At 38.4% G+C, this 144,179-nt stretch overlaps 1 protein-coding gene across 3 annotated transcripts; it reads right to left on the bottom strand.

Moving 5' to 3' along the window:
- Positions 1–42,575: 42,575 nt before the first annotated feature.
- Positions 42,576–143,016, bottom strand: PLS3 (plastin 3). Of its 3 annotated transcripts, XM_068963075.1 has the most exons (18): positions 142,938–143,007; positions 94,717–94,801; positions 91,594–91,674; positions 75,688–75,851; positions 69,679–69,808; positions 68,822–68,954; positions 65,892–65,973; positions 64,957–65,122; positions 62,894–63,036; positions 55,620–55,646; positions 55,252–55,347; positions 51,105–51,300; positions 49,498–49,576; positions 48,375–48,489; positions 48,059–48,192; positions 47,102–47,225; positions 46,754–46,878; positions 42,576–43,794 (listed from the first exon to the last, which is right to left on the bottom strand). In XM_068963075.1, exons 3-18 carry the CDS (start codon positions 91,664–91,666, stop codon positions 43,662–43,664), a joined length of 1,920 nt encoding a protein of 639 aa, XP_068819176.1. In that variant the 5' UTR covers positions 91,667–91,674; positions 94,717–94,801; positions 142,938–143,007; the 3' UTR covers positions 42,576–43,661. The 3 variants fall into 3 exon arrangements, with proteins under 3 accessions (XP_068819176.1, XP_068819174.1, XP_068819175.1); XM_068963073.1 differs by lacking the exon at positions 55,620–55,646; XM_068963074.1 differs by lacking the exons at positions 55,620–55,646; positions 94,717–94,801 and having other exon boundaries at positions 142,938–143,016.
- Positions 143,017–144,179: the final 1,163 nt, after the last annotated feature.

Here is a 144,179-nt window from a genome sequence, read left to right as displayed (position 1 = left end):
GAAAAATGGAAATCGCTCTACCCATCCTGACAGCTGAACCTAAGAAGGAATCAGGCAGATGGGGAGAAAGGAAGGGCATGTAAGATGGAGGCAAAAACAGGAGTGAGATTATGAAATCTGTGGTTGGGGAGGGAGCGAGAGGGGGCAGAGAACTAGGGATTATGAGTGTGAGCACACTGGCCATCTGATGAACAGAGAGAGGTTTGGGTGGGCTGGAATATCAAGTGGGGCATGGAGCAGAAGGAGGGGGTCTTGTGAAGATCAGACTTTTGTGGGCAGACAAGGCCTGCTGTGCCTAGTCCAGGAGGCTGGACAGTATCCTAAGAGCATCAGGCAACCAATACAATTGCCTTATATTTGACATACCTCTTTTGGGTGTATTACATATGTCTGTGTGCCTGTGTGTTAGGTTTGCTTTGCTTGTTTGTTTTGTCAAAAACAGAAAAATGAAGTGGCTTTGCTTGCTTGAGTGTCTCAGGGAACCAGCAACTGAGAAAATGTATAAAAAAGAAAGGATTTCCTTAACTTAAGGGAAATAATTTCCACAACTCCCTATGGAAGGGGTTTAGTCTCCTGCCTAGAACATATTGACATTCAATGAACTCTTTTGTGAGTGGTCATTTTAGGAAAGCAGTAGTTCTACTGTTTTTACTTGAATACTGGCTACATTTAAAATTATGCTTGAGATTGTGTAAAATAGGTAAGTAAAACTACAGATCTCAGTGATCCATTTCGTTTACCCTGTATATGCGTACAGAACAAACTCAGTGTAAACCCTCAGTTTGGGTAGAGCCAATGTGCCCTGCAAGGAAATTTTGTTTATACATGGAGAGACTAGATATGCTAACAGGAAATCTATAGTTTGTTCAGCAGATTATCTAATAGAGGAAGATGTAGAGCCAGGGGAATGTATAAGGTGGTGATTGTGAGTTAAAATAGGTGAGGACATTAAGAGAGAGAGAGACAGAGAGAGAGTGGTGTAATGAATAGTGAAGAGACCTTTAGATTTTAACAGACGTAGATAAAATTTGATCAGGACCACTACCAAGCAGTGTGACCTAGAGTAAGATGCTCACCCTCTCTGATCTTCAGTTCCTTTGTCTGAAGTGGGACAATAATATTGTATGTTATCCCACCCGCAGGTGTATCCCATTCCTCACTGTCTGAGCCCACCGTCTGATCTCAGCCTCTGCTGGCTCCTGAGGCCAAGGCTCTCATCACACTTGTTGCACCATTGACTTCAGTCTGGCTTCCTGCCCACTGTGAGCTCCTTGAGGACCCTTTTCCCACATGAAACATTCCTATGGGCACAAAGTCTGGAGTGCATCAATCTGGGAGTCTGGTGCCCCACAGGTGCTCAGAACACGTTTACCATCTTATGAGTGATGATAAGGTGGTACACAGAGCAATGCAGCTATTGTTATGCTGTCAATTTGTTTGTTGCAGACAACATAGGAAACGATCCTATATGTCTTCTATCTCTACTCGGACAGGAGTGTCTAGTGTCCATCTCTTCCCACTTGGCTTGCCCTTTATTCTGTGTTTTGGAAAATCCTTTGCCTCCTGAGACTGAGGTGTCTCCTAGGTTGTGGCTGCTTTCAGCACTGTGCTGAGGGCATTGATGACCAGGTGGGCGCTGGGGGGATACTTGTTGGTTGAATACAGCTCCGAGAGCTGGGCTACTTTAGTTGACAGGTGAGAAGTGTAGCTTCCACTCAGGCTGGCATCAGCAGGATGGACAACTTGAACCTGCTGATCAGTGTCCTTGGGCAAGCCCACAGGAGCTCTGTCACTCTACTCTCCTCATCTTCCTCTTGCTTCCATAGCTGCTTGTGCTCCTTACCCTCCCCTGTGCCCTCCTTTGTGCTCCCACTGCTCTCCATGCACATGTAGTCTGTGCCTGAGCCTGCGCTGTCTCCTAGCTTCATGTTGTGTGATTGTCACTTACCTTTCTGATTAGGCCACTTTGAGGCGTTTTCTCTTCACTCGCAGCCCAAGGTGGATGCCCAAATACAGTAAGCATCGTGGGTCTCCTTTTATTCTTCTTCCTTTGTTTTTTCCTCTTTTATTTTTCCTTTTTTTTCCTTTTATGAGGAAACAATATGGTGCTGTGGATAAGGACACTACCTCTGATTTAGACAACCTTACTTTCAACCCAGTTCTGCCACTTGTTATCATGTCATCTTGAGAAATTAAATTGGCCCACTGTGCCAACTATCTCACCTGAAAATGGGTGGATTATTCTTAATGACGACATGAACTGAGTGGGTTGTAATTGTGAGCATGGAATGAGGTTCGTAGAAATGTGCTGGCTTGTTCCCTGTCGTAACAACTACTGAGCTGCCATGGGGCAGGTTGCAGGTCAGACCTTCCCTTCAAGCATCAGCGAACACTTCAAGGTCACATTAGACATCAGTGTCCAGTCCTAGAGGCTCCTTCTTTCTCAGCCACAGTCCTCAAGCTTTTCCCTCACCAGGAGGCTGGCTTTTCTGTTACATGTCTCCCACCTGGAAACCACCCCCGGACTTCATCTTCTACTGCACGCATGATTCAATTCGTGGCAGTTTGCTCCTCAGATGGATTGGGGCTGCTTCTATTGCAAGGGGATGCTCAGGACTGACAACAAGGGTGTGATGTTTCCCTGTTTCTCCATGGCACTGAAACTCTCTGGGGCCTGTGTCCAAACTCCTCTCCCCATGTCATCTTCCTCTATCTCACAGTTCACAGTTAACACTCAAGCTGTGTTCCAGTGCAGCCCCTACAGGCCCAGTCACACTCCTTCAGGCTCAAATTCCTTATCTATAAAATGGCAATAAGTCTACCTGTTGGTGAGGTTTCTTGGGAGACCTACCGGAGATAACAGATGTAAAACACCTAGCACCCATGACCTGGCAGGGGGAAGGCACTAAATAAATGGCTGTGACCTCTATCTATCAGCTTCTTTAATGCACAGCAGCTGGTGTGGGATAATACGGTGACTCAGTCAATGTCTTTGGATTAGACTGAGTAAGATGTGACATATTGGGGGTGTATCTGTCAGGCTTCTGCAGAGAAACACAACCAATAGAGAGAGACTTATTTTAGGAAATGGGATCATGGGCTCGTTGGTGCTGGCAGTTCTGATATCTTTAGGGCAAGTCGGCTGGCTGGAAATCCAGGTTTGCATCCCCAGTCCAAATCTGCAGAGCAGGCCAGCAACTTTGAGTCTCATGCAGGGTTTCTCAGGCTGTACTCTTGAGGCTAAATTGTATCACTCTCAGGAATCCTCAGTCCCTGCTCTTAAGGTTTTTCAACTGATTGGATGAACAGGCTGTCCCGCCCCCTGCCACCTGCCCCCCCGCCCCGCTTCCCCCCCGCCCCCCGCCCTCACTATGCAGGGTAATCTACTTCTATTAAAGTCTAATTATTACAATGTGAATCACAGATCCAAGTACCATCGTAGCCCACCATCTAGTGGCTAACATCTGAACAACAGGGCACCAGAGCTAAGCCAAGATGACTTTTACTTTATTCATCACCGTGGGGAAGCGTTACACTGAGAGACATCACCTTCCAAACAGAATCTCTGGCTAATAGGCTGACTGTCTAGCTTTATTCATCTCAAGTATAATCTGTTCCCTGCCCTAGAAGCCACATGAGATAACAAAGGAAACTTGAGGCAGTGGTGATTGAAGCAGATTTGTTGTGAGATCTCGATTCATATGGGCCAAGTGACTGCAGGGAATGAAATGGGGTGGGGTGATGAAGGAAATAATTTATTGCCCCAGCTACCTCCCTGCCCCCAAGCAGCTGACTTCAATAGGGCGGGCTGGTGTTAATGTCTTGTGTATAGGTTCACTAGGAACAACATCATGTGTGTTTTATGAGAAACTTGGTGGGCATATCAGATAGCATGGCCAAATATTCATTTCTCAGAGTGGATGGAGGGAGAAGAGAGAGAAGAGAATGGTGAACCATGGGTCACTTGTGAGTCAGTTTCTAAAATCTCACTGTATCTTCACAAGGTGTGTGTGTGTGAGTGTGGTGTGTGTGTGTGAGTGTGGTGTGTGTGAAATCTTTTCTTTATCTGAGAATTGGCTTTATATGTGAAGAAATATCATTGTGAGAGACTCCTTGTGACATGTGAAAAGTGGTTGGGAATGAATGGAGCTCAGCTCATTTTCCAAATGTTTCACATCATGTGTTTGTGTAAGGGGACAGCAGTAGCCCTAAAGAACTGAACTAAGTGGTCGACATACAGGTTTCAGTTACTGAAATGTGAAGAGGCTCTTTCTGGAATGTGTGTTCCTCCTAGCCTGTAGTCACAGGCAACTCATAGGATTTGAACCGTGTGTTCCTAATGTGTTTTGTTTCCAATGTGTTTTGTTCCCTACCCTTGAATGTGCTGGAGGCCGCAGGTCCAGTTACTAAAGATGCTAAGTAAGAGTTCTCTGAGAAAAGTAGCTCTCTAGAAAAGAGAAGTGCCTGGGAAGCTGATCTAAAGTTTTAATATAGCCTGTGATGTAATTTTTGTTAGCTTCACCCAAGATAAGATTATTCAAAGAATATAGAGAGATGCACCTACTTCAATATCTACCATTGGATTTTTCAAATGAACATACAGTAAGATTGGCCTGGTTTTCTTTCTTATTCATTTGCTTATTGTTGGCTGGACTGAGTCTTTGTTGCTGCGCGAGGGCTTTCTCTAGTTGTGGAGAAGGAGGCCTACTCTCTGGTGGCGGTGCATGGGCTTCTCATTGCAGATGCTTCTCTTGTTGCGGAGCACAGGCTCTAGGCTCATGGGCTTCAGTAGCTGCAGCACACAAGCTCAGTAGCTGTGACACACAGGCTTAATTGTCCTGCAGCATGTAGGATCCTCCTGGACTAGAGATTGAATGCCTGCCTGGTGCATTAGCAGGTAGATTCTTTTTTTATTTTTGATCATTAATATAATTGGAGAATAATTATAATATTGTGATGGCTTTTTGCCATATATCAACATGAATTGGCCCCAGGTATACATGTGTCCCCTCATCCTGAGCCCCTTCCACCCTCTCCCTCTGCATTATCCCAGAGCACTGGCTTTGGGTGCCTTGCTTCATGCACGGAACTTGCACTGGTCATCTATTTTACTTACAGTAATGAACATGTTTCTCTGCTATTCTCTCAAATCATCCCACCCTCGCCTTCTCCCACCTACTTGAAAAGTCTGTTCTTTATGTCTCTGTCTCCTTTGCTGCCCTGCTTGTAGGATCATTGCTACCGTCTTTCTAAATTCCATATATATGCATTAACATATACTATTTGTCTTTCTCTTTCTGACTTCACTCTGTCTAACAGGCTCCAGGTTCATCCACCTCATTAGAATTGATTCACATGTGTTCCCTTTTATAGCTGCATTATATTCCATTGTGTGTAGATACCACGACTTGCTTATCCATTCATCATCTGAAGGACATCTTCATTGCTTTCATGCCCTAGCTATTGTAAACAGTGCTGCAATGAACACTGAGGTACATGTGTCTCTTTCACTTCTGGTTTCCTCAGTGTGTGTGCCCAGTACTTGGATTGCTGGGTCATACGGCAGTTCTAGTACCAGATTTTAAAGGAATCGTACACTCTTCTCCAGAGTTGCTATACCAGTTTGCATTCCCACCAAGAGTGTAAGAAGGTTTCCTTTTCTCCCCACCATTTCCAGAATTTATTGTTGGTAGACTTTTACATGATAGACATTCTGACCACTGTGAGATGATACCTCATTGTTTTGATTTGAATTTCTCTAATAATGAGTGATGTTGAGCATCTTTTCATGTGTCTGTTAGCCATCTGTATGTTTTCTTGTGAGAAATGTCTGTTCAGGTCTCTTGACCACTTTTTGATTGAGTCATTTGTTCTTCTGGTATTGAGCTGTATGAGCTGCTTTTATATTTTGGACATTAATTATTTGTCAGTTGTTTCATTTGCTATTGTTTTCACCCATTCTGAGGGCTGTCTTTTCACCTTGCTTATAGTATCCATGGTTGTGCAAAAGCTTTTAAGTTTAATTAGGTCCCTTTTGTTTATTTTTGTTTTTATTTGCATTACTCTGGGAGGTAATAGCAAATCACTTCATGGCAAATACATGGGGAAATGGTGGAAACAGTGGCAGACTTTACTTTTTGGGGGCATCAAAATTGGTGCAGATGGTGACTGCAGCCATGAAATTAAAAGATAGTTACTTCTTGGAAGAAAAGTTATGACCAACCTAGACAGCATAAAAAAAAGCAGAGATATTACTTTGCCAACAAAGATCCATCTAGTCAAGGCTATGGTTTTTCCAGTAGTCATGGATGTGAGTGTTGGACTGTGAAGAAAGCTGAGCACCAAAGAATTGATGCTTTTGAACTGTGGTGTTGGAGAAGACTCTTGAGAGTCCCTTGGACTGCAAGGAGATCCAACCAGTCCATCCTGAAAGACATCAGTCCTGAATGTTCATTGGAAGGACTGATGTTGAAACTGAAACTCCAATACTTTGGCTACCTAATGTGAAGAGCTGATTCATTGGAAAAGACCCTGATGCTGGGAAAGATTGAAGGCGGGAGGAGAAGGGAATGACAGAGGATGAGATGGTTGGATGGCATCATCGACTCAATGGGCATGAGTTTGAGTAAACTCGGTGAGTTGGTGATGCACAGGGAGGCCTGGCGTGCTGCAGTCCATGGGGTCACAAAGAGTCAGACAGGACTGAACAACTGAACTGAACTGAATTCTGGGAGGTGGGTTGTAGAGGATCTTACTGTGATTTATGTCAGAGAGTGTTCTATGTTTTCCTCTTAAGAGTTTTATAGTTTCTGGTCTTACGTTCAGATCTTTAATCCATTTTGAATTTATTTTTGTGTATGGTGTTAGAAAGTGTTCCAGTTTCATTCTTTTACACATCATTGACCAGTTTTCCCAGCAACACATGTTGAACAGACTGCCTTTTCTCCCCTGTATATATGTGCCTACTTTGTCAAATATAACCTGTGCATCAGTCAGTCAGACAGTTCAGTCACTCAGTCGTGTCCAACTCTTTGTGACCCCAAGAGTCACAGCATGCCAGGCCTCCCTGTCCATCACCAACTCCAGGAGTTCACCCAATCTCACGTCCATCAAGTCAGTGATGCCATCCAGCCATCTCATCCTCTTTTGTCCCCTTCTCCTCCTGCCCCCAATCCCTCCCAGCATCAGGGTCTTTTCCAATGAGTCAACTCTTCACATGAGGTGGCCAAAGTATTGGAGTTTCAGCTTCAGCATCAGCCCTTCCAATGAATATTCAGGACTGATTTCCTTTAGGATTGACTGGTTTGATCTCCTTGCAGTCCAAGGGACTCTCAAGAGTCTTCTCCAGCACCACATTTAAAATAATCAATTCTTGGATGTTCAGCTCTCTTTATAGTCCAATTCTCACATCCATACATGACTACTGGAAAAACAATAACTTTAGCTGGACATTTGTTGGCAAAGTAATGTCTCTGCTTTTTAATATGCTGTCTAGGTTGGACATAATTCTTCCAAGCAGCAAGTGTCTTTTAATTTCATAGATGCAGTCACCATCTGCATCTGCCCCCCAAAATAAAGTCTCTCACTGTTTCCATTGTTTCCCCATCTGTTTGCTATCAAGTAATGGGACCAGATGCCATGATCTTAGTTTTCTGAATGTTGAGTTTTAAGCCAGCTTTTTCACTCTTCTTTTTTCACTTTCATCAAGGGGCTCTTTAGTTCTTCTTCGCTTTCTGCCATAAAGGTGGTTTCACCTGTGTATCTGAGGTTATTGATATTTCTCCCAGCAATCTTGATTCTAGCATGTGCTTCATCCAGCCTAGCATTTTGCATCATTATTAATATCAAATTTATGACTTTTATTTTTTCCAAAATTCATAGTGCTTGTCCTTCAGTTTATCTTTATTGCCTTCATTTGTAAATGAAATTTTTCAGTATAGCATTTGGTTTGCATTAATGATATAGTTTAAATTTTATTTTCTTAGTGACTATACTAGGACTTTCTGTATTCATATTAACTTATTAGCTTTACTTTATATTTTTACTAACTTAATGACAGTGAGAATAATCATCAACATCCTCAGTAACAGTGAACTAAACTGGACAGGAATAGGTGAATTGAATTCAGATGACCATTATATCAATTACTGTGGGCAAGAATCCTATAGAAGAAATGGAGGAGACCTCATAATCAACAAAAGAATCCTGATATGCACTACTTGGGTGCAACCTTCAAAATGACAGAATGATCTTGGTTCTTTCCAAGGCAAGCCATTCAACATCACAGTAATTCAAGTCTATACCCCTACCACAGATGCCAAAGAAGTTGAAGCTGATCAGTTCTATGAAGACCTAGAAGACCTCCTAGAACTAACACCAAAAACAGATGTTCTATTCATCAATGGGGATTGGTATGCCAAAGAAGGAAGTCAAGAGATACCTGGAGTAACAGGCAAGTTTGGCCTTGGAGAATAAAATGAAGCAGGGCAAAGGCTAACTGCATTCTGCTAAGAGAATGCCATTGTCAGAGAAAATACCCTTTCTCAGCAACACAAGAGACAGGTTTATTCATGGACATCACCAAATGGTCAATACTGAAATCAGATTGATTACATTTTTTGTAGTCAAAGATGGAGAAGCTGTATGCAGGCAGAAAAAAAACAAGACCTGGAACTGACTGTGGCTCTGTTCATCAGCTTCTCATAGCAAGTGAAGTGAAGTTGCTCAGTTGTGCCCTACTCTTTGTGACCCCATAGACAGTAGCCTGCACCAAGCTCCTCCATCCATGGGATTTTCCAGGCAAGAGTACTGGAGTGGGTTGCCATTTCCTTCTCCAGGGTATCTTCCTGACCCAGGGATCAAACCCAGGTCTCCCACATTGTAGACAGACACTTTACTCTCTGAGCCACCACGGAAGTCTAATAGCAAAATTCATGCTTAAACTAAAGAATGCAGGGAAAACCAGTAGGACAGCCAGGTTTAACTTAAATCCAATCCCCTATGAATATGCAGTGGAAGTAACAAATAGATTCAAGAGATTAGATCTAGTTAACAGTGTGATTGAAGCACTATGGGTGGAGGTCCATAATACTGTACAGGAGGCAGTGAACAAAGCCATCCCAAAGAAAAAGAAAAGCAAGAAGGAAAAGAGGCTATCTCAGGAGGCTTTGAAATAGCTGAAGAAAGAAGAGAAGCAAAAACCAAGGGAGAAATGAAAAGGTACATCCAACTAAATGCAGCGTTCCACAGAAAAACACGGAGAGACAAGAAGGCCTTCATCAATTAACAGTGCATAAAACCAGAAGAAAACAAGAGAAGGAGAAAGAAGAGAGATCTCTTCATGAAAATTAGAAATATCAAGGGAAAATTTTGGCCAAAGATGGGCACAATAAAGGACAGCAATGGTAGAGACCTAGTAGACGCTGAAGAGATCAAGAAGAGATGGAAAGCATACACATAAAGACTGTATGAAAAAGATTTTAATGAACTGGATTATTATGATGGTATGGTCAGTCACCCAGGGCCAGACATTCTGGAGTGTGAAGTCAAGAGGGCCTTAGGAAGCACTACTGGTAATAAAGCTAGAGAATGCAACAGCATTCCAGTAGAACTGTCCAAAACCCAAGAGGATGATGCCATCATGGTGTCACATTCAATATGTCAACAAATCTGGAAGACCCAGCAGTGACCACACAGGACTTCAAAAGGTCAATCCTCATCCCAATTCCCAAGAAGGGTAGTACTGAAGAATGTGCTAACTATCAGACAGTTATACTCATCTCCCATGCTAGTAAACGTCAGGTTTAAAAACTTGCATGCTAGGCTTCAGCAATATTTGAACCAAGAACTTCCAGCTGTCCAAGCTGGGTTTAGTAAAGGAAGAGGCACCAGAGATCAAATTGACAGTATTTGCCAGATCACAGAGAAAGCAAAGGCATGCTGAAAATCATCTATGTCTGTTTCATTGACTATGCTAAAGCCTTAGACTGTGTGGATCATAACAAATTAATGAAAGCTCTTAAAGAGATGAGAATACCAGACCCTCTTACCTGTCCCCTGAAACACCTGTATATGGGTCAAGAAGCAACAGGTAGCACCCTATATGGACCAATTGATTGGTTCAAGATTGAGAAACAAGAGCCTCAATAAGTCATACTGGGAAAACAGACAGCTACATGTAAAAAAAGAAATTAGAACACTTCCTAACACCATACACAAAAATAAACTCAAAATGGACTAAAGACCTAAATGTAAGACCAGAAACTATAAAACTCTTAGAGGAAAACACAGGCAGAATACTGAATGACATAAATCAAAGCAAGATCCTCTATGACCCACCTCCTAGAGTAATGGAAATAAAAACAAAAGTAAACAAGTGGGACCTGATTAAACTTAAAGCTTTTTCCAGCAAAAGAAACTATAAGCAAGGTGAAAAGACAACCCTCAGAATGGGAGAAAATAATAGCAAATGAAACAACTGACAAAGGATTAATTTCCAAAATATATAAGCAGCTTATACAACTCAATAGCAGAAAAAACAAACAACTCAATCAAAAAGTGGGGAAAAGACCTAAACAGACATTTCTCCAAAGAAGACATACAGATGGCTAACAAACACATGAAAAGATGCTCATTATTAGAGAAATGCAAATCAAAACTACAATGAGATATCACCTCACACCACTCAGAATGGCTATCATCAAAAAGTCTACAAACAATAAGTACTGGAGAGGGTGTGGAAAAAAGGCAATCCTCTTGCACTATTGGTGGGAATGTAAACTGATACAGCCACTATGGAAGATAGTATAGAGATTCCTTTAAAAAAAAAAAAAAACTAGGAAGAAAACCACCATAGGACCCAGCAACCCCACTCCTAGGCATATACCCTGAGGAAACCACAATTGAAAAAGACACATGTACCCAAATGTTCACTGCAGCACTATCTACAATAGCTAGAACATGGAAGCAACCTGGATGTGCATCAGCAGATAAATGGATAAAGAAGTTGTGGTATATATACACAATGGAATATTACTCAGCCATAAAAAGGAATGCATTTGAGTCAGTTCTAATGAGGTGGATGAATCTAGAGCCTATTATACAGAGTGAAGTATGTCACAAAGAGAAAGATAAATATTGTACACTAATGTATATATACAGAATCTAGAAAGATGGTATTTATTTGCAGGGCAGCAATGGAGAAACAGACATAGAGAACAGACTTATTGACAAGGGGAGAGAGGAGAGACTGAGATGTATGAAGACAGTAACATGGAAACTTACAATGGCATATATAAAACAGATAACCAATGGGAATTTGCTTTGTCTCAGGGAACTCTAACACGGGCTCTGTATCAACCTAGAGGGGTTGAATGGGGAAGGAGATGGGAGGGAGGTGCAAGAGGGAAGGGAAATATGTATAATTATGGCTGATTCACCTTTAGTTTTGACAGAAAACAACAAAATTCTGTAAAGCAATTATCCTTCAACTAAAAAATAAATAAACTTAGCAAAAAAAGAAAAACTACACTGATTTAGGGCTTCCCTGGTGGATCTGGAGTAAAGAATCTGCCTGCATATGCCAGAGCCATGAATTTGATCCCTGTCTGGGAAGATCCCACATGCTATAAAGCAACTAAGCTTGTTCTCTGGAGTCCAAGAACCACAACTACAGACACCGTGTGGCACAACTACTGAAGCCTGCATGCCCTAAAGCCCATGCTCCAACAACAAGAAAAACTACCACAGTGAGAAGCCTGCACCAAAAGAAGAGAGTAGCCCTGCTTGCTGCAACTAGGAAAAAATCCTCAAAGCAACAAAGACTCAGTACAGTCAAAAATAAATAAATTTAGATTTTAAAAAACTTAATTGATTTAAACATAACAGAGAAGGGCCATTAGAAGTAATATAAAGTCTGAATTAGATGATATGGTTAGATAGCATCATTGATTCAATGAATATGAATTTGAGCAACCTCGGGGAGATAGTGAAGGACAGTGAACCCTGTGTGCTACAGGTCATGGGGTTGCAAAGAGTTAGAAATGGCTTACCAACTGGACAACAATAACAAAGCCTGACTTGTAGGATACTTTTAGAATAACTATGATAAAGCAAATGCAAATAGCTACTGCTAAAAAAAAAAATTGAGAAAGGAGTACAATAGGGTTGTCTGCAGTCACCCTGTTTAACCTATACACTGAGCACAGTGTGAGAACTGCCAGGCTGGATGAGTTACAAGCTGGAATCAAGATAGGCAGGAGAAACATCAACAACCTCAGATATACAGATTATAGCACTCTAATGGTAGAAAGTGAAGAGGCACTTGATGAGGGTGAAGGAGGAGAGTGAAAGAGCTGGCTTAAAACTAAATATTAAAAAACTAAGTTCATAGCATCCAGCCCCATTACTTCAGGGCAAATAGAGGGGGCAACGGTGGAAGTAGTGACAGATTTCCTCTTGGGCTCTAAGATCACTGCAAATGGTGACTGCAGCTATGAAATCAGAGGGCAACTGCTTCTTGGTAGGGAAGCTATGACAAAATTAGACAGTGTGTTGAAAAGTAGAGACAATACTCTGCCTACAAAGGTCCGTCTAGTCAAGGCTATGGTCTTTCCAGTGGTCACATATGACTGTGAGAGCTGGACTGTAAAGAAGGCAGAACGCCAAAGAATTGATGCCTTCGAACTGTGGTGCTGGAGAAGACTCCTTAAAGCCCCTTGGACAGCAAGGAGATCAAATCAGTCAATCATAAGGGAAATCAACTCTGGATACTCATTGGAAGGACTGATGCAGAAACTGAAGCTCCAGTCTTTTGGTCATCTGATGTGACGAACCGACTCACTGGTAAAGTCCCTGATGCTGGGAAAGATTGACGGCAGAAAGAAAGAGGGCATCAGAGGATAAGACAGCTGGATGGTATCACCAATGCAGTGGACATAAACTTGGCAAGCACTGGGAGATGGTGAGGGACAGGGAGTCCTGGCATGCTGTAGTCCATGGGGTTGCAAAGTGTCAGACACCACTGGGTGACTCAACAATAACAATGACAGTGAGATATAGAAATGTTACTCCTATACAGCTCCATCTCTTCTGCATTTTTGTTGTTTCAGTTCAGTTCAGTTTAGTTGCTCAGTCGTGTCCGACTCTTTGAGACCCCATGAATCGCAGCACGCCAGGCCTCCCTGTCCATCACCAACGCCCGGAGTTCACTCAGACTCACGTCCATCAAGTCAGTGATGCCATCCAGCCATCTCATCCTCTGTCGTCCCCTTCTCCTCCTGCCCCCAATCCCTCCCAGCATCAGAGTCTTTTCCAATGAGTCAACTCTTCGCATGAGGTGGCCAAAGTACTGGAGCTTCAGCTTCAGCATCACTCCCTCTGAAGAAATCCCAGGGCTGATCTCCTTCAGAATGGGCTGGTTGGAACTCCTTGCAGTCCAAGGGACTCTCAAGAGTCTTCTCCAACACCACAGTTCAAAACCATCAATTCTTCGGCACTCATCTTTCTTCACAGTCTAACTCTCACATCCATACATGACCACTGGAAAAACCATAGCCTTGACTAGACGGACCTTTGTTGGCAAAGTAATGTCTCTGCTTTTGAATATACTATCTAGGTTGGTCATAACTTTTCTTCCAAGGAGTAAGCATCTTTTAATTTCATGGCTTCAGTCACCATCTGCAGTGATTTTGGAGCCCCAAAAAATAAAATCTGACACTGTTTCCACTGTTTCCCCATCTATTTCCCATGAAGTGATGGGACCAGATGCCATGACCTTCATTTTCTGAATGTTGAGCTTTAAGCCAACTTTTTCACTCTCTATTTTCACTTTCATCAAGAGGCCTTTTAGTTCCTCTTCACTTTCTGCCATTGTTTGCTCAGCAGCAAAACCTGCACTTCTTACAGCACTCTTAAACTTGAACATCTTCAGTCTCTACTCCAAATAATGTTAGTGTCTTCAGGAGAGCTATGCCGCTCTGTTTTTATGGCCTGACTCTCTCCCTCTGCAGAGTCTCTGTGCTACTGCTCCAGAGATGGAACAGGAACTTTTATTCTTGCAGTGTTATTCCCATACAAGTAAGACTCTAGGCTGGGTGGTGGAGGCAGGAGGGGATGGGTCATCGCTGGTCTTCTTGGTTTGTCTCTCCCAGTACGGAATCTCTGCTCTACAGGGAACCTGGTGTGAAGATTATTGAAGCCTAGTACTCTCAGCTTATTGTGCCTAGGACAGAGTTTCTATGTTATGGAAGTAAGCTGGGTAGAGGAAGGGAGTCTTGGATCTCTCTTGCCTGGAAAGAGCTTCTGCAATAAAGCTGAGAAGGATAGAGAATGCTGGAGCCAACCCCTTATGGGGAGAAATCATTGTCTTGAACTGAAGTCCGGAAAAAGAGCAAGTCCTGTGTAATTAGCTATAACCACGTGGAATAGAGTTTCTGTTGCACAGAGCTGGGCGAGGTGGGAGGTGGGGAATAGGTCATAGTTCAAATGTCATAGACTCTAGCTCATCTTACCAAGATATACCAGATTTTACTGAATAAATGTTTCCCCAGGGGCTTCCCTGGTGGTGCTGTGGATAGGAATCTGCCTGCCAATGCAGAGGACATGGATTTGATACCTGGTTCTGGTCTAGGAAGATTCCACATGTCATAGAGCAACAAAGCCTGTGCACCACAACCATGGAGCCCCTGCTCCAGAGCCCACGTACTGCAGCTACTGAAGCTTGCATGCCACAACAAGATTAGCCACCATAATGAGAAGTCCAAGCACCACAACAAAGAGTAGTCCCTGCTCGCTGTGACTAAAGAAAGCCCTGGCACTCAATGAAGACACAGCTTAGCCAAAATAAATAAATAAAGTAAAAATAAATAATTTCTTTTTTAAAAATGTTTCTTCATTTGCTATAGGCTTTAGAGTAATTTCTAGATATATTAAATATTTTCTTAATTGCCAGTTATTGCTGTTTTGCTGATAGAGGGGATCCATGGAGCTTCTCATGCCACAATTCTAGAAGTGCTTTTTCAAATAACTTATTTTTAGAGTGAATGAACCTAGGACTGTTCTGAGCATGAAAATAACAATGAGTTCCCATTCTAGTTTTAACACTTTGAATGTATTACTTAACCTAACTTTTTCCTCATTTATACATGGGCACCTTGTATACCTCTCAGATTTTGGTGAGGATTGAAAGACTGTTGAAATAGTGTTATATAAAGCACCAAGCATAGACAGTGACTCACAGTAATCACTTAATAAATGTCACTTCTCTCCCCTTCAAGTAAATGACTGTCTCAGGCTGGTTAGCTATTTTGGGGACTATCACAGTATCTCTGCTTAGTCACTCAGTCAAGTGCAACTCTTTGTGACCCTATGGAGCCCTCCAGGCTCCTCTGTCCATGGGAATTCTCCAGGCAAGAATACTGGAGTGGATTGCTATGCCCTCCTCCAGGGGATCTTCCCAACCGAGGGATCAAACCCAGGTCTCCCACATTGCAGGCAGATTCTTTATAATCTTAGCCACGAGGGAAGCCCTCACAGTGTCTAGAATATGGTCTCTGTGTTCATATATACTCTGAGTTCAAAATAAGGGCTAGGGCAGGCCTAGATAGCAGAAGACAGATGAAGGGGGCCACAGCTTAAGGTATTGTGTATATACCAAGAATTTGGGAAATATTCAATATGCTAAAACTCTGTCATAATGCAAAACAAATTAAAAAGGTGATTAAAAAATTCAATTTTAGAAAATTTAGGATGACTGCAGTTGGTGACTAGGAAATCAGAAGATGATTACTTTTTGGTAGGAAAGCTATGACAAACTTAGTGTGTTGAAAAGCAGAGACATAACTTTGCTGACAAAGGTCCATATAGTCAACGCTATAGTTTTCCCAGTGGTCATGTATGGATGTGAGAGCTGGACCGTAAAGAAGGCAGAGTGCCAAAGAATTGATGCCTTGAACTGTGGTGCTGGAAAAGACTCCTGAAAGTCCCTTGGACAGCAAGGAGATCAAACCAGTCAATCCTAAAGGAAATCAGTCCTGAATATTCATTGGAAGGAATGATGCTGAAGCTGAAACTCCAGCATTTTGGTCATCTGATGTGAACAGCTGACTCATTGGTAAAGTCCCTGATGCTGGGAAAGATTGAGGGCAGAAGGAGAAGAGGGTGTCAGAGGATGAGATGGCTGGATGACATCACTGATGCAATAAACATGAACTTGGGCAAACTCCGGGAGATTTTGAGGGACAGGAAGGCCTGGCATGCTGCAGTCCATGGAGTCGGAAAGAGTTGGACATGACTGGGTGACTGAACAAGAGCAACAAGTACTTCATATAAGTGGAATCATATAATATTTAAAAATATTTGTAACCTTTGTATATTGCCACCCTGCTTATTTAACTTAGATGCAAAGTATCTCATGCAAAATGCCAGATGGCTGAAGCACTAGCTGGAATCAGGATTGCCGGGAGAAATATCAATAACCTCAGATACGCAGATGACACCACCCTTATGGCAGAAAGCGAAGAAGAACTAAAGAGCCTCTTGATGAAAGTGAAAGAGAAGAGTGAAAAAGCTGGCTTAAAACTCAACATTCAGAAAACTAAGATCATGGCATCTGGTCCCATCACTTGATAGCAAACAGATGGGGAAACAATGGAAACAGTGAGAGACTTTATTTTGGGGGGCTCCAACATTACTCCAGATGGTGACTGCATCTATGAAATTAAGACACTTGCTCCTTGGAAGAAAAGTTATGACCAACCTAGACAGCATATTAAAAAGCAGAGACATTACTTTGCCGACAAAAGTCCGTCTAGTCAAAGCTATTGTTTTTCCAGTAGTCACGTATGGATGTGAGAATTGGACTATAAAGAAAGCTGAGCACCAAAAAATTGATACTTTTGAACTGTGGTATTGGAGATGACTCTTGAGAGTCCCTTGGACTGCAAGGAGATCAAACCAGTCAATCCTAAAGGAAATCAGTCCTGAATATTCATTGAAGGGCTGATGCTGAAGCTGAAGCTCCAATACTTTGGCCACCTGATGCGAAGAACTGACTAACCCTGATGCTGGGAAAGATTGAAGGTGGGGGGAGAAGGGGATGACAGAGGATGAGATGGTTGGATGGTATCACCAACTCAATGGACATAAGTTTGAGTAAGCTCTGGGAATTGGTGATTGACAGGGAAGCCTGGTGTGCTGCAGTCCATGGGGTCACAGAGAGTCAGACATGACTGAGCGATTAAACTGAACTGAACCTTTTTGTCCAGCTTATTTCACTTAGCATACATACTTATTCAAGCCCAGGGCTAGGTCATGAGGATTAGATATCATTTGTCTCTGAGCCATCACACTAACACAGCAACCTGAGAGTCAACTTCTAGAGGATGCAATTAACCAAAGAGCCACATTGATTTTTCTAAAGTAGAAATCCATAAAATGAAACCAGACCACAAGTAAATATTTGGATGTGGAGCCAGAGTATGGTCAATAAGGTTCTAAATAGACAATGGAAAGACCATGTTCAAGATCAAATGTTGTACCAACAAAAGACAGCTGCGTTTGTTTGGAGAGCCTACCAAAGTATATAGGCTTGGTGATAAGGAAATGCTCAAATATACGAATGCCAAAACAGCAAAAAGTATCCCTTTGGAACTTCATGTATCCATTGGCCTGTACATGGTGGTCAGTGTACATGTCAAAAAAGAGAGGGGGCAAGGAATGTGGCCCATTGATACCAGGAATAAACAGAGAGATACAACAATGAACAAGGGGTTGACCTGCATCAGAAGAAAGAGTTCCTTAATAAAAGGGACAGCAGTGGATGGTATGAAAGGTGAGATGAGCAAGTATGCCAGGAAACCAAGGTCCAAAGAGGCTAACTGCTTTTGTTGTTGTGAACCAGGTTTTCACATGATAAATTCACACATGTGGGGTACTCATGCTTCAAATTAATTGCTCTCTCCATGCTATAAATGGACTTTTTTATTTCATTTCTTCTACGTTTCTAGGCTCTTCTGGCTGTTTTACAAATTAAATTGGCATGAGACAGATTAATAGGAGAAAATCAAAGATTCATAATGTATTCATTGGAAAGACCCAGAAAAACTGAAGACTTCACTAAAATTTCTGAAACCCTCAGATTTAATATCATCTTCAGCTAAAAACAAAAGAGAATGTTTGGGACTTCAAAGGGGGAATGGCAAGTCACATGGAGCAATTCACACAAAAAGCAAATGTTTGGTAAATAAATGTATGCTGGGTCAGGCAGAGACAACTAGACACTGAGAGGAATTTTACCAAACAGACTTTGCTAGGTTCCTCCCTGTCTAGTCCATTTTATAATTTGCTATGGTCATTCCCCTTCCTGGAACAGATCCTCTATCCACATTCTTTACAGGAAAGTCAAAATTTCCTGAGTCTTTGAGGTCTTCATTTTTTTTCAGCTCAAAATAATCTGCAGGCCAAAGAGACATTTGGGGTGGCAAATTTTGTTCCTCTACAGAGTGGAGACCAACTTGACCTGCAAACTTTGTAACATTTGATACTTCTATTAATAGACCCCAGCCTCAGCTCCAGCTCCAATTTCCCTTCTCTGGGTCCACCCAGTTTCAACCCCAATGGAAATGAGTTTAGTTCCTTTCTCAGCCACAGGCCAGGACCATCCTGACCTGATTTCTGGCTTGCTCCTGTTCTCTCCAGTTTTGCCTCGGCTTGGGTTCTTGAACATTACTTCCCCTCAGGGTTTCTGCTCCTGCCTGTGGATGGATTTTTATTTACAAGTTCAATACTCAGTGCATCAAGCTCACTCCCCTAGTCCCTGCATTCCCTGGAACTCCACAATTCTCTCTGGCCTTCTGGTAAGATAGGAGATGGATGGGCTCCAGGTTAGACATTTCCAACCAGCCTCCTGTTTATACTTTGAGAAAGGAATAATAATAGCAACCAGGTAAACAGGTAGACTTTGTCTCCTGTGGACATTGTAAGATAACAGTAATGGCAGGGGCAGAGAGGTGTTAAGCCTTGCTTGGATAAAAGATCAAGAGGTCACATATTTCTGATCCCTGGAGTTAGGGAGACCTCAACTGCACATGCAAAGAAAGGATCCTTGGAGGTGATGAAGGAAGCGGACACCAGACAATGGTAAGTCTTGCTAACTACCCAAAGGTCCATAGGCTGAAATTCATCTTGGCTAAAGGATGTGTGTGCACATAGGGAAGGCCCTGAGGCAAATCAGCTATTTGGTCCAAACAAAATGATTGGCCAGAGGAAAACGGAGACCCAGAAGACGGCTCCCTTATAAATGATTTAAATGTCCCAAAGTCACGACTTCTCTGAGTTCACCTGTGTGTCTGTCAGCATGTATTCTGTTTTCTTAATAAATGCCTTTTCTTGTCTACCTTCTGTCTTTTTGTCAATTTTTTTCAAGGCAGACAAGAACTGGATTGCAGACTCTAGTCTCTGGCCCTCATGGTCTAGTGGCTATGATCTTGGGAAGCCTCACCCTGCAGCAGCTTGTAGCAGGGTTTCTCTTCCCAGCCAGAGACTGAGGTCAGGCCGCAGCAGTAAGAGCACCAAATCCTAGCCAGTGACAAGGCCTTCCTTGGCCCCTCAGCTGTGTAGAAATGAATTTCCATGAAGATGGAAAGTAGTGAAAGAAGCAGTTCATTAAGAGGAAAAAGAGTACATGTGGATAGACACACAGGCAGGCTCAGAGTGAGAGAGAGACGCGCCCTTGTGGTGGTTTAAATTACTTTTATGGAGCATTTCTTCTGGGTTTCCTTTGGCCAATCATTTTCATTTCTCTGGTTCTGAGCCTGTATTTGGTTTATCTCAGGATCTTCCCATGTGTGCATGTGTATCTTTTCAGTTCAGTTCAGTTCAGTCACTCAGTCGTGTCTGTGACCCCATGAATCGCAGCACGCCAGGCCTCCCTGTCCATCACCAACTCCCGGAGTTCACTCAAACTCATGTCCATCAAGTCGGTGATGCCATCCAGCCATCTCATCCTCTGTCGTCCCCTTCTCCTCCTGCCCCCAATCCCTCCCAGCATCAGAGTCTTTTCCAATGAGTCAACTCTTCCCATGAGGTGGCCAAAGTACTGGAGTTTCAGCTTCAGCATCATTCCTTCCAATGAACACCCAGGACTGATCTCCTTTAGAATGGACTGGTTGGATCTCCTTGCAGTCCAAGGGACTGTCAAGAGTCTTCTCCAACATAGCCAAGATGAATTCTAGTGAAGAGGCCCATGGGGAGGTTAACATCACTGACTATGAGGTGACAGCACCCACTCCCTTTAGACCTCCAAAAAGCCTTTCTGTGCCTATGTAGTCAGGAAGGTTTTTTCAAGAATGAGGAATATATGGTCTTTTATCTCTTATCTGGGCAGGGCCCAGCCTCCCCCATCATCCAACTTTTATGAAGTTTCTGTCAATAGGGGAGAAACTGTTCAGCCTGGGCCCATCTATAATCTGCCTCAGTTAGGATTCAGTACTGTCACCACTGTGACCAGGGTTCAATATCTGCTCAAGGAACTAAGGTCTCACTCTAAGCTGCTGCTCACTGCTATCTCCCCGAAATCATTGGGATAGAAATTGTGGCCCCTTCATGCTTTCTGCACCCTTGTAGGGGGCAGGAGAGGCCTAGGCTGGCAAATATTTTTCCTGAAATCTACATAATTACCTATTTTGCTCTCAGAATCTTCCTGCCTGAAATATATCCCATCAAGATTTCAAGATAAATACCCATGTGCTAAGTTGCTTCAGGGGTGTCAGACTCTTTCTGACCCCATGGACTGTAGCCCCCCAGGCTCCTCTTTCCATGGGATTCTCCAGGCAAGAATGCTGGAGTGGGGAGCCATTTCCTCCTCCAAGGGATTTTCCAACCCAGGGATAGAACCCACGTCTCTTACTTCTCCTGCATTGGCAGGCATATTCTTTACCACTAAAGAAAGTGAAAGTGAAGTCGCTCAGTCATATTCGACTCTTCGTGACCCTGTGGACTGTAGCCTACCAGGCTCCTCCATCCATGGGATTTTTCAGGCAAGAATACTGGGATGCATTGCCATTTCCTTCTCCAGGGGATCTTCCTGACCCAGGGATCGAACCTAGGTCTCCCGCATTGTAGGCAGACGCTTTACCGTCTGAGCCACCAGGGAAGTCCTCTTTACCACTAGTGCCATCACAAATACCTGCACCCATGGTCATATGTAGCTAGGATTAAAGGGAACCTCAGCTTCAAGGTCAAGTCAAAATCCTTCCCTTATTTTCCTTCTGAAGACGTAATATTTCCCCAAAGTTTAAAGCTTTCCTTGCCTTTAGTTCAATTTTTAAATGAGCAAGTTGCATTATGCAATTTAACGACTAGATGGCAGGAGCTGTTCAAACTGAGTATAACATTAACTGCTCAGAACAACTTCAGGTGGTCACAGGGGTCGCCCCAGACAAAGCAAAAGGAACTGACCAAGTTTGGGTGAAAGAAGCTTTTCCCAAGCATATCTTGATAATGTTAGCAAGTGTAATTTTTATTATTAACCTTATTTCCACATTGGTAAATCTGTCCTCTTTACATGCTCTCTCCACATTTAAGAGCTTTTTTAAAGAAACCCACTTTAATCAGGAAAGAATATCTGAAACTTTTAATGGAAATACAGGACAAACACAGAGGCTCCAGTTTTGTTGAAAATGTATTTAAAAGGAAGTCTGTAGGAATCCACAGCAAGCTTGCTGAGCAGAGGTCCTTTCAAACACAGAAAAACTAATCCAAATTTCATTCAGTTATTCACAGATCTTTAAAAGTAGTTTCATGTTAAGTACTTTGAGCTCTTTCTAGGGGTGAAGTAGGTGTGTTGCAAAATTATTTTCCTCTTTTTTGAAAATAAAGCCAGAGGAAATAAGGCAGTGGACTGAAGGAAAACTGGAGACAAGGAGACCAGTTCTGGGTGTGTGAGTAGAAGCAAAACTTAAATGCACTTTCTCACTCTCCTTGCAAACAACCTGAAGATGGAGGCTGTTGCTTCCTACATTAACGAACACTAGGACCATCCATCCTTGTAGTGAAAAAAAAGTGAGATTTCTTATTTATTGAAGAAACCATGGATGACCTCCATAAATGGTTGTAAGAAATGACTTAATATGGGGTTTTAATGTGTATTAGATGGTTTACAGAGGATTGAAAGAATCCGTGCTTTGTTCTAAATTGTATGCTGTGATATAATAAAAAATAAATATTTGGTCTTTGTCCCTGGTTGTTGGCACACAGATTGTAAAACTCTTGGAGGGAATTCCCTGGTAGTCCAGCGACTGGGACTGTGTACTTTCACTGCAGGGTGTGTGGGTTCCATCCCTAATCAAGGAACAAGGATCCCACATGCTGCACAGCACAGCAAAAAAAATAAATAAATAAAGTAAAAAAATAAAACTTTTGGAATCTCTCAGGGAATAAGAATGTGTTTTTTATGCTAATGAGATGATTGGTGTCTGGGGGCTGGTCTCAGAAGGATGAAGGCATGATTAGAGGGTAAAACTTTTCAGTCCCATCCTCTGACCTCCAGGGAGGGGAAATGGACTGGTGATTGAGTTCAATCACCCTCACCAGTGTAAACTGGCACCATCTAAACTGTTGAGGGCCCAAATAGAACAAAAAGGCAGAGAAATTGGGAATTCTCTTGTCTAGCTCTCTCTTTCTCGAGGCAGGACATCCAGCTAATCATGCCCTCAGACATTACAGCTCCTGGTTCCTGGGCCCTGGGACCAGGACTAACAGCAGTAAATCATCTCTCAATCTGAAACCAAGCAAGACCTGTGGGCCTAGGCACAAAAAGCTTTCTGTGTTCCCCCTCCCCCTATTCCTTGTTTGCAGGAAATAGGCTTCATTCAATCTCCATGACCCTCCTTGAGTTCCAAAGTGAAAGTCTCTCAGTCAGGTCTGACTCTGCTGTCCATGGAATTCTCTAGGCAAGAATACTGGATTGGGTTGCCATTCCTTTGGACTCCAAGGGATCTTCCTGACCCAGGGATCGAACCCAGGTCTCCTGCATTGCAGGCAGATTCTTGACTGGGGAAGCCACTAGGGAACCACCAGGGCAGGTTCAAACAGTTGTTTATCAGGGAACAGAGAAGATTCAAAGACAAGAGAGGAACAATCAAGAAACAACAGTGCAACCTTGAGGCAGAGCTCTGATTCCCTTTCAAGGGATATATTAGGATGTACATAATGATCGCATTTAGCATCAAACCTCATACCCTCCCCCCTCAGTTTAGTTCAGTTCAGTCGCTCAGTCGTGTCCGACTCTTTGAGACCCCATGAATCGCAGCACGCCAGACCTCCCTGTCCATCACCAACTCCCGGAGTTCACTCAGACTCACGTCCATCAAGTGAGTGATGCCATCCAGCCATCTCATCCTCTGTCATCCCCTTCTCCTCCTGCCCCCAATCCCTCCCAGCATCAGAGTCTTTTCCAATGAGTCAACTCTTTGCATGAGGTGGCCAAAGTACTGGAGTTTCAGCTTCAGCATTATTCCCTCCAAAGAAATCCCAGGGCTGATCTCCTTCAGAATGGACTGGTTGGATCTTCTTGCAGTCCAAGAGACTCTCAAGAGTCTTCTCCAACACCACAGTTCAAAAGCATCAATTCTTCGGTGCTCAGCTTTCTTCACAGTCCAACTCTCACATCCATACATGACCACTGGAAAAACTATAGCCTTGACTAGACGAACCTTTGTTAGCAAAGTAATGTCTCTGCTTTTCAATATGCTATCTAGGTTGATCATAACTTTTCTTCCAAGGAGTAAACATTTTAATTTCATGGCTGCAGTCACCATCTGCAGTGATTTTGGAGCCCCAAAAAATAAAATCTGACAGTTTCCACTGTTTCCCCATCTATTTCCCATGAAGTGATGGGACCAGATGCAATGATCTTCATTTTCTGAATGTTGAGCTTTAAGCCAACTTTTTCACTCTCCACTTTCACTTTTATCAAGAGGCTTTTTAATTCCTCTTCACTTTCTGCCATAAGGGTGGTGTCATCTGCATATCTGAGGTTATTGATATTTCTCTTGGAAGTCTTGATTCCAGCTTGTGCTTCTTCCAGTGCAGCATTTCTCATGATGTACTCTGCATAGAAGTTAAATAAGCAGGGTGACAATATACAGCCTTGGTACTTCTTTTCCTGTTTGGAACCAGTCTGTTGTTCCATGTCCAGTTCTAACTGTTGCTTCCTGACCTGCATACAGATTTCTCAAGAGGCAGGTCAGGTGGTCTGGTGTTCCCATCTCTTTCAGAATTTTCCACAGTTGATTGTGATCCATACAGTCAAAGGCTTTGGCATAGTCAATAAAGCAGAAATAGATGTTTTTCTGGAACTCTCTTGCTTTTTCAATAATCCAGCAGATGTTGGCAATTTGATCTCTGGTTCCTCTGCCTTTTCTAAAACCAGCTTGAACATCAGGAAGTTCACAGTTCATGTATTGCTGAAGCCTGGCTTGGAGAATTTTGAGCATTACTTTACTAGCATGTGAGATGAGTGCAGTTGTTTGGTAGTTTGAGCATTCTTTGTCATTGCCTTTCTTTGGGATTGGAATGAAAACTGACCTTTTCCAGTCCTGTGGCCACTGCTGAGTTTTCCAAATTTGCTGGCATATTGAGTGCAGCACTTTCACATCATCATCTTTCAGGATTTGAAATAGCTCCACTGGAATTCCATCACCTCTACTAGCTTTGTTCATAGTGATGCTTTCTAAGGCCCACTTGACTTCACATTCCAGGATGTCTGGCTCTAGGTGAGTGATCACACCATCGTGATTATCTTGGTCGTGAAGATCTTTTTGTATCACAATCACAGAACACTAACCAAACTAATCACATGGATCAGGCCTTGTCCGACTCAATGAAACTATGAGCCATGGCATATAGAGCCACCCAAGATGGACAGTTGTGGTGGAGAGTTCTGACAAAACGTGGTCCACTGGAGAAGGGAATGGCAAACCACTTCAGCATTCTTGCCTTGAAACTCCATGAACAATATGAGAACTTAAAAAGACATGACACTGAAAGAGGAGCTCCCTAGGTCAGTTGGTGCCCAAAATGCTACTGGAGAAGAGTGGAGAAATAGCTCCAGAAAGAATGAAGAGGCTGAGTCAAGTGGAAACAGTGCCTAGGTGTGGATGTGTCTGGTGGTGAAAATAAAGTCCAATGCCATAAAGAACAATATTGCATAGGAATCTGGAATGTTACGTCCATGAATCAAGGTAAATTGGAAGTGGTCAAACAGGAAATGGCAAGAGTGAACATTGACATTTTAGGAATCAGTGAACTAAAATGAACTGGAATGGGCAAATTTAATTCAGATGACCATTTTACCTACAACCGTGGGCAAGAATCCCTTAGAAGAAATGAAGTAGCCCTCACAGTCAACAATAGAGTCCAAAATACAGTATTGGGTTCAATCTTAAAAATGACAGAATGACCTCTGTTCATTTCCAAGGCAAACCACTCAATATCACAGTAATCCAAGTCTATGTCCCAGCCAGTAATGCCAAAGAAGCTGAAATTGAACAGTTCTATGAAGACCTATATGATCTTTTAGATCTAACACCAAAAAAAGATGTGGTTTTCATTCTAGGGGACTGGAATGCAAAAGTAGGAAGTCAAGAGATACCTGGAGTAACAGGCAAATTTGGCCTTGGAGTACAAAATGAATCAGGGCAAAGGCTAACAGTGCTTTGCCAAGAGAACGCATTGGTCGGAGCAGACACTCGCTTCCAACAACACAAGAGATGACTCTACACATGAACATTACCAGGTGGTCAGTACTGAAATCAGATTGATTATGTTCTTTGCAGCCAAAGATAGAGAAGCTCTATACAGTCAGCAAGAAACAAGACTGGGAGCTGACTGTGGCTCAGATAATGAACTCCTTAATGACAAAATTCAGACTTAAGTTGAAGAAAGTAAGGAAAACCGCTAGGCCATTCATGTCTGCCTAAATCAAATCCCTTATGATTATATGGTGGAAGTGACAAATAGATTCAAGGGATTCGATCTGATAGAGTGCCTGATGAACTATGGACGGAGGTTCATGACATTGTACAGGAGGCAGTGATCAAGACCATCCCCAAGTAAAAGAAATACAAAAAGGCAAAATGGTTATCTGAGGAAAGAAGAGAAGCTAAAGGCAAAGGAGAAAAGGAAAGATATATCCATTTGAACGTAGAGTTCCAAAGAATAGCAAGGAGAGATAAGATAGCCTTCCTCTGTGATCAATGCAAAGAAATAGAGGAAAACAATAGAATGGGAAACAATAGAAATTAAAAGATGCTTATTCATTGTAAGAAAAGCTATGACAAACCTAGACAGCCTATTAAAAAGTAGAGACATTACTTTGCCAACAAAGTTCCATATAGTCAAAGCTATGTGTTTTTTTTTTAGTAGTCATGTACAGATGTGAGAGTTGGACCATGAAGGCTGAGTGCCAGCCAGAAGAATTGATACTTTTGAAGTGTGGTGTTGGAGAAGACTCTTGAGAATCCGTTGGACTGCAAGAAGATGAAACCAGTCCATCCTAAAGGAAATCAATCTTGAATATTCATTGGAAGGACTGTTGCTGAAGCTCCAATACTTCGGCCACCTGATGTGAAGAGCCGACTCATTAGAAAAGACCCTGATGCTGGGAAAGATTGCAGAAGGAGAAGTGGTTGACAGAAGACAAGATGGTTGGATGACATTACTGATTCAATGGACATGAGTTTGAGCAAACTCTGCGAAATGGTGAAGGACAGGGAAGCCTGGCATGCTGCATTCCATGGGGTTGCAGAGTCCGACACGACTGAGCAACTGAACAACAACATAATGATATGCTCAAAGATATCATGGCGAATTAAAAATCCCCACCAAAAGGAAGATGTTAACTACTCGAAGAAGCATTCTTCATTCCAGAGAGACAAAGTTCAATAACATCAAGAATCACAAAATCCCATCATGAGACCATCTGATACCAGATGATCTCTGTATTGAAAAAATGCGAGCCCTGCATGTACCCTTATCCTTATCATCAACTCCACTCCTTGACTATAAGACTCCTCACAACTTCCCACCCCAGTTTGGGACACACAGTTTTGAAGGCATTAGCCCACTCTTGTCCCCTTTGCTTGGCAAAGCAATAAAGCTATTCTTTTACATTTCACCCAAAACTCTATCTCCAAGATTCAATTTGGTACTGGTAAACAGAGGGTGATTTTCGGTATCAACCCCTACCCTGGGTTCTTAGGCCTTTGGACTGAGAGTTATACTATTGCCTCCCCTGTTCTTCAGGTCTTCAGACTTTGAATTATGCCACCACCGGCTTTCCTGGGTCTCCAGCTAGCAGATGCTAATTAGTGGGGTTTCTTGGTTTCCATAACCACATGAGCAATGCCAATTCTCATTGGTTCTGTTTCTCTAGAGAACCTTGCTTGAATAATATAACCACCAATGGCCAATGATTTAATGAATTGTGCCTACATAATAAAATCTTCATAAAACCCCTCATCCATAGAGTTCAGAGAGCTTCTGAGTTGGTGAACACATCAGGGTGCTTGGAAGGTGGCATGCCTGAAGAGATCATGAAAGCTCTGCATCTCCCTGCCCCCGCATACGTGTCTTCCATTTGGCTATTCCTGAGTTGTATTCTTTATAATAAAGCAGTAGGTATATGGATTTTACTGAGTTCTGTGAGCTGTTCTAGTAACTTAACAAACCTGAGGAGGGGTCATGGGAACCTTTGATTTATAACCAATTGCTCAAAAGTACAAGGAGTAATCTGAGACTTGTGACTGGTGTCTGAATTAGGGGCAGTTTTTTACATTAGCGTTCTCTAGGCTAGCAAACTGATAAACACTATTTACAATTTCTAAAATTCATGTACTTTCTTATAGAAAATGTATCAGTATGGCACCAAACATATTTATTAAGAGTCCTAAATATCTTTAGTTTCTCTGTAAAAGGAAGCCTATGTTCATTAACTGTTTCAGTAGCTTATTTTGGAATAATACAGATATTCAAGAAACTTCCACATTTAACTTAATATAGCAAAACTCAATATCTGGAGAAATATTTTTAAATAGATAGAATATAAAACATATTTATCCTTAGAGTTCACCTAAAAACTCTTATTTCATTTACATTTAATTTACTTATGAAAATAGCATACCAAGTTATTTTTCTTGCTAATAAATTATATAATAAATGTGATAAGATATTATTTGACTTCTATCAAACCTAGGTATAATAAAGGTATTATATATTTAATGTTTATAACTCTAAAGACATGTCCATATTAATTAAAATCAAACTAAATTTAATACCAAATATTACTTTAATCTGAATGTTTCCAGGATCATGTGACCCTGAAATTCATTTGCGTTTGTTTCTCTATATTTCTGAAAACTTACTTTAAGCAAATTAAATAGAGCTCATTTACAAATTAATTTTGGTAATACCATTTGGAGATAGAGGCATATCATATCTATAATGTACATACAGACACACACTAGAGATCTCATAGCTTTGTTCTGAAACTGAGTTATGAATCAGATATTATAAAATAAACTCACTAGTTTATAAATAACTTGCCTGACTTTAGAAAGTTTCCCCCTACTATGCAGAACAGTATAGAGATTCCTTAGAAAACTAGGAATAAAACTACCATATGACCCAGCAATCCCACTACTGGGCATATACCCTGAGGGAACCAGGATTGAAAAAGACACATGTACCCCAAAGTTCACTACAACACTATTTACAATAGCTGGACAAGAAATCAACCTAGATGTTCATCAGCAGATGAATGGACAAGGAAGTTGTCGTACATATACGCAATGAGATATTACTCAGCTATAAAAAGAAACACATTTGAGTCAGTTCCAATGAGGTGGATGAACCTAGAGCCTAAGTCAGAAAAAGACAAATATCATATATTAATGCATATATATGGAATCTAGAAAGATGGTACTGATGATCCTATGTATGATCCTATGTGCAGGGCAACTAAAGAGACACAAAGAACAGATTTCTGGAGTCAGTGAGAGAAGGAGAGGCTGGGATGATTTGAGAGAATAGCATTGAAATATATACATTATGATATGTAAAACAGATGGCCAGTGGGAGTTTGATGTATGATACAGGGAACCCAAAGCCAGTGCTTGGTGACAACCTGGAGGGATGGGGTGGGGAGGAAGGTACGAGGGAGATTCAGGAGGGAGGGGGCACATGTATACATATTGATGTATGATGAAAACCATCACAATATTGGAAAGTAATTACCCTCAAGTAAAATAAGTAAATAAATCTTAAAGTTTCCCCTTTTTCTCCCCTCAGTCTCAGAACGTAGAGATGGTCTACGCAAAAGTAAGGTAAAAGTTCCTGAGAGCCTTGGTAGAACATTTACCTCTCAAAGGCACAGGGTTTTGTTTGAGTTCCTCCTAGAAGTCCTTTGTTCCTGTAGCATCAGAATTTTGAAAAGAGGTTTTTATCAAGCTGGCTTTTTCTAGTTGCATAGACAAAAACCAGTTATGGAATGTCAAAAAGAGCCCCATCTTGGCCACTGAGGGGCAGAATTTCCTAAGTTCCCAACTAAGTACAGAGTTCTGTAGAGTGGCCATGATGGTGAAGTGAAGACCTTGAGCTCACCTCCTCTCACAAGCACACTAAAATCACAACTATCTTCAGAACAATCATCAGTGAAAAAGACAGGAACCTACTGGAAAAGATCTCCTACAACTAAAGACGTAAAGAAGGAATCACAATAAGATAGGGGGGATAGGAGGGATGGACTTGTGATATAATCAAATCCCAAACCCCCTGGGTGGGGGACCCACACACTGGGGAATTGCAGAATATTGTAGAATTTCTCTCACAGGAGTGAGAATTCTGAGTTCCGCATCAGGCTCCCCAGCCTGTGGGTAGAGCACTGGAAAGAGGAGCCCACAGAGTGTTTGGTTTTGAAGGCAAATGGAGCTTAATTGCAGGAGCCCCACAGTACTGGAGGAAAAAGAGGCCCTCCTTCAAGGGTAGATATGAGGGTATCTGTAAGGCCATTAACCTGGCAGACTTGAGTCCCTTCAGAGTTGAATGAATTGATAGAGGATTAGTAGACTGGATACTCAGGTAAAGGAGAATAGAGTAGTAGGAGTCATGTCAGTCTTAACAGTCTTGTTTTAGATACTTCTTGTGTCTTTAATGTTTCCTGGTCTTCTGCAATGAATCATCCAAAAGCCATTTTGGAATTCTGAGGCCTTTTGGAGGCTTCTACATGCCAGTTAAAATAGGTATCCCATTGTGTAAGTTTGACTTGGGAACTCTTACTTTCAAGTACACTTCTTAAATGAATGACCTTGTCTAATTGAAGTGTACCCCACAATGACCACTGTGATTCTAGGTGGTCTTAGTAAGATTCTGCCATTTTTGTAGATAGTGATAGCTTCAGAAGGGAGCACTTTACTTAGACACAGAATTAGTAGGTGTGCCAGAAGGTGGTGTGCTTAATTCTTTGAAACTTGAGGATGCCATTTCTTTAGCTAAGTCTTAGGTCTCTCAGAGCCAAATTAATATCTAAGAGGAATCTGCTACTGGGTTGGGGATTTTGTGGTGTTTTACAGCATACCTCTTTGTATAGCCCTTCACCTGCCTGCTAATGCAGGAGACATAAGAGATGCAGGTTCGATCCCTGGGTTGGCAAGATCCCCTGGAGGAGGGCATGGCAACTCACTACAGTATTCTTGCCTGGAGAATCCCATGGAGAGGGGAGCCTGGTGGGCTACAGTCCATGGGTAGCAAAAGTTGGACATGACTGAAGCAACTAAGCATGCACACGCTTCTTGAGGTTGGCAGGTAAGGTTAGAGGTAGGTAGCAAGCACTCTTAACAGCTTTTTAAGTGCTTCACCTGTAGTCACCAATTTTGTGGCTATGGTTTCCAAGATTCGCATTAGCAATAGATCTATTTTTCCTTTCACAAGCTTTCTTTACCGTGGCAGACATCCTAATGGTTTTAAATAGTCCAACATGTGCCTGCTTAGATTCCGATGTACCATTGGTCAAAGCAGTTAGAATTTCTTATCTTAATTTGTTTCCCCAAGTCCTCCTGTGGTTTATGCTGTGGACTTACCTTGAAGATTTGCAAAGCCCCTAACAGTGTCTATCTTGCTTTCTTAGATTGAAGAGTATCCATTATTTTCCCTTGTCGAAATAATCCTCCCTAGTTCAATAAGACTTATTGTTCTGGCTGCCTGTGCATGGCTCATGAGACCTATCAAAACCTCCTGAAGCTGGCTTACGTGGTAGGTGAAGTTGGCAACAAACTCAAATGTTGTGGCCCAGTAAGTCTCACCTAGAGAAGTCTGGAGTCTTTCACACCCAAAATTTCCACTCAGAAGGATTAGGACAAACTCCAAAAACTCAGAACGCAAAATAAGCAGGGATAAACCTGAGACAAGCTTACCAGAGATCCCAGGGAATGGCTGAAGAGGCAGCAAATCAACAGGGTTTCTGAGTATCTTCACCCGTGTTTTGGAGCGGTTCATGAAATCTTCAGTAGCTCTTTTCAGGACTCAACTCATTGCCAAAACTGTCAGTTGATGAAATAAAACAACTTGGTTACGAGTTCGATGTCCATTATGTAGGGGAAAACCGTCCCTGGATGGGGAAGTACAATGCCTCACAAACAATGAAGCACTCTTCCTGAGGGATTTTGGGAAGAGCAAGTTTTATAGAGTTAGACGAGGCAGTGCCAAAAGAAGGCATGATTTGCTAGGAGGTCGGGGATTTCCTTCTAAGGCTAGTAAGCCCTGTTTTCTAACGTAAATCACTAAAGCAGAGTTGGTGCATAGTTATCAGTGTGTGAGGATTCCTTGACAGGTGTTTCCTATGAATGCCTGCTGATTTAGGTTTAGATTTGTGATGTGGGCCTGGCCACTGGGGTGGGCTTCTCTTTGTGGGTCCTGATATATAACTCACCTTTATCAATAGGTATAGCAAGGAGTGTTTGCCATAGCGCAAATTCCACTTTGGCTGGTTAAGACATTATCAAGGCCTGCATGATTGTCCATAGCAATCCTGATGGGTTTAGACTAGTTTGTTTTTCAAAGTTGAAATTGGATTACTTATGATTTATTAGGGTCTAAGGCAAGTTTCGGGCCATGCTTGTCAGTGATATTACCCCTAAGAGGAAATTGCCACTTATAAAGTATGCATTTAAACAGAACTTCTGGAGGGGTTGTTTTTTAATGAGCCTTGGTGCACTGCATTTTGCAGGTTTCTAGGTAGTATTTTTTTCCACGTGAACCACAGGAGCAATGGTACCTTTAAATACGTAGAAGTGTCTCATAATTATCCTGCGTACACAGAATAAATCAGTGCGTGGCAGATTGGTGGAAGCCTATCCATGCAAAATGGAGTACCCTAGTTGGAAGTAAACTATACTGGGAGTGTAAGTATCATTTATCACAAGGGGAGGCCAGCTTGGTATCCTTTGAGGAAGATACTTTTTTTCTTTCCAGAGTGCATTTTTTATTTGTAGTTGTGGTAGAATATGCCTAACAAAATTTACCATCTTAACAATTTTTAAGTGTATAGTGCAATGGTATTAAGTACGGAAGACATAGCTTTTGAGTAGAATTAAATAGGTCAGCAAAGCAGGGTGTTTTCTGAAGAGGGTGAACTGACTGTCATGGTCAAGAGGCCTCTACTACTGACTGGCAGGTCTTGCTGATGGTATTATAAAAACCTTAGCAGAAGTGTTCTGATAATGTAAGGTCAAGGTACAATTTTATAAGGCTGAAGAGTGGGATTAACATGAGGGAAGCTTAAGTGCCAAAAGGGGCTTATAAGAGCATCTTCCTTCCAAGATGTTTAAAGGAATTTATATTAAATTAGTGTCCCCAGGGTCTGGTGGAGGATATTAGATCTAGCAATCAGATAAATTCAGAGCAGCAGCTATGACTGGGAAAAATATATAGGAGAGTTTTGTTTTCCCTAAAGTAGCAGAAGAGGGCAACAAGGGGTTTAAAGCTGACTGGATGGTGATAGAGTATCTAACAGGAGATAAAATATAATAGGATGAAATTTAAAAAAAGATTAAAAAAATTTTTAAAGGATAAAAATAATCGGATGAAGATAAGCTTTAAAGAAGACTGAGTGCTGAAGAATTGATGCTTTTAAATTGTGATGCTGGAGAAGACTCTTGAGAGTCCTTTTGAGAGCAAGGAGATCCAACCAGTCCAACCTAAAGGAAATCAACCCTGAATACTCATTGGAAGGACTGATGCTGAAGCTGAAGCTCCAATACTGTGGCTACTTGATGCGAAGAGCTGACTCATAGGAAAAGACCCTGATGCTGGGAAAGATTGAGGGCAGGAGAAGAGAGTGACAGAGGATGAGATGGTTGGATGGCATCACCGACTCAATGGACATGAGTTTGAGCAGTTTGAGCAATCTCCAGGAGATAGCAGAGGATGGGGAAGCCTGGTGTGCTGCAGTCCATGGGGTTGCAAAGAATTGGACATGACTTAGTGACTGAACAAGTAAAAGTGTCACAATAGGTAGTATTAGTAGAAGGGTAAAGGGACAAAAAGAGTGTTAAAAAATGAGAAAATTAATCTCCATTCTGTCATCTTGGGTGGAACCTATCCAGTTCTGAAGACAGAAGCTTTTGTTTTCTCAGGCAGGAGCTGCCTACTTCTGCAGTTAGCAGCTTCTGGAGGATTCCTACGAATCCTCAGTTTAAGGTCTTCTGATGAAATGAATGTCCAGTAGTGTGGGAGGAAATGATGTATATCTTTTAAGGTAAACATTTGATATACTTTTAAAAAAAGTCTAAGTATCAGTATCTTGGAGTTTTACCGATATATCAGTTGTTAACAGTACCAACTAGATACTTTTCACTAAGGCTCAATGAAGTTTTATCTCTGTTGCCTATTTCAGAAGACCAAACTTCCAGATGGCAGATCTCACAGAGGATGTTTAGGTAAGTATTTTGAAGATGTGCCTTATATCCATTAGTCATAAAGTTGGAGATATTCTATAAGTCTCCTGGAGTACCCAGTCACATTAGTCTGTAAATAAAGTAGAATCTGGAATTGGAAGTGAAATTCCCAGATGCACAAGGCAGCTTTTTATGAACATACAAGGATGAAAATTGTGGAACCTTGAGTGGCCTGAGTTTATCATCATAGGGCTAATGGCAATAATTTAGGCCTGGGAAGTCCGAGGGTTTTTGAGAGTTTTAATAACTAAAATTCTAGAATTCTCTTAACTTTATTTTTTGAGATTGAATACGGTATGTAGAGAGGAATTTCTGAGTAAAGTGTTAATAATTTAAAGGATTTAAAAATAACGATATTAGTAAAATGTGTGTCCCTGTTACTAGAGACACCTTGGGATTTCTGACATTAGGAGTGGGAAATCATTTCACTTGGGTCTCCAGCAGAGAGGCTTCAACCCACCCCAAGAATATACAGTAACCAGAACCCAGTCATTGCCCACTTGGAGATGTTTAAAAGGGACCTTGAAGCTTTGGTTCCTATTTCCTACATTTACAGACTTTCAGGATTTGTGAAATTGCAGGTAGGACATGCCCTGAAAACACCCTCAGCAATACTTCTGACCATTTCCCTGTTAGTTCAATGTTGTGGTCAAACTAGCTCTGCTACTCAATGTGATACCATGAAGTATTTTTGCTAAAATCTGTTTTTATCAAGGTTATCTTCTTAGATAATGGCCAAGTATCTCAAGGTCTGTTAAGTCATTGTTAATTTTATAGGGGTTCCTGGAGAGGTCAGGAAATCTTTGTTTCTACACCATGTAGACATCATGTAATTAACCTAAAATCACCTGTTTACTCTCAATATAAAATATCCTCTTAAACATTTTGTTGGTTAGTCTGAGCACAGACAATTAATTGAGCCATAAGAACTAATTTAATTTCTATGAGAAGTTTTCAACATTTCAAGAGGATATTTAAATCTGTAATAGCAAATAGGAAAAGGAGTATGTCAAGGCTGTATATTGTCACCCTACTTATTTAACTTATATACAGAGTACATCATGAGAAATGCTGGGCTTCACAAGCTGGAATCAAAATTGCCGGGAGAAATATCAATAACCTCAGATATGCAGATGACACCACCCTTAGGGCAGAAAGTGAAGAGGAGCTAAAAAGCCTCTTGATGAAAGTGAAAGAGGAGAGTGAAAAAGTTGGCTTAAAGCTCAACTTTCAGAAAACTAAGATCATGGCATCCGGTCCCATCACTTCATGGGAAATAGATGGGGAAACAGTGGAAACAGTGGCTGACTTTATTTTTTGGGGCTCCAAAATCACTGCAGATGGTGATTACAGCCATGAAATTAAAAGATGCTTACTCCTTGGAAGGAAAATTATGACCAGCCTAGATAGCATATTGAAAAGCAGAGATATTACTTTGCCAACAAAGGTCCGTCTAGTCAAGGCTATGGTTTTTCCAGTGGACATGTATGGATGTGAGAGTTGGACTGTGAAGAAAGCTGAGTGCTGAAGAATTGATGCTTTTGAACTGTGGTGTTCAGTGTCCCTTGGACTGCAAGGAGATCCAACCAGTCCATTCTAAAGGAGATCAGTCCTGGGTGTTCATTGGAAGGACTGGTGCTAAAGCTGGAACTCCAATACTTTGGCCACTTGATGTGAAGAGCTGATTCACTGGAAAAGACCCTGATGCTGGGAAGGATTGAGGGCAGGAGGAGGAGGGGACGACAGAGGATGAGATGGTTGGATGGCATCACCGAGTCAATGGATATGGGTTTGGGTGGACTCTGGGAGTTGGTGATGGACAGGGAGGCCTGACATGCTGCAGTTCATGGGGTCACAAAGAGTCGGACACAACTGAGTGACTGAACTGAACTGAATAGCATATCTTATGTAGCAATTTTTTGGTTTTACTTTTTCTGTTGACCCATTAACAAATACAACTGCATCACAGTTCTTTGAGTCTCTATGAGGTCTGTCCAGGGCACGTAGACAATCTCCTAAAAGCTATAAGCAACCATAGGGGTTTTCCGTTTCAGGTGAAGGAAGGCATGTGACTAGCTCTGAAATATTGCAATATTTCTTAGGTGACTAGCTGAAAAGTGGTGAACGCTCTTCTTTCATGGAAGAGTGTATACAGCACTAGAGCCATTACATTTAGTGAAGACTTTAGAACTAAGTTATTGAAGTTTTCACCTATTTTGTTGTTGCTGTTACACCTTGCAAAGTGGGTATATCTTGGTTATTGAATCTAAAAAATAGACTTTTTACAAATCCTATGTAACTGAGTCAGTACCCCCAGTGCCTACCCACAAATATTTTGAACGAAAAAAGAAAAATAATCAGTGAATCTAGAATGCTGCAAAAATACTTGGCAGAGTCAGTGCATCATCCTTGTACTTAAATGTATGTTTCTTTTAACTTGAAATATATTCAATCATTGAAAGACATAACTACCATACTTTATACAAAATTAATATAGGAATATAAACTCTTAATTTGTCAAGTTTATCATCACTATTATTTTTTTATGGTTTGGACTTGATTAAATGGTAGAAAAATTTATTCTTATATAGAATTGAGACTCAAATCTTCATATTCTCTATTGGCCACTTCAGGACAACCAAAGATTTTTTAGGCATAAAAGATGAGTTAGTAATTTTATGATTCTGAATTTGGAGCCTGGACTTGAGAAAGGCAAAATCAAGGCTAGTTGTCAGAGAAGACAAGGTGTAAGTCCTAAGTATCTAAAGACAAGAAAGACTTATAATGAACACCATAAAACCACACTAGATTTTACCAAGGCTAAAGCTGTATTAGAGAAAAGATAGCAGCAGTACCTCCTATCAGCGAGGAGAGAATGTTTGTTCATTACTGAGACTTAGAGGACATTCATGTTTTGTCTGTGTTCAGACAAGATTACCCAGTGGTCTTATTTTGGTCTCACTTTGTCACCACCTCAGAGGGGCCTTGTCGGATGTTGGCACGTGAATTTCTCCATGCTCACGAGAGAACAGACTGAGCCGTGAATGCTAGGCCCGCTCCCATAGGCCAGGGGCTATTTTCCTCTTTCTCATCGGTGACACAGACTCTGAGAGGACTGTCTTATCTGTATTTTAAGTCTTGGCTGTCAAGCCTTACAAGGAGCTCCTTCCATAAAATCCAGCGAGTTGTAGCAGTTTTGAAATTAAGATTTTGAAACCCAGGAGTTAAATATAGGTCAAATCTGAACCTCAAGAAACCTGTAGGATTTCGAAAAACCTATCTGGGACCCTTTATCTCCCATCAAATTTGCAAGAAATAAATCAGCAGCTAAATCAGCACTTTGCTATGGGGATTTTGCCAAGTACCATGACCCCAAGCCACACACATTGTTTACCCCTGTCCAAATTTACCCTTTTTGACTTTGTGCTCTGGATACAAACTTCCACAGTCACACTTTAACTTAGTGGTAAGTGTTCATATCCCAGATCTGCAACTGTTAAGCTCAAGGAAAAGAACGGGTCTCATTCATCTTATTCAGGCCTTAGACAAAAGCCTGAAATTAAGCAGTTGCTCAGTATTGTTTAGCTGACCGTTTATGAAAAATATTTTAACAGAAGACTCAAAGTAAAATGTAACTTGGAGAACTTCTCTAGGCATCGGAAGTATGTTGAATAAAAGATGACAAAAGAGGAAGACTGAAGTCCTACGTTCTTCCCTGAGGGACATTTCACAAAGTGGACAAAATCTGATAAATTTCTCATGAGTTGCTGCAAGTTCCTTTACCTAGTGTTTAATGGTTTTACTTAAAAACCTTTTACCAATATTATTTGCTTTCCAGTAAGTGATTGTCATCCCCATCTTGCTGATCCTTGAAATAAACCTTCCCATGCAGTGTTTCTGGGAAAGTATATGAAGGACAGAGGACCACTTCCCATTAATTTAGCAATGATTTGTTTTTATCTTTAGGAACACTTAACATGAGATCTACAACAGATTTTTGCTGATGACATGATTTGTCCATGTAGAAAATCCCAAAGAACTTAGCCAAAAACTCCAAATAAAATGAAATACTTCAGTATAAACTTTAAAAAATGTACAGAATCTGTATACTAAAAAATTTTAAATGCTAATTAAATAAAGAAGACCTAACTAAATGAAGAGATAAGCTATACTAAATGTCCATTGACAGAGGAATGGATAAAGAAGATATGGTATACATATACAATGGAATACTACTCAGCCATAAAAACAATGACTTAATGCCGTTTGTAGCAACATGGATGGACCTAGAGATTATCATACAAGCCAGACAGAGAAAAACAAATATTATATAATATCACTCATATGTGGAATCTAATTTTTAAAAAGATACAAATGAACTTGTTTACAAAATAGAAACAGACTTACAGATATTGAAAACAAACATGGTTACCAAAACAGAATCGTGGCAGGGAGGGATAAATCAGAAACTTGGGATGAACACATACACACTACTATATATAAGATAGATAACCAAGAAGGACATACTTGATAGCAAAGGGAACTCTGTTCTTCAATATTCTGTGATAACCTATATGAGCAAAGAATATAAAAAGAATGAATATATGTATAACTGAATCACTTTGCTGTACACCTGAAACAAATATAACATTGAAAATTAGCTATCCACCAAGAAAAACTTTTTAAAAGATACTTTTGGAATCATCTGGAAAGTTTTAATTTAGACTTTGTATTAGACATATCTATGTTATATTTTGGAGATATCATGACAATGTTGTTGTAGCATGTGGGAAAATGTCTTTATTCTCAGATTTATGATGAAATATTTAAGAGTAAAATGTCACAATATCTACAACTTACTTTCAAATGGTTCAGCAAAAAACCACACAGATATAAAACAACTATGTCAAAATGCTAACAACTGAGGAATATAGGTAAAGAATATATACATGTTCACTGTAACAGTCTTAACTTCATTGCAAGTTAAAAAAGTTCTGTTATTTGACTGACTATGGTAATAGTGTATTTTAATCTTAACCTGATATTATAGAAATATGTAATATAAAAAGTAAAAACCCCTTGGTATCACACTCCATCTCTCCAAGTATACAAATATATTTATGGAATTTCTAACACTTTTATCTATCTATCTATGTATATATATACACTATCATTTATTTTTCTAAAATGGGATTAACACAGGGCATCTTTCCTTGTCATTATAGAGCCACAGCCATCTTTTTTTATTTTTTAAACTTTTTATTGGAGAATAGTTGACTTACAATATTGTGTTAGTTTCTGCTGTACAGCAAAGCGTATCAGTTATACATATATCCGTTCTTTTTTAGATTCTTTGCCCATACAAGTCAGCACAGAGTATTGAGGAGAGCTCCCTGTGCTACACCGTAGGTTGTCATTAGTTATCTATTTTATATATATAGCAGTATGTAAATGCCAATTTTATATATAGTAGTATGTATATGTCAATCCCCTCCTTTCCTTCGGGAGTTGGTGATGGACAGGGAGGCCTGGCGTGCTGCGATTCATGGGGTCACAAAGAGTCGGACACGACTGAGCGACTGAACTGAACTGAACTGAACTTCCTTGCAGTAACCAAAAATGTGTTTTCTATATTCATGACTCTACTTCTGGTTTGTAAATATTTGTACCCCGCCTTTTTTTTCAGATTCCACATAAAGAACAGACTTTTGGACTAAGTGGGAGAAGGTGAGGGTGGGATGATTTGAGAGAATAGCATTGAATGTATATTACCATATGTAAAATAGATGACCAGTGCAAGTTCTGTGCATGAAGCAGGACACTCAAAGCCGGTTCTCTGAGCCACAGCCATCTTTTTAATAACTACATAAATATTGCACTGTGTAGATGGACCACATTCATCTCACCAACCCTTTATTGTATTACAAGATGTATCATGGCACACTGCTGTACTGATGGCTGCAGAGTTGAAGGATATGTTAGTTTTTGGTTTCTCTATAATTACCAAATTGCCTTCAACAATCTATAAACTGATCACTCTTCCATCTGTGGTGTCAGAGATTGCCTGTATGCTCATACCTTCATCAGCATCAAATAATTTATCAATTACATTTCAAAAAAATCAATGGCAGGCAGTGCATAAAACAGGCAGTTCTATTAAATGCCTATTACTCAGTGAAAGAAAACAATCTCAAAAGGCTATAGTGTATGATTCTGACATTCTGGAAAAGGCAAAACTATGGAGATCATTAAAAGATCAGTGGTTTCCAAGGGTTAGGGAATAGGGAGGGATGGCAAGGCAGAGAATAGAAGATTCTAGGGTAGTGAAAATCCTATATATTATACTATAAAGGTAGATTTATGCCATTACACATTTGTAAAAATCCACAGAATATAAAAGGTAAGCTATGGACTTTAGGTGATTATGACTGTGTCTATGTAGGTTCATCAACTATAACAAATGTACCACTCTGGTGGGGGATGTTGTTAGTGAGGGAGGCTCATGCATGTGTGTGGGCTGGAGGTATATGGAAAATCTTTGTACATTTTACTCAATTTCACTGTGAACCTAAAATTGATCTAAAAATAAAGTCTACTAAAACAGGCAGCTCTTTGTTGGTTGAAACTACATAATCCTTGTTACTTTTTGAGAATCAGCATTCCCTTTTAATGTCCTTTGTTTAACTATAGGCTTTGAATTGGATATTGATCTCCTTTGCTCATTTTTCTAATGGAACTTTCTCTTTTATAGATTTGTTAGATTTCTTAATATATTAGTGATTTTAGCCCTTTATTTGGAGGAAAGAAGAAATGGTGTGTTCAGGCCAACTGCTTCATGTGAACACTTAAATAACCAAAGGTGCATTCCTACAGATGGTGGGCTCTGTACAGTGAACTACCCAAGAAACTAGCTCCTGCTTTGAATAAAGGGCAAGATGGAATAAGTCTTTTTATTACTATCTTGCTTCAAAGCACTTCAAGGCATTACTTACAGAGAATTTTTGTACCTGGAAGGAAACAAATGTAGATAAGCATAGGAAATACAAAGTAGGAGACAGGTCATAAGATACAACTGTCCTGTCTTATCAGTTACCCTGGTATATATTTGCAGAGACTCATCTTTTAGCCTTATATTAAGAAAATCCATCATACGGGTACTATAGACTAAATATTTCAGGCTCCTCCAAAATTCATATGTTGAAACATAATCTCCCAGTGTGATGGTATTAGGAGGTGGGACATTAAGTTATAAAGGTGAAGTCGTGAGTCGGGTTAGTGCCCTTATTAAAGAGACTCCAGAGCTTCCTTGTCCCTATCACAATGTGAGGTTACAGCTAAAAGACAGCCATCTATGAACTAGGAAGTGTGCTCTCACCACACAGCAAACCTGCAAGTGCCTTGATCTTGGACTTCCAGACTGCCTAAAATAAGTAAATTTGGTATTTATAAATCACCCAGTCTATGATACCATGTTACAGCGGCCTGAATGGACTAAGACAATGGGACCAAACTTTTTTTCTTAGTCATCTATATTCTGACTTTGCTTACTCATTTATTGCAAAAGCAGAATTGTCACATTTATCTTTCTTTTATGTCTCTGGGGTTCATATCATATTAATAAAGGTTTTTCTTATTCTTAGGCTATAAATAAAAAGTATTTTATAGTTATCACCATGTAGTTCCTAAAAGGACTGCATTTCATATTACTCATTCACACAAAACGCTAAAATGTTACCATAAACAACAGTTTGTCAACTAGAGATGATTTTGCCCCCATCTTGGAACATTTGGCTAGTTCTGGAGACATATTTGGTCTACACACTGGGGGTATGCTACTGAAATCTAGTGGATAGAAGCCAGGGACACAGCTAAATGCCCTGCAATAATACACAGGACAGCTCCCTCCCACCTGCAACAAAGAATTATCTAGCCCAAAATGTCAATAGTGATGAGGCTAAGAAAACCTGTCATAAACCACCTCTCCTCCCTGGTTGTTTGGATCCCCATTGTTTTGACCTTCTGTGTATCATAGAACAGGCTTCCCTGGTGGCTCAGCAGTAAAGAATCACCTGCAATGCAGGAGTTGCAGGAGATGCAGGTTCTATACCTGTGTCAGAAAGATCCCCTGGAGAAGGGAATGACAACCCACTCCAGTATTCTTGCCTGGAGAATTCCATGGTCAGAGGAGCCTGGCAGGCTACAATCTGTAGGATCGCAAAGAGTTGGACAAGACTGAAGTGACTTAGCACACATGCAAACACATATCATGTCATTACTGAACACTGAAAAGACTGAGTGACATGAAAAAGAAAGAGAAAGGGAGAAACTGGATAAGGAAATTTTAGTAAGTTGGAGAAAACCATCTTACCTCATTGATGATTATAACCTTAATCTGTCCATCCGTGTAATTCAGCTCCAAAAGCATAAATTTAATAAACATCATTTTATAAAGTACATCAGAAAATGAGTTAGAAATTGGAGAAAAAAACCTGGCAAACATTATAGGCATACTATGAAGGGACAGAGGCGTGAAGAGACTAATTATGTAAATGCCTTTATTTGAACTAATACATTGCTACCAGATTACATCACTTTTCAGAGTTAGAGTAACATTATGATCTTAAAAGCTATAGCAAACAGCTTGACAAAGCAGAGTACATTAGAGTACATTAAGTCCTACATACAAGTTTATTTTTTAGTGACCGCATCTCCTTATCTTAGGTGTAAAATTAGAAAATTCAATATACACTTAGCATACTTGGCCTACCATAGCCTTCCTAAATTCTGAGCCCACTCTCTCCTCAAAAGTGTCATATTCAACAGCATTTTAAATCTAAAGAGAGAGTTTGATGGTACATGTTTTAAAACAAAGAAGCATATATTGAACCAAGTGTTTCAGGACAAAATATGTCAAGTGTTTACAGCTTTAGTGTGGGAGGGAAGATGGAAATTCAAGGTACATTTCCCTCTACCTATACTGTATGTTTTTTACTTACTTGAAGACCCCTTAAAAAAAGTAGCAAAATCAGCAGTCTTATTTAATGTAATCAAAATATTCTTAAATGTACAAAAAAGGATCATGTAGAAAGAATACTGTAAAAAGATACTGATTTTAAGAATAAAAGAATATGAAAAGCTTCTATTACATTCTGCACAGCCAGTTACTTCTGTCAAGTTTCAGTACTAGAAAGATAAGCAAAGGATACTCATATACAAATACCCTCTGACCACAGTTCTTGAATAAGAACTAGCATACTGGATGGAAAGCAAATTATTGTCTAATACCAATAATATTCATATTCAATCATCTAAGCAAGTCCCAGGAGATGGACATTCTAAGAAAAAAACAGATACATAGAAATAGGTACAGCAATGGGAAACGTCAAGGGCAGCGATCTAGGAGCGAGTAAATGATTTGACTATGGGCACATTTCAGGTGGGCCTGACAAATCCACCTTGACTATGGGAAAGAGGAGTTGTTGTTACTAAAACTCTTTCACCTGAGGGCTCCCATGATGAGCTTAGTCTTGTTAAAACTAAAAAGTCCTTTCAATAACCAAAAGTTTCTTAAGCCATGAGCACTTCAGCCAGAAATTGCTGTACTGCTAATCATGCACCTGGGAGCAAGGTTGTTTTTTATTCAAATTGGTTATTTTACACTCTCTTCATACCCCTGCCCATCAAGCATGCAAACACAGTCATGACCATCTTGGGCTTTACTTCCACAAGGTCTTCTGGTAGAGCGTACACCCTGGCTCCAATTCTTCTAGCCATCGACACTGCGTACCTATTTTTTGGAGGAAACAGAAATTGAGGTTCAATTCCCGTTAGTCAAGGGCACAACATGAGGCATCTATTTCCTCTCATATACTCAATTGTCTGGGATACAAAACTTCTACAGCAAGAGTTCAAATCAGAATGACTTCATTTTTCATTGTTTTCTCTTTTATTTTGTGAGGTCACTCATAAGTGATACCAGATTTTTAAGCTCTACTATTTGGGGCTGATAATATTTATTCACTCCTTTTCTACAATGTAAATTGAGAACAATTTAGGAGCACTGATATGAAAAAACATTTTTCTAGAATATGTGTGTGTATGTGTGTATATATATATATATACACACCCAGATGTTGAAAATATGTATATATACTCAGATGTTGATATTCTCATTGAGCATGTAATAAGATAACATTGGCTATCACGAGATCTTAGAGACACAGTGGAAAACTGTGCCATACGCAAAATACAATTTCATAGATACAGTGAATACTTCCAAATATTCAAGGGAAGAGACAGAGTCTATCTGGTACATGCCAGAGTGGCTGAAGCAAGGAAGGAAAAGGGTAGAGAAAGGAAAGGAGTTAAGAACTGACATTTCCAGCTGAGGAAATTTGTAGGAGCACTCTTCAATTAATATGCAAGGTATTTCTAGGTGTTCTGTAACAGGAATCTTTAAATATGATCAAGTTTCTGGAAAAATAAGTTTAAAGAGTTCTCTATAAATCTTTGTCATCAGATCAGATCAGTCGCTCAGTCGTGTCCGACTCTTTGTGACCCCATGAATCACAGCATGCCAGGCCTCCCTGTCCATCACCAGCTCCTGGAGTTCACTCAAACTCACGTCCATCGAGTCAGCGATGCCATCCAGCCATCTCATCCTCTGTCATCCCCTTCTCCTCCTGCCCTCAATCCCTCCCAGCATCAGAGTCTTTTCCAATGAGTCAACTCTTTGCATGAGCTGGCCAAAGTACTGGAGTTTCAGCTTTAGCATCATTCCTTCCAAAGAAATCCCAGGGCTGATCTCCTTCAGAATGGACTGGTTGGATCTCCTTGCAGTCCAAAGGACTCTCAAGAGTCTTCTCCAACACCACAGTTCAAAAGCATCAATTCTTTGGCACTCAGCTTTCTTCATAGTCCAACTCTCACATCCATACATGACCACTGGAAAAACTATAGCCTTGACTAGACGGACCTTTGTTGGCAAAGTAATGTCTCTGCTTTTCAATATGCCATCTAGGTTGGTCATAACTTTTCTTCCAAGGAGTAAGCGTCTTTTAATTTCATGGCTGCAGTCACCATCTTCAGTGATTTTGGAGCCCCCAAAAATAAAGTCAGCTACTGTTTCCACTGTTTCCCTGTCCATTTCCCATGAAGTCATGGGACCAGATTCCATGATCTTAGTTTTCTGAAAGTTGAGCTTTAAGCCAACATTTTCACTCTCCACTTTCACTCTCATCAAGAGGCTTTTTAGTTCCTCTTCACTTTCTGCCATAAGGGTGGTGTCATCTGCATATCTGAGGTTATTGATATTTCTCCTGGCAATCTTGATTCCAGCTTGTGCTTCTTCCAGCCCAGCGTTTCTGATGATGTTCTCTACATAAAAGTTAAATAAGCAGGGTGACAATATACAGCCTTGACGCACTCCTTTTCCTATTTGGAACCAGTCTGTTGTTCCATGTCCAGTTCTAACTGTTGCTTCCTGACCTGCAAACAGGTTTCTCAAGAGGCAGGTCAGGTGGTCTGGTAGTCCCATCTCTTTCAGAATTTTCCACAGTTTATTGTGATCCACACAGTCAAAGGCTTTGGCATAGTCAGTAAAGCAGAAATAGATGTTTTTCTGGAACTCTCTTGCTTTTTCCATGATCCAGCGGATATTGCCAACTTGATCTCTGGTTCCTCTGCCTTTTCTAAAACCAGAACATCTGGAAGTTCACGGTTCATGTACTGCTGAAGCCTGGCTTGGAGAATTTTGAGCATTACTTTACTAGTATGTGAGATGAGTGCAATTGTATGGTAGTTTGAGCATTCTTTGTCATTGCCTTTCTTTGGGATTGGAATGAAAACTGACCTTTTCCAGTCCTGTAGCCACTGCTGAGTTTTGCAAATTTGCTGGCATATTGAATGCAGCACTTTCACAGCATCATCTTTCAGGACTTGAAAGAGCTTAACTGTAATTCTATCACTTCCACTAGCTTTGTTCATAGTGATGCTTTCTAAGGACCACCTGACCTCACATATTATGCTGCAAATATTTTCTTAAGGAGGGAAGAAATGATTTGACACGTATATGATGCCAAAATGAAGTTTTGCAGTAATGCTTCTTATCTATCTTCTGAAGCCCTGTTGGGAGCTGATTTTCAGTGTATACTAGGATAGCTTTCATGAGTTGCCCATGAAACCAGATCACAGCCTAGGTCTTTGGAGAAGAAGGGAAGAGGCAGGTGGAAGAGATCTTCTCAATATTGTCAAAATGCAGGAAACTTTCAAGGCATGGTTTCAGCTGAGGGTTTAGCATCCTGCCCACTTAAGGGACCAATATAATAAACTCAACATACGTAGTAAGGTAGGCTATGCACAGTAAGTTTTAAAAATGTTTAAAAAGAGTGTGACAAAAGAAAACCCTATCAAAGGCATGCTTATCCTTTACCCATTTTCCCCTTGTTTTAAGTTTGCAGCTAAGTTGCTTTAACACATACATTATTTCTATAACCTACAAACCAATGGCTGACTGAGCACCTACCTACTAGGTCAGGTGCAACAATGCTAGGCTCTTACGTATTTTACTCATTTCAAAATCTCCAAGGTAAGTATTATTGCTCCCATTTTGTGGATGAGGAATCTGAGGCTAGAAGACGTTTCCCCCTGCTGACACCATTCTTAAGTGGCAGAACCTGAATGATAATGCAGATCTGCCTGCCTACAATGCCTATGCACTTATCAGGATATTAGGCAGCATCCCTTACTTGGCATTATTGTGCTTGTCATCTTCTGTCAGAGTGCCACTCTTAACAAGGTCGTAGTTTATGCAGCCTGGCTGGATGGCGTCAATCAAATCCACAACTGCCAAACTGGAGCTGATTGTCTTATCCTAGAGTAAAAGGACAATACATTTGAGAATTTCCATGTGTACAAATTAATGCATGATCACTTATATAAAGCTGTCAAAAACAAAGTCTAGGGAATTAAAAAAGAATCATGTCATTAACCCCACAACAATCTCACTCACAAAAAAAACCAAAGTCTAGCCTTCCAAACTATAGATACTTTCTATGGCAAACATAACATTTAATAGTCAAAAATGAAATTCTTACCTTAAAACTCTGAATGGAGGTTGACTTTCCAGCTTCATTCAATGTTCTGTTCACCCAGCTTACAATGATGTCATCATTAGCTTTCTGACCATCACCAAGATCTTCCAGGACATTGAGGGTATATCTAAATGAATCAGCAGAAGAAACAGGTAACTAATGAGAAGCTACTGTATAGCATAGGGAACTCTACTCAATGCTCTGTGGTGATCTAAATCAGAAGGAAATCTGAAAAAGACGGGATATATTTAAACATATAGCTGATTCACTTTGCTGTATTGCAGAAACTAACATAACATTGTAAAGCAACTAAACACCAATAAAAATTAATTAAAAAAAAACAGAACAGTTTCTGTTCCAGTTTATTAGAAAAAATATAAATATTAGAAAGATGCTTTATCTTTCATTTCTTTTCCTTAGGTTTGAGAGATTAAAGAAAAGATTTCACGATAAGACATTCACACTATATGGAAAAAAAATTTCAAGTAGTAGTGGCAGGAAGATTTTCAGTGCTCTAAAGAGTAAGTCCACCAGTCTACTGCAGGCTCACTGTGTACTAGGCCAACCAATGGTAACAACTTAAAGTAAGCTGTGCTTTGGCTGGTACCCAGTTATAATGAATTGCTTTTCAGCATTACAGTTAAGAGATCTTCTTTCTCAAATGTATACATGTTCATAATTTTTGCTGTTTTTATTCATGAACACTAAATTTGTCACGAACACTAAGTCTGTGTCAGGCATATTATGAAAAAAGGGAAATATTCACAGTTCTGCTGCCTCACTTTCAAGAAGGCATTTCCCATTGACCATCCAACATATATTCATTACTTAAGCTCACTTCATAGTCTAAACACAAAAATTTCAAAGGTAGTCATTGATACGTTTCCTTAGAAATAGTAAAGACTAGATCACAGATGTGTATGATAGTGAAGCTTAAGCAGTTAAAATTGTGTACCATACCTTCTCATCAGCTGCCAGACCAAAGCTAAAGTCAGGGTTTGATTTCCATCATTCAGGTCTTGCCCTCCAATGCCGACCAGGGAGAATTTGGCAGGATGCTTCCCTAATTCAACAGCATAGTTGCAGTTTTCTAGCTGCAAACAAACAAAAGCAAATATTTAAAGATTTTCACTTGTTTAATCTGTATATGCAGGTGCGCACAAAGTAAGACAGTTTCTGTCCTCAAGAAGCTCAGAGTCAAAGAGTTTCCTAAACAAAAACAAACTGAAAATAAAAACAGTCTGTAACAAATATGCGCAGCAACTTAATTTGCTACCTTTTTCATGTTGGCTCCAAGTTTCGGGTATGGAGGTTTATTCACCTTACTCCAGTCAACAGGAACTTTAATTCGTTCATATAGCTGTAAGATTACCAGGGCATCTTGCAGGTCACTGATGATTTAAAAAGAGTTTGATCAGTGTTTTCTGAGAGCAGGACCTGTTTGCTTAAAAACAAGGACACTACACTGTCAAAAGATGCATGCATTTTATTAATCTGTGCTAAAAATAGGGCTAACACCATCCAATTCACTTAAAAGTAGTTATTGAGAGCTTATTGTTTGCAAAGAACTGTTCTAAAGGCTGGGCTCATAGGAAAAAAATCCCAGTCCTTTAGAGTCAGAGAAAGAAAGAAAATAAACAAGTATATGGATAAACGGGTTGCTGCTGCTGCTGCTGCTAAGTCACTTCAGTCGTGTCCGACTCTGTGCAACCCCATAGACAGCAGCCCACCAGGCTCCGCCATCCCTGGGATTCTCCAGGCAAGAACACTGGAGTGGGTTGCCATTTCCTTCTCCAATGCATGAAAGTGAAAAGTGAAAGTGAAGTCGCTCAGTCATGTCCAACCCTCAGCGACCCCATGGACTGCAGCCTTCCAGGCTCCTCCGTCCATGGGATTTTCCAGGCAAGAGTACTGGAGTATGGTGTCATTGCCTTCTCCATAAATGGGTTAGGGGAATGTATTTAATTGCTATGAAAAACAAAAAGAACAAGGTTAGGAGTTAGGGAGTGGTAAGTGGCGGCGGTTAGAATCTGAATCAGCGGCTTGAATGCAGCAAGGGAATAAGGCATTTGATGTGGAAAAGAACATTCCAGGCTGAGAGAACAGTGAGCACAAAGACCTCAAGGAATCATGGATGGTCTACTTAATGTACTTTCCGGTCTCCATTTCAAAATATAAAGTCTCTGTTCCCTAGGGTGTTAGAAAGATATTTACACATTCTTTCACTTAATGACCATGTAAAGAAATAATCTGGGCTTTTGTGTATTTGGGAAATGATAATGGAAGTCACCACATTTTCCAATAAAGTAATGACATTTAGAAAAGGTTTAGAGCTATAATTATTTATGCAGCATCCATTCGTGATGTTCAAAACTTTACAATAGCATTGGAAGGCTTACGCATAGAGATGGTTTACATGGGGATTAACACCAAGAGAGTTCATCCAGTTACGGAAGGTTCTTTCTTCACGAGTTTCTCCTATTAAAAATATTCACAGTGTTTATATAATCATTAAACATCTTGCATATGTGCATATAACATCAACCCACAATTAGATTAGTTTATTTTTTTTTCAGATCTAGAGGCTTTCTCAAATATGAATCTCCAAGCAGTCTCTCTGAATACTCTCTCTTGTTTTTTTAAATTGGATGACTTTATTTTAAAAGTAAAAATATAACCTATAATCAGCTAAGAGGTATATGAACTTTTTATAATTTCTTCTCCATCTCATCCTTCTCCAGTATCTCCCCAAATCCCCATACTTCTAAAGTAACTGACATTACCAGTTTAGTTTTTATTAGAAAAATCTGCCATGGTCATACAAACCTCTGTACTCACATTAATTTACATCTTCTCTCTACCCATTTAAAAATATTGATTCTAAGTTACATATATGTACTTTTTTTACATGCCTATATTAAAGCAACAAATTATTTGAAACTTCAAAAGCATAAAATTTAAAGATTTTACAGTAATCCTAGTATATATACAATGAGCTGCTAATTGAGAGTTCAAAGTATTAGTTGCTAAGTTGTGTCCTGCTCTTTGCGACCCCATGGACTGTAGCCTGTCAGACTCCTCTGTCCATGGATTTCTCAGGCAAAAATACTGGAGTGGGTAGCCATTCCCTTCTCCAGGGGATCTTCCCAACCCAGGGATTGAACCCAGGTCTCCTGCACTGCAGGCAGATTCTTTACCATCTGATTTCATAATAATGCTAGAGGATATGTAATGAGCTACTAATTACATTTGTTAATTTTTAAGTACTATACTTCATGAATATATAATCTGGCAAAGGTATACTCTGCTTTTCCCAAATTAAATTAATATTTACATGCATTATTTTTTTTTGAGTAGGTTAAAGGTGAAAGGAACTGAGAGCAGTTTCAGTTAGTCTGACTATGGAAGAATGAAACAAATACTGCAGATTTATATAGGTCAAATTTTATGCACATGTGCATTTTTTTGGAGGGAGGTTTAAAACTAAGTGACCTAAATATAAAATATTAAAATAAAACATTGGTTTACTAAGTGGCCTTATACTAAGTAATCCTAGGCTAGCTTACTTTAAAAGTTGCCACACTTCCTTGGTGGTACAATGGATAAAAGTCCTCCTGCCAAAGCAGGGGACACAGGTTCGATCCCTGGTCTGGGAAGATCCCATATGCCATGGGGCAATGAAGCCCAACTCCTCAACAAGAGAAACCACCCCAATGAGAAGGCTGAGCACCACAACAAAGAGTAGCCCTTGGGTGCAGCAACTAGAGAAAGCTGGCATGCAGCAACAAAGACCCAGAGCAGCCAAAAATAAGTAAATTAAAATAAAAGCTCCCTTGTTATCATCCCTTTCTATCAGGTGTCACTTATTTCTCAGCCCTTGGGACTACTTCTAGTAGACAGTTGCTAAATGGATAAGGAAAGTTATTAAATCAAGATTATTAAATAATCGTGGCCTATGTATTTCCACTCTGTAGCCCCAAACATAATTTAAGAAACCTTCAGTTACCTTCTAATAGGGTCCAATCAATATCTTGGTTCTCTGGCTTAGTGAGTGCTGGGTATTTATTAAACAGGTTAGCCACAAAGGCTAAGTTCAGTTTAGGGTTCCCACTGACGACATCAGCTGGGGTAACAAACTGTCTGCAACCTAATTTGTCTGCTTGCTGAAGCATACTCTCAGCTCTCTTCAAATCATCTGTTTCCTGTTGAAGTAAAATAAGAACACTTTTTTTTAAAAAGGTCATACTAAAAATATAGAAACTTTGCCCTACAATGATAGGCTGGGTATACAATTCTATTTTCTCTTAGCTAACACATGGTACTTATGTTACTGTTTTGAATACCAAAAAAAAAAAAAAAAAAAAGTTGGCTGTGCTGAATATGCAGTACCTTGAGAATACCCTAGATGGCACCAGATCATGTATCTAAGGACAGAATAGATTTCACTCAATTGAGATTACTTCTCTCATGCCAAAATTCATTAAGAAAAAAGTGAAATCTGTTCAGATTTTAAATTTAAGCCCTAAAGAGGGCGTAAGGCTGAAAAAGATGAAGGAATTATGGGGAAATTTTTTAAAAAAATAATAATCAAGGATACCAGGCTCCAATAATTTCGAGGTTTAAATTGCATATTTCAAATTATCATCTTTCCCTTAAACTATTTTTTGTTTTTACTTTTCCATCCAGGAGGCAAAGTTGTCTATTTCACTGTAAAATACTTACTTTCAACTAATTCCTAGGACTCCTAACTTCTTCGTTTTGTCTTCTCCCCACCCCAACTTCTTTCCTTTTGGAAAGATGCATGCTGATTTCTTGACTAACATACAGTTTGGTGAGGATTATAAATTATAGATCTTATAATTTCAGACAAAATTAAAAATAGTTTCTCAAGTGCTCACCATTCCCACCTCCCAACAATAAAAGTCAAAAACCTGAAGCTGCAGGAGGAACAATTGCTTTTGGATTATTCGTTTCTAGTGACCTGCCCCCTCCAGACTTCTCTCGGCAGCTACTATAGACATGGCCACCCCAGTATGCCCCAGGGTAAATGTAGCTCTTCTGGAAAACAGTGTCAGGTAAGAAGGGATTTTTATAATAAGGGGGAAATAACAGATAAAGGAAATTTGGGAAATGTTACTTATAAACCAACATAGTTTGGATTCTATAATTTGAGAGTCTTAACTCTGTCTTTAATGGGTGATGCTATCTTTACTTTTTTCATCTCCAGTGAGGTGTCTCGATCATCTAGGTCTCCAGAAGAATGGGTATTTACTGTGTTACCCTTCACTGTTACCATTGCAGAGCAATCAGTAACCACCAGCAGATAGGCAATTGACTGGGATTCAGCCTTTGGGATTCTCCATGAGCCTAGTGAGTTCATCTCATAGAGCCTCTTCTACTTCTTTCAATCTGTCACTTGTTACTTTAATGCTTCTGGTTCGTGCTTTTTACTGTCCTTATTTTTAAATCCCGTATTTTTTTAATCATCTTGGCATTCTTAAACAAAAAGCACTGATAATATTGGAGTAGACGGAAACACTGAAATAGCAACAATTTAAAAAAATTAAGATATAGAATAATGAAACAAAAAATAATCAAATGGGAAAAAAGACACAGCAGTGTATAACGGACTTTTGGACTCAGAGGGAGAGGGAGAGGGTGGGATAATTTGGGAGAATGGCATTCTATCATGTATACTATCATGTAAGAATTGAATCGCCAGTCTATGTCTGACACAGGATTCAGCATGCTTGGGGCTGGTGCATGGGGATGACCCACAGAGATGTTATGGGGAGAGAGTGGGAGGGGGGTTCATGTTTGGGAACACATGTAAGAATTAAAGATTTTAAAATTAAAAAAATAAATAAATAAACATAATGCTCTAAGAAAAAAAAAATAATCAAATGAAAAAATATATATGCCCAAAACAACTTCAGCCCATACCTCACATCATATTCAAAATTAACCTTCAATACACACACACATGTAAATGTATGAACTCAAAACTATAAATATAAAGCTAAATATAAAACCCCAACTATAAAACCTCTAAGAGGAGACATAAGAAGAAATGTCTGTGACCTTGTGTTAGGATAAAATTTCTTAGATACAACATCAAAAGCATGATTTGCCAAAGAAAAAAAAAAAGACTAAATCTGACTTTGTCCAAATTAAACAATGTCTGTTCTTGGAAAAACACTGGGACTAAATGTCTGCAAATCATATATCTAATCAAGGACTTATATCCAAAATATATAAAACACTCAAAACTTGATAAGAAAGCAAACAATGCAATCAAAATGGGTAAAGTGTTTAAACAAAGATGTATAGACAGCAAATAACTACATGAAAAGATGTTCAACATCATTTGTCATTAGGGAAATGCAAATTAAAATCACAATGAGACACCTCTACCACTGTTAAAATTCTTAATGTTTAAACTAACCACATGAAAGTGTCAGTGAACATGTGGATGAACTGGAACCTTCATGTGCTACTGGTAGCAATGTGCAATGGTATAGCCATTTTGGAAAACAACTTGGCAGCTGCTTAGAAAAGTTAAATGCACATACACCATTACCCAGCCATTCCACTCTTAGGTATTTACCAAAGATAAATGAATGCCTAAACTCACACAAAAACTTGTATATGAATGTTCAGAGCAGCTATATTTGTAATAGCCCCAAACTGGAAACAATCCAAATGTTCATTGTAGTGAATGGATAACAAATTATAGCATATCCATCCACTGGACTTTTATTCAGCAGTAAAAAAGGAATGAATTTCTGATTTATGTAACAACACAGATGAGTCTCAAAATAATAATGCTGAAAGAAGCTTGATTAAAAAAAAGAGCATCTGTTATATGATTCCATAAAATTCTCAAAAATTCAAACTAAATTGAAAGAAAGCAAATCAGTGGTTGCCTAGGATGGAGGAGTATGGGGGCAGAGAGGGATCACAAAGGATCATGAGGAAACTGGATGTTATGATGGAGATATATATCCCTAAATAAGGTATAAGACTGACAAAGATAAAGGACACTGAAAAACAGGGGAAAAGCATGATGAAAGACTCACAGTAAAATGAGTGTGTGGACAGAGCAGTAGGAAATTGCCCTGGCTAGAAGAGATGGAGCAAGATGGTGTAGCAGGCCTTCACATGCTCAGCAGAACATTTCAGACTGAACTCTTGAGTCAATGGGGAATCCTTAAAGGATTCTGAGGAGGATAGAGACAATGAAGGGAGTGCTTTAAGATCAACCAGGGAGAAGTGACTGGAGAAGAGGTGTATTATAATCAGAATCAGTACACTGGTGTTATCTACCTAGGCATAAGATCACCCGACTAGCCATCCCAGAGAGCTTCCTTCATGCACAGGAGGGTCCCTCATTTGTGCCAAGAGTGACCTGAACTGAAGAATTTCACATTTAAAAACAGACAGAAATATAAGTACTACAAGTCAGTGACAAATTCAGTTCTGGTAAGGGCAGCATAAAAGGTTTAGCAAGTGTAATCCACTCAATCTGAAGTGGATATGAAATATGCTAGAAATATGCATTTTTTAAAAATCAGTAGAATCCGTTCCATATCTAATGAGTACAAAGAACAACAGGATCCTAGAAAGTTGAGACTCAATAGTCTAGGCCAACTTGTTACTTCATGTATGAACAAAGGAATTTGTCCAAGGTCATTGAGCAAATAAGTGACATAACAAGGGAACATGGTCCGTGACAGTAATTCACCAAACTGGATTTCAGGGATCAGGAGTTTGTAAACACATTCACATTAGTCTCAATATAAGAATATTACAGATGCATATATGAATATGTTTTCATTAAATTTATCATTGTGATTATAATCTAAAAACTCAGAAAAGGTTAGCCTTTCTAGTGCTTATTTCCCCACATTTAATCTGAATATTTTATGCCATCCATAAAAACCAACACCACCATAACTACAGAACTCACTAATAAACTATTAACATAAATCAAAGCTAGTCTTTCTGTCTACAAATTATATCTACAGTAATAAAATTTAAGATAATACTTAAAACTGCCAACATCATAACATGCAATTATCAGCATTCTTGTTATTTATAAGAAATTGACAATTTTGTAAGCTTGTAGAATTCACAAGAACATCTATACTTACATTGAAACCTGACATGTTAATATCTATCCGTGGTTCACCTTCCTTTTGTCCTTTTGGTGCAATTTGATTGAGAAGATGAAAATAGGCTTTGGAATCCTAAAAATGAATTGCAAATATCAGCGAGATCACATTTACAAAGAATGAATGTATCCTATTGTCCCATGTGTGGAAGGATATTTGAATTGGATTTTGTAAGAATGTGACACAAATCTCTATCTTCTAATTTAACGGTTCCTTTTCCCAGAAAAGTCCACCTATCTGGCCTTATGTCTGCCTTGAATATGGATGAACTGGATTTTGTCAAGACTTTACAATTTATTGAAATCATCAATACAATAATGCTAGAAAACATATAACTAGTTCTGTACCTTCACTGAGTTACTGAAGTCAATAAGCTTGACAGATAAAACAAGCACGAGAAACAAGTAGGATAGGAGAAATCCAGGAAGCATAGGGAAAGAGAAAATAAACAGGTTATATCATGACAAAGCATAATATGTATATACCATAACCTATGGAGAAGAGATTAGTTAACAATGCATTAAATTATAAATTGAAATGACAAAAATTTTGAAATGAGTTCTACTTGAGGTGGTAAAATAACAGTAAACCCTTAATCATCTGAATATATTTACCCAAATGAGCTTCTCTTTAAGCCCTTGACCTCTTTCAACACTTGAACACTTTTACTTGGAATCCCAATACCTAAAACAAAAATGGCATTGCTCATATGGGATGTGGGCTGGGTGAATTCAGGCTATGTGGATGCTACACAGAACAAAACCTGAAAACCGCTGTATTACTGTAAGCATTTAATGAGGGTCTTCAACACACATGTCAAGTACAATTCTGCCTCTCTGGAATACCAGAGGACAGGAACTGGAGTGAAGTTTCTTTATCATGTTGAGGCAGGACATACAGGGGCCCCAGGCTGAACAGTTTCTCCCCTGTGGACAGAAACTCCATAATATTAATAGCAGAAACTCCATAAAAGCTGGACGATGGAGCAGGCTGGGCCCTGCCCAGATAAGAGAGAGAAGAGGTAGCATCACGGTGATTTTGGGTAGCCTCAGTCCACAGTGCCTTGAAGCAGGGCTTTGGTTTCCAGCCAGAAATTGAGGCGACCTCCCTTTTGACCTCCATTGAGCCTTTCTGTGCCTGTGTAGTCGGGAAGGTCTCCTTGACTTCAAGAATGAGGGATACATGTTATTTTATCTCTTATCTGGGCAAGGCCCAGCCTCCTCCATCATCCAGCTTTTATGGAGCTTCTACTATTATAGAATTTCTGTCCACAGGGGAGAAACTCTTCAGCCTGGACCCATGTATCTCCTGTCTCAAGCTCATAGTAAGTGATGTCAACCTACCCACAGGCCTCTTCACTAGAATCCATCTTGGCTAAGAGATATACATGCACACATAGGAGGATCCTGAGATAAACCAAATACGGACTCGGAACCAGACAAAGCAAGATGATTGGCCAAAGGAAACCCAGAAGAAATGCTCCATGAAAGTGATTTAAACCACCATGAGGGTGCAACTATCTCTCTGAGCCCACCCCTGTGAGTCTATTCACATATACATTTTCCTGCTAATAAACACTTGTTTTACTCATCTCAATCTCTATGTGAAAATTCATTTCTACACAGCTGATGGGCCAGGGCCTTGGTCCCACTCGTCCCTGGTGGCCTAGTGGCTAGGATCCAGTTCTCTCACTGCTGTAGCCTGACCTCAGTCTCTGGCTGGGAACAGAATCCCTGCTTCAAGCTGCTATAGGCCAAGGCCACCTGAGATCAATGTTATATCCAAAGATCACCTTCCCAGCTTTGGAAGTTTTCTATTACTGGGCCTTGACAGTCCAAACAGATTACATATGAATGTTTCTCATGATAACTCCTATGGATTGTGTACATCCTAATCCCCCAGGGAAGTTGCTTAATATGGAGATGGCCAGATGTAAGCTCTGACGTGCCAAGTACAGATCTCTGGGAGAGGCCTAGAAAGCTGTATCTTCAATGAGCCAACTATGTACATTTGATACACTTGCCAGAAATTATTCTAAGAATGGGGAGAATCAGGTGAGAGTGAAAGCCACTGCAGAGCAATTCATGGAATGCAAACCCAGATCTTACCATTAGTGGCACAGGGGTTATCTCCTAAGGAGTAGTGCATTACAGTTGTGAAAGTGCTTTCACTTACAACTACCTGTTAAAGGTACAGAAAGAATTTGTATGTGCCTTCTCCCTATGCACTTGAGAAAGACAGGTAAAGAGTAGACCCCAAAGAGCCTGGGACTTACTACCCTGAAAAGGGGCTTTAGGTGAAAATTTGAACTCGAACATAAATTGGAAGTTCCTTTTCACATTACCCAGCAATCCTCTGCTTTTTAAAAATATTAAAAGCAGAATATGTTTTTTAAAAAAATATCAAAGGAGAATTTTTAAAATATTCATTTAAAAATAAGATTCCCTTTCCAAAACAGCAGAATACACTTTTTTCTCAAGTGTACACAGAACACTCTCCAGGATAGATCACATCTTCGGTCACAATCATCAGGAAATTTAAGAAAATTGAAATTGTATCAAGCATTTTTTCTGAAATACAACGCCATGAGACTAGATATGAGTTACAGGCAAAAAAAAAAAAAAAAAAAAAAACTAAAAAAGACAAACACATGGAGGCTAAATGACCTGCTTCTAAATAACCAACAGGTCACTGAAGGCATCAAAAAGGAAATTAACAAGTGACAATGAAAACATGACGACCCAAAACCTATGGGACACAGTAAAAGAGGGAAGTTTATAGCAATACAAGCCTACCTCAAGAAATGAGGAAAACATCATAAACAACCAGACTTTACACCTAAAGCAAATAGAAAAAGAAGAACAAAACAAACAAACAAAACCAAAAAAAACCACAAAGTTAGTAGGACAAAAATAGTAAAGATATAAATGAAAAATACATGAAGGAAACAATAGCAAAGATCAATAAAACTAAAAGCTCGTTCTTTGAGAAGATAAAATTGACAACCCACTAGCCAGACTCATCAAGAAGAAAAGGGAGAAGACTCAAATCAATAAAATTAGAAACAAAAAAGAAGTTACTACAGAATACAGAAATACAAAGGATCATAGAAGACTACTGTGAGCAACCATATGCCAATAAAATGAACAACCTGGAAGAAATGGATAAGTTCTTAGAAAAGTACAACCTTCCAAAACTGAACCAGGAAGAATTAGAAATCACAAATGGACCAATCACAAGCACCAACATTGAAACTGTGATTTAAAAATCTTTCAGCAAACAAAGGCCCATGGCCAGATGGCTTCACAGGTGAATTATATCAAAAGTTTAGAGAAGAGCTAACACCTATTGTGCTCAAACTCTTCCAGAAAATTTCAGAGGAAGGAGAACTCCCAAACTCATTCTACAAGGCCACCATCACCTTGAGAGCAAAACCAAACAAAGATACCACCAAAAAAGAAAATTACAGGCTAATATCATCGATGAATATAGATGCAAAAATCCTCAACAAAATTTTAGCAAACAGAATCCAACAACACATTAAAGGATCATACATCATAAACAAGTATGATTTATCCCAGGGATGCAAGGATTTTTCAACATATGCAAATCAATCAGTGTGATTAACCATATCAATAAACTGAAAGATAAAAGTCATACGATCGTATAAATAGATGCAGAGAAAGCTTTTGACAAAATACAACACCCATTCATGATAAAAAAAAAGCTCCAAAAAGTAGGCACAGAAGGAACCTACCTCAACATAATAAAGGCCATATACGACAAACCCACAGCAAATATTATTCTAAACAGTGAAAAACTGAAAGCATTTCTTCTAAAATCAGGAACAAGACAAGGGTGCCCACTCTTGCCACTATTATTCAATCTAGATTTGGAAGTCCTAGCCATGGCAATCAGAGAAGAAAGAAAAAGAAATAAAAGGAATCCAGATTGGAAAAGAAGAAGTAAAACTCTATTTGGAGACGACATGATAACATAGAAAATCCTAAAGATTCCACCAGAAAATTACTAGAATTAATCAATGAATATGGTATAGTTGTAGGATACAAAACTAATACACAGAAATCCCTTGCATTCCTATACACTAACAATGAAAAATCAGAAAGAGAAGTTAAGGAAACAATTCCATTCACCATTGCAAAAAAAGAGAATAAATACCTAGGAATAAACTTACCTAAAGGGACAAAAGACCTGTATGCAGAAAATTATAAGACACTGATGAAACAAATCAAAGATGACACAGATGGAGAGATATACCATGTTCTTGGATTGGGAGAAATATTGTGAAAATGACTATACTACTCAAAGCAATCTACAGATTCAATGTAATCCCTATCAAACTACCAATGATATTTTTCACAGAAATAGAACCAAAAAAAGTTACAACTTTTATGGAAACACAAAATACCCTGAAAAGCCAAAGCGATCTTGACAAAGAAAATCAGAGCGGAAGGAATCAACATTCCTGACGTCAGACTATACTACAAATTTACAGTCATCAAGACAGTATGGCACTGGCACAAAAACAGAAATATAGACCAATGGAACAAGATAGAAAGTCCAGAGATAAACTTACACACACCTATGGGGACCTTATCTTTGACAAAAGAAGCAACAATATACAATGGAGAAAAGACAGCCTCTTCAAGAGGTGGTGCTGGGAAAACAGGGCAGCCACAAAAGAATGAAACTAGAACACTTCCTAACACCATAGACAAAAATAAACTCAAAATGGATTAAAGACTTAAATATCAGGTCAGAAACTATAAAGCTTAGAGGAAAATATAGGTAGCCTGCTCCTTGACATAAATCACAGCAAGATCCTCTGTGACCCACCTCCTAGAGTAATGGAAATAAAAATGAAAATAAACAAATGAGACCTAATTAAACTTAAAAGCTTTTGCACAGCAAAGGAAACAATAAATAAGATTAAAAGATAACCCTCAGAAAGGGAGAAAATAATTGCAAATGAAACAACTGACAAAGGATTCATCTCCAGATTATATAAGTAGCTCATATAGCTCAATATTAGGAAAACAAATAGCCCAATCAAAAAATGGGCAAAAGACCTAAACAGACATTTCTCCACAGAAGACATACAGATGGCCAAGCAACACATGAAAAGATGATCAACATCATTGATCCTTAGAGAAATGCAAATCAAAACTACAATGAGCTATCACCTCATACCATTCAGAATAGCCATCATCAAAAATTCTACAAATAATAAATGCTGGAAAGAATGTAAAGAAAAGCAAACCCTCCTATACTGTTGGTGGGAATGTAAACTGATACAGCCATTATGGAGAACAGTATGGAGATTGCTTTAAAAAACCAGGAATAAATCTAACATATGACCCAGAAACTTCACTACTGGGCATATACCCTGAGAAAATAATAACTGAAAAAGACCCATGTACCCCAATATTCACATGTGTTTAGTCACTCAGCCGTGTCTGACTCTTGCGAACCCCATAGAATGTAGCCAGCCAGGCTCCTCTGTCCATGGGATTCTCCAGACAAGAATATTGGAGTGGGTTGCCATTTTCTTCTCCAGGGGATCTTCCCAACCCAGGGATTGAACCCAAGTTTCCTGCACTGCAGTCAGACTCTACCGACTGAGCTACGTGGGAAGCTGAATATTCATAGCAGCAATGTTTACGACAGCCATGACGTGGGAGCAACCTACATGTTCATCAACAGATGAATGGAAAAAGAAGATGTGATACATATACACCGTGGAATATTACTCAGCCATTAAAAAGAATGAATTTGAGTCAGTTCTAGTGAGGTGGATGATCCTAGAGCCTGTTATACAGACTGAAGTCAGTCAGAGAGAAACAAATATAGTAGATTGACACATATATATGGAATCTAGAAAAATGACACTGATGAACCTATTTACAGGGAAGGAATGGAGACACAGATGTAAAGAATGGACTTATGGACACAGTGGGGGAGGGAAAGAGTGGGACAAATGGAGAGAGTAGCATCTACATATATACACTATCAAGTGTAAGATGGATAGCTGGTGAGAAGGTGCAGTATAGCACAGGGAGCCCAGACTGGTGCTCTGTGACGATCTGGAGGGATGGGATGGGGAGAGGGGTAGGAGGCTAGAGAGGGAGGGGAATGCATGGCTGATTTGCGTTGTGGTATGGCAGAAACAAATACAACATTGTAAAATTATTTTAAATATATTTAAATTTTTCAAATGGGGCAGGGCTGAGGTGGGAGATACAGACATATATAAGAGTATATAACCACCTCCAAGAACTGAATGCCTGAAGGAGGCAGTACATGACAGAAGTGTTGCCAAATAAGAAAGGGGATGGGGAATCCTGAGGCCCTTTCTCTTCTAGGCCTTACTAACACAGGTACACTGAGGACTGGGAAAGGCAGTTAGGAACAGAAGTCATGACTGCCGATCCTTTTGTACAGCATGTTGAACGGTAGGCAGAATAGAAAATGCTAGCACTATAACACTTAAACCCCTTTCCACAAAAGGAGAGCTAGACTTAGTGCTGGTGCTCTTACTTGGCTCAGTCTCTCTACTGAAATCTTCCATCAGGGCCTAGAGGCAACAAGGCTGGGTGATAAACTCTTAGCATATTCCCTCCTTTAAGCTGGCCTGAAGTCTCCATGTTATTATGTCCCCCTGAAGTAAGGCTGTATATTGTCACCCTGCTTATTTAACTTCTATGCAGAGTACACAATGAGAAACGCTGGGCTGGAAGAAGCACAAGCTGGAATCAAGATTGTGGGGAGAAATATCAAGAATCTCAGATATGCATATTACACGACACTTATGGCAGAAAGTGAAGAGGAACTAAAAAGCCTCTTGATGAGAGTGAAAGTGGAGAGTGAAAATGTTGGCTTAAAGCTCAACTTTCAGAAAACTAAGATCATGGCATCTGGTCCCATCACTTCATGGGAAATGGACAGGGAAACAGTGGAAACAGTAGTTGACTTTATTTTGGGGGGCTCCAAAATCACCGCAGATGGTGATTGCAGCCATGAAATTAAAAGACACTTACTCCTTGGAAGGAAAGTTATGACCAACCTAGACAGCATATTCAAAAGCAGAGACATTACTTTGTCAACAAAGGTCCATCTAGTCAAGGCTATGGTTTTTCCAGTGGTCATGTATGGATGTGAGTGTTGAACTATAAAGAAAGCTGAGCACTGAGGAATTGATGCTTTTAAACTGTGGTGTTGAAGAAGACTCTTGAGAGTCCCTTGGACTGCAAGGAGATCCAACTAGCCCATCCTAAAGGAAATCAGTCCTCGGTTATCTTTGGAAGGGCTGATGTTGAAGCTGAAACTCCAATACTTTGGCTACCTGATGTGAAGAGCTGACTCAGTTCAAAAGACCCTGATGCTGGGAAAGATTGAGGGCAGGAGGAGAAGGGGACAACAGAGGATGAGATGGTTGGATGGCATCACCGACTCAATGGACATGGGTTTGGGTACACTCTGGGAGTTGGTGATAGACAGGGAGGCCTGGCGTGCTGCGGTTCATGGGGTCGCAAAGAGTCGGACATCACTGAGTGAACTGAACTGAACTGAACTGAACTGAAGTATTTAACTAAACAGTTACCTTGATGTCAGCACTAAAATTGTTGATTTTCTGCCAGCCTGAGTTTTCCAAATGAAAGTTTGCCCATCTAAGCAGAAGCTCTTCTGGAGATAATTTCATAAGCTCCTCCAAAGTCTCACCATCTCGAAGTAAAGCAGCCAAGGCTATAAAGGTAAAAAAGAAAAACCCAACCGATATATTACATGGTAACAGTCATTACATGTTTACTGAGTCTTTTGACACTCTGTTAAGTAAGTAACAGAGGTACAAAAAGTACTGTGACCTAGTTCTTGGTTTTCAGGTACTCATAGTCTAATAATAAAGATAAATAAAAGTATACAATTAGTTATAAGATGATACTGATAGAAACACTTAATTACGAGAATACACAGCATTACATATTTTAACATCCTGATTATTCTTCACATTCCAAATACCAAGTAAGTTCTAGCTTTTAAGTTGAACATTGTCACATTATGTCATATATTTATATAAACTGTTCTTAAATAATATTAAAATCAGAGGCTTGGGGGAGTATGTTTAAAACTTTGGAGCCTTTTGATTAAAAGAGTATTCAAACCCTCTGGTATTTATATTTAAGCATAACTAACTCTTGAAGTGTTAAACCTGTTTTTTAAAATTAATTAATTTATTTTAACTGGAGGCTAATTACTTTACAATATTGTAGTGGTTTTTGCCACACCTGTTTTTATAGAAAAATAATTCAACATTATATTTTCTATAGCACCTAACATGTAAAGGCTATTTTTTTACAATTTTTTGTTGTTGAATTGAATATGCAGAAGAATCCAAGGGTTTTTGGGTAAATATCCCCAGAGGTAAGAGGTAGAAGCTTGAGCATCTGCACAGAGAACTATATAAATTTAGGCACTGTTTTCATGGAGAAGTTGTATAGTCCTTATGCAATAATTACTTCCCATAAGATAAAAGGAGATTTACACTGAACAAGAAGACTAAAACTGCCTGACTTCCAAAGAGGTCTAAGTAATATCTCTAATGGGCAAGTTTCATCTTTCATAGACTCCACTTCACACCATGTCATGCTGGCACTGAGGGATTTAAGTTAGGGCAGAGGCAACATTGTCACTTGTACAGAAACCTTCACATGCTCTCCATCTCCAAGTCAAAAGGCTGGAAAGGATTAAACAGCCTGACCTCTCTGCACCTGAGACCTTGTCAGAGATAAATCATTTGACTTATTACATGAGCCAATGTAGTTTAATTTTGTTGTCTTCCTTTCCTTGTTCAATGGACTTCAACTCTAACAAGATAAATACTGCTCTGAAGAGACCAGCAACTAGAAAATTTTTATTTGTTCAAATACAGGCCACTTTGAGTGGACTGAAAATTGTAAGTGTCATAAAGTCTTGGATAAATGTGCAGAATAGAACTGCTGACAGGTATTGTGAGACCCAGAAATACTGAGAACTGCCAATTTATATTCTTCCCCCAAAGTAACTGAAGATTGATATTGTGATTTCTGGAAGAAAATGTGAATATTTGGAGTGATGCTTAATATTTTAAACTTCAAAAGGAGAGGACAATGTAGCACTTCCTAGGACCTTAGGACAATTGTATCACATATGCTTATACATTCTACAAGTCTATGATGTGATATCAAAACCTATGCTGTAAAAATGGGGCTTCTGCTAATTCAGGAAATATGAGACCATCAAGGGCAGGTTAGAATATTTTTGAAGAGCCCTAAATCTATAATAGAATAGAAAAGGTATTAAAATTAATAGGAGATGGTGTGCCTGAGGGTGGTAATGGGGTGGGGACTATGTGAGTAGAGCAGAAAAGAACGTTGCACAAATTCCTTAAACTCTCTGGGTTTTCATGTCTTTATTGTGAAATGAATTCTAAAGAGCCAGACAAATGTTAATTACTACTAAAGAAGAAAGTTATGATTAGGCTGTTTTCCTGAATAACACTATAACATTACCTTCTGTTAATTCTAGTTATCATCTAATCACCTCAATTAGGTGAAAGCATGACAGTCTGCATGACTAGAAAAAAATAACCAATAAACAATTTTCAAGATCATGACTGTGTTTCATTACCTTCATTCCTGCTTAATTCAATGTCAGCAAACAAACCGATCTTAATGATCTGCCACAGCAGTCCCAAAACCAGGTGAGGTTTCCCAGCTCTCAAATCCTCTGCACCAATGTTCACAACATGACATCCAATGGCAGAAGCCGAGTTCAGTGCCAAGTTCAAGTTTTCCTGCAAGACAGCCAATTTATAATGCTTGCTTCTTGACCTTTCTGTTTTTTTAGTCTTTTTCTCCCTTCACTGAAATAACAGTAATGAAATTATGTATTAAATTTACCCATACATGATCCACAGAAAGCAATATCCAAGCTTTGGTATTAAAAGCATAGCTAAAACAAATCTAGCCTCATTTTTATAGTCTTTTTCAGATTTCCAAGGCAAGCTAAAAGCATTTTTAGTTAGTCCCTATTGAAAGATACCAACCCTAAAGGAAAAGGCTGAGTTACTAGAGTAAGTATATCCATGTGGGTTATGTGTTAAATTTCTTAAAATGCCTAAATGAGAGGTCTACTGAATACACATGAGAGTTCTATCAGTTCTGAATCTCCTCATCCCAAGAGATGGTCTTGCATAAGGAAATACTGCTATATAACACCCTAATACTAGATGGAAAATAAAAGCTTTCCATTCTTTAAGCATGCTAATTAACTTAAGAGCTTAAACGTGCTTGCTTATTTCTGTATGTTTGAACGCAAAATGTAATAAAAAGAATATAGGGCTTTGCAGTTAGATCTGGATTTGGACTTTAGTTCCAGCATTATTAACCTTGGTATAGCTCTGAAATCTTTCTGCATCTCAGCTTCTATGAAATCTGGAAAATAATCCTCTACTCAGAGCTGTTGTAAGAATTAAATGAGCAGATGCAAACTGCAGAGCCTTCAGTCTGTAAAACAGGTCCTCAAATAATAGTTTCATGGAAGGAGAGGAGAAGAGTGCATACCTGAATGATGAATGGTGTGAGTTTCTTCTTGTTGATTGCTCTCTCATCAATTGTATCAGGAACTGAAAGGTTGATCATTTTACTGAAACAGAAATTTTAAAATATTGACTTATTTTTTAAATAATCCATAAATATTCACAAATATTTTAAGGCTTATTATAACACATATCTCATGTAATCTGAAAAAAAAAGCAAGGTATGACTTTAGTCAGGTTGATCAAAAAAACACATGCATATAAAAATGCAAATAAAGGGAAGACCAAAGTGTTTATAGTAGTTGAATATTTCTGAGTTGGGCATTAGGGCATATTTTCTTATTTAATGTTTTGTACTTTTCACATTCTTTTACAAGAACAAATTACTTAGATATTAAAAACTTTGTTGAGTAAGTGTTAAAAACTGATAACATCCCACATTGAAGCTGAATATCTGTTAGATTATATAATGTATAATTAAAATGATTTCATCTACAAAGAGTGAAAATTAGTTAAGCATGAGATTCTTTCATTCACCAAATATTTATTGAGTAACTAGATGACACACAGGTACTATATTTGGTGCTAGAAATACAGTGATAATATCAATAGAAAGAAAAGTATTAATTAGGGCAGGATCTGACTTAGAACAACCTCATTTGATAAAATTTGGAGTTAGACTCTAACATTTTAGATGTTTATACTACTGCCCTAAAACAAGTTATTTTTAGAGAAAACCATACTTATTTCCATGCAAAATTTAAATATTAAATAAATAGTATCATATGAGTCTCTCTATTAAAATATGTGGGCAATTATTTCTTTACAGCCTATAAGTGGCAAGTAAAAGCATATCTCACATTTTTAGAAATCATCTTTTTAAACAACCAAAATGACCGTATTGGAAAAAAAAAATGAATTTTATATATTGTACACTGTCATCAGAAATATACCCACTGCACTGTTCTAAGTGTTCCAACATGTACTTACTTAATGCTCACAACAACTTTCTGAGCAAGCACAATAATATGGGGATCATAATGGATGGATCCTGAAATGCAAAGCAGTCAAGTACCTTTTTTTTTAAATAATTCTTCCCTGCTATGGTTTATTACTAGAGAAGGAAATGGCAACCCACTCCAGTATTCTTGCCTGGAGAATTTCATGGACAGAGGAACCTGGTAGGCTACAGTCCATGGGGTCACAGAGTCAGATGCAAATGAACACACACACATGGTTTATTACAGGATATTAAATATGGTTCCCTATGATATACAACCTAGATAGTATATTCAAAAGCAGAGACATTACTTTGCCAACTAAGGTCCGTCCAGTCAAGGCTATGGTTTTTCCTGTGGTCATGTATGGATGTGAGAGTTGGACTGGGAAGAAGGCTGAGTGCCGAATAATTGATGCTTTTGAACTGTGGTGTTGGAGAAGACTCTTGGGAGTCCCTTGGACTGCAAGGAGATCCAACCAGTCCATTCTGAAGGAGATCAACCCTGGGATTTCTTTGGAAGGAATGATGCTAAAGCTGAAACTCCAGTACTTTGGCCACCTCATGCGAAGAGTTGACTCACTGGAAAAGACTGCTGCTGGGAGGGATTGAGGGCAGGAGGAGAAGGGGACGACCGAGGATGAGATGGCTGGATGGCATCACGGACTTGATGGACGTGAGTCTGAGTGAACTCCGGGAGATGGTGATGGACAGGAAGGCCTGGCGTGCTGTGATTCATGGGGTCGCGAAGAGTCGGACACGACTAAGTGACTGAACTAAACTGAACTGATGATATACACTAGGACCTTGTTTATTTTATATATAGTGTATGTCTATATACACTATAAAACACTATAGTGTTTTACATATAGTGTATAGTGTACTTTATATATAGTGTGTGTCTGCTAATGCAAAACTCCTAATTTACCATCCCCCTTTTCCCCTTTGGTAATCATAAGCTTGTTTTCTATGTCCTTGAGTCTGTTAGTTTTATGAATAAGTTCATTTTTTAAAATTTCACATATAAATGATATCATGTAGTACTTGACTTTCTCTGACTTCACTTAGTATGATAATCTCTAGATCCATTCATGTTGCTGCAAATGGCATAATTTCATTCCTTTTATGGCTGAGTAGTGTTCCATTCATCTTCTTTATCCATTCCCCGTAGACTGACATTTAGGTCATTTCTGTGTCTTGGCTATTGTAAAACAGTGCTGCTATGAACACTGGGGTGCATGTATCTCTTTTAGTTTTCTCCAGACATATGCCCGAGAGTGGGATTGCTGGATCATATGGTAACTCTATTTGTAGTTTTTTAAGGAACCTCCATACTTTTTCCTATAGTGGCTGCACCAATTTACATTCCCACCAATAGTGTAGGAGAGTTCAAAGGGGTCAGTGTCTTGATTACAGTTATACAGATACTGAGAGGCAGAGCCTGAAAAGGAACCAGGCAGACTGACTGTAGAGCATGCTGTTAACCACTGTGCTCCACTATCTCAAAAAAGAGGTAAATCTACTGACAAGCTGTTGATAATCTTTTACCTTTTTGGCTGAGACACTGTTGGGTCTAAGGCAGCAGCAGTGACAAACATATTTTTCAGAAATAAGTAATTGGAGATTGAAAAGTGACAAGTGGCCTGTTTTTCTCTTTTGGAATTTATGGTACTTGAGAATAAAGAGATACTGACATAAAAGGCTTAACAAAGTTGAAATGCTTAGCTTGCTCAGTGATGAGAAGAAACTGGAAGCTGAAAGCTCCTCTAGAAAGAGGTGTCCAGTCTGAATGACTGAGTTTTAGATTCACCTTTGGTGGCACTTTCACAGACAGACCTGAAGATGAAATGGACAGAACCTAGACAACTTTCAATTCTAGTTTTTCCCCAAGAAGAATCTGTCAGGCATCCAGAAACGACTGTATCAATTACATGGAAGACTACTCTTGGAAATCTTACCAAAGCACAATTCCATCACCAACAGCTTTGAACAGGTCATCGGTATTTGGGTTCATTGGTATGACATGCCGGCAATCTGGATCATTTTCCAAAGCTTTGTTTATCCAGTTAACAAAAGCATATTTTTCTTCCTCTAAAATTATGTGGAATAAGAAGACATTAGTTTATACTTTAGGTTAAATATTTGACTTCTAAAGCCTGAAATAGCTGTTCATGAGCACAGCAGTTAGTATGTCATAAGCCTGTGTTATCCTCTTTGGAAACCCAAACAATTGAATGCAACACAATAGCTCTTAGGAGCTATAAAATTAACAAAGAAATAGAGCAAGGTTAACTGATCTTTACAGAAATTACAGAATTCTTAGAAGTTAGTTACAAAATTCTTTAAAAATTCTGTTTATATTACCATAGCTGGTGCTAGTGGTAAAGAACCCACCTGCTGATGCAGGAGACAAAAGAGACGTGGGTTCCATCCCTGGGTCAGGAAGATCCCCTGGAGGAGGGCATGGCAACCCACTCCAGCATTCTTGCCTGGAGAATCCCATGGCTAGGGGAGCTACAGTCTATATGGTCGTAAAAGAGTCGGACACGACTAAAGCGACTTAGCACACACTGCTATAATAAAGCCTATTATTGTATCATGTGTTGTATCATATCAGTATTGTATCATGGCTCTTACAAGCTAACAAAGCTATATAATAAATACCTGTAATGCTTTCATGGCAAGTATTAGCCCCAGTCCAAATACAGACCACAACAACTTCAACTGTATTCTTACCTAGGAGGCAGGGTTTTTCTAGAGCCTCTCCTTGACATTGTAGCAGGCACCTTATGTAGTTCACTATGTTAACCATTACCTGAGTAAGAATGCTGCGTTCCTTCACTGGACAGCTCTGAAGTTCCTCCCAGAGCACAAATCCCTTCTTTCCTGTTGATGGCTTTGCGGAAGGTTTTGGCTATATCACTGCTTTTTACCTCTTGGAAAATCTATTAATGAAAACATGTTGCTGATTCACAATTTTCAATCTGGCACAACCATAAGCATATTGATCTTCTTTTATATGCTGGTAACCTACATTCCCCCCACAGGTGATGAGTGTTAAAAGATAAGGCAAAACTAAGCTTGAGTTTTTAAAATGCTAAACAAGTACTTCAATACTGCTACCAAAAATGAAGCACCAGAAATCAACTGTACACACTTGTCAAAAACATTAAATGCCACATGCATTGAAATCTGCTTTAAGCCAAAAACTAGCGTAGTTCAAAGGCATAGGTAAATCTATAAATTTCCTAGAACAAGAAAGACTCTGTTCTTTTCCTGCAAAGAAAAGACTGAAGGATTTCCCCCTTCTTTAAGCATGATACACAGTGCAAAGAAATATGGAAATTTTATAGTTCAACCAAAAAAAAAAAAACTATTTCTTATCCTGGAGTAGCTTGGTAACAGCTAGAACAGAATAATAAGGGGGAAAATATGCTTAGTTGGCAGCAGGAGATGAATAAACCCAGAAAAGAGGCTTTTCAGTGATTTTCTCTTCACAAGAAGGCACAATACCAGGATGGAACAAAGCAAATTTCACACCCTACTCTAACCGATTGACTGAATGACTGGACATTTCAAAGGTCTGCCTATGTAAGTCTGAAATACTGGAATTACCTAACCTCCAGTGTGTTCCTGAGCTATCAATGTACGTGGCTAAATTAGCCACCACCAGAAAAACAAGAGCAAGATGTAGTATTTTGATAAAAACTCTTTTAAAAGTTGTTTGGAACACACCAGGCTTATTGAAGGAAACTTAGAACCCTAATGGAAAAGTCACTAAGCAAATAGAAGATAACTCAAAGGCCTTTAGCATTATTGACAAGTACATACTCATACACACACCTCAGGAGGGGTAGCCTATATGTGAAGGTCACAGAACAGAGTCGTGGTATTTAGCAGTTCAGGCTGTGTCTGTGACAGCAGGCATGAGCAGGCATGAAATACAGCCCACACTTCCCTAAGCAGGCCTGGGGTCTTGTGCAAGACTGTGGCAGGCAGAAACACAAGTGCCTTTTCACATTTAGTCTTTCCAGGAGGACGCCTTTTTGTAATTAATTGACCAAGAGAGTGACTTTTGTAACCAGCAGGAAAGTTGCTGTAACCCTGTCACAAAGTCATCTTTTCCTGTTACCATCCTTAAATCCTGGTCTTCCTTGGACTTATAAACACAATTATTTTATTTAGGAAAATGGTAAGCACGAAGTTTTACAAAATCAAGCTTATTTATTTTCTATAGCTGTGATTTTATGCTATGCCTATAATTTCAGAGGTGGACTTTTAGAATGGGTGTGTGTGTTTGTGTGTGCACGCCTCCATCTATTATGTATAATATATAGACACACATAAACTGACTACCAATGAAATCACTCTTCCTTCTCTCTGGCCATTATACTGACTCCTATTAAGTATCAATAGTGTGGAGCTGATTCATGTACTCTGGGTAATTTTCAAATTATTAAAATCATTTTTACTCACACTCTGATTTCAACTGGAATTTCATTTATTTCCCTGTACCATCCAAGCCAAGGTTATACAACAAAATGGTTGCTTGGGAATACAGCAGTTTTCATTGTGATACATTTTGTTCTAACAGGTCTCTTTTTGGTAACTATCCATCTGCTCCGTGAAAAAGCAATATTCACTATCCCACCTCATTCTGAACTCTACTTCATTTAGTAGAACAGTGTCTAGTAAATTAAAATCCAAAATCTAAGTCTTTTCCTCAAGACTGAGATACTATAAATCACTGGAATGACGAAAAAAAGCTCCCAATGTGACTGCCTTGGAGTTACTGCCTCAGAATAACATATGAAAAGTTAATTTTCTTATTACAATTATTTTTGTCTTAAGGATCATTACCTTCTAAAATTAGGTTGCTTCCGTGATCACAATTTCAGCTGAAAAAATCCAAGTTTGCATATATCATGCAAAAGAGGAGTAACACAAATAATAATCATTTAAAAAAAGAATCTCTACAATGTTCTAATACAATTACATAGCTCTACTTAAACCCTTGATGCTTGAGAATGACACGTTGAATGCAAAGATGCAATTAAATTAGTTACATTTTCAATTGTCTTACAAAATTTACATGACCTTGCTTTTCTAAATATCTTTAAATAAATTCTTCCAGCCAAGTGCAAATTTGCAGTTTCATAGTATTTTCATCTGTTCTTTGTATTTTAAACAAATGTTAAAAGATAGGAGATGACTGAAGATTTACGTATTTGTTCAATGGATTCACCAAGTGAGAATGAACACTTTATTTTCTACTTTAGTAAAGAAATCTCTCCAGTGGATGATAAGACAATTTCAGTATAAGCCTTGGCTTAACAAAAATCTCTGAAATCAGAGAAAACACCAGGCCAGCTACTGTGCTGGAGAGTTGTCAATGAATCTATTCAAAGCTGCCTGTTGTGATACTAATGAGCTCACTGTTTCACGCTGTTTTCCCTCCAGGAGGAGGGACTTGCTTTATCATGTATGAACAAACTCCTGGTGTACACTGCTCTCTCTGGTTCTATACATCTTTTCCAGTCTCTTTTATGAAACATATATGTCCTATACTCCTTTTGAAAGTGTCATCACCTTCCTAGATGAACACTAGTGGTCAAATCAAAGCAATGCAGAGACGTAAGAGTTTAAGAAAGAAAGATTTCAGAAAGAATTGCAAAAAAATATGACTGGCTTCCAGTGTTTGAGGTTTGTTTCCAATATAGTAGGTTTGAATTTTTACTTTTTGGAAATCTGTTGTAGGCCTAAACTTAGTAATAATAGGAAGAGGACATTGCTTGTTTAATAAATAGAAATAACTACCAACAACTAATACTTCTATAGTATTTGCTATATACCAGGCACAGTTCTAAGCACTTTGCTTATATGAAGTTATTATCTCTATGATATACTGGTCTTTTTATAGATGTAGGAAAATACCTTACTACAATCTAAGAAGTATAAAAATCTAGTAACTTGGTTTTGAAATACTCAAGAGAAACAAGATCAGCTAATATATATTTAATTTTAATGTGCGAAGTTTACATATAATTTGGGGACTCTTTTCTGCCATATATATATATATATATATATATATATATATATATATATATATATATCTCCTTCTCCAAAATTAATATAGACATTTTGTTGGTAGCCTGGTTTGCAATTAGTACCTTTTAAGCAGCAATTTAAATAAAAACCAAAAATCTAACATGCAAGAACATGTTTATTTCTATTTCCTTATGTTAATCCCTGACAGGAATAATGTGCTTCTGTTAGGGGAAGCACACTGACTGAAACCGCCCACCCTGGCCAGGCACCATAATAACCATTTGCATGAGTTGTTTTATGATAGGAGGTCCTGGTAAGGAACAGGGAACTAATAAGCCACCACCAACCGGAAGAGTTCAGAAAAGGTCAAAAGGAGATACCACATGTCCGACCACCTCGCAGAATCCTTCTCTCTGGCATCCATCTTGGCTGAACAAGGTGTGCACCACCAGGAGGGACTCTGAGTCAGAATGATTGGCTAAAGACAACCTGGAAACTAATCCCATCACCATAAAACCCAAGACTTCGAGCCAGGTGGCAGAGCTGTCCTCCTGGGTTCCCTTACCCTACTGCTCTCCACCCAGGTGCCCTTTCCCAATAAAATCTCTTGCTTTGTCAGCACATGTGTCTCCTCGGACAATTCATTTCTGAGTATTAGACAAGAGCCCAGTTTCGGGCCCTGGAAGGGGTCCCCCTTCCTGCAACACTTCCTTTTTCTCAGATAACTAGGATCTAAGATATTTTGCCTAATGATTTGTAAGAGGTTTCATTGATGACAAGGCAGATGGGAATGGACAGATGTCTGCTTGGTTAATCATACACCCATCTTTCTTTCAGTACAGTCATGGTGGTGTCATTCTGAAACTTCAGGTGAGTTATTTTACTGTCTTCCTTTCCAAATTTTTGAACAAAGAGGGGTAACTGACAAAGCCATTAGTTCCCTGTGTAATGTTGGGCAAGTCACTTCCTTTTTGAGAAACTCAGGCTTTTTTTTTTAATTTGAGAAATGAAGGAGTATAAACATATTGATTTCTTCCAATTCTCAAACATATATATTTTAACCAACAAGGTTCTCATTAGTATTTTATTTTTTAAAAAGTCCCGGGTGATGCCAAAATTATGAAGCTTATTATTCACTTTTAAAGAAAATATGAGGTTAGTCACAGCCACAAACAGCTGTGTGGAATCAGCAACATTTCAAAATATACAAAATTAAATATTTCCCTAAGATGATTTTTCTCAAAGACAGTTTCATAACCGTCTCCTTAAAAATACTGGCACACTGCACATCTTGATTATTTAAGTCTGTTCTTCCTAGTAGATTAAAAAATTCTGAGCAGCAAACTATATCAAAAGTAAGCAATCGTAGTTCACCACCACTCTAAGCTGCTTTAAATTCACAATTAAACATGCAGTTACAAGAGGGGCAAGTTATACATCAGAGGACATGCAAGTGCTCACATTGCAAGTCAATTGCAACTTACTATTGAACACAGGATTTAAAACAAAAGGCTTTGGCAATAACTGGAGGCAAAAAAATGGTGGGGAGGAAATCAGTATTGCAAAAGAAGATAGCAAGAACTATAATAACATTATAATTCTGAACCTTGTGCATTTTAAAACAGTAATGCTCCCTTCCTCCCTGCCCCACCCCCAGGCAAATGCTATCTATCAGAAGAGCAGACATCATTACTTAGTCAAATTTGCTTCTGGAACTCTCCAGGTGTTCTAAAGGGGCTAATTCTAATAGGAGAAAATATATCAGAATTTCACTTGCTATATTGAGCTGTGGTTACTGATGGGAGTATATGTTATCATTTCAGGTGTCTTGGGGCAAAAACAAACCTTAGAAAAGATAGGAGTGCTAGAAGTTTGTGATAATATTAGGCACTAATTATTATCTGTAATACACATAAGGAATGCCAAATAAGATCTAGTCAAACTCAGTCTTAAATCAATAATAAAATGATGAAATCTTAAGAGTGTTGTTATTTGAGGAAACAGCTATTCTTTAATATCTATCTCAAATACTTTGTCAATGAATATGGATGGAAAATGTCCTATGTCCAGAAAAATTTTGACCCCACTAGCTAGCAGCTAAAAGCATTAAATTTCAATAATGAGTACCACACACACACTCTGCTAAGCGCTGAGTATGGAACACTAGGTGCTTGGGAGTAGAATTAAGAAATCAGCCCCTAACCTTGAAGAGTATTTGATGATACTAGAGAAGAAAACAAGAATTTTAACTGCTTCTTCCAATGGATTAAAAAGATATGTTTCTAACTTTTAATTATCAAAATCATCATCCTAGGGAAAATGGTACAGTTAACTACTACTGCCACAAGATTAGCAAACATGTTTTTAATCAGAAAGTTGAACTCAGGAAGCTTCCAAGACTGTGAGTCAGGGTGTATCATTAACGTTTGGGACCACGCTGTTCACCTATAGAAACAGCACTTAAAGGATGTGATTTCACACCTTGAAAAATGTTCTTTAATTACGCCTCCCCCTAAGAAGACTGTTCACCTTACACAGCAAGCAGAGTATTATATCTTTTATTCTGTCAGTGTTTTTTTCTCAGTTTTTTTGTTAAGGTATTCTAATGGCTAAAAGAATGAGCTAAATATAGTGGGTGAGATGAGAGAAATTTTATTAGTTATAACAATACTACTATGATATATTTAGGAACTTAATAGGACTTATTACTAAGAGACCCCACAAGACAAAGAAGCAATCACTACTTCTAATAAATGGTAGGTTTTCACATACTTACATAAACAAATTCGTCAAAACTTATCTTCCCATCTTTATTCCTGTCACCATCCAGCATGAGTTTTTGAATAATTTCTCTCACTTTATATCCAGGTAATGGCATATTAGCTTCCTTGAAAAGCTCATGAAGTTCATAGTCACAAATGAATCCATTGCTGTTGAGGTCTTTTTGATAAGGGAAAACAAGCAAAAAAGGAAATAAATTAACCTATAGAATATTTTTCTTCATTTTAGACTCAGTTCTTAAAGCTTTAAGTTTATTAGCTCGCCTAAATACAATATTATCCTTTCTTATTGTTTGCTACCTAAAGAGGTCTGAAAGGGAAATGCAAATTTTAACTGAAAGGGCATGGCTTGTATCATGTTTCTTGTATTTTGAACTGTATAAGTAGCTTTGCTTAAAAATAGCATCCCTCATATTAGGAAAGCACAGTTATCTAATAAAATTATCATTAAATCATAAAGCTGACAGACTTCAGAATAGATTATACACCAATAAAACACTGCCATGCTATAAAACAATTCTTACTGTAGCTATTTAGGAGTTTTATGCCCCTTATTCTCCCCTTTGTCAAAGATAACAGTTTGTGATTAATGCTAATTATATTATATAGAACACCTGAAATATGCTATCCTCTTGAGTGCCAATTTTTTCAAGAGTTAATGTAAATAAATGTTAATACAAAACAAATACAGAGTTCATAAAAATAAATGCAGTCATAAGTAATGCAAATGTTTAAATGAAGTCTACAAATAATTTTAAAATTTTTGTGCTTTCATAATTTTAACAGGGTATCTAAGTGCTGATAATGCTTATTCTGAAACAATTAAAAATGGAAAAAAATGATCAATGACTAAAAGTTAATTTATTGGAAAAGAGGGCTAATGTCCTATGGTGTAATTTTTTAGTAAAGACTGTTGGACTTTGACCAGCTATTTCATAAACTTAAATGTTCAGAAATGCTTTTGATTCCTTAGCTCCTATACTGATTTTCATATATAAATTTAATTATAATAGAGGGAAACAATCTGAATAGAGAAATGACTCAAGATGATGCCAACACCATTTAAGAAGATATACTATGAAGTTAATCTCTTTGATGTATTACTTAAAAACTGTACCAAAACAAAAAATAAAACAAAATTGCACCAGATACTGTTCGTAAGATTGGAGATACTGCAACCAATGAAACAAAGTCTTGCTAGACAAAAGCTCACCTTCTCATGACAACTAATAAGCAAGTAACATATAGCATAAATGCTATGAAGAAAAATAAAGAGGGGTAAGGGGTTAGAATGGGGGCTATTTTGCCCTCCAGGGAACATTCAGTGCATAAAGGCCAAGAATGCTACTAAAAATCCTCCAGTGCATATGACCCCCACTCCCACTCCTATCCTGCAACACAGAATTGTGCAGCTCAACATTTCAGTAACGCTGAAGTTGAAGAACCCTGGGTTATAGTGACAGGTGGGGATATGGGTGATGGTGGGAGTGCTATTTAGAGAGAATCATCAAGGATGGCCACTTTGACGAGGTAATATTTGAATGAAGACTTAACCTGAGGTAAGAAAGTGAATCATGTGGCTATTTGTGGGGGGCAGATTTTAGGTAGAGGAAAGAGCAAATGCAGTCTGTGATGTGGAAATGTGTCTGACGTGTTTTGGGGACAGCAAAGATCCAGTATGACTTGAGCAGAGTGAGCAAAGGACAAAATGAGAGATGAGGTCAGGGAACTGATCATGGAAGCTCTTATAGGGCATGATACACACTCTGGATTTTCTTCTAAGTGTGACTGTGAAGCAAAATTGATATTAGCCAACGTAGGCCAAATATTAAAATATTAAATCCCCTGTGTGAAACCATTTCCCTAATAAACTGAAAGCTGATGAAATTGTTATGTTTAGTTTTAATGAAGTATATGATTCTAGAGTCAAATATTCTTAAGCATAGATTACCATATTTTAAATCTATCAATTAAAATATTCATACTTTTAAAGCATCATCACCAAAGTACCCAACACTTCTGAAAATAGTTCACTAATAGTTCCTTCAAGGTAAAGTACTTGATTCCTCTTAGGGCACATCTTCACTGTTTTTGCTTTGAACGTATAAAAGGCCATACATCAAACACTTTATTAGTAAGTGTTTATATGCAGAAATCAATCCAGCAACGACATCTGCATTTGCTAAAAAGAACAAAGTAATCCACATGGCACTGTGGTAGGATTTTAGCAACTTCTGATGAATGAAATTCTTGGGTTTAAATACACCTTTCCCCATGCACATACCAATCTGTTTCTCCCATTTTCTTTAAAAAGCAAAAAGACCACTCAGTTCTAGAGAGTGTGACAAAGCGAAAGATACACAGCATACACAACAAGAGGGAGTAATGTGACACAGCTCTAACTACATTTAATTTGCCTAAGTCATCTCTCCAGATCATAGTTTTCTCATCTGTAAAAGGGGGGCTTCATTTGATCTTAGAGAAGATCCCCTTTTAGCTCTAAAAAACTGGAGATAAAAACCCATCATACATATGAAAAACAAATATAGAGTAATAACATTCTGATCATTATTAAACCTTAGTATCCAACCACCATATTCCTTCATTTTATTATATCTATAGAGAAGGAGACGGCATATTCCTTTTGACTATTGAAACTTTGTCCACACAAGCAATTTCTGATAGAAAGATATTTTAAAACATACTCTATTTTCCTCTGACTTCTGAAATGACATATCAGAACATAATTTAATTGTGTTACTTACTCCACCTTGGACCTAGCATGTTGTTCTTTTTGTATTCTCAGTGATATAATAGAAGTGGAAGGCAGAGATGTTTATTTTTTTATCTATTATGCTGGAGAACCATAATGAATTCAAAACTACATGAAACTGACAAAGGCACTGAGTCTAGTCTGTCCGGCAGTTTCTTTGCTTTAGGTAGAAGAGAGGTGCAGGCAATGGGGGAACTACCACTTGTGTGCACCCTCTCTGAAATAACCTCTCTTGAGCATTAATTAGAAGCTCACTGATGTGATTAAAAGATGCCAGGAAATAGCCACCCTAAAATATAACTAGCATAAAATAACCACATGTGGAAATACCATTTTGAAGTAAGAGAAGTAATAACAGATGCTTTCAGCAATGGACAGAAATGTTTTAAAGGGGGTCTGGAGGAATATGAATTTGTTATTACCTGACAATCTTATGAGATTGTAAAAATCTCTTGATAAAGATTCTCCTAAATCTTTCTCCAATCCCAGTATGTAGCACAGTTTCTTGCACAAAATAAGCAGAGGGAAAAATTATTTTTGTTGAACCAGTGATCCTGAAGTATTTTTAAATTAATTTTTATTGGAGTATACTTGATTTACAATGTTGTTGGTTTCTGCTGTACAGCAAAGTGAATCAGTTATACATATACATATACCTACTCTTTTTTAGATTCTATTCCCATGTAAGTCATTACAGAATATTGAGCGTTCTCTGTGCTATACAGTAGGTTCTTATCAGGATCCTCAAGTATTAAACCAGGAAAATAATGCTCTAATCTAATGAGCATTTTAAAAACATAAATAAGCAAACAACAATGAGCAAAAAATGAAGAAATAGCACTGATAGACTGAATGGCACTCCATCAGGAAACCCTGAGGACAAAAATATCCCTTAAATAACATTCAATCTCATTCCCTTTGTTCTAATTCTGTCCCCACCCAGCAGCCTTCAGATCTGTAATTTGGTTTTCTAAGTGAACACACCCACCAAGGAGTATCCAAGTAGACTACCAGTGATGGCTGGCAGGTCAGGACCTCTCTCTCATTCTAAATGTAGAAACCTGCTTTGACTTTATTAAGAAAAACTGTGTACTTGCATGGCATGAATCAACCTCCAGAGCAAATCAAGTACCTATTCTGTGGCAGGCACAGGGCTAGACACCAAAGATACAGAATTAACCAGACAGAACGTTTGGTTCTTCCTTGAAACTGTGGCTTCAAAATCCTTATAAAGTCTGGAGTTACTTGGAATCTCTCTCCTGTATCTTTCCTGGTATGGCAAAAGAATAGTTGACCATGTGTCATCTTCTTCTACATATTTGTAAAGTTTTACCTTTTACCTACTCTGTTTCTCCATATTTTAAAAGCAGAGCAAGCTTGTACTACCTCCTGAGATCAAAGGCATTTTAGTGTTAGTACTAGTAAATTACTGCAAGGCTTTCTGTCTCTAAATCATACCTTTTGAAGAAAACAATTTTAATTTCAATAAGAAGGCAGAGGGAGCCTTAAAAGGCAGCTTGAGATTAATTTTAGAAAATCTCCCAGCTGCTAAAGTACTTGAAAGACAAAATAGGGTGCAATTACTTTAAAAGAGTTTTAGGCTAATTTTACTCCCAATCTCCAGCCAAAACACACACAAAACAGTTTTAACAACTGGAAATCACAACCTCCTGGCATAATGGTAGTCCTTTATTTTCTTATTAAAGCTGTCAATATTCTGGAGGCCCTTTCTGGCTCATTTGCCCCTTCTTCATTAACTACTCATTGGCATGGGGTGGAACAAGTTTTGCATTTCGAACACTCTTCTGTTCCAGCATTGTATTTTTGACCACCTGATAACATAGACATTATCATACAGCCTATATTATCTAGAGCATTTTCAATGTTTCTGTAAGCATGGGTCTCAACATTTTGGTTCAGAAAATATGGTCAGTGTGGGTAGACACTGAAGGGCTAGAGAGAGGAGGGGAGAAGAAACTCCACCTACCTATTGAACAAAGTTCCCACATAGAGTCCAGAGCTAAATTTCAAGAAATGAATCAAGTGTTCTATTTTTAAAGAAAAATTGCTATACTTAAAAAAAAAAAAACAACACACACACACACAAAGATGCTCCCAAGGGTGTACCAGAGAGGCCTCTGTCTTTTATACTGGCTGCTAAATTCATCAGAAAGGAATCAAATGTTTTTATCAACAGATTCTGTCTGTCTGTCTGTCTATGATGACACGTGTAGATTCACATCTGCACTTAAAAAAAAACAAACAAAAAAAACACACAAAACCTTACTATGCTCTTAAGAAGTATTATTTTAGATGTCAGTTAACTCTCCCCAAACCCTCCCCCCAAGTAACCTTAAAGTAAATAAACTTATTATACAGCCATGTTCCTGCAGAAGTTTGAATCACACCAAGAATGCATATCCTTAAAAGGAAATGTTTTCCCTCCCCTTGCATCCTGTTATTTAAGCTATTTTAAGTACTTGTCTGGAGAAAGCTGAGCCAGAATTCAAGTGGTTTTGATTTCAGCTGCTGTTTTGCACTGCCCATGTCCAGGTGGAATGTGGTGCAATCTATCACTTCAAATGCATCTTTTGGGGTGCTACTTTGTCTTATAAATCTGACAGTGAGAAAAAACGGGATTTCCCTTGACTCTTAGGTTGTGTGTGTGTGTGTGTGTCTGTGTGTTGCTTTATCCAGCCTTGATTCTGTCTAAATGTAGTGTCTTTCTTTATAAACAGGTCACATGTCTGTGTCCTCATCTGCAATACATATGCAACTTCTTTACTAACCCACTGTGGACAGTGCTCATTAGGACTTAAAGAAGAAAACCAATCAAGTGCAGATGCACATCCTTTACAAAATGCTGTGTTTAAAAGTTTCATTTAGTTTAACCAATAAACTCCACAATTTTTTTGCACTAAAAAATGACAAAAGGAATCGATGTATTTAGCAATAATGGATTTACACACACACACACACGATCCTGACCGCCTGTGAAAGCACACAAAATATTAATTTAAGACTCAGCCAAGAAATTTGTGCAGAAGAATTTAGATTATATTCCATCCTCAAATCTAAGCAATAAAGTTGAGCTTTCATTTGCCATTAAAACTTTAGAAAAGGGAGATGCTAAACATCTCCAGATGCTTAGATAAACACGGGTTTTGTCTTTCACAACTTACACCTTTTGACGTAGCTCATTCCAGCAAATACATAAAAGAGGCAGTTTAATGAGTCCCAGCTAACAGTAGAATAGAGGTTGCTACCAAAGAGTTCATCCTAATAGTGGATCCCCAAAGGTGGAGGTCAAGTACAGCTGAAGGCTGGACAAGATTAGAGGGCTAGAGACCAGGCAATCAAGAATGTTGTCTATCAACTGTCTCCCAACTCAAAATTTCCAACTCAAAATTGGCCATGATTTCCCACCTGCTGCCACTGGGAACACTTTTAACATGTTTAAGTGGGAACACTTAACATACACACACACACACACACACACACACAAGAACACACACACACACATATGTATGCTCCTGTTCTTACCCAACACACCTATAATCTGTACACCTATCTTCTACACAGTCAAAACATGGCTGTCAGACTATCCTGAGAACTTAATTTCCAATCAGTTCAGTTTACTTCAGTCACTCAGTCATGTCTGACTCTTTGCGACCCCATGAATTGCAGCACACCAAGGCCCCCTGTCCATCACCAACTCCTGGAGTTGACTCAGACTCATGTCCATCGAATCAGTGATTCCATCCAACCATCTCATCCTCTGTCGTCCCCTTCTCCTCCTGCCCCCAATCCCTCCCAGCATGAGTCTTTTCCCATGAGTCAACTCTTCGCATGAGGTGGCCAAAGTACTGGAGTTTCAGCTTCAGCATCATTCCTTCCAAAGAAATCCCAGGGCTGATCTCCTTCAGAATGGACTGGTTGGATCCTCCTTGCAGTCCAAGGGACTCTCAAGAGTCTTCTCCAACACCACAGCTCAAAAGCATCAATTCTTTGGCACTCAGCTTCCTTCACAGTCCAACTCTCACATCCATACATGACCACTGGAAAAACCATAGCCTTGACTAGATGGACCATTGTTGGCAAAATAATGTCTCTGCTTTTAAATATGCTATCGAGGTTGGTCATAGCTTTTCATCCAAGGAGTAAGCGTCTTTTAATTTCATGGCTGCAGTCACCATCTGCAGTGATTTTGGATAATTAACCAGACAGCACAGTGAAAGAGCACTGGTCTGTTTATTTATTTATTTATGTATTTATTTGGTTGGGCTGTAGTTTTTAATTTTTCAATATAAATTTTTTATTTTAATTGGAGGCTAATTACTTTACAATATTGTAGTGGTTTTGCCATACACTGACATGGATCCGTCACAGGTGTACGTGTGTTCCCCATCCTGAACACCCCTCCCACCTCCCTCCTCATCCCATTCCTCTAGATCATCCCAGTGCACCAGCCCCAAGCACCTTGTCTCATTCATCGAACCTGGACTGGTGATCCATTTCACATATGATAATATACATGTTTCAATGCCATTTTCCCAAATCATCCCACCGTAGCCCTCTCCACCAGAATCCAAAAGACTGTTCTATACATCTGTGTCTCTTAGCTGTTACACATATAGGGTTATCATCACCATCTTTCTAGATTCCATATAAACGAATTAGTATACTGTATTGGTGTTTTTCTTTCTGGCTTACTTCACTCTATAATAGGCTCCAGTTTCATCCACCTCATTAGAACTGACTCAAATGTATTCTTTCTAATGGCTGAGTAATACTCCATTGTGTATATGTACCACTGCTTTCTTATCCATTCCTCTGCTGATGGACATCTAGGTTGCTTCCATGTCCTGTCTATTATAAACACTGCTGTGATGTACATTGGGGTGCACGTGTCTCTTTCAATTCTGGTTTCCTTGGTGTCTATGCCCAGCAGTGGGATTGCTGGGTCATAAGGCAGTTCTATTTCCAGTTTTTTAAGGAATCTCCACACTGTTCTCCATAGTGGCTGTACTAGTTTGCATTCCCACCAACAGTATAAGAGGGTTCCCCTTGCTCCAAACCCTCTCCAGCATTTATTGCTTGTAAACTTTTAGATAGCAGCCATTCTGACTGGTGTGAAATGGTACCTCATTGTGGTTTTGATTTGCATTTCTCTGATAAAGAGTGATTTTGAACATCTTTTCATGTATTTATTAGCCATCTGTATGTGTTCTTTGGAGAAAAGTCTGTTTAGGTCTTTGGCCCATTTTTTGATTGGGTTGTTTATTTTTCTGGAATTGAGCTGCAAGAGTTGCTTGAATATCTTTGACATTAATTCTTTGTCAGTTGCTTCAGACATGACTGAGTGACTGAACTGAACACCTATCCTACTCAAACTCTTCCAGAAAATTGCAGAGGAAGGTAAACTTCCAAACTCATTTTATGAGGCCACCATCACCCTAATACCAAAAGCAGGCAAAGATGCCAAAACAAAACAAAACAAAACTATAAGCCAGTATCACCGATGAACATAGATGCAAAAATCCTTAACAAAATTTTAGCAATCAGAATCCAACAACATATTAAAAAGATCATACATCATGACCAAGTGGGCTTTATCCCAGGGATGCAAGGATTCCTTAATATCCCCAAACCAATCAATGTAATACACCACATTAACAAATTTAAACATAAAAACCATATGATTATCTCAATAGATGCAGAGAAAGCCTTTGACAAAATTCAATATCCATTGATGATAAAAACCTTCTAGAGAGCAGGAATAGAAGGAACATACCTCAATGTAATAAAAGCTATATATGACAAACCCACAGCAAACATTATCCTCAATGGGGAGAAACTGAAAGCATTTCCCCTAAAGTCAGGAACAAGACAAGGGTGCCCACTCTCACCACTACTATTCAACACAGTTTTGGAAGTTTGGGCCACAGTGATCAGAGCAGAAAAAGAAATAATAGGAATCCAGATTGGAAAAGAAGAAGTAAAACTCTCACTGTTTGCAGATGACATGATCCTCTACATAGAAAACCCTAAAGACTCCACCAGAAAATTACTAGAGCTAATCAATGAATATAGTAAATTTGCAGGATATAAAATTAACACACAGAAATCCCTTGCATTCCTATATACTAACAATGAGGAAACAGAAAGAGAAATTAAGGAAACAATTCCATTCACCATTGCAACAAAAAGAATAAAATACTTAGGAATATATCTACCTAAAGAAACTAAAGACCTATATATAGAAAACTATAAAACACTGGTGAAAGAAATCAAAGAGGACACAAATAGATGGAGAAATATACCATGTTAATGGATTGAAAGAATCAATGTAGTGAAAATGAATATACTACTCAAAGCAATCTATAGATTCAATGCAATCCCTATCAAGCTTCCAACGGTATTTTCCACAGAACTAGAACAAATAATTTCAGAATTTGTATGGGAAATACAAAAAACCTTGAATAGCCAAAGAAATCTTGAGAAAGAGGAATGGAACTGGAGGAATCAACCTGCCTGACTTCAGGCTCTACTACAAAGCTACAGTCATCAAGGCAGTATGGTACTAGCATAAAGACAGAAATATAGATCAATGGAACAAAATAGAAAGCCCAGAGATAAATCCATGCATCTATGGACACCTTATCCTCAACAAAAGAGACAAGAATATACAATGGAGAAAAGACAATCTCTTTAACAAGGGGTGCTGGGAAAACTGGTCAATCACTTGTAAAAGAATAAAACTAGAACACTTTCTAACACCATACAAAAAATAAACTCAAAATAGTTTAAAGATCTAAATGTAAGACCAGAAACTATAAAACTCCTAGAGGAAAACATAGGCAAAACCCTCTCTGACATAAATCACAGCAGTATCCTCTATGACCCACCTCCAGAGTAATGGAAATCAAAAATAAACAAATGGGGCCTAATTAAACTTAAAAGCTTTTGCACAACAAAGGACACTCTAAGCAAGGGGAAAAGACAGCCTTGAGTGTCTTTTATTAAAACCAATACAGTATTGTAAAGTAAAATAAAGTTAAAAAAAAAAAAAAAAAGACAGCCTAAGTGTCTTAATTTCATAGCTCTTCTCTAAATTTTTGGTAGAATTCAACTGTGAAGCCATCTGGTACTGGACTTTTGTTTGCTGTAAGATTTCTGATTACAGTTTCAATTTCCATGCTTATGATGGGGTCTGTCCAGATGTCCATCAGCAGATGAATGGATAAGAAAGCTGTGGTACATATACACAATGGAGTATTACTCAGCCATCAAAAAGAATACATTTGAATCAGTTCTAATGAGGTGGATGAAACTGGAGCCTATTACACAGAATGAAGTAAGACAGAAAGAAAAACACCAATACAATATACTAACACATATATATGGAATTTAGAAAGATGGTAACGATAATCCTGTATGCGAGACAGCAAAAGAGACGCAGATGTACAGAACACACTTTTTGACTCTGTGGGAGAGAGAGAGGGTGGGATGATTTGGGAGAATGGCATTGAAACATGTATAATATCATATAAGAAACAAATCACCAGTCTAGGTTTGATGTAGGATACAGGATGCTTGGGGTTGGTGCACTGGGATAACCCAGAGGGTTGGTATGGGGAGGGAAGTGGGAGGGGGCTTCAGGAGTGGGAATTTATGTACACCCGTGGCGGATTCATGTTTATGTATGGGAAAACCAATACAGTATTGTAAAGTAAAAAAATAAAAATAAAAAAAAAATAAAGATCAAACAAATAACATGCAAAAAAAAAAAAAGATTTTCTGTTTCTTCCTGGCTTAGTTTTGGAAAGTTGTAGTTTTCTAAGAATTTGTCCATTTCTTCCAATTTGTCCATTTTATTCGCATATAGTTGCTGATAGTAGTCTCTTATGATCCTTTGTATTTCTGTGTTGTCTGTTGTGATTTCTCCATTTTCCTTTCTAATTTTGTTGATATGATTCTTCTCCCTTTGTTTCTTGATGAGTCTGGCTAATGGCTTTTCAATTTTTTTTTTTTAATTTTCTCAAAGAACCAGCTTTTAGGTTTCTTGATTTTTGCTTGGTCTCTTTTGTTTCTTTTGCATTTATTTCTACCCTAATTTTTAAGATTTCTTTCCTTCTACTAACCCTGGGGTTCTTCATTTCTTCCTTCTAGTTGCTTTACGTGTAGAGTTAGGTTATTTAGTTGACTTTTTTCTTGTTTCTTGAGGTAAGCCTGTATTGCTATGAACCTTCCCCTTAGCACTGCTTTTACAGTGTCCATAGGTTTGGGGTTGTTGTGTTTTCATTTTCATTCATTTCTATGCAGATTTTGATTTCTTTTTTGATTCATTCTGTGATTTTTTGGTTATTAAGCAGCATGTTATTCAGCCTCCATACTGTGGAATTTTTATTATTTTTTCTCATGTAATTGACATCTAATCTTACTGTATTGTGGTCAGAAAAGATAGTTGGAGTGATTTCAATTTTTTGGAATTTGCCAAGGCTAGATTTATGGCCCAGAATGTGATCTATCCTGGAGAAGGTTCCATGTGCACTTGAGTAAAAGGTGAAATTCCTTGTTTTAGGGTGAAATGTCCTATAGTTATCAATTAGGTCTAACTGGTCTGCTGTATCATTTAAAGTTTGTGTTTCCTAGTTAATTTTCTGTTTAGTTGATCTATCCATAGGTGTGAGTGCAGTATTAAGGTCTCCCACTATTACTGTGTTATTGTTAAATTCCCCTTTCATACTTGTTATCATTTGCCTTACATATTACGGTGCTCCTATGTTGAGTGCATATATATATTTATAATTGTTATATCTTCTTCTTGGATTGATTCTTTGATTATTATGTAGTGTCCTTCTTTGTCTCTTTTCACAGCCTTTGTTTTAAAGTCTATTTTATCTAATATGAGTATTGCTATTCCTGCTTTCTTTTGGTCTCTATTTGTGTTGAATATCTTTTTTCCAGCCCTTCACTTTTAGTCTATATGTGTCCCTTATTTTGAGGTGGGTCTCTTGTAGACAACATATATAAGGGTCTTGGTTTTGTATCCATTCAGCCAGTCTTTGTCTTTCGGTTGGGGCATTCAACCCATTTACATTTAAGGCAATTATTGATAACTATGATCCCGTTTCCATTTAGTTTGTTGTTTTGGGTTCAAGTTTATACTCCCTTTCTGTGTTTCCTGTCGAGAGAAGATCCTTTAGAATTTGTTGAAGAGCTGGTTTGGTGGTGCTGAAATCTCTCAGCTTTTGCTTGTCTGTAAAGCTTTTGATTTCTTCTTCATATTTGAATGTGATCCTTGCTGGGTACAGTAATCTGAGTTGTAGGCTTTTCTCTTTCATCACTTTAAGTATGTCCTGCCATTCTCTTCTGGCCAGTTTTTATGTTTGAAGCCGTAATTAAACAAATATGCACTGGTGTCATTTTATTGAATACTAAAAGTAAATGAAACCACTGTAGTTTTTGTCACATCATCTGGATGTGATTTTTATATACTAGAGAATATCAAGTAATTTGAAATCACTTAACTTCCTTAGATGAGAAAATCTGGTACAGCTACAATCACCATAAACAAAAATTTTGGCTTAGTTTGGTGGGCAGCCTCAAAGGAATATACCCACAGTATTCCTAGTCACTTATGAAGCCCCATTATTCTTTAACTTCAAAAGTGTAGAATTCCTATTTTGTTTTGTTTTGTAAAGCAGAGTGGCTACTGCTTAGGAAAGAAAAAAGTCAGATGTAAGTGTTTGCAGGACTAAAGCCAATCTGAGAATTTCTACATTACATGAATTTACCTTTATGACAAGTAATCTTTCAAATGAACTCTAGCTTCCCTAACAAAATTAAAGTTTCATAATGTAAAAGACATTTTATACTTGGTAAAATATTTACTTCCTAAGTGTTCTGAAAATCTTGATATATTCTTCTTTAGAATGAATTTATGTAGCCTTACAGCATTTAAATTAAAACAGAAACATCATGATGTAAGACAAAAATGAGAGCCAAGGCTTCTGTTATCCCATTGAGAAATACTGGAAACAAATATTGAGAAAATGAAAATAATTAGATGAAAATATACTGCTTGGAACTTAACATTAAGCAGGTGCAGAAAGTGAGTGAAAGGAGAACTTTAAGTCTTAGTACTCGATTTTTATTGCTAATAAAGGGAACTTTAAAGAACTATTAATTGATTGAACAAAACCCATGATTAGTGGTAATTACAGAGATTTTCTCCATACACTATGATTTTGCTGAATTTCTAAAGAGATAATCAAGGCTATTATTGTTAATAGATGGGAAAAATCATATAATGATTTCCATATTTTGTCACAATTGAACAGAGATAAAGTAGTCTTCCCTTCCTTCCCCATAAAAAAGAATTGTCCTTGTCAGGAAAATAAGTTATGGAGCTTGTTTTTAAAAACAAGTTTTCTGAAGGAAGAAAAAAAAGGGATTTCCATAATACCTTTGATAATTGCCTAAGGGCTCTGTAAATAAGAATAACTAAAAACTACAAAGATTTTAAAAGAAAATCTAGATTCAGTTGGGTCTTTAAACACTTTTCTGAAAGACTATACACAGCTTCTAATATGCTGAAAAATACAAATTTTATGTTTTACACTGTAATGGCCAAATCCTTCAGCAATAAATTCTACCATGATGAAAATCTTCATAACAAAGACCCTTTGTGATAAAGTCCTAGGACATGAAAAGACTATGTATAATTCCTTAGAATGCAATTATTTATGTATTGAAAACTAAACGTGTACAACAGTGAGCTAGATACTGAGGGAAAATACAAAGAATACTATGTGGATCAGGTAGAAATTTTGGATTCCAGAATTCCTGTTTATAGCATACAGAGTGATGAGTCTACATATCACAGGAATATATGCCTGGTAGGGCTTCAGTAACACACATGGTCCAGTCTTTCAGCTTTGAGAAGGTCTTTGCCTACCCTAAACCCTCCAAAATATATGATTTAAAGTAAGACAGTAGTTCCACAATGACCCTTTCTTGCAGTCCAAGTTCTAATTGATTTCTCATTAGCCCAATTTAGCCTCATTTCTTCCTTGGAGATAATTGGTCAACCCTTTTTTATATCATTAAGCTTTAAAAGAGCAATTAAGCTCTTTTACTGACAAAACTATTCCAGTGCCATCAGGTAAATAATATATGAATTAACTTTAATTTTTTAAAATATTTCACACAAATATTTCTAAGATACTGCAAGTAAGAACAAAACCTGTATTCAACAGTAAACATAGATTTGAGGAGGTGAGGCCTTGAAGATTAAGTAATAGCAATAATAAGGTATCCACACCAAAATTCTAACAATAAAAAAGCAAATTAGGCAGAAACCAATACAACATTGTAAAGCAATTATCCTCCAATTAAAAATAAATTCAAAAAATAAAATGGATAACCAAAAAAAAAATTTAGGCTGTCCCCAACACTAAGATGAATAAAAATAAAACAGAAAGTTCAAAGGAAACAATGATAAAAAAAAAAAACAATTTCTACAGAATAATGTGATTTAAACAGTCTTGCAGCCAAGAATCCACCTGCTGTTTTCCATAATCAATCTAATATTAAACTGGGTAGTACATTGTGTAGTCCAGTAAGTGGTATCTATGGCAAGTTAACTGGCTTTTTTTTCATACAGACACATAGTCATGTTAACAATTCAGGACTATTTTTTCCTAGTTATAATTCTGATGGGATTATGAATAGTCACTCTGGCTGTTGGAGTGGGGGGCTGTCATCACCTTTCCCAAGGCATGTTGTTATTACCAAATGCCTTCATAAACATACTCACAAATATATTGGAATATAGCAAGGAGATCAAACCAGTCAGTCCTAAAGGAAATCAACCCTGAATAGTCATTGGAAGGACTGATGCTGAAGTTGAAGCTCCAATACTTTGGCCACCTGATGCAAAGAGCTGACTCATTGGAAAAGGCCATGATGCTGGGAAAGATTGAAGGCAAGAGGAGAAGGGGGTGACAGAGGACGAGATGGTTGGATGGCACCACCGATTCAATGGACATGAGTTTGAGCACATTCCAGGAGATAGTGAAGGACAAGGAAGCCTGGCATGATGCAGTCCATGGGGTCAACAAAGAGTTGGACATGAATGAACAACAAGAGATGTGTATTTCCTCACTTTTCACTAATGGGGTTTCCAACACAGGTCAAAGAGTAGATTCTGGTTTAAATAACAAATTATTATGATTTAACTTCATATCAAGAAGATATCAAACAGTAATACTCTCCCTCTGAAAGCTCCTGTTGAGTACATACATCAATAGTCAGGTCTTACCCTGTTTTCTCATTATCTTTACTGACTTGACCTGAGCACTGAAATAATGGAATGTAAATACTATAAATCACTTCCATAGCTGCTAAATTTGAAGACATGTTATATGATGTTAAAGGATAAGCCAAATGGTATGCTAATCCTTTCCATCTTATACATATGCTAATTCAAGAAGGTAGAACAGTGTGCATTATCCAAAAGCACAATACATCCATGAAAAAGGCAGCAAAGCCATGTTAATTACAAGTAAACTATCATCCCAGCTTCCCAGGTGGGTCAGGAAGATCACTTGGAGTAGGAAATGACAATCCACACCAGTATTATTGCCTGGAAAATTACATCGGCAGAGGAGTCTGGTGGGCCATAGTCCATGGGGTTGCAAAGAGTCACACATGACTGCATGACTGAGCATGCACACGCACACATGCGTGCACGCATACACACACACACAACATCATCTGATGGTTCTTAACATTTTGGGGGTCAGTTGGCTCTTTGAGAATATAGTGAAAGCTTCAAATCCTCTCCTCAGAAAAATATGGTAAAGCAAAATTTGTCTACAAATTCCAGGAGCCACAGCAGCCCCCAGTTAGACTGGGACCTTGGACTAAAAACCTTTCACCATGTTAGATACTAGCTATAATTAGCAATGACACAGTTTAAAGTGTGGCTTCTAGAACTTTATTCCATAGATTTTAACTAGTTTCCTGATTAACCATTCACATAATTTTTCAGAGAAATAACTTTCATTAGTGCCAAATAAACACTGCTTTACCATAGTTACCCTACAAAAAAACAACTCACCAACTTTTGCAAAGGCCTCTTTGAGTTCATCAAGCTCATCTTTGGAAATCTGAGTGGTAGCCATCTCATCCATTTAAAGATCTAAAGAGAAACCAAAAAGGGTTAAGACTTGAAAACAGTCACAGATAAGGAGAACAAACAGGTAGATGCAGGACGGGAGGGGAGAAGGGGAGGTAAGAAGTGAGGAAGGTGAAGAGGTGCAAACTTCCAATTATAAATTGAGAAATAACTGAGTCACAGGTATGAAATGTACAGTATGGGAAATATAGCAAATAACTAATATCTTTGTGTGGTGACATAATTAAAACTAGACTTATCCTGGTGATCAGTTTGGAATGTACAGAAATATCAAATCACTATGTTAAGTAACAAGAACTAACAGTGTTGTGGGTCAATTATACTTCAAAAACAAACTGACAGAAAAAGAGATGAGATTGATGGTTACAAGACACAGGGGGTTACCAGAGGATAGGGAATTGGGTGAAGGCAGTTAAAAGGTATAAACTCCCAGTTATAAGTAAGTAATAGGGATGTAATGTACAACATGATAACTATAATGTGAAAGTTGTTAAGAGAGCAAATCCTAAGAGTTCTCATCAAAAGGAAAAACATGTTTTTCTTTTATTTTGTATCTATATGAGATAATGCATGTTTAATAAACTTATTGTGATAATCCTTTCATGATGTATATAAATCATTTTGCTGTTCACCTTAAACTTCTACAATGCTGTATGTCAATTGTATCTATAAAACTGGAAGAAAAAAATTTTAAGACAAAAAATTTGTGATGAATATATTATAAGCAATTCTGTAAACTCTCATTTTAGGGATAATTTAGACAGAAATGCAAACTACTAGAACTATCTGAATAGGTTCCCATATTTCTAGCTACAGTCATAATGAAGAAAACAAATGAGAAATTATCATTGGTCAAAAGCTTCTCAGACAAAAATACTTCTCAATTTTCCTTTCAAGGACAAAGTCTTATGCTGCATTCAAAGAATGCAAAGAGGGGCAAGGTAGCAAGCAATGATAGATTCTTGGTTATATGAGCCAAAATGAAGTCAAAATTATGTGACTAAAGATTCAAGTAAAATATAACTTTTTTAGGACTTCCCTGGTGGTCCAGTGGTTAGGTCTCTGTGCTTCCACTGCAAAGGGCACAGGTTCAATCCCTGGAGGGGGAACTAAGATCCTGTATGCCACATGCCATGGCCAACAAATAAATAAATGTTTAAAAAATAACTTTTTCAATTAACATCTATCTATCTTACTGGCTAGTTCCATTTTTTTCCATCTTTACTGAGATATGTGACATAATATTATGTAAGTTTAAGCTGTACACCATAACAACTTGATATATACATATATTGTGAAATATATAGTAACTTAACCACAATAAGGTGAGTTAACACATCTATCACCTCACATAGTAAACTATTTTTTCCCCTTAAGTCATTTAAGAGTCATTCACTGTGGAAAACCTTATGTTCAAATAGGAGCATACTAACAGCTACCAATCATCCCCATTAAAGAATGAATCAACTAAAACAAATTATTTTTGGGTTTGATACAGAAACACACATAAGAGCATGCTTATCAACACATCTTTGTGTACACAAGTTATTAATATTATTTGAGTTTATACTCTTCCTGCTTTGGCCCTATTTTACCTATTTAACCAACAAACAGGGCTTGGCAAACTATGCTCTGTGGGCCCAATCTGGACCACTGCTTATTTCTGTATGGCCCCAACCATCTGTATGGTTTTTTCAGATAAACATCCGCTGTCAAATGTTTGAACTTCAATAAAATGAAATGTTATCCCAGAAAAAAAAAAAAGAATTCCATTTTTTCTCATCAGTACAGTTGTAATACCAAAAAAAGTACTCAAATAGTTATTTTTTTTGAATTTTGTCAGTAAAAAATTGTGGAAACAATATTTAAATCCTTCACATTAATAATATAATATTCATATTTGCCTCTTGGCATACAATATTTATGAGTGGACCTTTACAGAAAATCTTGATTGATTCCTGCAGTAGAGAAAGGAGGTCTGTACTACAATGGAAAATCCCCACATACAAACCTATTAACAACTTTTAGACAGAAAGAAATGCACATGATTATTTCTTGTCTTTTTTTTTTTCTCATTTAATCTTTTTAACTCCTGGAGAAGGAAATGGCAACCTACTCCAGTATTCTTGCCCAGAGAATTCCATGGACAGAGGAGCCTGGCAAGCTACAGTCTATGAGGTCGCAAAGAGTTGGACATGACTGAGTGACTTTCACATACACAATCTTTTTAAAGAAATTTACTTTTTAGCAGAACTGAGCAAAAAGCAGAGAATTTAGTTTCCATATACCCTCTGCCCTAACACTCTCACAGCCTCCCTCATTATGAACATCCTTCATCAGTGACACATCTGTTACAACTGATGAACCTTCTTTGACACATCATTGTCACCCTAAGTCAACAGTTTACATTAGGCTCACTCTTTGTGTTGTACATACTATGCATTTTGTATATACAAAATGGATACCATTATAGTACCATACAGGATAGTTTCACTACCCTAAATGTGTTGCTTGTTAAAGTTCAAAAACTATATGAAAAGCAAATTTGAGATCTTATATTTATCTCTTTTAAACATTTTTATTAACAGTTAAAAAATTACTTGCCAACTCTTCTGTCTGCCATGATGCCTAATATTTAATGCAGAAGAGCTCAAAAGAGAGTGAACCACATCTGTCTTTTGCACACCCATCATTGTCACTTCTAGAACTAACCACAGTCCCAGTCATGTAGTAAGGGACTCAACAAAATAGTACTTTCATAAATTCATCCATTCAACAACTTTGTACCAAGCCCTACATCAGATAAATTCATATTCCTACTAATTCTCTGAACCCTCATAACAGCCTTTTGAGGTAAATATTCTTACTCCTTTTAGAATTCAAACTCAGGTTTCTCAAATCCCTGCAAAGATTTAAAATGATCATATGATACTATTCGCTATGTTTCCACCCTAATAAAACACACATTTATAATGACTCATATTTTTAAAAATTAAGTAAAAGCAGACTTTTCAAAAACTTGTCTGTTCATAAAACTTTTCTTACCTCTAGTGTTAAAATGTCACTAAAGATGGACAACTTCTCAGTAGATAAGCTGTGTAAAAAACACCTTTCAGAGCAGTCTCAGGATCTATAGGGTAAAGAAAGATCTTCAGTTGTATACGAAGGCAGTCATTCTCAAGATTTGGAGAGTAAAAAATGATTTCGCCTAAGTTAGCCTGCAACCTGCTGATGGTACTTTTAAAAATATTCTATACTTTACTAATATGATGTTCAACATTTCTGATTACCAAAATACTCTACAGGTTTCACTCTAATTTTCTTTACACATATTTTAAGTAATCATGTTTTCAATGTGAAATAATTGCCCCTCTTTAGTAGTGACATCACACAGAACAATGGCACAGAAAGTTTGAAAGTGAGACTGTCTCAGAAAATTGAAAACACGTGGCCTCTCCTTCATTTCTAAATTTTCTATCTAGTTTGGGCAATTTGTGAGTCAACAATAATCTAAAATATATGTTTTTTTAAGAACATATTATTCTTTGTTGTGCAGAAGCTTTTAATTTTAATTAGGTCCCATTTGCATATTTTTGCTTTCATTTCCAATATTCTGGGAGTTGGGTCATAGAGGATACTGCTGTGATTTATGCTGGAGAGTGTTTTGCCTATGTTCTCCTCTAAGAGTTTTATAGTTTCTGTTCTTACATTTAGATCTTTAATCCATTTTGAGTTTATTTTTGTGTATGGTGTTAGAAAGTGTTCTAGTTTCACTTTTATAAGTGGTTGACCAGTTTTCCCAGCACCACTTGTTAAAGAGATTGTCTTTAATCCATTGTATATTCTTGCCTCCTTTGTCAAAGATAAGGGGTCCATAGGTGTGTGGATTTATCTCTGGGCTTTCTATTTTGTTCCATTGATCTATATTTCTGTCTTTGTGCCAGTACCATACTGTCTTGATGACTGTGGCTTTGTAGTATAACCTGAAGTCAGGCAGGTTGATTCCTCCAGTTCCATTCTTCTTTCTCAAGACTGCTTTGGCTATTTGAGGTTTTTTGTATTGATAGGGATTGCACTGAATCTATAGATTGCTTTGGGTAGTACACTCATTTTCACTATATTGATTCTTCCAATCCATGAATATGGTATATTTCTCCATCTATTAGTGTCCTCTTTGATTTCTTTCACCAGTGTTTTACAGTTTTCTATATATAGGTCTTTAGTTTCTTTAGGTAGATATATTCCTAAGTATTTTATTCTTTTCGTTGCAATGGTGAATGGAATTGTTTCTTAATTTCTCTTTCTATTTTCTCATTATTAGTGTATAAGAATGCAAGGGATTTCTGCCTGTTGATTTTATATCTTACAACTTTACTGTATTCATTGATTAGCTTTAGTAATTTTCTGGTGGAGATTTTAGGGTTTTCTATGTAGAGGAAAGAGTCAGACACGACTGAGTGACTGAACTGAATGGAACTGATGTAGAGGAAACTATAATAAGCAAGGTGAAAAGACAGCCTTCAGAATGGGAGAAAATAATAGCAAATGAAGCAACTGACAAACAACTAATCTCAAAAATATACAAGCAACTCCTGCAGCTCAATTCCAGAAAAACAAATGATCCAATCAAAAAATGGGCCAAAGAACTAAACAGGCATTTTCTCCAAAGAAGACACACAGATGGCTAACAAACACATGAAAAGTGTTCAACATCACTCATTATCAGAGAAATGCAAATCAAAGCCACAAAACCACATTTCAAGCCAGTCAGAATGGCTGCAATCCAAAAGTCTACAAGCAATAAATGCTGGAGAGGGTGTGGAGAAAAGGGAACCCTCTTACACTGTTGGTGGGAATGCAAACTAGTACAGCCACTATGGAACAGTGTGGGGATTCCTTAAAAAACTGGAAATAGAACTGCCTTATGACCCAGCAGTCCCACTGCTGGGCATACACACCAAGGAAACCAGAATTGAAAGAGACACGTGTACCCCAATGTTCATTGCAGCACTGTTTCTAATAGCCAGGACATGGAAGCAACCTAGATGTCCATCAGCAGATGAATGGATAAGAAAGCTGTGATACATGTACACAATGGAGTATTACTCAGCCGTTAAAAAGAATTCATTTGAATCAGTTCTGATGAGATGGATGAAACTGGAGCCGATTATACAGAGTGAAGTAAGCCAGAAAGAAAAACACCAAATACAGTATCCTAATGCATATATATGGAATTTAGAAAGATGGTAACAATAACCCTGCATGCGAGACAGTGAAAGAGACACAGATGTGTAGAACAGTCTTTTGGACTCTGTGGGAGAGGGAGAGAGTGGGATGATTTGGGGGAATGTCATGGAAACATGCATAATATCATATAAGGAACGAATTGCCAGTCCAGGTTCGATACAGGATGCTTGGGGCTGGTGCACTGGGATGACCCAGAGGGATGGCACGGGGAAGGAGGTGAGAAGGGGGTTCAGGATGGGGAACACGTGTACACCCGTGGTGGATTCATGTTGATGTGTGGCAGAACCAGTACAATATTGTAAAGTAATTAGCCTCCAATTAAAAAAAAATTAAATTAAAAAAAAGAGAAGCAAAAGGCAAAGGAGAAATGGAGAGATATACCCATCTAAATGCAGAGTTCCAAAGAATTAAAAAAAAGAATATATTATTCTTATACTGTTATATCACTTCTATAAAAGAGAAAATTAGGCAAAAGTGGTTCTGGACATATATACCTCCCACCCACCCCATATCCACTCCCAACCCCAACCTGCAGCACCTTTCATTCTGGCTAACCAGTGGGTTCTGAATCAGTCCTTCTCTCCCAGTTCTCCCCTTTGCAGGCAGCAGGGCTAACAGGGTAGAAATCTCTTCCCTCTTCTTTATACCCCTCCCTTAACACAAATGCACTTCTATCCTCACACAATTTTACCCAGGTCTCTGTTATATGTCTAGTCCCTGCCCTCAAAGTATTTATAATGTGGGGAAGAATAATTATAATTTGACACAAAATGAATTAGTGGTTGCAGTAAAAGGTAGAAATGGGGGAAAGACTCTGAAGACTTTAAGGATTATTAAATTCATCTCAAGCAGGCCAAGAAAGTAGCACTTTTGTTCATCCTGCAAAATTAGGATATACATACATCTCATAGAAATGATTTCAAGGCACATGCTTACTTAAAAAAATTAATAAAACACATCATTAAAAAAACCCCAAAATACACTTTCAAGTTTCCTAATTTCTTATTCTTGTCTAAATACCATCATGAAAGCCTAAAGTGACCCCTTTTACACTGATAGCTCAGATTTTTCAGCTACAGGAGACAAGAGGCACAACTAAGAATTAAAAGAACTGTAACATGTATATATTACCCAAAGAATATTTGTTTAGTTCAGGGTAACAACATAGTTTAATTTAGGAGTCTCCCACTTAAACTCCATTTTGTTTATTTTTGATTATTTAAAAGTAAATAAATAAATGCTACCCTAAAGCACCTGAACTAAAACTAAGAAATCAATGTAAAGTTTAAAAGCCTCACAATATACACCTCAGTTGACAAAAATCATAATATTTAAATTAACTATTTAATGCAGATTTTTTCCCACTATGAATTAAAAAAGGTTTGTCCTTAAGATTACTTATGGGTACTTGGGTAATTGATCCAGCAATTAAGTACTATCCTAGAAGAAAATACCACATTTAAATAATTTAGGGAAGACTGCCAGGAACATCAGATTTTTAGAAATTGTACAAATTAAAATTACTGAAAGCTCTACCCTCTTTATAGGACATTCATTGTATTCTTTCTCTCAAAATAAGTAAAACATCCCAGATTGGGGTTTAGGAAGCAGAACAGATGATTATTGCCCCATAAATACCTTGATTGAATCCTGAATACTTGCAGCAAACTGTTGTTCCACACCCAAGGATGTAGTATGTTAACACAGGAAGACTGAGTGATGTGGAATCAGAAGACATCAATCAGTGTCCCGGCTCCACGACCTCCTAGCAGTGTGTCTATGAGTGAGTTTATTTAATCTTTCTAAGCCTCAGTTTCCTCCTTTGAAAACAGCCATAATAACTACTTCCCTAGGGTCCTGATGAAGATTAAAGATGGCATGTGAAGGCACACTATAAACCATTAAGCATTATACAGCAACTTCAAATTCTTAATGAAAGAAAAAGAAACAAATCAATTCCTAAGTAATTAAGAGGCTATATATAAATATAAGGCATGAGGTCTACTAAGAACCTTTTAAATAAAATATATGAAAAGTTATGTCTTTTGCCCTATAATTATCAACTGCAGAGTATGATAGATCTCCTTCATATATAAAAACTATAAGCCTTTAAGTCAAAGTAATTTAAGAAGGCTGGGACTAATGAAAATTTGTCAGCCACTTTTTACCCATGAGTCAATTTGGCTCCTGCATAAGGCCAGTTTCTAAACACAGCTTGAAGAATGGCCAGGAGAGTTTTTTTTTTTTTTTAATCCAATTTTTACTTTATATTAGGACCACTTAAAAAATAGTTAACAGCTTGTCAATACTGTCACATTCTTCCTACTTTGCAGTTCTTTTTTTCCTGTGAGCAATGAAAAATGAAATGTGAAGAGGTAAAAGGTAAATATTATCGCTGAATAAAATTTCACAGTATGTGACGGGTAGGCAAAAAGAAAGTCTGACTGTTGAAATATGTTGAAATGTGTCCTTTTCCCCAGTCTATCTTCCCACAAAAAAAAAGAACTTTATTTATATGGAGAGAGAGCAGGCACTGATATTAAAAAAAAAAATAAAGAAATAGATTTATATATTTTCCCTCCATTTCAATTTAGCCAAATGAAATGCCAAACAAAAATAAAAGCTTCCAGGGTCTCTCCATTTTGCTGAATTCCGTCATCGGCAGAGCACTTTGTCCCAAATTCTGTTTTCCTCCCTAGCTCCAGTGCTGACCTTTTCTATAAAGGGAAAACAGCAGGAAAAAAAAGCAAACCTTCTCTCTCCTTAAACATCAAGAGACAGGAAAACAGATTTTTAAATAAGGGAATGAAACAAAAGCAAACAAAACTTTGTTTGTTTGTTTTTTCATAAAAGGATATGGTATACAACTGAATCTGAATTCAGGGCGTCACCCATAGAAGAATCTTATGCCTATGAAGTCATCCCTAATTACAGCGTTTGACTAACAATACAGCAATTACGAAACCACTCCACTGGCTCATTTAACTATACTTAAACCCTGAATACAAATCTTTGCTGAGAAAGGTGTACCTACAACTAACTACCTGAAACAATTACTCAAATTCTGAAAAGCATTTGATGGGGGGGTGGAGGCGGCAGGGGTTGGGGGTGGGAGACAGTGCCTGTTTTTATCCCCTAAAGCGATTCACTTTAGGAATGCAGAAGACTAAATTTACTAATCTGTGTCAATCACAACCAACCGTGGCTCAGGCAGCAGGGCACACACAGTGGGAAAATCAACCGTGGATAATCAAGAGTTGATTATGAATTTTGTAATTTTTTCTTAAAATTGAAAGGAACTAAAGATAAAAGCGGGAGCTATTCATCAGCCACTAGCAGGTAAACAGAATTGGGCAAGTGAGGCTGATGACTTAAAATCAGCGATTTGGTCACACACACACAGTTAAGCTGATAAGTTCAAATCATGAAGAAGAGAAGGTGGATAAAACATGGAAGAATACATTATTTGTATTTGTGTATTTGTCACCTTCCTCTGTCCAAAACAGGCAATGCTTCAGAACACCCACACTTCACATACCTAACTGTACCAACAGAAACTGCCACCCTGCCTCCTCCCTAACTGGTAAGTCAACAGCACTAGTCTCCAGGTCAGATGGGCATGCAACCCTATGAGTTAAAGCTCACCCACTCTCACTCTGATTACTCAAGCTCTAGTGACATGTTTCCAAACGACTTGAGAAGATTTCAGCTTGAATGTCTATCATACTCACCCAACTTATTCATTTATATTCAACCTTAGGTGAATGTTTAGTATGTACCAGGCACCGTGTTGGGTACTGCATATATAGAGATTTAGGATCCAAAGTATCCTCTCAAAGACTTTACTGTCCAGAGGGGACAAAGATGGAAAACAAAGACATAGTATTAACGCCATCATGCTAGTCACTGAGTGGTAGGGTGACAGTGATGGGCTTCAGGAAGTTTTCCAGAGAAGGTGACTTTTGAACTTCATCTTAAAACATAAGGAGGACATCCTCAGACAGATATCACTGGTAAAAGCACTCTAGGCACAGAGAAGATGATATTCTGGTGCTAGAGAAAGATAGTGTGGTTGGAGCACTGTGCCTAGGGTTTGTGACAAACACAGTTGGAGCAGAAAGTCAGGGTCTAATTTAGAAGGCTGAGACTCAAAATCTGGACTTGACCTTCCGGCCAAGGGAGAAGGAAGGTCAGAGAAGAAAACCCCAGTCAGGAAAGTCTAAGTGTCTACATTTGAAATTTCCATGTTATTTCTCCCCTTTTTGAACACCCCTGCTGTCAAATTCAGTCTCTTTTTCAACTTTCCTCAATCTCCAGGTTTATAAATTCAAGAAGTTTGGTCACAAGAAACAAAGGGAGATTGAGGTAAATCACTAAGCCCTTTGGATTATCATAGCCCTTTATCACTTCATGTCTAGCTTTTTCTAAAGACCTTTTAGTCTATCTACAGTCCTATCTCCCTCTTAAGTAATCTTTATGCTGCTAACTTCCTGAAGAGCAGATCTAAGGTATATTCTCTATGAAAGCAAGTCCTAACTTTTCGGCACAACATCCAAGAACCCTACACACTTTTCTGTATTGATACCTATCTTTCCAATGTTTCTTCCCATTACATGCACTGCACACCTTGGAATCACACTCTATAAAGATAACCTCTGCCCCAATCAGGGCATCTATTCTCCCATCTACTCTTCAGAAGAATCTTTGAGAAAGCCTCTTTGGATGGTCCCCACCTGAGGGAAAAATTCTCTTTTCCCAGGACTCTCACAGAACTGTATGTTTTCTTCTATTACAGCCAGCATGAATCCTTTCAGGCAGCTCTAATTTTAAATATCTTACTGTCAGATCATATGTACCAACTTTTGAAAGGGAAAATACAGTCACAAAAGGATAATATTTAATACTATTATACAAAAGCTTTTTGATGGAAGGGACTGCTTCTCCTTCATCCTCATATTTCCAGCCCCTCTCACAGTGGCTACAGAGTAGGTAATAATCATAATTAAGATAATATAATAATATATCATTGTAAGCTTATATTATAACAGTTAACATTAATGGAGGATTTATTATATAAATGAACTGTGCTATACATTATGTAAAGTTACTTCTCAGAAAAACTCTGTGAACCACGTAATACTGTTATTTCCATTTTACAGTAAAGCAAACAGGCTTACAGAAGTTGAATAACTTGCCCAGTCACATGGCTCAAGAGAGGGAGACCTAGGTCTCAACCCAACTCCACGTAACACCAAAGTCAGCATTCTCAATTGTTATACTATATTATAGCTTTCTCAATCACAGTTTAGTGAATGAATTTATTTCCCCAACAAGACTATAAACTTATTTAAATAGTAACACACCTTACTCATCTCTGTATTCACCACAGCACTTAGCACAACACAGGGACACAAGTGTATTCTCAATAAATCTTTTATTTTCTTTTTAAACTTTTTATTTTGTATTGATGTATCTTCCCTGGTGGCTCTGACGGTAAAGCGTCTGCCTAAAATGCAGGAGACCTGGGTTCAATCCCTGGGTCGGGAAGATTTCCTGGAGAAGGAAATGGCAACCCACTCCAATATTCTTACCTGGAAAATCCCATGGACGGAGGAACCTGGTTAGGCTACACTCCATGGGGTCACAAAGAGTCAGACACAACTGAGCGACTTCACTCATTCATAGCCAATTTAACTAGTGTGATAGTTTCAGGTGGACAGCAAAGGGACCCAGACATACATTTACAGGTATCCATTCTCCCCCAAACTCTTCTCCCACCCAGGCTGCCATGAAACACTGAGCAGAGTTCCTTTTGCTATATACAGTAGGACCCTCTCAGTAAAAAGGTCCACATCCAGGATTCACAACTATTTTGATCATGTCAGTCTCATTTCAGGAAGCTATAATTATTATGTTGAAATGGCTTGTCTAAACTTTGCCGGGTATTCTGGGTCTTCTGGCATTCCTACTAGTCACATCTAACCAGTTCAACCTTTCAACAACACTCAAAATTAGCTTTTTGATCACTACCACCCTCCTGTGGAGAAGGAAATGTCAACCCACTCCAGTATTCTTACCTGGAGAATCCCATGGACAGAGGAGCCTGGCAGGCTACGGTCTATAGGGTCGCAGAGAGTTGGACACAACTGAAGCGACTAAGCACACACAAGCATGCAATCCTCCTGAACATGTCCTACGAACTCCTACATCAGTACCTTCTGTTTTATCCTGACCCCACTACCTCTATCTCTCCCTCCTAGTAAGAACTCCCTCTCTCTGTTTCTTTCAGACTTAAAATGCCCTCTGCTTTATTCCTCTTATCTCCTTATCCAAATTCTACTCATCCTTCAAGTTTCAGCAGAAGCCTCATCCTCTCTCAAATCATGTTTTCCAATGACTACACACCCCTGCTGATCTTTCTCTTCAACTCCCACAGGATTTAGAATGTCACCACAAAATTTGGCAATTTAATCACAGACATCCTCCTATAGTTATATAAGAGGGTGAGGACAGTCTGGCTGGGACATCCATTATCCTACTAGATTCAGTTCATCTGCCTCCTCCACACAGATCCTCAAACTTGGTCAAAGAGAATAATCTTCCCCCATCAAAGACAACCATTCTTTCACCATCAGCACACAAATACTTGTCTAATTACTTGTTCTGATGTCTTATTTCAAGATTGTTTGTTTCTCAAGAGCAGAATCTAAACTTCATCTTCCTCTCGGATATTCCCACAATGATAATCTTTTGCTGGACGCTGGGTACAGAAGTATGTCTCAAAACATTTTCCAACCGACTGCAATGTTTTGAGTGTGGTGTTAATTCCCAGTATTCCCAATATCCAATGATTACTGAAATTAGGGAAGAAACAAAAACTTAGGGTAGTTAAGTGACTTTGCCCAAAACAGAGCTGTGCAGTAAATGTAAAAAAAAACAATAAAGTAAAGAGCATGTGAGAGAGAAGGTAATTAACTACTCTTACCATAAAAATGAAAACGTAGAGGCTACACAGTGCTTTATGGAAAGAAGGCACATGCCTATTATATCCTATAGAAGATAATTTTAAAATTACTAACCAGGAATTCACTGGCTGTCCAGTGGTTGGGACCCTGTGCTTCCACTGCAGGGGGCATGGGTTTGATTCATGGTTAGGGAACTAAGATCCCACATGCTGCCAGGTGCAGCCAAAAAACACAACTTTTAACAAATGTGACCACGATATTGAAAAATATAAAAAGTTGCCAGAAAATGAACATAGGGATCCTTCTAGCTAATGCTAATTGATTTTTATTATTTAAAGAAGGGATTCAATTAATCCTTGAACTGAAATCACCAAAACTGTAACTGTGTAAAATACAGATCATCAGCAACAGGTACAGTAAGGACTATATATGAAAGCGTTCTAAACGTTCTTTTTCCCAAACATTGGTGTTAAGTGGGTACTGAACAAAAAACAGGTCAGACTTTTTAAACATAAGGACAAGAATGCTGATCTTCTCTTGTGGCACCTTCATTCCTATATATGACACGTTTCTGCTTCCCTGTATTTCAGTTCAGTTCAGTCGCTCAGTCGTATCCGACTCTTTGTGACCCCATGAATCGCAGCACGCCAGGCCTCCCTGTCCATCACCAACGCCCGGAGTTCACTCAGATTCACCTCCATCGAGTCCGTGATGCCATCCAGCCATCTCATCCTCGATCGTCCCCTTCTCCTCCTGCCCCCAATCCCTCCTAGCATCAGAGTCTTTTCCAATGAGTCAACTCTTCGCATGAGGTGGCCAAAGTACTGGAGTTTCAGCTTTAGAATCATTCCTTCCAAAGAACACCAAGGGCTGATCTCCTTCAGAATGGACTGGTTGGATCTCCTTGCAGTCCAAGGGACTCTCAAGAGTCTTCTCCAACACCACAGTTCAAAAGCATCAATTCTTCAGCACTCAGCCTTCTTCACAGTCCAACTCTCACATCCATACATGACTACTGGAAAAACCGTAGCCTTGACTAGACGGACCTTTGTTGGCAAAGTAATGTCTCTGCTTTTCAATATGCTATCTAGGTTGGTCATAACTTTTCTTCCAAGGAGTAAGCGTCTTTTAATTTCATGGCTGCAGTCACCATCTGCAGTGATTTTGGAGCCCCCAAAAATAAAGTCTGACACTGTTTCCACTGTTTCCCCATCTATTTCCCATGGAGTGATGGGACCAGATGCCATGATCTTCATTTTCTGAATGTTGAGTTTTAAGCCAACTTTTTCACTCTCTTCTTTCACTTTCATCAAGAAGCTTTTTAGTTCCTCTTCACTTTCTGCCATAAGGGTGGTGTCATCTGCATATCTGAGGTTCTTGATATTTCTCCCAGCAATCTTGATTCCAGCTTGTGCTTCTTCCAGTCCAGCATTTCTCATGATGTACTCCGCATAGAAGTTAAACAAGCAGGGTGACAATATACAGCCTTGATGCACTCCTTTTCCTAATTGGAACCAGTCTGTTGTTCCATGTCCAGTTCTAACTGTTGCTTCCTGACCTGCATACAGATTTCTCAAGAGGCAGGTCAGGTGGTCTGGTATTCCCATCTCTTTCAGAATTTTCCACAGTTTATTGTGATCCACACAGTCAAAGGCTTTGGCATAGTCAGTAAAGCAGAAATAGATGTTTTTCTGGAACTCTCTTGCTTTTTCCATGATCCAGCAGATGTTGGCAATTTGATCTCTGGTTCCTCTGCCTTTTCTAAAACCAGCTTGAACATCTGGAAGTTCACGGTTCACATATTGCTGAAGCCTGGCTTGTAGAATTTTGAGCATTACCTTACTAGCATGTGAGATGAGTGCAATTGTGAGGTAGTTTGAGCATTCTTTGTCATTGCCTTTCTTTGGGATTGGAATGAAAACTGAACTTTTCCAGTCCTGTGGCCACTGCTGAGTTTTCCAAATTTGCTGACATATTGAGTGTAGCACTTTCACAGCATCATCTTTCAGGATTTGAAATAGTTCAACTGGAATTCCATCACCTCCACTAGCTTTGTTCGTAGTGATGCTTTCTAAGGCCCACTTGACTTCACATTCCAGGATGTCTGGCTCTAGATGAGTGATCACACCATCGTGATTATCCTGGTCGTGAAGATCTTTTTTGTACAGTTCTTCTGTGTATTCTTGCCACCTCTTCTTAATATCTTCTGCTTCTGTTAGGTCCATACCATTTCTGTCCTTTATCAAGCCCATCTTTGCATGAAATGTTCCCTTGGTATCTCTAATTTTCTTGAAGAGATCTCTAGTCTTTCCCATTCTGTTCTTTTCCTCTATTTCTTTGAATTGATCGCTGAAGAAGGCTTTCTTATCTCTTCTTGGTATTCTTTGGAACTCTGCATTCAGATGCTTATATCTTTCCTTTTCTCCTTTGCTTTTCACTTCTCTTCTTTTCACAGCTATTTGTAAGGCCTCCCCAGACAGCCACTGTGCTTTTTTGCATTTCTTTTCCATGGGGATGGTCTTGATCCCTGTCTCCTGTACAATGTCACAAACCTCATTCCATAGTTCATCAGGCACTCTGTCTATCAGATCTAGGCCCTTAAATCTATTTCTCACTTCCACTGTATAATCATAAGGGATTTGATTTAGGTCATACCTGAATGGTCTAGCGGTTTTCCCTACTTTCTCCAACTTAAGTCTGAATTTGGTAATATGGAGTTCATGATCTGATCCACAGTCAGCTCCTGGTCTTGTTTTTGCTGACTGTATAGAGCTTCTCCATCTTTGGCTGCAAAGAATATAATCAGTCTGATTTCAGTGTTGACCATCTGGTGATGTCCATGTGTAGCGTCTTCTCTTGTGTTGTTGGAAGAGGGTGTTTGCTCTGACCAGTGCATTTTCTTGGCAAAACTCTGTTAGTCTTTGCCCTGCTTCATTCCGCATTCCAAGGCCAAATTTGCCTGTTACTCCTGGTGTTTCTTGACTTCCTACTTTTGCATTCCAGTCCCCTATAATGAAAAGGACATCTTTTTGGGGTGTTAGTTCTACAAGGTCTTGTAGGTCTTCATAGAACTGTTGAACTTCAGCTTCTTCAGCATTACTGGTTGGGGCATAGACTTGGATTACCCTGTATTTAATATCGCTTAATTTCAGCCTCTTATATGCTATTATAAACAACTTTTCTCATTGTATCAGTGCTAACAATTTAGTATAAATATAAGCACACACTCAAGTATCAGTGTGATTTGAGTATATGATTTTTTTTAAACACACAAGAGCCATCACTGTGGTACCCATAGTTTCTTTCTTTCTTTTTTTTTTTAGTGATTAGTTTTTAACCTTATAGCTTATTTTCTCCAGGTGACTGCAGCTTGGAGTTTTCTTTGCTACCTTTTAGAAAACTTTAGTGGAATCTTGGTAAAGGAATAGCTATAGCAGTTTCAGAGTTAATATGATCTTTCTCAATCATCTGTTGCTTTAATATGATCTTTCTCAATCATCTGTTGCTCTGAAAGTCACAAATGAGTTACTCTCTAAGTGGTCTCACCTGTGTCACAGGTTCCCTGTTTTGAGTCACAGGTTCCTAGCCCTGAAAGTTTAGGAAAGGTGAAAGCAGACAGAATAAGTGGTGAAATATGTTACTGTTTATTATTCCAGCATTATTAAAAATTGCTCACTACAGTCAAGTAGAGAACAAGCTTCTAGGATGAAAGCAAAATTCAACAAGTAGAGCATATTTTGCCTAGCTAGGTTGCTTTTTTGGCCGACATCCTCTGGTAATTCTACTTGACATTTCAGCCACAAATTGGTAAAAGTACACAAGAGGACATTGCTAGATAACTCCCAATAAAACAGATAGCATTTTCCCATGAAGCACTGTTATATATGGACTTTCCTAGTAACACAGTGCTAAAGAATCTGCCTGCCAATGCAGGAGATACAGGTTCAATCCCTGGGTCAGGAAGTTCCCTTGGAGAAGGAAATGACAACCCACTTCAGTATTCTTGCCTGGGAAATTCCATGGTGAGAGGAACCAGGTGGGCTACAGTCCATTGTGTCCCAAAGCGTCAGACATGAATAAACAACTGAGCGTGCACACACACGCACACATACATTTATATGCTGTTAGGCTGTACAAGAGTCGGAACTAGAGAATAAAGCAGCTGGCTGATTTGGATACATTTAGCAATGATGTTTCTACAATTCCTTTAGATCCTAATAATACAAACCTGAAAACCTCATTTTGGTGACATAGCATACCATTTCAGGGACATTTGTAAAGTGACCTTAAAAAAAATCTTACCTACTATTTACATGACAAATACATTTCAAATTCCAAATCAATTGAGCAATGAACTTTGGAAGGTTCTATCAGAGACTGAAGGCTAACTCTCCCTTGTATCCAGCGCCAAGTAACTGCCTGCATATAGCTGCAATTTTGTCTTGGTTGGATCCCAAAACATCAAGGACACTTAAACATTAGCTTACTAGTTGATGTGAAGAAGAGATTGCTATCTTCTGCATGTATGCTGCTCCACCAAGGCCCGGGGATGCAGGAGAGAAGGGTGAAGGTTTATTAAGAGGGGCAGGGGAGCCAAGGAGGCTGTTATTTGCACAGTGACACATGGGGGCAGGGGCACACAGACTTAAACTGAGCCATCTTAGTCTTCTCCCTATTTCTCCAATACCTACAATCAATGAAACCACCTCAACTGTTGTGTCTGTGTTATTTTAAAGGAGACACAGCATAGGGGTCTGGTTGCTGACCACTGACTCCCCTTCCCCCATTCTGGTACCCTCCTCAGTGTGTGATAACCATCTGCTTCTCTATCTCCTCTGCTAGGCTGTGAGTTCCTTGAAAGCAGGGCTGGTATCTTATTTGACTTTGTATCTTGGCTCACAATAAGCCCTTACAAAATGTTTGTTGAATAAATTGATGTTGGCAAGTAGGGAAAGGGAACAAACAGAATGCAGGCTAAATAGCTGTCTCGCGTGGTTTCAAAATGCACACTCTGTAAAGAAGGCCGGGAACAAAACACTTTAGACATAATAGTGCCCCCACATTCTTCACACGCACTTGGCCTGTTAGCATGGTTTAACTGTCTACTCCTATTTAATACTTCAGGATACTACAAAACTCTTCAAGATGTTTGCAACCTGTCCTTTGAATTTAACTGAAAGTCAAACAGAAAGTTTTTTTTTTTTTTTCTTTCAGAAACAGTTTTTGCTTGGCAACAATTTTGACAATCAAGCAGCACATTTCACCTTTACAATAATACACATCATGTTTTGACAAACCTGCATTTTACAGATAAAAGTATCATTTAGAAATAGATGTAAATTGCTGCAAACTAAAGCTATACTTAAATTTTTTATTATGATATACAGAAGAGAAAATTGTACATCACCCACAATCCTATTATCGACATTCTACATTTATCAGGATTTTCCCATTGATTCTCTTTACCTGTCCTCTCTTCAGCTGTGTGCTCTCCCTCTCCCTCTCTCTCACCCCCTCTCTTTTCCCTGAATTATTTTAAAGCAAACGCCAGACATCTAGTGAATGATTTCACCCTACGTAGCTATTAAATGAGTTCACTTTCTGGAAATAAACTTTCTTCTATTCTAGAATCTAGCATAAGCTAGATTCTAATTGATCTTTTTTTTTTTTTCAAGTACCAATATCTATGAGTCACTTAAACCCCAAAGAGTGCCCAATCCTGTATCATTTCCTGGAGGAATATCAAATACTTCCATTTTAAGTAAAAGTTTCCTTTCTAAGATGTTTAAGCAATGACTATTTAAAAATAAGTTGGTAATTTTCCCAACAGAAACAGTCAAATCAATAGTCATATTGAAGACATTCTTTAAATTCTTGCCAGACAAGAGTGTTGTACTCATTTAATGTACATCTTAAACATAAACTCACATCATATTTATTCCATTTACAATGAATCTTTCTCCCATTTCATATTCTAAATGTGTTTTATTTCCTAGCTCTTCATAACAAAAAATAAAATATCTATGCCAAATTTTTAAAAAAGCCCCCATTTCTTGTTATGAAGAATACTGTATCAAACCCAAAGATACAACAAAGTTATACCTCTCCTCCATTTTTACAAAGCTAAGAATTATTAAATCCTTGGATTGAAATAGCATATTCTTTTTTAAAAAGGTCCAATCCCTTCCTCATTGCCTAAGTAAACTTTGACACTTTCCAAAAATATCTGAATGATTTATGAAAAAAATCATATCTGCTTCTAATGAAATTAACTAACCTGCATACCTGAGGAGTATTTCCATTCTCCTATGAAAATTAACACTGCAGCCAAGGGCAACCTTTAGATATATATCTCTCACAAGGCAAGATCAGACTAGTTAATTCAAAACAAAATACTGTGATGTACAGCTCAGAATCACTAGAGATAAAATTTCAGCTTAGACTTTGAGCTAAGCTGAAAGTTTATTCTATTAGTCATTGAAATTGCCTCCTGTAGTATAACATACTTTGCTTATATGTTCTCAAATAAGGTACGTATTAATCAAGAAAGCTAGATTATTTTGTTTCTTCACTTTTTACTTCATTTGAGTTGTAGTAAGAACAACTAAGAGGTTACCCTTGATTCAGAGTCAAGATTTACAGAACCAACTATTCTGAAATAAGAGAAATAGAGCTTATATGACCACTATGTGATAGAAAACCCTGGTGGAGTCTGTGAGCATCAGAAATCAGTATCATTACCATGTTATTTAACACCACCAAAATCTTATCACCAATGATTTTCAATGTATTTTGGAAAGTATGAATAAACACTAGATCAACTGCTGTCGTATTCTGTCAGGATAGCTGCCCTCAACTTCTAGGTCACAGATTTTTGAAAAACCATTTAACAGGGCTCAAAGGCATTTGTAATTCCGTTCCCTGTTGCCCCACCTCCAAGATATAAAGTAAGGATCTGTCATTTAAACCTTTGAGCATCTGACTAGATAGATACAGCTATATAATTAGGGTTACAAAACCAACTTTTAAAAACATTTTTAAAGCATGTATTGAATTTGTTACAATATTGCCGCTGTTTTATGTTTTGGTTTTTTGGCCATGAGACATGTGGGACTTTAGCTCCCCAGAAAAGGATCGAACCAGTACCCCCCGACATTAGAAGACAAAGTCCTAACCACTGGATTGCTAGTGAAGTGCCTACAAAATCAACTTTTAAAAAGTAAAAGTCCCTAAAATATTCCCCAAATAAAGAAAATACAGAATATACATATATATTTAGAAAATGTCAGATTCTAAACTTCAAAATTTTCTTTTAGAACAAATTTGCTTCTATTTGAATACATAAGATTTAGAAAGCGTCTCCAAATGTATAACTACCCAAACACATAATATGGATTTTGAGATTTTTCAATTTCTGCTTAAATATTCCATACTATAAAAGTTAGAGCCTAATGAAATATTAAAATAGTTCCCCTTCTGGGACGAGAGCAAGCCTGTTTCTCACAGTACTAATAGAAGGAACCTCCCACGCCCAGAACTGCCAATCTGGAAACCCAACATTCTTCTTACAACTGCAACTTTACAGAGCAAGTCATAACACTTCCTGCTAGAGAAAGAATACCCTGACAAAGGAATGATACAATACTTATGAATCCCCTTCCTGTCAGCCTTACAGTATTTTGCCAAGTATTAATAAATTTGAACTTCACAACATTTAGAGAAAAGTGAATTTTTTCAGCTCTGCTGAAATCATGCAAAAAACACAAAGGAATTTTAAGTTGGTTCAGGTCAAATAGCTGCAACCCACATACCTATTTAAAGTTTAAACATTAGCCAAGTAACCTGCTTATTTTAGAACACAAGGAACCAACTTCTCCCCCAGAGGCCAAGTCAGTCGTCCTTAGGAAAGTACATTAGAAAGGCAAATTAACTGTCTCAGACCATTTAACGTTCCATTATTCATCTCGAGCCATACTTATTCGTGTCTTCATACAAGGCTTACATGCCACATGCTAGATGTCAGAGCATTTACTGTGATTATCTACATCTTGTTTGCTGTTGAAAATGTAACCTATTAAGTATAAGAATTGTATTTTCTACCAGCCTAGCATATAGGAACGGAGAAGGCAATGGCACCCCACTCCAGTACTCTTGCCTGGAAAATCCCATGGACAGAGGAGCCTGGTGGGCTGCAGTCCATGGGGTCGCAAAGAGTCAGACATGACTGAGCGACTTCACTTTCACTTTTCACTTTCATGCATTGGAGAAGGAAATGGCAACCCACTCCAGTGTTCTTGCCTGGAGAATCCCAGGGACGGGGGAGCCTGGTGGGCTGCCGTCTATGGGGTCACACAGAGTTGGACACAACTGAAGCGACTTAGCAGCAGCCCCCCATATAGGAAGTGATTTCCCTGGTGGCTCAGAGGGTAAACAATACACCTGCAATGCAGGAGACATGGGTTCAATCCTTGGGTCTGAAAGATCCCCTGGAGAAGGGCATGGCAACCCACTCCAGTATTCTTGCCTGGAGAATCCATGGACAGAGGAGCCTGGTGGGCTACAGTCCATGGGGTCACAAAGAATCAGACCTGACTGAGTGACTAAGCACAGCACAGCATATAGGAACTAAGCTAGCACTTGCTGAACTGAATTTTCTATTGAGAGGCAGTACTGTTGAGTAGCTCAGCGTTTTTGAGCCAGACTGGTTCAAATCTTGTCTCCACAATTTTCTACATTGTCTTTGGGCAAACTGCTTAAGCTCTTGTGCCTGTTTTCTCATCCAGGGATGATAATAGTAACTATGTCACTTAATAATAACTTTTGTACATTGTGATGCTTAAATGATTTAATCTGTGTTTAAATTTTAGATCATAGCCTGGCACATGGTAAGCATTAGATATGTGGTGACTGCTATATGCTTATTATTGAAAATTTTTTAACTGGTCTAGCAATTCTAATCAGTTACTTGCTCAATGAAGAAACTGGTGAGTTGTGAGTTCTTGCCCTTTATGGGAGACAACAATAAATCAATACGAGTACTGACCTAGGTTCCGGAGACCATGTCTAAGATGGACATAGAGCAAGTCAGTCACTTGAAAGGAAATGGAGTGCAATGGGAGCATCTGGGTCTTAGGAATCAGACAGACTTGAAATCTGTGTGACCTTGATCACACAACTTAGCTTCTCCAAGCCCCAGGTTCATATTTATAAAAGTGGAGCTAATTCCACATACTTCAAAGGGTGTTGATGATGATTAAATGAGATAAGTACATAACAGGGGCTGGTTCCAGCAAGGTGCTCAGCAAGTGGCAGCCACTGCTATCATCTCTCTGGTATATTATATGCATAATACCATCTGCTCTATCTACTTAACAAGTATGAAATTGAGATAATAGATCCGCCAGTCCTTTGTAAATAATATAAAACAAAGTGAAGCATTTTAAGATAACATATTGAATTCTCAGAATAAGGAGACAATTCGTGTTACACTTGCTTATAAAAAGGATAGGGACACACCACATTAGGAGGCAAGAGTGTACTCCTATTCTCATCATTAACCACCATTAGTAGATATTGGATTACACTCTGTCTCCTTAATGCAAGGACTTTATTTCACCAATCACAAAAACTGCATGAAATATCAAAAGACAACACAATCCAAAACAGAAGGCATAGATCGTCAGAGCCAGAGGACGTGTTTTTCCATCTGTTTTCATTGCTGACTCACTAAAGGAAGCCTCTCCAGCTTTCCCGGTCTCAGTTTCACCGTCTGTGAAACAAGGATAGCTCTAGCTGCCTATGGCCAGTCAGGGATTATGTGGGGTAGTAAGCTATGCTCAAGCGCCTTGAGCTAACTAGAAGAAAGGGCATACGTGTATATAATCAGGCTTTTCCAGGGAAAACTGGGGCACAGGTAATTGCCTCCACTAAAAAAACGGTATCAGTGTCAGGCCAGAAATGTTGGGTTTTCCTTGCCTTACCTTTTCTTTGGCTACACTTATCACTTTACAACACTGCCCCAAGTACTATGAACTTCAATGATCATGCTACCCAGAAACAGATCCCTTGCCTTTTGCTTTCATGGTCTTCTGAAATGTATATGCTTTCTAGCTTTCTGAACTCTAAGGCTAATCTTTGATCATAGTGAAATCTGTCAACACTCAAGCACTGATTTTAAAGTCTATTCATCGGAGAAGGCAATGGCACCCCACTCCAGTACTTTTGCCTGGAAAATCCCATGGATGGAGAAGCCTGGTAGGCTGCAGTCCACGGGGTCTCAAAGAGTTGGACACAACTGAATGACTTCACTTTCACTTTTCACTTTCATGCACTGGAGAAGGAAATGGCACCCCACTCCGGTGTTCTTGCCTGGAGAATCCCAGGGACGGGGGAGCCTGGAGAGCTGCTGTCTATGGGGTCGCACAGAGTCGGACACGACTGAAGTGACTTAGCAGCAGCAGCAGCAGCATCATAACAATAGAATTCATTTCAACAGCAAAATATTGTGACGAAAGTTCTAGGAATGGATACTCCTTTTAAAAAACGATTGTCTTCTACCTAGGGGCTTCCCAGATAGCGCAGCAGTAAAGAATCTGCCTGTCAATGCAGGAAAAGTGGGTTTGATCCCTGGGTCAGGAAGATCCCCTGGAGTAGGAAAAGAGTCGGACACAACTGAGCAAAACTGAGTACGCACTTCTTGGTAAAATACCAGGACATTTCCTAAGACTGTTGTATCCCATCAGTAGTTCAGCCAGTTTCAGTAATTTTCTAAATGTCTCATCATAAGAGTTATGAACAGGTGTGCAGGGCTGATGGAGGGATGGTATCAGTGTTTGTGTTTGTGCATGTGTGTGACTATACGTGAAAACAGCATTTATTTTTACTATGGGTAATGATAACTGGTTTGGAAATAGACGATGGTGGCAAGAGTTGTGTAATACATTTCACATTTTTATAGGCAGGCCACAGAATGAAACAACTTTTATACTTCATTCCAAATCCGTCATGATGAATGCTGGGGAAAGCCAATGGAAACCAACCCGTGTTTTATCTGTACACATAAAGCTCACGCTCTCTCTCAGATGTTACCAACAAATCCATAAAGTTAAAAGTTCACACACATGCACCTGTGGACCTACACACCCTCCTGGGTGGAAAGGAAGGAAAGAGGCACACCCAAATTTTCATGAGTTTCATAGTTGGGTTGGTGTAATCCACAGTTAGGACACAAGACCTAGATGTAGTATTTTTAAAGTCCCTTCCTACTTTCATTCAAACGTCATCCTCTCTCCACCACACCCAGTACTGGGTATATTCTTTCCATGCCTGACACATACAATGGAGGCCTCTCCCACTGTACTTAATGCCACACCTCAATAACACTCATCTATTGTTCTTTAATGGAATAGGACTGTACCCATCTTCATGAGTTATAAAACAAACAAACAAATAATGCAAAGGGATCTAACATAAAACAGGTATCAAATTAAGATGCAGGATATTGCTACTGTCATTTGGGGCTATATCAGAATGTTTAGGAAATTTATACTAAGAACAGTCTTAGGTACACAAACTTCCTGTTGAGTGGATGTGTCAGTTTTAGCAATCAAGTAGATCTGGTTTACGTGATGATTTGAGGAGAAATAAGCCATAAGAACATCTTAATTTCAATATTCCAAGAGGTATCTCTCCAACAGAAAATATTTGTTGGCTCTGTATTTGCATAACAAAGTAATCAGCATTTAAAAACAGGATGTCTTATTACATATTAAATTATATACCTTATCTTAATGTCCTAAAACAAAAGGTTGAAATAAATAAAAGGATTTAAAGCACGGGTCCTCCAGATTATCAACTGAACTACACATGGGATAAGGAACTGATTTGGAAGACATCTGTGGTGACTATACACAGTTAACAATACTGAATTGTGTATTTCAAATTTGCTAAGCAAGTATATCTTAAAAGTTCTCATCACAGGGGAAAAAAAGTGAAACTGTGGGGTGGTGGATGTTAACTAGACCTGTAGGAAACATTTCACAATACATACATACATTAAATCATCTCACTGTACACCTTAAACTAATACAATTTTATATGTCAATTATATCTCAATGAAATGGGGGAAAGACATCTGTGTTCTGTTCATAGCTATTAAAATCATATAAAGAAATAAGTCAGGTGCTCCAGATCTTCCTATTCTGAGGGTCTCTCATTCAAAAAAAGGGTAGGGAAGGAAAGGAAACAGGAAAGGACAGGGAACAAACCAAAAAAACCCAATTAACTCACCATCTCCTAAACTTTTTGGCCTCAGGACCTGAGGATGTCAAAGAGCTTTTGAATATGTGGGTTAAATCAGTGTTTATTATCATATTAGAAATTACAACTAGGAAATTTTAAAGATATTTATTTAGAAACAACGATAAACCTGCTGCATCTGAATATAAATAACATTTAAAAATGAAAACTACCTTAAAAAATCAGTGGGGAGAGGCAGTGCATGCGGCACGCCTATAGATGCTTCTTGCTTCAACAGTGTTTGGATGCAACAGATCCAGGGACGCCCCTTTCCCAGACTCTGGTCACCCTCAACCTCTTTCCCAGTCATAATCTTAGGAACCAACCACTCTGCCATCCTTGGCCTCTGGAATCAATCAACACCTTTTTTTTTTTTTTTTTTTTTTTTTTTGAGGTTTTGCTCCTTACTTCTCATCAACCATGAGCTCCCAGTTTGGTCAGAATTATTTCACTGAGATGAAAGCTGCAGTCAACCACTAGGTCATCCTGCATCTGGGTCCCCCTACACCTACCTCCCTCTGGGCTTCTGTTTCCACCATGAAGATGTGGCTCTGGAGGGCGTGAACCACTTCTTCCATGAGTCCACTGTGGAAAAGGGCAAGGGTGCACAGCGTCTCTTGAAAATGCAAAACCGGCACAGTATCCCATGCTCTCTTCTAGGACGTGCAGAAGCAGTCCTCAAGATGAGTGGAATAAAACTCTGGACAATAAGGAAACTGCCATGGCCCTGGAGAAGAACCTGAGCCAGACCCTGTGGACCTGCATGCCCTGGGTTCTGGCTGCACAGACCACAATCGCTGTGACTTCCTAGAGAGCTGTTTCCTGGAGGAGTAAATGAAACTCGTCAAGTAGATTACAACCACCTGATCAGCCCCATCCCCAACCCCCATAGACTGGGGCGGGGTGGGGGGATGTGAAGCTGAACCAGTAGTTCTTCCAAGGACTCACCCTCAAATACAACTGGAGTCTCTAGAGCCCAGTGGTCTTTGAGGGGCGCCTCTGCATCCCCCTGAAGTCAGGGCTACTGCCTGAACCACTCCCTGCAGCCACTCGGCAGTTTTTTTTAACCATCCTGGGGACCTCACCCAAGCCCTGAACCAAAAAGAAATAAAGATTTTGCAGGAAAAAAAAAAAAAGTGAGAAGAGGATATTGTTTACATTTTTGTTTAATTTAGGCTTGATTTTCATATCTGCTTCTGCATTCACCTGTTGCAATGTTGTTTTGATTCAAGTACAGGAAGAAAATGTGGCCTCCTACAGATATATTGTTTGGAAAAAGGAAGTGTTTTAGGAGTCTTTCCGGATAACTATAGATATTCTTCTTAATATTACGCCAAAACTGGGGCAGCTATAGTTTCTTAAATGTTAGTTGCAGTGTGGAATCTGATACCAAATCAATGACTTTTTCGTACTGTTACACTAAAACCCATTGGTTTGTCTTGTAGTTTAAATGGACCTTTTACTTGATTGATTGATTTTAAATGCTTGATTTCACATCATGCACGGATCATATGGAACTAATACAGATCATCCAAATGTTGTCACACTTCATTTTACAATATCTAACAAGTCACTTTCATTAAAAATACCCCCAACCTCATTAGAAAAGTCAAAGTATTGATTGCATGATGGCTGATGCAAGTTTTCAAGAATTTAAATTTTTGTTTGAAATGTTTATCATTGGCAACAAATACCCTCAGTCGTCTCCCTTTCAGTGACTAGCACACGATTCATTTTTGATAATATATCTGCCAAATATTCAGCTCTGAATAATCAGTTAATGCATCATCCACTCTTTTAAGAAAAATTCGTTTTCTGTTTTTTAAAAAACGCGGCTAGTTTAGCTTGCAATTCAAACAACTGCACAAGTGCTTTTCCTCAGGGCAATCACTGTACATCCACATGCAGCAGAAATTTTTTTTATGTATTCCCATTTCATCAAACACACTATTGAAAAGATGTATACCCAAGAGTTGAGATTTAATAAAATCAATTTTTCCTTCTTAATCAAGAACATTCATTAATGAACTACATGGTGTCTGTCTTTTTCTAACAGGATGGGTATGGTGTTGAATACAAAGACTACTAATACAGTGTGGGGCCACTGCCTTGAATGCTAAGGCACCAGCAGTTTTACCCACTATTGCTTTTGTCAGTACACTGAAAAAGCAAAGAACATCTTAGTGTTACTAAACAAGTAAGTTAGATCTCCTAGGGACTCTGTGGCATACTTCTTTATTGATAACTAGTGCTTTATTTACTAATATTTATGATGGAGTCATCCAATTTTAGAGAAACAATAAAACATAAAATCCATAGGTTTTTAACAAGACTTTTCAAAACTGAGAATGCAATTACCAGAATAAGTTTTAACATGTGTTCTGTGCCGTTTAATTGTTAAAAGAAAAACTAATTCATTAATATCAATTCTGAACGTTTTGCAGAATCAGGTTCATGTCCCTGAGACAGGGGCTTATCACGATAATGTAGTTTTTACAAACTTTTAATATGTTTTTTAAAAGATTAAGAAAGGCAATATATTTGTTACAAAACTACTTAAAAATATCCAGCTTGTATGTAGCAAATGGATTTTTCTTCTTATAATCAATAGGAGTCTCCTTCTCTGGCACATACACTAGAAAAGAAAGGGTTTGAAAGTTAAACTGTGTATGAAATGCAGAAATTATTAGTACTTTAAAATATTAAAAAATGAGGAACACTATAGTATTTATGTGTGAAGTAATAAGTAGGTTATTTTAAAGCAAATCCCAAACAACAATAAAGACGAAGGGGAGGGACTTCCCTGGAGGTCCAGTGGCTAGGAGTCCAGGCTCCCAAAGGAGGGGACCTGGGCTCGATCCCTGGTCAGGTAATTAGATCCCTCATGTGACATCTAAGTGTACTCATGTCTCAACTAAAGATTCCAAATGCCACAACTAGATTCTGCATGCTGCAACTAAACGTTCCCACATGCCACAATGAAGATCTAAGATCCCACATGCCACAGCTAAGACCTGATGCAGTCAAATAAAGAAAATAAATATTTTTTAAAATCACTAAATAAAAGAAGGGGAGAGAAAGGATGAAATATAAGACATCAAATATTGATAAACTGTTAAAACTGAGGGGGTTCCTTATGCTATTTTATTTTGTATGTTTAAAATTTTCCATAATAATAAGTAGTTTAAAAATTCCTTGAGCTAATAAAGTATTTGGTATTTTGGAAAACAAAACTAAAATTCCTGGCTCATATTCATTCATTGCACAAACACTGAATGAACATCCACTCCATAAAAGGCACCGTACTATTTGGCATCAGGAAATAGAAAGATTTATGAAACCTGCATTTTACACCCAAGGAGCTCAGGATGTCTATGTCCATATATGTAATCGATTGCCTAAAGTGGGTATAATGTCTCTACTGTGACCGTTCTAAGGGGTGCTTACAGTATTTCAAAGCACAACTTGACCCAATGAATTGCAAGTTATGATAATGCAATTTTAAGGGGAAAAAAGGAAAATGGCATGAAAAGAAAATACAAAAAGGAAACTTAAAAAAATAAGAAATGAGACTCTCTTTGGTTTTCCTCTATAAAAGGAAATGAACAAGAGATGTGAGCAAATATGGGCATGACCACATCATTTTTCCACCACAACCCCATCATCTTATTTCACTTCAGGACAGGAACCATCATGTCATCTCCTTTGAGTCAGCTCTTGTACTACTCACATAGGCAAAAATAACTGAGTAATACATCCACTTTCCATGGTGAACATTAAATATATTAAGTATTCTATAATTCTTCCAATGAGTGAAGATGGTGTTTATAAATGCCGGATTTTAATTTTCAAGATTACTATGTTTATTCACATCCCTTTGTATAAATTAAGACCATCCTAAAGAAGAAATTCACAAGTTAAATCAGTAACATTCCTCAGTTACTCAAGGAGTCTAATTGTAACACTGATAAATAACAAATAAAAGCAAGAATCAAAAAAATAATTTGCTTTAATTATCATCTTCCAGCTTATTGCCATATATTCCAGCAAATGGTCAAATTTTCCCTGTTCAAACTTCAGGCAAAATGTGCAAGAGTTCTCAAAACTCATTCAATGTATGTCTTCAAAATCTGAGTGACAGATTAAAGGATTTAAAAATTATCTATTTCATCTTTAATATTTATTAAGCTCTATGAGGGCAGTGATTTGTCTTTTCACCAATCTATCTCTGGTATTGAGTACAGTGCCTGACACACAGTAGGCACTCAATAAGTGTCTGTTAAGGAGGGTGGGGGAGGAAAGATTGGATGAAAGTAATCAAAAGGTACAAACTTCCAGCTCTAAAATTAATAAGTACTAGGGATGTAATGTACAATATGAGAAATAAACACTGCTGTGTGTTATATACGAAAGTTGTTAAGAGAACAAATCATAAGAGTCCTCTTCACAACGAAAAAATTTTTTTCTTTCTCTTTTATATTTATCTATATGAGATAATGGATGTTCACTAAACATACTGTGATCATCATTTCATGAGGTATGTAAGCCAAATCATTATGCTATACACCTTCAGCTTAAACAATGCTGTATGTTAATTATGTCTCAACAAAATGGAAGAAAAAATTCAGGAATAAATATTTACTTTCAAATGAAAAAAAATTATGTTAAATTATATGTGATGGTAACATTGCATCCTAAAGGAATTAAATTCACTGTCATTGGCTGTGTGGTTTTGCATAATCAAGAACAAACGTGTAGCACTTTTAATGCAAATCATATAAATAAACATAAAAGACATCTACTCCCATTGGGTAAACTACAAAATAGAATGATTCTTTAGAGCTAATCCAGCCAAAGAAATGGTACGTTACATCTTTCTAGTGGCACTGAATCCATTATCATATTTGGCAGCTGAAATGATTTTTTAATTCACTTTAGAAAATAAAGGCATTTCAGAGAAAAGTGGAATAGAATGTATAAAGAACTCTGAATTTTATCAAGTTTTTCTTCAAAGTTGCCATACAAAGAAAAAAAAGTCTCATTTTGCTGTCATGATCTCAATGCTTTAGCTTTAACTTTAAAACAACTACTTTTTGACCTCACAAACAATCACAAAACCTTCAAAGGGAAGAGCTGCTTCAGCATTTCCTGCCTGCCTGCCCTAGCCCAAGATTAACCTTGCCAGTTCTTAGGAAGACTTATAAAACCCCCTTAAATGACTAATTCAGATAAGTGGTAATGTGAAGCCAGAGTTTATAAGATGCTGGTTTATACTTGTTACCCGATGAAGCTATCACTTCAAAGTGTTAAATACATTCACAAAGAGGTTCAGATATATTTGCATGTGGAATACTTTCTGACTTCTGCTATTATTGTGGAGACATGTTTCCAGAGGAAAATTGTTGCCTTGTTGTCTAACAAAAGTCTTTAAAGTAGCTAATGGTCACTTCAACCACCACTAGGCACTCTGTCAGTCTAATTCTTTCTTTAATTCTTGCAAACACATACATATACACTTTCAAAACACACCACAGATAAATTCCATTTCTTTGGGAGCTTGTCATGAAACAGCCACCTTAAAGATCTATCAGAAAAATCCAAACGTGTGTGTGTGTGTTTATAGTTTTGAAATTGCCTTTTTAGATAAGGAAACAGTCACTGGCTTCACATACTTTAGGGTTCCTTTGCCAGGATAACTCAACAATTGCATTAGGTTTTCTGCTTCTATCCACTCTTCTCTGGTTATATTAATTTCTTTGGTTATGTTGCTATTAGGGTTTTATTCAGTTCAGTTCAGTTCAGTCACTCAGTTGTGTCCGACCCTGCGACCCCATGAAATGCAGCATGCCAGGCCTTCCTGTCCATCACCAACTCCCGGAGTTCACCCAAACTCACATCCATCGAGCCAGTGATGCCATCCAGCCATCTCATCCTCTGTCGTCCCCTTCTCCTCCTGCCCCCAACTTTCCCGGCATCAGAGTCTTTTCCAATGAAGCAACTCTTCGCATGAGGTGGCCAAAGTATTGGAGTTTCAGTTTTAGCATCAGTCCTTCCAATGAACACCCAGGACTGATCTCCTTTAGGATGGACTCGTTGAATTGCCTTGCAGTCCAAGGGACTCTCAAGAGTCTACTCCAACACCACAGTTCAAAAGCATCAATTCTTTGGCACTCAGCTTTCTCACAGTCCAACTCTCACATCCATACATGACCACTGGGAAAACCACAGCCTTGACTAAACGGACCTTTGTTGGCAAAATAATGTCTCTGCTTTTCAATATGCTATCTAGGTTGGTCACAACTTTCCTTCCAGGGAGTAAACGTCTTTTAATTTCATGGCTGCAATCACCATCTGCAGTGATTTTGGAGCCCCCCAAAAATAAAGTCAGCCACTGTTTCCACTGTTTCCCCATCTATTTCCCATGGAGTGATGGGACCAGATGCCATGATCTTCGTTTTCTGAATGTTGAGCTTTAAGCCAGCTTTTTCACTCTCCTCTTTCACTTTCATCAAGAGGCTTTTTAGCTCCTCTTCACTTTCTGCCATAAGGGTGGTGTCATCTGCATATCTGAGGTTATTGATATTTCTCCTGGCAATCTTGATTCCAGCTTGTGCTTCTTCCAGTCCAGCGTTTCTCATGATGCACTCTGCATGTAAGTTAAATATGCAGGGTGACAATATACAGCCTTGACATACTCCTTTTCCTATTTGGAACCAGTCTGTTGTTCCATAGGGTTTTATTAGGTTAATTAAAAATGTTTTTTAATCTCCAGAGAAAGCTTAGGACAACAACAATGGTTGCTATTTTCTACACATAATAGCCATTGTTAAGTTTGGCTCAACACAGCATCCTGAATACAATGTAGATTTATCCTTAAGATTGGCTGCAAAAATAACCACGGTCTTACACAGTGTTATATGCCCTTGCTATTCAAATGTCTGGGAGATAGCTCATAACTTTTATTTTTGCTGAGATACCCCAACTGTATTTCAAAGATGAAGCTGAATCCATAAACATAACACTACTGTTGGCTCAGATTTCTAGAGACTGAATTGTAACTGACCAGTCTTGCTTGCTCAGTATTTTATTTGGCAGTCTGGTAACCCTGGTCCAGCTAAAAAGTCTCATTCTAATTAATTCTGCCATAAATCAAATGGCTTTTGTGGTCCTTGCCTGTTAAAACTCATTGTTAGCAAAAAGTCGTCCATACAAAGTAACTTCTTACTTCTCCCAGTTTATCCCCCTCCTAGGTACTGTTACCTCAGAAATTGGCTAAAGCCATTAGCAGGGTTCTTTTGATGGGGTAGACTATAATAGGCTCACTGGCTCTGAGAGTTCTTGGCTTTAGAGAACGAGCATTAAAGAGTCTCTTATTAGACAAAATTTTAAAAATGTTGATAAGCTATATGGGAAGAAAGAAGTTGGAGTATCTGTTTATGGTGAGTAGTACCATTATACTGCATTTTTCCTTAAATTACACTTTCTTTCCATCAGAGAATAGTTTTTGCTATAGTGTGACTATTACCTAAACAAAGGAGTAGGTGAGAAAGAAAAAATCACTGATATTAGTAGTACTAATTTTTTTCAGTATTAATTCTGTATTTAAATAGTTTGAAGGATCATCACACATCCTTTTACCAAGACTTCTCAATTCTTAAAATCTTAATATTGCCCTATTTTTCAATTGGCTGAATTTCACTTTCAAGTATTCCTCTTTTCTATTAGTTCTTTTATATTTTCAGGAACTGCCTAATACCTTTATTTTTAAATGATGTCTTGGCTTACTACTCTTGGATCACACTTTTATCCTTTCAGAACTCTGAAGACAATACTTAGTAGTAGTAAATTTCACTGCAATAATTATATTAAAACTATGAGCTACATTTTTATGATATAGATAAGTTTTCCTTATTGAGAAGTAATTGTGTTAATTGTGTTTAAGGTAGTATAACTGGACTGTGATTTTCAAATTCCTGCTTTCTGAGTGTAACCACTTATGTTTATAGGCTGCCAGTGATATATTTATTAAAACAATAAAAGCCAATTTAGAATATAAACAGGATGGGAAAGAGAGCCAGGTTGCTTTTTTTTTTTTTTGGTGCTTCCACCCTGAAACATGAAGCAGAAAGAAGGGTGGAAAAGCTTATCTTGAGAAAGCAAGACAGAAATGAAAGCATGATCTCATTCCCTTTTCCCACACCCAAAAGCAACAAGGTGACATTTTCTCTTCCTCTCATCAGTTTAACAGTCCTCTTCTCTTTTTTTTAAATCCCTAATAGTAAGTTTTCAAGTGCTTTTTTTAAAATTAAGAGGTTTACCAGATTCTTTTTGTAATTTTTAAGATTTTAGTGTTCAGAATCAAAGATCAAAGCATGAGAATGCACAAAAGTTCTCATTTAAAAACTTTTGCTTTGCTATTTATGACTAACAAACACATCCTGAGCTCCAATAACCTAAACCCCAAAGATTTGGAGGCATGTTCTATTTTGCTCTTTGGGGAAAGGTATTTGTTTAAAACGACAGAAGAGGTAAACCATACTTTCCTTAAGGCAGTAAGTTTAGGAGTCTTGTAAAGAGAAATCTAATGGGGGAGGGTCTTTTAAAATTCTACAAAGAACTCTTCAAATAATTTTAAAATTCAAAACCATAACAATGATTTAGAACTTGAAAGTTATACACCAAAATCAAGAATGTGTTATTCCTATGGAAAAGAAGTTTCAATTTTGGCAATGAAAAAAAGATGTCCAAGTTATATCTGAAGAAAAATGACCAATTAATATTTGTTCAGTGATTTAAAAATCATAAACATGGCCATCACTTTAGAAAATAAGACCTAGAATGAGGCTACAAAAGAAATTAAATTGTCTTCTTTAAGAATGCCATTACCAGTTTTAACTAAATTAATATTACATATGCAATCTCAAAATTCTAATTTAGTCATTATTAATGCAATTTCTATCAACAGCAGAGTTTTTTTGTGGTCACAGTCCAGCTTATTCTCAAAATGTTTTGTGGAAAGGAAGAGGTCTTAGAACAGGTAAAAGATATTTAACAATTAAAATGGGTGGGCTCTCTCTGCCTGGTGTTAAGTCATTTCTTACAGCTACAGCAGTCAGGATAATGTGGTTACAGAGCAACACATGCAGATCAATGCAACAGATCAGAAGACTCAGAAATAGGCCTACACAAATAATGCTCAACTGATTTTTGACAAGGGTACAAAAGCACATCAGTGGAGGAATGGTGCTACAGGAACTGGACACCCATAAGAGAGAAAAAAATAAGAACTTTGACCTAGAGCTCATTTTTTAATAATTTTGTGTAAAGATTTATACAAAAAATGAACTCAAAATGAGCCATAGATTTAAATCTGAGACATAACACCATAAAACTTTAGAAAAAAATTGAAAAATTCATCAGGAAGCATGTTTGGTGAAGGGACCTTAGATGTGACTCCAAAAAGACAGTCTATAAAAGGAAACATAGATCAATTTGGGCCTTGTCAAAATAAAGACTTTTGTTCTGTGAAAGACCTTGTTCAGAGAACAGAAAGACTAGCTACAGACTAGGAGAAAAGAGTTGTACACCACTTATCTGATAAAGGATTGTTATCTACAATATATAGTTCAGTTCAGTCGCTCAGTCGTGTCCGACTCTTTGCGACCCCATAAACTGCAGAATGCCAGGCCTCCCTGTCCATTACCAACTCCCGGAGTTCACCCAAACTCATGTCCATCGAGTCAGTGATGCCATCCAGCCATCTCATCCTCTGTCATCCCCTTCTCCTCCTGCCCCCAATCCCTCCCAGCATCAGATTCTTTTCCAATGAGTCAGCTCTTCCCATGAGGTGGCCAAAGTATTGAAGCTTCAGCTTTAGCATCATTCCTTCCAAAGAACACCCAGGGCTGATCTTTAGAATGGACTGGTTGGATCTCCTTGCAGTCCAAGGGACTCTCAATACCACAGTTCAAAAGCATCAATTCTTCAGCACTCAGCTTTCTTCACAATCCAACTCTCACATCCATACATGACCACTGGAAAAACCATAGCCTTGACTAGATGGACCTTTGTTGGTAAAGTAATGTCTCTGCTTTTCAATATGCTATCTAGGTTGGTCATAACTTTCCTTCCAAGGAGTAAGCGTCTTTTAATTTCATGACCTCTCAAAACTCAGTATTAAAAAAACAACCCAATTAGGAAATAGGCAAAAGATATGAAAAGATACTTCACCAAGGAGGATAAACAGATGGGAAATGAACACATAAAAAGATGCTCAGCATCATTAACCACAGGGAAATGCAAAATGAAACAACATTGAGTTATCTCTACACTAAATAAAAAAGTGACAAAACCAAATTATATCAAGGATGTGGAAAAACTGGACCATTCATATATTGATGGTAAGAGATTAAATGGTACGTTTACTATGGAAAAACATTTTAGGATTTATAAATTTAAATATGTACTCTTATAGGACCCAGAGATTTGTATTCTTTGGGCATTAATCTCAGAGAAATGAAAATTTACAGTCACAGAAAAACCTGTACACAAATATCAATATTTGTAGCAGTCCAAACTAGAAATGGCTAAAATGTTGTTCAATGTGTGATTGATTAAATAAACTATGGTACATTTACACCATGGAATACTACTCAGCAATACAAAGAAAGAAAGAATCATTACACACTACTTGAATGAACTCTAGACAATTATGCTGAATGAAAAAAAGCCAAAAGATTGCATATAATTCTGATTCTGTTTATATATTTTTGAAATGACAAAATTATAGAATAGGGGAACAGATTAGGGGTTTCCAGAGGTAGAAAGAAATGGGGCAGGTGCAGGGGAGGGAGGAAGTGTGTGCTATTACAAAAGAGTAACCAAAGGGCTTCTAGCAGTGAAAGAACTGTTATGCATCTTGTCTATATCAATGTCAACATTGGCTTTAGTACTGTACCAAGGTCCTGCAAAAGGTTATTATTCAGGGAAACTGGGTAATTGGTACAGATCTCTCTGTGTTATTTCTTACAAGTACATGTCTACAATTTCTGCTAAGTAAAAAGTTCAGCTAAAAAAACTAACAGAATTAAACACAGAATATAGTATCAATAAATTGATAGGGATAAAAGAAGAAAGTTCCATATCTTATTTTAAACATTTTTTCCACAAAGTTTTCCAAAACACTATAGACATAACTACAACTATTTTGGAAGAAATATGAGTGATAAATCCTTCAATGTATATCCAATATATTTGCATTAGAGTTTTCAAAATTCTCTGGATGCAATACTATGTAGGAAACTCTTTAAGATCAGTGATTAGGACTGCAGCTTTGTAAGTATAAGAATGCCTTGGTTGAAGATATAACCTAGAAAATAATTTACCACTTTAAAGCTATAACCAATGAATTCTCATTAGCTATGGAAGAGTTGGTCAAGTTAAATAATAGTGCTTAAGTCATAGGTGAAGTGAGTTTCGGAGAATTACGTCAACTTTTAATGACACGGCATTCCTCATTATGTTAACATCTGAAAGAAAACTCCAGTTAGTATAACTTGATTCACGGAGGAAGAGGAAGAGGCATTCCTAGTAAACAAAGTTGGATTCTGGATGTGATGTCTAAATTTATGGTGAGAAGCGTGACGGATTAGGTATCAGGAGACTCTGTCCCCCACCACCGCTCTACCACTTCATGATGTGGCAAGTCAAAATCAATTTCTCTGTTGCCTCATTTGCAAAAATCAGTGGCTGGATTAGACTCTGAGCTCTTCAAATAACAGCACATTATTTTATTTATCTTAGTGATAACAGTGCCTAGCACACTGTTGATCATTAATAAAACCCTATTAAATGAATTAAGTAATGGAGTAGGAAATGTCAACCCACTCCAGTATTCTTGCCTGAAGAACCCCCATGGATGGAGGAGCCTGGTGGGCTGCAGTCCACAGGATCGCAAAGAATGGGACACACTGAGCGGCTAAACACAAAACAAATGAATTAAGTAATGAAATGCATATGTGCATGCTAAGTCCCTTCAGTCATGTCTGACTCTTTGCGAGTCTATGGACTGTAGCCTGCCAGGCTCCTCTGTCCACGGGATTATTCAGGCAAGAATACTGGAATGGGTTGCCCTTTCCTTCTCCGGGGGTTCTTCCCAACTCGGGGAGCGACCCACATCTCTCACATCTCCTGCATTGGCAGGCAGGTTCTTTACCACTAGTGCCACGTGGGAAGCCCCAAGCAATTAAATAGGAAGTTCAACAGAAAGTTCTAAATGGGTCTCCTGGAAATTATATCTTTTCTTGATTGAACTACAGCCCTTCTCTCTCAGGGAGGCCTATCCTTTCCTAGTGGGTTTGCAAGGTGCTAGCTGCCCAGAAGAAGGAAACAAGGCCCAGGAAATTCTCTGTGGGTTGAATATAGAAGATAATGGCCAAGATTGGTTCTAGGCATCATTAGCTATTTTGACCAGAAGGGTTCTTAAAAGAAAAACTGTAACTGAAGGTGATTCTTTTTCATCATCCTTGGATGATAATCCCTCATTCTCATGTTCATCCCTAAAGAGTCAAAAGGTAAAGGCTCCTTCAAATGTAATGCTGCACTTTCTAAATGTAAAACACCAAGCTCTTCTGAAAATGTCAAGTGTCAAATGTATTCAATATTATTTCTGGGTAGATACGCAAGAGAGTAGTACTAATGGTCACCTGCGAAGGGAAATGGGGATCAGAGTCAGAGGCACGTTTCTTTTCTTTATGTCCCTTTATAGCATTTGAATTTTGTTCTGTGTTTATATTTCATATTTAAAGAATAATTTTAAAAAATAAATATATTATATATGTTCAAAAATGCTTTAGGCTGACTGAAAACCACTGTATTTCAAAGCATTTTTCATTTACTTCTGCAATACTTAATACTGCTTACTTTTGATCCTTATACTAGGTGTTTAAGAAATGTGTTTAAACAAGGCATATTGGATAAATCTATTATATAAAAAGTTTTTTAAAATGTGACTATACAACTTTCACAGATTTTCTGTTATTCAAGTAAAAATATTAAGGAAAAAGTTAGTATTGGAAACAAGTTGATAATAAGCTACTAAGCTTCAGGAAACAGGAAAAAATAGCTTCACTTAGATATAGAAATCAGTACTGCTCAGAGTGAAAGCAAGGATGTGCATTAACAGCAGAGTAGTGATACATGAAATATTATCTGTCAGTACCACTTCTAATCCATTAGCTGACCTGTAGTTAGACATTTAATATTAATATGTCCCATTATTCATAACAGCCAAACAGTGGAAACAACCCAAATGTCTTATCAATGGATGAACAAATAAACAAGATGTCATATATCCATACAATGGACTATTATTCAGTCATAAAAAGGAATGAAATGTTGATACATGCTACAACTTCAATGAACCTTGAAAACAATATTCTAGGTGAAAGAAGTCAGTCAAAAAAGACTACATGTTCCATTTATATATGAAAGTCCAGAACTGGGAAACCTGTAGAGACAGAAAGTAGATTAATGACTGCTTGGGGTTGGAGAGATAGGTGGCTGGGGAGAGGGATAGCTTAAAAGTATGGGGTTTCTTTCTGAGGTGACGAGAAGATTCAAAAATTGGTGATGGTCATACACATCTGTGTATATACTAAAATCCACTCAACTATACAGTTTACATGAGTGGTAGAGAATGTGAATTCTATCTCAATAAAACTGCTTTAAAAATGAAAAATATTAATATGTCACAATTTCCTTTTTGATCCTAAAGTTAAGCAGTTCTCATAATGAAAGTGCTATCTGTAACATTCATTCCTGACCAATTAAAACAAGTGAGAGGAAGAAAACCAAAGAAGCCCTTTGCTTAGTCTTCTGATAGGTTCACATCATGATGTATTTTATTCAATTACGATTCATAAGCTATCAATTTGCTGATTAGGTTTTCACAATTTAATCTTTATTAGCAAAGTCCTCTTTCAAATGTATTTATGGAGACCTGCTATGTGCCGGGTGTTCTGTGAAAGAATCAGGAGAATGGGTTTATTTTCCTTTCTCCCTAGAAGAACAGTGTTTTCCATTGTATACGGCAGGAATTTCGTGCTATCTTTGAAGCAAACCATATACACAGGACATAGTACATCCAGATATACTGCATCCATTTGATTCTCTCCCATCAAACAGAACAATGACCACATTTGGAATCCTGGGTCATTTCAAAGTCTGGGACAATCAAGAAGTTCAAGGCAGAAAATGAAGGTGTCGGTTATACCTGTGTATAGGGCTTCCATGGTGGCTCAGATGATAAAGAATCTGCCTGCAAATGCAGGAGACCCAGGTTCAATCCCTGGGCCGGGAAGACTCCCTAGAGAAGGAAATGGCTACCCATTCCAGTATTCTTGCCTGAAGAATTCCATGGACAGAGGAGCCTGGCAGGCTACAGTCCATGGTGTCGCAAAAAGTCAGACATGACTGAGTCACTAACAATTTTATACCTGTGCACACGTGCTCTGCTCAGCTGCATTGACTCTTTCCGACCCCATGCACTGTAGCCCATTCAATTCAGTTCAGTCGCTCAGTCGTGTCCGACTCTCTGTGACCCCATGAATTGCAGCACGCCAGGCCTCCCTGTCCATCACCAACTCCCGGAGTTCACTCAAACTCACATCCATCGAGTCAGTGATGCCATCCAGCCATCTCATCCTCTGTCGTCCCCTTTTCTTTCTGCCCCCAATCCCTCCCAGCATCAGAGTCTTTTCCAATGAGTCAACTCTTCACATGAGGTGGCCAAAGTACTGGAGTTTCAGCTTTAGCATCATTCCTTCCAAAGAAATCCCAGGGCTGATCTCCTTTAGAATGGACTGGTTGGATCTCCTTGCAGTCCAAGGGACTCTCAAGAGTCTTCTCCAACACCACAATTCAAAAGCATAAATTCTTTGGCCCTCAGCCTTCTTCATAGTCCAACTTTCACATGCATACATGACCACAGGAAAAACCATTGCCTTGACTAGACGGACCTTTGTTGGCAAAGTAATGTCTCTGCTTTGGGAGTAAGCGTCTGCTACACCTTTTCCCGACCCAGGATCAAACCCAGGTCTCCAGCATTGTAGGTGGATTCTTTATCAGCTAGGACACCAAGGAAGCCCCATTCTACTTGTAGTTACTGGCTATTATCCTTGACTCAGATAAAACTTAACAGAATGCTGTACTATAGAAAGTATGAGAGCTGCATGTGGAAGTAATGGCGAATCAATGTTTTTTAAGGCTTCTGCATACATGGATATTTCCACAGCTGCAGAACCAACTACTGCAGAAGTACATGCTGTGCACAACATCTACAATTTAGTAAAGCTGGAAAGAATTTTATTTTTGTAAAAACTAAATGGGGAGTGGCTCACTTTCTTGCCAAAGGGCTATTTTATTCCAAGACACTGGTGTCTGCTGACCTTCATTTATAGGCTGAGCAATGTTCTATTTAAGTAAAATTAACTCATGGTGGGCACTTTTTCTAGGATGCAATAATTATTGCAAAGAAATAACAATGTTTAAACTTGATTTGTTCTTAGTTTAGATTTGATTATATTGGGTTATACATGAATGTCTTTGTTCACACAAGGTTTAAATTTAGAAATTATTTTATGTTGAGAAAAAAGGCCATATTTAAGTTCCTTCTCTACATGTAAGAATATTTTTAGGTTTTATGAAATCCAGTATTATGTCTTTTCTTCTAGACTGCAGGAGTATCTTACCATCTTTGTAGCCCTAGCACTTAGCAGCTTTCATTAAACTTATTTTAGTTGAATGATGAAAGAATTCCACAAAGAGACTAATTAAGGCATTGTCCATGTTACTATATTTGGCTAACTCTTACTCCATCTGTAGTTTGTACTATCGGCAATATATACCTTAGAACTCTGGGCATATTTTAAAGTTTCCCTGAGTTTTACATCTCTTTGTAAATGCCTTATAGGCCTGCTTTTATATAATCCTTACACATTTCGAAGTACTTGACATAGCAATATTCCCTTCATCTTTACACAAACCCTCTCTAGATAGGGAAGTTTGCCATGATCTGCTTGCTCCTATAAATATATTCTAGTTTGCTTTCATTTCAGGAGGGGGGGCAACTAATGCCAGAAAACTTTGATTTAGGAAAAGATACCAAATGTATGGGTTGGCTTATATCTTTATACATGTTATTCTATCAGTATTACTTTTTCGCTATCTATACTTAATATTAATTTGGCTATATTGTTTTTTAATTATTATAAGACAAAATATAAATTTTTAATTATTCATAACCACTTACAAAAGCTATTCAACTGTAGCTTTAAACTGGAGAGCCACAAACTGCTCAAAATATTTGTTGAATGTGTCAATGTCCTTCATCATTTCCTGGTTTTAGCTTTTGAAAACTTCCACTAGAGGAAATAATAGGCATCGTAAATTTAAAATGAATATGTTTTGGATTCACCCATGACTAAGATTCTGATTTAATTTATAACTCTCTGCCTTCCCCAGCATTTTAAGTTTTGACTAATTTAATTTCTCTTTTCTCCTATTTTTCAAAGGCAAACTTTTAAACACTCATGTTTATACTATTTCTACTATTGTAGAAACAAACACTTAAGAACTTGAAGCTTTTTTTTCCTACCCTCCAAAATAAACATCAACATTACCTATTACCTTCCATCCTGATCTAAGCTAAATTTGTTAGTAGCAATGAGTTTATAGTGGTGTCTGTAATATATTAAAAGAGTATCATTTCCAATTTTCATTTGAGGGTGAATTTAGGCTGCTGGATTGCATATCCTCATAAAAAGGCAAATGGTAAAAGGGTTTGTAGCTAAGTCAAGAGGCTTCTTCAACCTGGAACATTGTTAAAATCCTCTACATGTGTAATGCAAAGCATTAGGAAGTCATATTTTCACAATACCATTAAATAAAACAAACAAAAAAAACACCTATCTTATTTATCTTCAGTGGTGATACTTAAGGGAAAAAGAGTAAATCAGAGGAAAATGAAGAGGTAGCTACAGACACCTGATAAAGATCACCTAAGGCAACATTAATTGACCTATAAATTGGCATGCCACATGGCTTGTGGGATCTTAATTCCCTGACCAGGAATCCAAACCCTGCTCTCAGCGGTGAAAGCATGGATTCCTATCCATTGCACCGCCAGGGAAGTCCCCACTATTTTCTTTACAAATGTTCTCCTTTAATTTTAAGGACAACACTAAAACAAGTCATATCATCCCCATTTTATAGATAGTAAAATTGAGGTTTGGAGGAGTTACAGAACTTCCCCAATATCACAGAGATATAAAACAGCAAAACCATGGGAACCCACATTTTATACTAAACTCCAGTCTGACTATGAAATATAGCATGTACATTATACCTCTGAGAACAAAAAAGAGAGGTGATGAGAACGAGTTGTCTGGTCAGACATTTTCCACATCACTTCTGGGTCATCAGATGATGTCCAGAACAACATGGTCCTTAGTGCCACCGATGAACTGGGGGAAGGAAACAAACATCCGGGAAGGGTCTATGAAGCAGCATGGGTTAAGTTTAGAGAGAGAGATGCAGTGTACAATGAGACATTTAAATATACAAAATATTTGTTAAGTGTCCTAATTGGAGGATTCACTATACATGGAATCTAGGCACAAATTAACTGATGGCACCAGGAATTTTACCACTATTTGATCTCAGTTTAGCTATTTAAGCAAGTTGAATGAAATATATAACTGAGTTTATTGAGTAGTGTCAAAGTACAGGCACACCTCATTTTATTGCACTTTCCAGATATTTTACTTTTTACAAATTGAAGGTTTGTGGCAAGCCTGCATCAAGTGAGGAATCTATTGGCATCTTTTTCCCAATAGCATTTTCTCATTTTGTGTCACATTTTGGGAACTCTCACCATATTTCACAATTTGTCATTATCATTATACTTGTTATAGTGATTGGTGATCAGTGATCTTCAATGTTACTAGGATACACTGAAGCCTCAGATGATAAACTGGTATTTTTTAAACAATAAAATATTTTTAATTATGTACTTTTTAAAGATGTAATGCTATTGCACACTTAATAGACTACAGTATTGTACACATGACTTTTATATGTGCTAGGAAGTCAAAAAAATTGGTGTGACTCACATTATGGTGGTAGTCTGGATGTAATTGATGTATCACTGAGCTGCAACTGCACAACCTGAGATAAAAAAAAAGCCTTTCGACAAACAGAGCTGTTTGTATGTCTGTGAGTCTATTTCTGTTTTGTAAATAAGCTCATTTATATCATATTTTAGATTCCACGTATAAGTGATATCACATATTTGATGATATTCGTCTTTCTCTGTCTGACTACTTCACTTAGTATGATCGTCTCTAGGTCCATCCATGTTGTGGCAAATGACATTATTTCATTCCTTTTATGGTTGAGTAATATTCCATCACATATATACACACATACACAGCACATATTCATCCATCTGTCAATGGACATCTAGGTTGTTTCCATTTCTTAGCTATTGTAATGGAGAAGGCAATGGCACCCCACTCCAGTACTCTTGCATGGAAAATCCCATGGACAGAGGAGCCTGGTAGGCTGCAGTCCCTGGGGTCGCTGAGGGTCGGACACGACTGAGCGACTTCCCTTTCACTTTTCACTTTCATGCATTGGAGAAGGAAATGGCAACCCACTCCAGTGTTCTTGCCTGGAGAATCCCAGGGATGGCGGAGCCTGGTGGGCTGCCGTCTATGGGGTCACACAGAGTCGGACACGACTGAAGCGGCTTAGCAGCAGCAGCAGCAGCTATGATAAACAGTGCTACTATGAACATCAGAGTATGTGTATATTTCCAAATTAGAGTTTTCATCTTTTCCAGATATATGCCCAGGAGTGGGATTGCTGGATCATATGGTAGTTTATGGTTACTAAAGGGGAAGGGGGAATAAGTTTGAGATTAACATATGCATACTGCTATATATAAAATATAAAACAAGGACCTACTATATAGCACAGGGAACTACACTCACTATCTTGTAATAACCTATAATGGAAAAGAAACTGAAAAAGAATACATATGTATAAAATTGTATCACTTTGCTACACACCAGAAGCTAACAACATTGTAAATCAACTATACTTCAGTAAGAATAAATTAATAAAACAAAAGAACCTCCAAACACAGCCATTTAATCAACTTCACGATTAAAAGTTTCTTTAGGATACTGAAAGTTCCTGGTCACAAATAAGGTTTCCATACTTGAACAGAGTTTTACAGCAATCTGAAATCTAAAGGCTAATTAAATACAAACCTGTCTCCCTTCCCCCATTAACAGTTCCATTTCAAAAAATAGAACTTCCTAGGATTGTGCACCCCACAGGATTCTACTTCATCCTGCTTTGCACCTGCTAACTAGATCAGAGGAAACCACAATATTTCTAAGACATATACTTTACCTAAACCAGCTCCAGTTTAGTCACATACAAAACACTATATAAAGAATGGCTTGTTGTTTTCCTGAGTGCTGTTCTTTGAAATCAAGGCTCTTTTTGGGTAAGCCAGTGTTTAAACTTCAAAGATTGTCAAAGGAATTCATCTTTAAAAACAAAAATCTTTGCAATTTTTCTTCTAAATACCTATCCCAAAGAAATACTCAGAGTCACAAAATGCTTTTTGCCCCAGGATGTTCACTGAAGTATTATCTATAACATATGGAAAGAAAAAAAATTTCCAACAACCTGGAATTAGTGAAATAAAATTATGAAATCTCATGCAGTAATTTTAAATATTTTCAAAAATATCTTATTATGTGAAAACATTTTCACAGTATAATAAGTGAAAAAAAAGAGATACAAACTGCATATACAACATGATCCCAATTTTAAAAATATTTAACTTTCTATACAGGAAACAGATTTAAAAAATATGAACAAGTGGCATGATTACGAGTAATCTTTACTTTTATTCTTTATAAAAATTTTTGCTTTCTTTTAATACTTTTACAATGGCCTTGTATTTTTTAATCCAACGCAAAGTGATTAAAAACATCTGAAGTACACACTACTTAAGACACTTTTCCAGCAGATTAGCTAAATATACCTATTGACTATTATAGCAATAGGATATACTGAAGGAATCATCTCTTGTCACTTTTACCTCTGAGAAAGCAGTCTGAAATGGAAATTCTCCCTCACTGAAATACAAGCTCCAAAATGTCAAAAAGACATAAAGAAATGGCAAAAACAGGGACATATAAGCAAGTAAATAAATACAGAAAAAAAGCTTAAAAATTACATTAATCTATAAAGGACAATGTATTAGTATTATAATTCAGTGTCAATAGCAGAATGTCAATCTGAGCACAACACTATGTAATTAGAGCATATAAGGTAGAATGCAATAATATGAATATTCAAAGCTATTTTACTGTCCTCACAAATTCTATTTTACAGAAAGTATTTATATTTTATATAAATATATATACACATATAAAGTAAAAACAGCTTAAGAGAATCAAAATTTTATTTTCAATGACTAGGTTACAAGGTTACAAAAAATGATTTGCCATTTTTTAAACTAGAGATGGTAGAAATGAGATCAGATTTTACAAAAGAAAACAATTTATTTTAGCAAAAAGAACCTTTTCTTCAGAACTAGCCACACGATACCAGGTAATTTCAAAAGTTCTTTAACTCAGGGCTTTCTGCTTATTTCATTTTCATTAGGTACTGTTACTTCACAAATGATATTTTAACAAATGTTATCAAACATAATTTTAATAAAATAAAACATATGATAATGCAAAGAATGACAGGGTTAAAGAACCATTATGTAATTGGCAAGATGACAACAGACATTGAACATTAATTCCAAGTTAACAATTTTGAGGGTGGGGGTTGAAAATGACCCCTCAGAAGTTTACCTAGCCCAAGGTTTGTTTTTCAAAAGAAAATCTACATTCACTTCTCACTTTTCTGTGTTAATGATGGCATGACACTTAAACATACAGATTATCTCCTTCATTATACACTTTTCCATACTTCACATATGCAATTTAGAGTGCAATTACACAGAGAAACATTTGATTTTTCATGCGCAATTTTACACAAAACCTCCTATAGCAGGCAATCACAAAACTAAGAAAGAAGTATGATAAGCCAAAGTACTTTGTAAGCTTTAGCAATAAACACCAAAATACTGCTCGATAGTTGCTTGGGAAAAGTAAGAAAAAAAACCCACACCACATTAATGGCTTTAACGGATACTTGGCACAATATTTGAGGGGAAAAAATATAACAAAGTATTACATGTATAGGGCTTAATGCTCTTGTTATCAACCATTTCTCTTATTTTTCATTATACTATGTCTGGCTTTATTTCTCCTTAGCTTGTAAAAGTGGATGGTTGGAGACTATTACAGACAAGTAAAAATGTGGCAAGACTTAAGTGATGAGAACTCTATTTCTGTAAACTCTTGTTAAAACTTTGGTGCTTCTATGATATACTACTACAGTGCTTTGAATTTATATAGCACCTGTCTGCTGAAGAGCCAAGGCTTACATAGTTCATTTATCCTTTCAGCATCCCTGTGAAATACGTAGATCAGAAACAGATGGTTTACAAATAAAGTAAAATCCAGATATGAACACAGAGAACTTCCATAATTTACTTAAGATGGCCTATCTGTGCAAACTGTAGAGGATTAAAAGACCCTGGATTTTTTTCCAGTAAACAATACTACCTCCTTATCATCAAACCAATTTCCAGACTGCTAAGAAAAATTAAGCTTTCTTATAATATAAAATCAGAAAGTTTAATGTGCCAAAATCTCTGATAAGGAATGACAGAAATGGTCTATATTTTAAAGAAATAACATTAGTCACTGCGTAAGCCACCAGTGATCATCTTCCTGTATAGTCACCAATTTTCCAACAAGGTATTTAGCTTAAATACAGTTGCTTCTCAGGTGGTGCTAGTGGTAAAGAACCCACCTGCCAATGCAGGAGACATAAGAAACTAGGGTTCAATCCCTGGGTCAGGAAGATCCCCTGGAGGAGTACATGGCAACCACTCCAGTATTCTTGCTTGGACAATCTCATGGACAGAAGAACCTGGCACCCTATAGTCCATAGGGTAGCAAAGAGTTGGACATGACTGAAGCGACTTAGCATGCAATATAGTCGCATTACAATTGGTAAACAAATCAACCGATAAATAAAATTGAAATAAGCAATACTATTTCTATATAAAAGACACAACAAAGTCCTTGAGCCATGCCCTCTGTTTATAAACGAGAAAATGTGTGGTGTCTGGCACATGTATGTACTCAATGTTATATAATAATGTAATAATCTTTAGTGACTTTCTCAAGGTCAAATTATGAGTCAGTGGCAGAACCATGTCTAGAATCTAGTTCTTCTGAAGGAAGTCCAACATACTTCCCCCTTACCACTGTAATTTTCATTTAACAGCAATGCTTTTTCATCCCTAAAACAGTTTATACTCAGCAATATTTGTCTTTCAAGTGCTAAGAATAAGGCAAATTCAATGTTATTAAACTTATTAAAATTTTGGAAACTGTCACCTCCATAACTACCAGTTGGCCCAAGTATTATCAGATCTTTTCCTGAGACTGACATTTCATGATTAGACTGTTTTTAATATTTCTAGACCATAATTTTAACCAAAGCTCTCTCATAACTAAAAACAGCTAGTCGTGACCACTGGTATCTAAAAGACCTTCCAACAGTATAATGTATCCAAAAAACTTTTGAAACCTCCAACACATTGAACATACATTATATGGTATGTCATTCCCTAGAATAATTATACAGACTCAAAATGTGATCTAGCTGTTTTCTTCTAAACTGAGTTTTATTATTTTCACACATCAAACTTTCCCCCCAGATTACTTTTCACCAAAACAGCATGAGCAATTACAAAGTGATTCCAAAAACAGATACCCAAGTCGTCATGTATTGATAGATGTTAGATGTTTGTTTTCAATTTTATATCTGCTACTTCTGGAATCTGTACTAAACAGCAAAAACAAACAGTTTGGCATATACATTCCACCTAGATTATGATAAATTCTGATAAGGAATGACAGAAATGGTCTATATTTTAAAGAAATAACATTAGTCACACAGTACCAAATTCACAAATTTATCATATGTGCCAAGAATATTATTACGTCAGTATATTTCTTGGATAGGCAAGCAGAAATGCCTAAAACAGAATATGGAAAAATTGCAAGTGGATTTCCTTCCTTTTCTCTGTCAGTTTCACCAAAAAGAATCTCCTTAGTCCTCAAACACTGTGGTGAAGCTACCACCCACTTCTTTTCAGTAACAGTCACACTGTTTACCTTGGAGAGACATCTACTCAGTGGACATGAATTTGAGCAAACTCCAGGAGACAGTGAAGGACAGGGAAGCCTGACTTGCCACAGTCCATGGGGTCGCAAAGAGTCGGACATGACTTAAGAACAACAAAAATGTCCATGTAGCTCCTGATAGTGCCCTGGATACTGACATTCTGCCAGTATAAATAGTCACAGTTAAGTCTAATGTACTTGTAACCATTTGTAGAAGAAACTTAATCTCAACCCAAATATTACTCACTAGTTGTAATAATCCTTTTACCCAAAATGTATTAAGCCTAGACATTTTTAGCAATTGACCCTAAATGATGCCATCAGATTGGATTCCTTCGACCTGAGTGTTAATTATCTGTGTAAAATCAAGTTGTTGTTTAGTCGCGAAGTAGTGAGTGTCCCACTCTTTTGCGACCCCATGGAGGCAAAGCATAATTTATTTGGCTCTCCCACCCCAGACAAAGAGTTTGATCACTTTCTAGATCTAACAATAGAAATTAAGTATTAGACTCGTAATCCTCTAATTTTGATGAAAGCCTGGGTTCATTAGATCATACCACTGAAAAATGAAGTCAGTAGTTTTAAACAAGTGGACACCTCTGAGACAAAAGACTGTGGACAGACAGCCTAGTGAGGATCCTGTTTTGACATGAGTTAATATTATTTTAAAAAGAACTTAACTCCCTATCACTTTAACCTAGTTGGATAGTTGTACTCTTTCCTTTTTTAAGGTTAAATATTTATTAGTTCAATCTAAAATTATATTATCACCTCAACTTCCACTAGGGGGGTCTATCTAGCAGTGTGTCCTTAACTCCCAATTAACTCAGGTGCAGCTTGAGTCCGCTTCCAGCTAATCTGTGCTGCCAGGTTAAGCCTGGCAGTCAGAGCTATGTGCTTTAAAGTTGTTCTAGGTTTTAGGCTCAGAAACCCATGCACAGCATAAAAATGGAGTGCTCAAGTCATTCAGAGGTTGCTGCAGTACGTAAAGGGTTTCTGGCTAAAGCATACAAAGCCAAAATCTCTTAACTGTTCCCAGTTTCATTTTTAGCTGCCCTAGTTGTTTTCAAGACTGAATATGTGTCAACTAGATCCATTTTTGTAAATAAGTAAAGCTTTTAAACTCTTGACCGCAGAGGTTCTGCTGCCCATTTCTGTACTCTGCAATACATAATCTAAATCACAAAAACCGTAAAGTTTTTCCAACAGTAGTCTTAACTTGGGTCACTTGGGTGGGTATTGGTCATTACAGAAGTTGTTTCTGTGGCATCTCATTATTCTGCTAAAGTATTGAGAGGCACAAACCCAATCAGCTCTATTTCTCAAATTTAGTGTCCACTGTTTTTGTGCCTTATTTCTGATCCAATTTCAAACCACAGTAACTGATGGTTAATTTTAGCCAAAAGATTATCCACCACTTTCAAGCAGATGCCTAATATAGAGAACAGTTCAACTGGAATATAGGCCAGACCTAGGTACATGGACAAAGCCTAATTTTTTTAAACACTATCTTATGGGATATGGCTTCAAATCAATCATTTCAGAATGAAACAGGGCATGAATAAAAGGACAATTTTCCCAGGAAATAATTAGTAAGATATTTTTAAAATTTAGAAAAGCCATAACTAGATTGAAGAGCCACAGGGGAGACATATATCCCAGCACAAACATATTTCAAGCCCTTATTTTAAAAACAGCTTCTGTTTTTATTCTGGATAAAATCTGAGCACCAAATTCCCTTTGTGTTCCCCTCATCCACATCCAAGTAGAATTCCCTTGAGTAGAGGCTAGTTCACACCCTCTCCCCTTTTTGGTCGAGTATTTTTGGGAAAATGGACTTCAGCCATTACATTCCAGTTTTAAAGTCAAAAGAAGTTATGTGACCATGACCCCAGGGGCATCAGAGACTTGGGGCACGTGATGCCAATTGGCATGTGTGGGGCTTCCGCCAGTATGTTGGAATTCGCTCTAAATTGCATCCTCAGGATCAAGTTTAGGTGCCCAAATACACTGTGACATCTAATAAAGCGGACTATCTGCTTATTTCTCAGTAGTTTTTCACTTCACCTAGGTACCTACTGTGCGGCCTGCCAGGCTCTCTTCCCAGTCCCCCCCCTCATCCCCGGTAACAAGTCGGGCACCCCCAGCATCCTGTCTATCTCTTCCTAAACGGCGAATTAATTCTAAACTCAACCTTGAGCACCAACCGGGATGTCGTGCAGATCGGGTGTGGAGCAAGAAGCGTGGCGTACGGGAAGTGTCATAAAGCCTTAAGTCCACTCCACCTCCCAGGCTGGGATCTTCTGCCCAGAAGCCTGGCGGTCGGAGCCGCCAGCACATTAAAGCCAGGAGCAGCAGCGGCGACGGCGGCGGCGGCAACTTTGGGACTGGCGAGAAGCCAGGGCGCGGGTGGTCGGCGTTCCCCGCCCCCCCCACCCCCGCCTCTCATTAGGGCGCTAAGTACTGCGGGTGCGGAAAAGTAAACACTGGCAAGTGCAGCTGTGTGGGAGAAGGGGGATGTTGCCCCTCTCCCACCGTCCCTTTCGACTCTGTCTCCCGAGCCGCCGGGACCGTGTGCGCTCGAGGGTGCGGAGCCAGAGGAGCTGAGAAAGGAGCAGACCGGGCGGCAAGGAATCGGGAGCGTGAAGAACGGAAAGGTACTGTCCTAACGGCATGGGGATGTCCTGCTACTGAAAGGAAAAAAGTGCTTACTCATAGGGAGATCGCTAAGCGATCGCTACTGGCCAGGGAAGCAGGCGGAAGGCAGGCAACCAGAGCCTCGTTCTCTCCCTGGGCCACCGCACCCCGAGGAGCCGGGGGCCGAGGTGAGCCTGAGAGGTCACCGGAGGCGGGCGAGCCGGGGCTGGAGGCGTAGCAGGCGGCGGGCTCCGGGATTTCCTGAGTCCAGAGCCGGCGGAGGCGGGGGGAGGAGGGTGGCAGTAGCTGGAGAAGGACGATCGAGGGAAGTTTAGACGCTGGGTTTCTACTTCGGGGCCGCCGCCGGTAAAGGGGAGAAGGGCAAGGGTTGGCGTCAAGGACTCCAGCCCAAGGTTGGCAACAAGTTAAGAGCAACGATTGAGAAAACACCATCTCCCCCAGTGAACGTCAGAAAACGTGTCTGAAGCGGGTAGCGGTCATGGGGAACACTCGGTCACTCCCACCCATCCCTGCTGCGAACGGTCGCTTTGGCGCCCAAGGCTGGGACAGAAATCTCTCCAGCCTCCCTCTCAGGCCCCCGCCCCCCGTGCCAGGCATGTTCCCGCCGAGGTTCCTGGAGATGCTCTCCTCTGGACCCACTCCTGCCCACGCTCAGGGACCCTGCTCCCCTCGTGCCCTCCTGTACCTGCAGAGCACTTACAGAAAGTCGCAGAGTACCGGATCTGGCCCAACTGCCTCCGTCCGACGCACTCAGACAACTTCTGCCGCTCGGAATCTTTGCGGCTGTGGTTCTAAAGCCAGCGCTCCCGCCCCTTCTGCCAGGCCCTCCGCCCCTCGGCCGCCGCCATTGGCTCGGGTGGTGCTAGCAGTCGGCCTGGGAACCAGGAAAGGGATTGGGCCACGAGCCTGTCACATCATCTGGGTGGGGTTTTGGGACAAAAGGCACAGGGATGGGCGCCCTGGAGGGATGGGGACTGTAACTGCGGCTGGGAGCGGAGATTGGCCCTCTGCTCCCTCTCTCCCCTTCCCAAGCTCCGAAGAGACTAGAAGTCCTCAGAGCCTGGCTGGGGTACCAGTTTCTCAAAAACCGTGTAGAATAAATGAAAAGATGAGAATGTGGGAGCGAGAGTTTGAATGTTACCAAGACCCTATTTAAGTCTGGAGAGTACAGTTTCAACCTAGAATCATAAAAAGAATCTGGACGTGGGAAGGGACGTTAGTAGTACGCATCAGTAGTCTCTTCGGCTCCAATCAGCTCAGGTGCGGAGCAACGCAGAGGGAAAACCTCAGCAATCTTCCCTTTCTAACTAGTTCTCTGGAACAGATAAATGCACAGGACGAGGCTCTCATGTTTTGGGTTTCATGCCAAGTAAATTGTTGGCCAAAGTCACCTGTGTGGTCTGTTTGTCCATACGGAAAGGAGTGAGAGGTGGAGGTGGGGAGGGACGTGAAAGTTACGTGGTTCCCGTTGGTTGACTGTAAACGGATGTCAATTCTCATCAATCTCCTTTCACCAGAGAAAACTTGGAGACATACTCCTTCTTCCTAGAGTACCTTTCCTTCTTCTTGGCCTCTTTGTCATAGCTGACCTCTTTCATTAACATGCGCTGAGGTTTTCCCTGCTTATCTGCATTCCAATCTTTGGAATCAAGAGACTGGCTTGTGGCACAAGAAGCGAAAGGCTAAACCCTTTCCCGTTTCAGTCGCAACCATTTTGTTCAGGCAATGTGTGCTTGGAAATTTTTTTTAAGAATTTTAAGTTGGTTCAACTCAATCTCATTTTATATGCACTAGGAAAATCTGCTAAATTCAGAGTGGCCTGAAACATTGAATGGTCTTGTCAAGGAAACCTCCCTTTATCTGCTGTTCTGGATTTCTTGAGAGAAATTAATCTATAGTGAGTGTCCTGGCTTCTTAAATGGGCAGAGAAGGAGAGTTCATA

The sequence above is a fragment of the Capricornis sumatraensis genome, chromosome X, assembly GCF_032405125.1.
Source record: "Capricornis sumatraensis isolate serow.1 chromosome X, serow.2, whole genome shotgun sequence".
NCBI lineage: Eukaryota > Metazoa > Chordata > Mammalia > Artiodactyla > Bovidae > Capricornis > Capricornis sumatraensis.
Note: the sequence above shows the minus strand (reverse complement) of the source record. Positions and strands in the feature narration are given on the sequence as shown.

Excerpts from the sequence above, each read along its gene's own strand:
- PLS3 (XM_068963075.1), bottom strand. The coding sequence starts at position 91,666 with ATGGATGAGATGGCTACCACTCAGATTTCCAAAGATGAGCTTGATGAA. Across the intron at positions 63,037-64,956 it reads TGAATTAAGCAGGAATGAAG|CCTTGGCTGCTTTACTTCGA; the intron begins GTAATGAAACAC and ends TTACCTTTATAG. Across the intron at positions 47,226-48,058 it reads GTCTGGCAGCTGATGAGAAG|ATATACCCTCAATGTCCTGG; the intron begins GTATGGTACACA and ends TGATTCATTTAG.